The sequence below is a fragment of the Leiobunum rupestre genome, chromosome 4 (genome assembly GCF_980474605.1).
Source record: "Leiobunum rupestre chromosome 4, qqLeiRupe1.1.hap1, whole genome shotgun sequence".
In the NCBI taxonomy this organism is placed as follows: domain Eukaryota; kingdom Metazoa; phylum Arthropoda; class Arachnida; order Opiliones; family Sclerosomatidae; genus Leiobunum; species Leiobunum rupestre.
Genome location: NC_143387.1, coordinates 36,344,689 through 36,488,867, shown reverse-complemented (window position 1 = coordinate 36,488,867; position 144,179 = coordinate 36,344,689). Strand labels below are relative to the sequence as shown.

Below are 144,179 nucleotides of genomic sequence, written 5' to 3'. Positions count from 1 at the left end.
TATGGACGTTCGTTATTGCATCAACTATAAATAAAAATTGTTTTCCGCCTCAGAATTTTATGTCAATGTAACGTGGATTTTCGTTATGCATTTATAAATATAAATAACGGCGGGTATTAATTTAGAGATGTCTGTCAGGTTAGAGATAGAGAACTCGGCATGGTAATTTTAATGGGTGATAAAATAAGAACCACATATGGACTGCGTTGCAAATAGTGATAAAATACGCGAATAGGTAGAATAGTCCATAATGAAAAGGGACAAAAAAGCTAAACCCTAAACAAATATGAAGAAATTAAAATAATTAAAAATAACTCGTAATAAAATAACCTATTTGTAAGTATTTTAATTTCTACAAATTTGTTCAGGGTTTAGCTTTTTTGTCCCTTTTCATTAAGGGCTATTCTACCCATGGATAGTAGATTTTAAGAGGATCGGTAAAAAGCCTGGTTTTTAACCAATCACAATAAGGGAGTCGGCCAAGGTTATTTGACAAAAACAAGTATCGCTAAGAAAAAAGATAAACACGAAGTACATTTTTACGCCAAAAGGTATTTTTTCACGTTTTTATAGATTAAATATGATATACTGAATATCAGTTGATAGTTTTTATTGAATTAAAAAACCAAAATTAAAAATTACTAAATTATAAAGCGCAAAAAATTACGTAAGAATATCAACCGCATTAGATTGCCATTTTGAAATTTTAAGATCACGTGGTACAAACGACCTTGCAATACTCCCTCGGAGTCTCTCGAGCTGATTTATAAGCGGGGATAAATAAAATGCATTGTGGAAGGGTATCGAAAACCTGTCCTCTTAATTAACTGTCCATGTTCTACCTATTCGCGTATTTTGTCCCTCATTGCAATGCAGTCCATATGTGCTTCTTATTAACTTAATGTTAATTTTAATCCTAAGAAATTCGAAAAGGCTTAGTGTTAAACTTTTTAAAGGAATAATTCATTTGATAATTCTCAAAGATGTACTTACCTTTAAAAATTTCTAAAGAGGAAGTCACATCAAAAAATCTTAAAAAGGGATTTTTCGAAGATTTTTATACGGAATATCACTAGAAATGTTTTATACACTCGTTTGTAAAACATTTGATCGCAACAGAACCATTAGAGTTGAGAATTGAAACGATTGATTCCTAATACTAAAATTAATGTTCATTTAAAGCTTTGGACCGTATTTGGGTTTTTAAATGCAACTTTTCTTTATGGAGAAGAAAATAACTTTTTTACTAGAATAATTTATTTTTAAAATTATAAATAATGTAACGTCTCGAAATCAGTTAAAAAATGTGTTTAATATATTTTTTGCCCCGTCCTTGTACTACGATATTGTGTTTACGACTGTACATTTTTTCTGTTCTCTATAAAACAGGATAATGTTAAAAAAAATTGTAATCTTTCTATTATTTAGAACTAGCTTTAATACCCGGCTAGTAAACGCCGGGTAAACGCTGTAGCAAAAATTCAACACGTGTAGCAAAAACGTAACACGCGTAGCAAAAACGCAACACGTGTAGCAAAAACGTAACACACGTAACACGCGTAGCAAAAACGCAACACGTGTAGCAAAAACGTAACACACGTAACACGCGTAGCAAAAACGCAACACGTGTAGCAAAAACGTAACACACGTAACACGCGTAGCAAAAACGTAACACGCGTAGCAAAAACGTAACACACGTAGCCAAAACGTAACACACGTAGCCAAAACGTAACACACGTAACACGCGTAGCAAAAAGTCCTGAACTACTTAAAAATCCCAACTAAACCTCCCCTTCGATTATTAACCATGTCAGGTATTTGGAATTAGGCGCTTTTAGTTGAAAATCAGGCCCTGAACATTGAGTTAAAATTTCAAAGCTCTAGAGTTAACCGTACTCGAGTTTTTAGGAACATGACATACAAATAAATAAATAAAAGGACAAACTTTAAGACGAAAAATATTATCCTACTATTTCAATTTGCAAATATTACGAATATTTTTATGAGTATCGCGAACTTGACACCGATAAATAACGAGACTAAAGCTCTTAGGACATAGAAAGGTCGTCATTAGAAACGGCCTGATCGCTTTAGTAACACTCATTAAGGCGCAATGAATGCATTAAATACGACCTGCCGCTATAAATACAAGGGTAAACATAATTATCTCGTTGTAGCCGAACGTCTATCCCACGAGGTAAGTTCACGGCATTCTATTGTGTTTTTCCCTCTGCTATAATATCAGAATCTAACATAAGCTATAGTACTTAAATTGGTTTTAGCTTGCTACAATTTTTTTTATTTAAGACTTACAATCTAGTACACGTTATCTTTGGAAATTTGGCGCGTATAATTCGACATGATTGGAATTTTGAGGGTACAAAATGGGGTCAGGTGGATTAAAGTAAACCTTTTCTAAATATAGAGCTGTAAAGAATTTTAAGGTTATAAAATATTTGGGTCTGTCAAAAACACCTTTTGAAAACTCGTCTTCGGTAACTTATTTCATTTCCAATTGAAACTAGTTTTAGAGACGCTGCAGTGTCGCTATTCGCTCTGGTATGATGAACTCGCAACCTTCCAAGTTCGGGCCGACGGACTACGTCATTCTCATAGCGTCGCAATTACTTTGTCTGGGGGTGGGATTATACTACGGACGCAAAGGTTTAACCCACGGAACTCTGGAAGAATTCGCTTTGGCCAACCGGAAAGTCGCCGTCATTCCCGCGGCCTTGTCAATCTTCGCGACGTGCTATTCCGGGTTTGGTATGACCGCCATGGTTGGAGAGATGTACATGTACGGCTTGGGATATCTATTTTTCAACATCTTCTACGGATTCGGTGGCTTTTTCGTGGCGTACGCCATAATTCCAATCTTCTTCCGGACTCCTTACGTCAGCGTTTACGAGGTACTCAACATTCCTTCCTACGAGAAAAGTTATTGAAACATTCAGATGGTTAAAGACGTCTTAGAAATTAATTGGAGTTAACGCGTCGTTTGTCGTCGTACAGATTACCCTAATGCAATATTATTTATTTTTCTAGTACGTGGAAAAACGTTTTAATAAAAAGTTGCGGATTACTTATGTCATAATATACATAATCCAACAAGTAAATAGGCTATTGTCGTATATGCCCATGAGCGACCTTAGATAATAACATTCGCAATTAGATTAGGCTAATACCCAAGGCACCACCTTAGGCCCAAGTCATCTAGCGACTTTTAATGCCAGAAATTCAGGTTACAACGCGTAGGAGGGTGGTCGCAAGCCCTTCATGCCACACTAGCCAATAGCTCCCTACACTAACTACTACTGTTAACCTCTACAACTTATCTTAATCTTTCACGTCGTCTGTTCCACACAACGGAAAAACAGAGTACATGAGGTCCATTAATCTAAGCAATTAGCTCAAGATCAAATTTTTTTCGCTCATGGGCCTATAGATTCGTTCTCGCCTGATCACAATTTGTACAAATATTTATTTGCCTAGACTTTATACGTAAGTGTGATAATGTACGTGCCTGCTATCTCTCTCTCCGTCATAACGAACCTTCCGTACTGGTCAACGCTTTTGATGTTCAGTGTTTTCTGTATAGCTTACTCTTCCGTGGTACGTTCTCTTTGGTTCGAGTTTATCGCAAATGAGTTATAAGTACAATATTTTTTATCAAGGGAGGAATGAAAGCGGTTATTTGGACTGATGTGTTGCAAGCGATTTTAATGGTATGTTGCGTCTCTTCCATTCTATTTAAAGGCGTTCTTGACGCTGGAGGTTTGTCCAACGTCTGGAACGTGGGCCTCGCTGGGAAGAGGATAGGTGGTCTTCAGTATGTACTTGCTGTGGCCGTTTCTACAATTTGTCGGATAAAATCCGAAGCGGAATGTATTTTCTTTATATATTTCAGCCTCGACGAAAGTTTTCTTAATCGTTATTCGGTTTGGGCTATGATGTTCGGAGGTCTCATAAACGGGCTGAACTATTTGGGAACGAGTCAAGCCGGTGTCCAACGGATTTTAAGCGTAAAAGGCGTCCGTCAAGGAAGAAGGTTTTGATTTTTAATACGAAGTAACTAACCTTTTCCTCCATTCGCTAATACATTTTCAACTCTGTTTTCCCGAAAAACAGAAGCTTAATTGGCGGTGCCACGTGCTTCATTCTTTTCTCGATTCTGACAGCAACAGCCGCCATTGTCATTTACGCTAATTATCACGATTGCGAACCTACTCTGAGACCGGACGTGACCGGAGTGAAAACGGAGGATCAAGTAATTTTTTATTAAGTAGACACGCGGTTAAGATTTGCTCAATCAACTTACGCTATCCGACGTAGATCGTGGTATTTTATATATCAACGGTTTTCAGCCAGTACCCCGGACTGGCGGGGTTGGCCACTGCCGGGATATTCAGCGGATCTTTGAGTTCTTTGTCGTCTTACATTAACACCTTCGCCACGATCACGGTACAGGATTTAATCATACCAAACACCTCTAAGAAGATTGGAAGAAAAACTAGGATTATTCTTTGTAGGCTTCTGAGTAAGTGTATCTTCTTCGTTATCTTCCTATTGTTAGCACTTGGAAATGCCGAAAACCGGTATTTCTTACTTACTAGCTAATAATTATGGTTTTCAGCTGTTGCATATGGTGGCTTGTGCACCGCCATCGCGCTAATTGTGCCATATATTGGACGAGCTACTCCTATTTTGACCACAGTCTTCGGTGTGTTTGGTGGACCTTTAACCGGAGTATTTTTTCTTGGTGTGTTTGTTCGACGAGCTAACACGAAGGTTTGACCGATAAAAAGAATGATATTTTTATAACGTTAATGTCGTAAGATTTCATTTCAATAGTCGGCTTTGTGTGGATTGACTATCGCTCTGCTATTTGGAATATGGATTGCGATTGGAAATAAGCTGTACAATGTCCCCGCCGACAAGCTCGACCTTACCGTGGAAGGCTGTGACTTCCCTAATGACACATGGGCGATGCTCTCTATTCTAAACCGTACAAATGACAATGTTTCCCTCAACTATCCTCTATACTCCAATTCTTCCATAGAGAGTCAACTTGAATTGGCTCTTCCAAATTCCAAGTATGAAATATTTTATTAGTGCCTCTTACAAGGAGACATCCCGAAGTGTAACCCACCGATTTTGTTCAAACTCGGGGGATTGGTAGACCTTCATGTAACTTGAAAAATCCTAAAGGGAATTTATTCAATGGGCAACCTTTTGCCATGGCATCGAAAATTGTTTTTGACAACAACAAATGGAAATTTTCCCATTGAAAATAACCCCCCTGTGTAAAATTTGAACAAATTTCAAAATTTCGAAAATGCAAAAAATAGAAAAAATAGATAGAAATTGACAAAAAAAAAACAACAAAATTGATCAACTTTTGATCAATTTGAGGTGAAAATCCCATGTTATTTTCAATGGAAAAATTTAATATTTTGTGTTGTCAAAAACATTTTTCGTTGCCATGGCAAAACGGTTGCCCATTGAATAAATTCCCTTTAGGATTTTTCATGATACACGAAGGTCTACCAATCCTCCGAGTTTGAACAAAATCGGTGGGTTACACTTCGGGATGTCTCCTTGTTAGTCACGTCTTTCTAACTTTTTATAACTTTAATTTTGGTCTTTTGTGTCTTTTACAGTTCGAATTATATTTTCCCCCTGTACCAAATTTCATTCGCGTGGTATTACCCAATAGGATTTATTTCAACGATATTCATAGGTGTCGTGATGTCATTCATTACGCGAGAAGGTACGGTAATCTATACAACTGTAAAAAATCGGGTCTAACACCGATTTGAAATTTTACAGAGGAACGTGTTGATGATAATTTATTAAGTCACTTAATACGTCAAGAAAGTTTAGCAGAAGAGGTATGAACCCGCGAGTTCTATTTAAAATTGCATTTCATTTTATTGTTTTCGCTTATATGTTTTGTTTCCCAAATTTAATTCGTCGTTAATTAATTAAATTTAACGCTTGATTATTAAATTTTTAGCGAAGAAACTTGAACAACAATTTGTAGCCGTAACCGACCAATACCTTAGTCTTCGTAAAAATGACTACATTTGTTGGTGTTTATTTTATGATTTTATCGCTGTAAAGTTATATATAATGAATATACTTAATATAATTTTTATTAGAGTTGTTAATTTTTCGGAAAAATTAAATGCGGAAAATTTTCCGCAAATCGAACAACTATTATTATTTATTTATTAGGCAAATCATAGTATTAAAACCCTTTTTTTTTCGGAAATATATGGAACATTATCGGAGCGGGAAATTTTCTGACTTACAACTCTAATTTGATACATTTTATTTTCGTACAAGTAAGTTTTGTTTATAAGGACTTCTTTTAATCTAAATTAAATTTACTAGAGAAAAACCGTGGAAGTTAAGGTACGAGAGAATGTTGTATAGAACGTTTTCCGTAGTTCGATCACGTACTCCGCGGATGCTTTCATTGTTTCCCTTTCCTGCAAAATGCCCGCCGACGGTTTTCCTTCCGCTTCCCCCTTTTTGCTCTTCACCACTCCATTGTCAGACCGTTGATTACATTCACAGTTTTTGGGCGCTGTAATGTGGTCCGACTCTGATTTATCCGAAAAACCGTCACTTGATGTAACGCCTACTAATTTATATTTCACACCAAAGTTGATTAATTTGTCTCTAAATCGGTATTTGTATGTAAATATTCCGATAGATTGGGCATCCTCTGGCGCTAAAATTGGAAATTAATATCCCCTCTTCATTTGCGCTTTAGTGGTTCGTGATTGAAAATCTCTTTACTGATGGATACCTCAAAGAGGGAGTTATAGATTTCTGGTTGAATCACGAGTGTGTAGTGTATAATATCTATAATAGTAAAGGCTAAAGTACGTAATACAAATACACGGTACGTGAGTACTCAAATTACGAAGTGTTTTTGTTACTTATAGTTTCATTATTTGGAATACGAAACTTCTTTATAAAGAAATAAGTACGAATAATGATGTAAATAGAATCGGTTTTTTCATAAAAATACCGATAGTCTAGGCAAATTGATTTTTAAGAAGGTAAATATTGCAACATAGTGCAGGCGGTCTAGGGTTTCAATTAATTAAATTGGTAGACCATCCTGGCGTCAGATTAAGGTTTTGTACTCAATTTTAATGATGGCTGTTCCTACTGGGGTTGTGGTAGCAATTTTCCGGGTACCATTTCATTAAAGGCACTTCGAGGTTTATTATTCGAGTCTCTCGGTGGATCAGTGCTAGTGGTTCCAATTTCTAGTTGTTAAGGAATATCTGATCTGCTTCTCATACTATTTTTATACAGATAGCATAGCAGACAAAACACGCTCAGCCCCATTTATCTGGTCTGATCAGATGAAATATGCTAGACTGTACCAGAATTCGTTAAATGATCTGCTTTTTTTTTAAATTCCAACAGCTATTTGCTGTGTTAAATGGTAAAACGAAATGAAGAGGAGTACTGACCCAGGTTAAGGGGGTTAATATTTAACCGGGTGCCAAGCTGGCTATCATGTAGGGGGCGCCAAAACACTCCTTTCTTTAATGTCCAATTGTTCCTTCAACCAGTGATAATTCTGATTCTTCGTTCAATAGAGTTTTAATTTTTCAGTTGTTCAGATTTCTATCTAAAACAATTTATAGTTTTTCCAAAATTTATCACAATATCTCATATCTATTATATATACAGAACAAAATAGAACTTACGAAGGATGGACTAATGTTGGGGTTGGTAAATTAATCGGTAGGTTATATAAAATTTAAAGTAAGACCGTACCAACGACGATACTAAACGAAAGGTGAAAGGTAGCATAGTCTAGACTATAATCGCGGTCTGTTCTCGGGGGTGAGACAGGGTTTTCAGTCAGGGTTCCATTACGAAAACGCTAGCGGTGGCTTTTTGGTATATAGGGGGGCGCCATCTTGAAACTTTTTAAACGGGCTCCATATAAGCGTAGGGAGCTGTTGACTCACTTGGTATGAAGGGCTGGTCATCACCCCCCTACGAAATATAACCAGATCACTTGAAATAATGGCACCTAGTTATTGCCTTAGATATTATCTTAGCTAGTTATTATCATTTTATAATAATATTACTTTGCCATATGAGTAAATAATACATACATTTAGATTAGGATTTTCATTTTAGCCTATAATGGAACCTTTATAAAAATTATTATCTTACGCGAAGTAAAAGTAACGTTTACTTTCTGATCTGATTTAAATAAAGAATATAAATTTGATTAAAGAAAACGAAAACATTGTAATTCAGTTATCCGCAAAATAATTAAAACAAAAAATATGTTAATCTGATCTAGGTGTTATCAAGAATGTATTTATTTATACCTATGGAGAATGTCTATGTCGAGACGGTTATTAGCCTTTCTCTCAATCCACCCGTTGGTCCCCCAGTACGCTCCTCCGCTTAAAATAAAACGAATAGTCCCGGTATTTCATTGGCTGCTTAAAATTTACGTCACCTAACGCGATGGAAATCAAACGCCGGTGACGTTTTGTCTTTCCCCCCGCGCGAAACGGGGGAAAGGCGTTCAACGTGCCCGGCGATTGTCGCAACATAATCATTCTTCCTAAATATAAATAAATACATTCTTGGTGTTATCATATAAAATAACTGCGAACCTATCGCGATTGTAAGCATTCGTGTATCATAAAAGAATTGGTCAATTTAATGTTTAATTACTTTTACATGTTTGTCGTAAGCTGCGTTCAGACTAGGTGAAAATATTACGTTAGCATCGGTCGTGTCGTTTCGGTTATGTTGGTCGCGTTGGTTCGTTCATTTCACTGTTCAGAAAGGAACCAACCTTGCACATAGATTAACATAAAAAATGATTGTTCATCCAATCAGAGCTCAGTAATAACGGCATAAAAATTGAAATAATTTTTTATCCACCTCTGATTGGTTATAGTATTTCGTTGGTTCTAAAGGTCGCCACTACCTAGAGTCAGCGCTTGTTGAGGCATAAGGCTAATTGTCTGCTATGAACTTTTTGAGCGCAACGAAATGCAAAAATGTAAACGACACGCGCGAAAATTTAAAGCCTCTGTTGAGAAGTCTGAACGGTGTCAGAAATCGAAAGAACCGACATGATCGACGCAAACGTAATATTTTCACATAGTCTGAACGCTGCTTAAGGATCAGCTAATAACAAATGTTTGAGCGAGAGTTTAGTGCTCAATTTTCTTACATTTCTTTAAGAAAATGCGTCGCTAGGCGTACTATTACGCTTTCAGAGTCTTAGGCGTCAAGATAAATTTTTTGGAAATTATTTAATTTAATAAATTCATGGGCCAGGGCATAACATATTTCATTTCCCGCTTCGCTAGACTTTAAATAGCCACGCCATTTTTGTTCAAAGGCAGGTAAAAGCCAGGTGACGGTCGCCTTGTCTGGAAATGCAAACCATTAAAATGCTTTAACGGCGGAGAGTAAATCGATGAAATAATTCAATTGGAAGAAAAATTCTAAAGCTCGATTCGGGAGTCTTTTTCCATTTACTTTTGTCGCGAACCTTTCAAGCATTAGGAATGAACTAAGGTTGTTACTGTAAACTGGATACGCTCTTTTCTTTCGTTATTATCCGTTTTTTCCAACGAAAGCCTCTATATTTTGGACGTATTAGCCGCTGTATTCCTCTTTATTGCAGGCAGATCTCGTGACGTTAATAGGAGAACCTGGAAACACCATTACGTCATTCTTTTTATACAAAGATTTTCCCTCTGATTGGCCTCGTTATTTCTCCTTACGTTCCGGATAAAGCGAATTTAGAGAAGGACCAAATTCCGTTCTTCATTTTTCACCGTGTTTATACTTACTTTCTTAAGAGAGGTTAAGATCGTAAAATAGTCCCGTAAATATCAATAGAGAGCTTAAGCAAAACTCTGTAGACGTTTTAACGGCAACTTCTGATATATTTTATATCTTCTTTGGCGAGTTAGTTTGAAAAACCGTCGAAGTTTTAACTTTCCCGTTTCTGAAATTGGGTGTTTAACCTCCCTTAAACGCCGGACGCTAGATCGGACTAACGCGGGAAGTATTACCTTTTTGACGCGCATATTTCCTTTTATAATCCGAGCTATTTCAAATGTTGTTGTTTTTTTTATAAATTTACATTGATATAGATATTTACATATCTATAAAAGGGGCTTGGTTGAACGACCAAATAAATGTTTTTATTCTGTCATTTAGCGAATGCAAACCGACTACTTTGAACGGATATTTTTGTTTCGTATTTTTGTATACGTTATATCAGGAATTCATACCTCGAACTTGGAATGGTTATCCGGCCGTATTCCCTATGGTAAGATCTCGGGGACCGTTTTCGGTGACGTGTATGAGAAAAAAATCGCCCCCTCGAACGGTCTCCCCTCTTTAGGAGTTTTTACCCCGCGCAACCGCCCGTTTTTACAACTGTAGTTTTTGTTGTCGTTTGCTCTTCAAGTTCATCACCCAAAAAGTTACCTAGGAGTTGATTAAAAAAAGTTTCTTTTATTTCAAATTACATTATAAAAGTATATACTTACAATTCCAAATAATCCGTTCAGCTAAAGTTAAGCTACTTTCTACCAAACCGTAAAAAGTTTGAATTTTTATTATTTACTATAAAATCATTAATTCATTTTTCCCACAAAGCTTTGTATAAAGATTCGAACGTGTTTTCCTAATTGTCATTGAATTCCAGTATCTTTTTGTAGCTCTCCGTGAAATTAAAATGACAATTCCCTATCCAACGTTTTTGTTCTTTAAAAACTTCATCTAATTTAACTGATTTTAATTTTTGTTTCAATAATTTTAGTGTTACTCTCGACTCCCCGGCCATTTCGAAATTTAGGGTTAGGTTTGTCCAGATTATCTAGCAGACGACTATACTAGGGAATTGGAGGTCCAGGATATTTTTGGTAGGAGATTTTTAAGCCAATGAAAACCGTAAGAGAAAATACGTATGCTCTGACGTCAAAATGATGAAAAAAAAACGGTCCCCTAGATAGAGACGGAAATCGGCCAAGATAACCATTCCAAGTTCGAGGTATGAATTCCTGGTTATATATAAACACAGGAAACGCGTTATAATGTACCCACGTGAATTTTAAAACATTACATTATCAGAAGGTTCGGTAGAAATAAAGATTTTTTTCTCGATATTCCAGCAGTGGCGTAACTAAGGAATGACATTTTCACAAAATAGGGGGCCCTTTCGTTTTAAGTATTGATTTTTTAATTTATTTAATTTTTTAAATAATTAAAAAAATTAAGCTTCAACTATTGTATTGGTAGAAATGTAGAAATCTGGCACATATCCCCAATATTTTCAGAGAACTTGTAAAAATGGGCTAAATAATTTATTTTTATTTTTATAAAGGGCCCTTTTGATATCCTGCGGGGGAGCCCAAAATTTTTCGTTACGCCACTGTATTCCAGTGTTGGGAAAAAACATTGTTTTAAACTGTTTTTTAATTTAAAGAAAAACAAAACATGAAAAATGATAACTCATGTTTTAAACTCTTCGTTATCCGGTCGGGTTCGGGCTGTGGTCAACCCGGATCGGTCGGATTGACCTTCCAACCCGACCAGACCCGACCCGGCCCGGCCCAATAATCCGACCTTATTTTTTATGTACTTTGTTCACAGTCTTTCAATTACATCCTAGCAAACACACATTAAAGTTAAAATTTTGAAATAAAAATAATTTTTTGTAATGGGATCGCCACTACTTTCCCCATTTTTACTTACCGTTCAGTAACAATACTTTCTAACAACAAAAAGATTTAACCTAGCCACAAAAGTTTATTTGAATTAAAACACTATTATATAATACATTCTTCAAAAATTCTCTAACAATAACAACATGTGTAAAAATTGCATAAAACGGTTGGAAACGTTATATAAAGTTTATAAAAGCGGTGTATTCAAACATGTTTTAAACTTTTGGTTGAAAGCTTACCAGATACTCCGTACAGACCAAATTGACTATCGCTCGCAGTTTACGATTCTTCAGAAGGTCAACAGTGGTGCCCAAAAGGTCGATCTTTAGCAAATGTTGATCCCAACCTCGTAAACGGTAATCTCGAACTTCAAATATCTCGAAAATATTTATTTGTAAACGAAAACAGCTACCTTGTATCGATTATAATAATATTTTTAGGCGTTGAGGTAAATATATTTTTATCGGATTCCTTTAATTTCAGGACCAAATAATTTTTGTAGGTAATATTTTATTTTCAAAAATTCAGGTTTAAACAAAATCCGCAAAACTCGACATTTAAAAGAACACTTTTAAAGTATAACGATAATTTTGACATAGGTGATTTTATTCCCTATATATTAAAAGTAAAACTTATTTGATAAATTAAAATTCGGGTTAAAATGTTTTATGAATATCACGATGCTGTTTAAAAATTCTTGGGTTATATTTAGTGCTCCGCAGAGCCGGAGCCGGATGCAAATTCCTAGAGCCGGCGCCGGAGCCGACTCCGATTGCACTAATTACTGTTTTAAGCGCATGTATATATTAAGATAACACTAATATTTCTGTGAAAGAATTCACGATTGTGTTTCAAAAGCTAATCAAAGCGTTAAATAAACTTCACAACATCATCATTCATCAATACTCATAAAAATATTTTATTTTATTTTTACACAAGATAGATAACAAAGTTACCAGTGGAGTGTACCACTACTACTGCTAGGACTTAAATAATTAGTATTTACCAAGTTATCAGTGGAGTGTACCACTCCTACTGCTAGGACTTAAATAATTAGTATTTACCAAGTTATCAGTGGAGTGTACCACTCCTACTGCTAGGACTTAAATAATTAGTATTTACCAAGTTACCAGTGGAGTGTACCACTAATACTGCTAGGACTTAAATAATTAGTATTTACCAAGTTATCAGTGGAGTGTACCACTAATACTGCTAGGACTTAAATAATTAGTATTTACCAAGTTATCAGTGGAGTGTACCACTCTTACTGCTAGGACTCGTAAATTCATAACAAAAAAGGGAGCGTCTATTAATTACGTGAGGCGATTTTGGTGATTTTTTGACCCCCACCCTCTCCCATTGGTGAGATATCGTGAAATTAGGCTCGAACCCCTCCGTCCCCCTAATAGCACGTGAGATTTTTCAAAGTGTGTATTTTTAGTGTAAATACGTTAATCTGTGTTTGATTGCGTTGGATTTATTTAAAAAAAAACGTAATTTGCTTAATTATTTATATTTAAGACAAGTTAAGACTAGTATTTTAGACAGAACGTAGTCTAGAATCACAGTGAGATAATCGAACAATAACATACTTAAATTTTAAGTATTAAGGAACTACTAAAATTCGTAAATGAATATTCAATCTAATTCAGTTCACGGGGACTCATGTGTGGTCTCAAGAGTGACTACTGGAACCACATGTCCATGTGATTTTCAGTAAAATCATCTCCTCCTTCAACCTCGCTCTGATTTAGCCACTTAAAACCGTTGTCGCTTGTACACAGAAGCTCAGTAACTCGGCGTGCCACAATTCGTGAAGATCACACTTTGCACGCTGGTGCAGGTGGTGCTCTGTGGACCGCACGCCGGTGCTCTGCAGCTCTTGTGACGAATGATAAGTAGATACCGCATGTACTGCAGCATCTATTTTTCAGATCACCACGTACACTTGAAACACTTGGAGCCGGAGCCGCGGCTCCAGATCCGAGTCCGGTCTTCACCGGAGCCGACTGGAGCCGATAGGGTTTAAGTTGGGGCCGGAGCCGGATTGGAGCCGAAGCTGGAGCCGAATCCGGCACCGGAGCCGGAGCCATACGGAACACTAGATATATTACAGTCAAAAAATTTACGTTTTAAATTCCCTCGGGCAGTTTTACAGAAGGGGCAATTTGAGCTTAAACCAAACAATTTTTCCGCAAAAATTGAAGTTGTTACGTTATTTATAAGAATTTTCCAAAGTACTCTACATGTATTTTTTAAGTTTCTGATTTTGGAAATAAATAAATTTGAATTTGTTCTTTTGTAATTTTTTTCTAGGGGTAAGTATTTTTCATTCACGCATATCTAAATTTAATTCTATTTAATATTTTAAAATTTTAGTATTTTCCACCATATTATCCACGTCAAATTTATCTTTACATATTGCAACTATCTTTGCAAATTAATTTATAAGTACTCACTCAGTATTCGCTCTAGAATAGGGTTTTTAAAACACATAGTTTCTTTGTGAAAACAGTCATTTAAGAGCCGATAACCCGGAGTTTTCCATTTGGGCGAAAAAAAGGGTTACTTAAAAGTTGAAGTTTTAGGAAACTGTTTAATTAATTTATCTATCTTCTAATTTGAACGCCAAGCAGTACCGACGCAAATCTAAGCAACGAAATAATATTTTCGGTATGGGAACTTGTTTCAATCGAAGTGTCGATGTAGTGGTAGTAGCAGTCGACAGCCCATTTGGACAACAGTTTAGAGTTAAGAGTCCCTGAGGGAGAACTTCCAATCGAAATTTATATTTCTTGATTAGGGTTCATTTATTTTCTGGGAAGCAATGGAAGAACACATTCGGTCCCCTTTCAATATAGCAGCCACCTGGCGGCCAACGCCTTAACTAGGGTGCCTTTTCCCCCGAGTATATATTTGAGAATACTGCGCCGGAGTGGTAGGCTATTAGAGTGAAAGGTAGAAACAGTCTTTTCTTATTGTCTATACGTCAGGATTTAACGAGTTCTCTCTTTCGAAAAGTCGAATTTTTTCCCCTTCGCTGCTGGCTTCGCTGCTGGCTTCGCCTTCCTCTCAATAAACGAAACGTGGGAAAACCTTTCTTTATTGGATTAGGAAAAATCACAGCCGATATACGCGAGCTGGCAATACCCGCTGCGGAGATGTTTTCAACCCGCGGAGCTACGACATCCCTTTTCATTCCTCTCGAATATCGTTGGATTGCGACACAAAGAGAACCGGCAAATCTGACCCTATTCTCCATGCAGACGCAATTTTGTCATATTTTTTATATTAGTCTTTGTTTTTGAAAATTTCTAGGTTAATACACTCGGGAAACGTGTCTGTTGAAGTATTAACGGAATTAAAACTCAGCGTAGCTCAACAAGGGCGTAATTAAGGAGAAGATGAGTGCTCAATCCCTCGAAATTAAATGCAGATTATCGAACAGTGGCGGTGTCAGGATTTTAAGAGGTATTTTTTCCTCAAAAGTGGATCTCATTTTAAAACTGTTACAGTCGGTAATATTACATTGTTTTGGGTTCTACAAATTAACTCGAGGATATTATTTCCGGGGCCCCTTCAAATTCGTTTTTTAACCGCAAAGTAAAGAAAAAAGCGAGGGGGTAGCCACTTAGAAAATAATTTCTGATTTCCAAATATTTCGGATATTTCTTAAATATTTCCGATATTTCTTAAATATTTCCAGAAATATCAAACATATTTCCAGATTTCCAGAAATATCAAAAATATTTCCGTTTTTTCTCGAGATTTCCAATATTTCTTTCGATATCTCAAAATTTCTAATATTTCTTACGATATCTCGAAATTTATAATATTTCTTGGGATTTCTCTAGATCTCTAATATTTGTAATGTATTTCTAGATTTCCAAAAATATCGAAAATATTTCTTTGGATTTCTCTAGATTTCTAATATTTCTAATGTATTTCTAGATTTCCAGAAATATCGAAATAATTTCTTTGGATTTCTCTAGATTTCTAATATTTATATTGTATTCTAGATTTCCAGAAATATCGAAAATATTTCTAATATTTCTCCCGTATTTCTAGATTTCCGGAAATATCGAAAATATTTCTAATATTTCTCCCGTATTTCTAGATTTCCGGAAATATCGAAAATATTTCTAATATTTCTCCCGTATTTCTAGATTTCCGGAAATATCGAAAATATTTCTAATATTTCTCCCGTATTTCTAGATTTCCGGAAATATCGAAACTATTTCTAATATTTATCCCGTATTTCTAGATTTCCGGAAATATCGAAACTATTTCTAATATTTCTCCCGTATTTCTAGATTTACGGAAATATCGAAAATATTTCTAATATTTCTCCCGTATTTCTAGATTTCCGGAAATATCGAAACTATTTCTAATATTTCTCCCGTATTTCTAGATTTCCGGAAATATCGAAACTATTTCTAATATTTCTCCCGTATTTCTAGATTTCCGGAAATATCGAAAATATTTCTAATATTTCTCCCGTATTTCTAGATTTCCGGAAATATCGAAAATATTTCTAATATTTCTCCCGTATTTCTAGATTTCCGGAAATATCGAAAATATTTCTAATATTTCTCCCGTATTTCTTGATTTCCAGAAATATCGAAAATATTTCTAATATTTCTCCCGTATTTCTTGATTTTCAGAAATATCGAAAATATTTCTAATATTTATCCCGTATTTCTTGATTTCCGAAAATATCGAAAATATTTCTAATATTTCTCTCGTATTTCTAGATTTCCGGAAATATCGAAAATATTTCTAATATTTCTCCCGTATTTCTAGATTTCCAGAAATATCGAAAATATTTCTAATATTTCTCCCGTATTTCTAGATTTCCAGAAATATCAAAAATATTTCCGTTTTTTCTCGAGATTTCCAATATTTCTTTCGATATCTCAAAATTTCTAATATTTCTTACGATATCTTGAAATTTATAATATTTCTTGGGATTTCTCTAGATCTCTAATATTTGTAATGTATTTCTAGATTTCCAAAAATATCGAAAATATTTCTTTGGATTTCTCTAGATTTCTAATATTTCTAATGTATTTCTAGATTTCCAGAAATATCGAAAATATTTCTTTGGATTTCTCTAGATTTCTAATATTTATATTGTATTCTAGATTTCCAGAAATATCGAAAATATTTCTAATATTTCTCCCGTATTTCTAGATTTCCAGAAATATCGAAAATATTTCTAATATTTCTCCCGTATTTCTAGATTTCCAGAAATATCGAAAATATTTCTAATATTTCTCTCGTATTTCTAGATTTCCGGAAATATCGAAAATATTTCTAATATTTCTCCCGTATTTCTAGATTTCCAGAAATATCGAAAATATTTCTAATATTTCTCCCGTATTTCTAGATTTCCAGAAATATCGAAAATATTTCTAATATTTCTCTCGTATTTCTAGATTTCCGGAAATATCGAAAATATTTCTAATATTTCTCTCGTATTTCTAGATTTCCGGAAATATCGAAAATATTTCTAATATTTCTCCCGTATTTCTAGATTTCCGGAAATATCGAAAATATTTCTAATATTTCTCTCGTATTTCTAGATTTCCGGAAATATCGAAAATATTTCTAATATTTCTCTCGTATTTCTAGATTTCCGGAAATATCGAAAATATTTCTAATATTTCTCCCGTATTTCTAGATTTCCGGAAATATCGAAAATATTTCTAATATTTCTCACGTATTTCTAGATTTCCGGAAATATCGAAAATATTTCTCACGTATTTCTAGATATCCGGAAATATCGAAAATATTTCTAATATTTCTCTCGTTTTCTAGATTTCCGGAAATATCGAAAATATTTCTAATATTTCTCTCGTATTTCTAGATTTCCGGAAATATCGAAAATATTTCTAATATTTCTCCCGTATTTCTAGATTTCCAGAAATATCGAAAATATTTCTAATATTTCTCCCGTATTTCTAGATTTCCAGAAATATCAAAAATATTTCCGTTTTTTCTCGAGATTTCCAATATTTCTTTCGATATCTCAAAATTTCTAATATTTCTTACGATATCTTGAAATTTATAATATTTCTTGGGATTTCTCTAGATCTCTAATATTTGTAATGTATTTCTAGATTTCCAAAAATATCGAAAATATTTCTTTGGATTTCTCTAGATTTCTAATATTTCTAATGTATTTCTAGATTTCCAGAAATATCGAAAATATTTCTTTGGATTTCTCTAGATTTCTAATATTTATATTGTATTCTAGATTTCCAGAAATATCGAAAATATTTCTAATATTTCTCCCGTATTTCTAGATTTCCAGAAATATCGAAAATATTTCTAATATTTCTCCCGTATTTCTAGATTTCCAGAAATATCGAAAATATTTCTAATATTTCTCTCGTATTTCTAGATTTCCGGAAATATCGAAAATATTTCTAATATTTCTCTCGTATTTCTAGATTTCCGGAAATATCGAAAATATTTCTAATATTTCTCCCGTATTTCTAGATTTCCGGAAATATCGAAAATATTTCTAATATTTCTCTCGTATTTCTAGATTTCCGGAAATATCGAAAATATTTCTAATATTTCTCTCGTATTTCTAGATTTCCGGAAATATCGAAAATATTTCTAATATTTCTCCCGTATTTCTAGATTTCCGGAAATATCGAAAATATTTCTAATATTTCTCACGTATTTCTAGATTTCCGGAAATATCGAAAATATTTCTCACGTATTTCTAGATATCCGGAAATATCGAAAATATTTCTAATATTTCTCTCGTTTTCTAGATTTCCGGAAATATCGAAAATATTTCTAATATTTCTCTCGTATTTCTAGATTTCCGGAAATATCGAAAATATTTCTAATATTTCTCCCGTATTTCTAGATTTCCAGAAATATCGAAAATATTTCTAATATTTCTCCCGTATTTCTAGATTTCCAGAAATATCAAAAATATTTCCGTTTTTTCTCGAGATTTCCAATATTTCTTTCGATATCTCAAAATTTCTAATATTTCTTACGATATCTTGAAATTTATAATATTTCTTGGGATTTCTCTAGATCTCTAATATTTGTAATGTATTTCTAGATTTCCAAAAATATCGAAAATATTTCTTTGGATTTCTCTAGATTTCTAATATTTCTAATGTATTTCTAGATTTCCAGAAATATCGAAAATATTTCTTTGGATTTCTCTAGATTTCTAATATTTATATTGTATTCTAGATTTCCAGAAATATCGAAAATATTTCTAATATTTCTCCCGTATTTCTAGATTTCCAGAAATATCGAAAATATTTCTAATATTTCTCCCGTATTTCTAGATTTCCAGAAATATCGAAAATATTTCTAATATTTCTCTCGTATTTCTAGATTTTCGGAAATATCGAAAATATTTCTAATATTTCTCCCGTATTTCTAGATTTCCGTAAATATCGAAAATATTTCTAATATTTCTCTCGTATTTCTAGATTTCCGGAAATATCGAAAATATTTCTAATATTTCTCCCGTATTTCTAGATTTCCGGAAATATCGAAAATATTTCTAATATTTCTCCCGTATTTCTAGATTTCCGGAAATATCGAAAATATTTCTAATATTTCTCACGTATTTCTAGATTTCCGGAAATATCGAAAATATATCTAATATTTCTCCCGTATTTCTAGATTTCCAGAAATATCGAAAATATTTCTAATATTTCTCCCGTATATCTAGATTTCCGGAAATATCAAAAATATTTCTAATATTTCTCCCGTATTTCTAGATTTCCAGAAATATCGAAAATATTTCTAATATTTCTCTCGTATTTCTAGATTTCCGGAAATATCGAAAATATTTCTAATATTTCTCCCGTATTTCTAGATTTCCGGAAATATCGAAACTATTTCTAATATTTCTCTCGTATTTCTAGATTTCCGGAAATATCGAAAATATTTCTAATATTTCTCCCGTATTTCTAGATTTCCGGAAATATCGAAAATATTTCTAATATTTCTCCCGTATTTCTAGATTTCCGGAAATATCGAAAATATTTCTAATATTTCTCTCGTATTTCTTGATTTCCAGAAATATCGAAAATATTTCTAATATTTCTCCCGTATTTCTAGATTTCCGAAAATATCGAAAATATTTCTAATATTTCTCTCGTATTTCTAGATTTTCAGAAATATCGAAAATATTTCTAATATTTCTCCCGTATTTCTAGATTTCCCGAAATATCAAAAATATTTCTTGGGATTTCTCTAGATCTCTAATATTTGTAATGTATTTCTAGATTTCCAAAAATATCGAAAATATTTCTTTGGATTTCTCTAGATTTCTAATATTTCTAATGTATTTCTAGATTTCCAGAAATATCGAAAATATTTCTTTGGATTTCTCTAGATTTCTAATATTTATATTGTATTCTAGATTTCCAGAAATATCGAAAATATTTCTAATATTTCTCCCGTATTTCTAGATTTCCCAAAATATCAAAAAGATTTCTAATATTTCTCCCATATTTCTAGATTTCCGGAAATATCGAAAATATTTCTAATATTTCTCCCGTATTTCTAGATTTCCAGAAATATCGAAAATATTTCTAATATTTCTCTCGTATTTCTTGATTTCCAGAAATATCGAAAATATTTCTAATATTTCTCCCGTATTTCTAGATTTCCGAAAATATCGAAAATATTTCTAATATTTCTCTCGTATTTCTAGATTTTCAGAAATATCGAAAATATTTCTAATATTTCTCCCGTATTTCTAGATTTCCCGAAATATCAAAAATATTTCTAATATTTCTCCCGTATTTCTAGATTTCCCGAAATATCGAAAATATTTCTAATATTTCTCCCGTATTTCTAGATTTCCGGAAATATCGAAAATATTTCTTTGCATTTCTCTAGATTTCTAATATTTCTCCCGTATTTCTAGATTTCCAGAAATATCGAAAATATTTCTAATATTTCTCCCGTATTTCTAGATTTCCGGAAATATCGAAAATATTTCTAATATTTCTCCCGTATTTCTAGATTTCCGGAAATATCGAAAATATTTCTAATATTTCTCCCGTATTTCTAGATTTCCGGAAATATCGAAAATATTTCTAATATTTCTCCCGTATTTCTAGATTTCCCAAAATATCAAAAATATTTCTAATATTTATCCCATATTTCTAGATTTCCGGAAATATCGAAAATATTTCTAATATTTCTCCCGTATTTCTAGATTTCCAGAAATATCGAAAATATTTCTAATATTTCTCTCGTATTTCTTGATTTCCAGAAATATCGAAAATATTTCTAATATTTCTCCCGTATTTCTAGATTTCCGAAAATATCGAAAATATTTCTAATATTTCTCTCGTATTTCTAGATTTCCCGAAATATCGAAAATATTTCTAATATTTCTCCCGTATTTCTAGATTTCCAGAAATATCGAAAATATTTCTAATATTTCTCCCGTATTTCTAGATTTCCCGAAATATCAAAAATATTTCTAATATTTCTCCCGTATTTCTAGATTTCCCGAAATATCGAAAATATTTCTAATATTTCTCCCGTATTTCTAGATTTCCGGAAATATCGAAAATATTTCTTTGCATTTCTCTAGATTTCTAATATTTCTCCCGTATTTCTAGATTTCCAGAAATATCGAAAATATTTCTAATATTTCTCCCGTATTTCTAGATTTCCGGAAATATCGAAAATATTTCTAATATTTCTCTCGTATTTCTAGATTTCCGGAAATATCGAAAATATTTCTAATATTTCTCACGTATTTCTTGATTTCCAGAAATATCGAAAATATTTCTAATATTTCTCCCGTATTTCTAGATTTCCGAAAATATCGAAAATATTTCTAATATTTCTCCCGTATTTCTAGATTTCCAGAAATATCGAAAATATTTCTAATATTTCTCCCGTATTTCTAGATTTCCCGAAATATCAAAAATATTTCTAATATTTCTCCCGTATTTCTAGATTTCCCGAAATATCAAAAATATTTCTAATATTTCTCCCGTATTTCTAGATTTCCGGAAATATCGAAAATATTTCTTTGCATTTCTCTAGATTTCTAATATTTCTCCCGTATTTCTAGATTTCCAGAAATATCGAAAATATTTCTAATATTTCTCCGTATTTCTAGATTTCCTGAAATATCGAAAATATTTCTAATATTTCTCCCGTATTTCTAGATTTCCCGAAATATCGAAAATATTTCTAATATTTCTCCCGTATTTCTAGATTTCCCGAAATATCGAAAATATTTATAATATTTCTGCTGTATTTCTAGATTTCCCGAAATATCGAAAATATTTCTAATATTTCTCCTGTATTTCTAGATTTCTGGAAATAATAATTTCGATTTCTCACTATTTTTACCCCAGATTTCTTAAGTGACTACCCTCTCTTAAAAAGAGTAGGATATAGCCTACACCACTGATTTGAAGGCCACTATTTGAACCCCTTTATCTCCAAAATGACGAGAAACCCGGCAAAATGAAATCCTGGGTACGCCCTTGCCACTCAACTAATAATCGATTTTTAATAATCGCGCCACCACTCACGGGGCTTTAAAAATAACTATAAGGTACTTTTCGCAACCGGGGGGGAAATAAGCTGACGTCATGGGCCACCGCGACACTGCCTAACTGCGCGTATGTCTCTCTTATTACATATATACATTTATTTTAAGGTTCGTTCAACCACATTTATAATAAAATATTGCACCGAATAATACACTTAATAAGACCAACCCACGTGTTGCTATCGCGAAGAACGACATGTCATTAAAATCCGCTCGTTTAATCTAGGGGCAAAAAATACAAGGAGAACGCAGCTAGCCTTTAAACACGCTAACGCAGTGTTGTGTACAAATTTCATTGGACGAGCCTTTACGCTGAACATTTTACGGGCGGGGGGAAGACAATTTCCGAATTTTCCCCTTCCGACGGCAGCAGGCGCTAAAGCGTCTAACCAATGAAAAACGTACGCGAGAAAATGCACGACTTTTGACGGGTTGCGTTCTCCTTGCGTGGGGTCACTGGGGTGCTGTGATGTTGCTCCTAGGTTCAATGAGGCGCGTATCTGCTTATTAAATCTTTTGGCTACGTATTGTTACAAATTATGGGTCACCTTTTAGAGCGGTATCACTCGCTTTTGCGTAGGCCTTTGGTATAGTTACTTTAAATAAAATATTATCCCTCCTCGCAAACAGAATGTAAAAGCAAATGTTCCGTCCAATTTGCATTTCTTTCAAAGAAAGAGTCAAAAACATTCGTAAAAATTTTCCATTTTAAGAGAATCCGAGTGATACAATTCTCAAATCTTCAATTGAGAAGGGAAATGTACCGGAGAAGTATAGTTTATGAATTCGTATTTGTATTGTTGGGAGCCACCACCGAATAAAAGAACTCGAAAGGGCTTATTTATAATTCATCTCCCTTTGACAAAGCAATTTATCTCGGACAAAAAAATTACATTCTATATTTTAGTTAAAATAAACAGAAACAGAAAGATAATATATTTCGTATAAATTTATCTTTTTAAAACATTTTCCAATTAATTTTTGAGTTCGATTAAATTACGGTGCTTTAAGGAACGGATAATTTATTAATGCAAAAAAAACTTTTCTTTCTACGTAGATTTCCATATTTTTGACCTTTCGCAAAGAAGTAACGCGTAGTAACGAAACAAACAAAAATATTCCACAAACGTTAACCAGATTTAGTGTCACAGTGTCTAAATTCAAAATATATATTTATATATTATAATTGAGTTGTTTGTCGTGTCCAAAGAAATTTCATTTTTGCCAATCAGTCTTATGTGGTTAGGAACCCTGCAATCCTCGTCCTTAGGCTCCAAAATCCTTTGTATTACAAGAACAAATGGCCTTTGTATTTTAAATATAGCGAAGAAATTGTTATTAAGGCTGTGGTGGGGCACGCGCTATTCGCCTAGATTTAATTATAATAGCTATAGATGCGCCTTAATTGGTGAGAGATATTTTTGGAAGGATTTGGAAACAAGGTGGCACTTTCGCTCCAGGCAGCGACATATTTCCCATTCAGCGTCCCAGATCTTTTTCGGGCCGTTGTTTAGGAAGCTTAAGAACAAATTAGAACTTTCCGCGTAAGAGATCTGATTACCTCGCCTCTAGCTCTTATATAGTGTTTTTAGGTAAAATTAAATGTCAAGGTACCTAAAAATCTTTTAATTCAACTTCCGCCAACTATAACTACGTAAGCAGTGTCCGAACAGCAATTACGAAAATGGTGGATCCGAGCAAAATTATTTTATCCAAACAGAATGTCTTGTTTTCAAATTTGGATCAAAAGATTTTCGTAAGGGCGTAATGTAGGTCAACACGTGTCACTAGAGTGTCTCAGAATATTTTGAAATGAATGTCGTTGCGCCATCTGTCGATATAACTCGCGTTAGACACTTGGGTATGATCGGTCTATTCTTAAGGCGGGTTTCTACATGCGCGAGTTAACCACGTTTTTATCGCGTCCTCGCTCATCGGCAAATCGATGATGTAAGCTATTTTGCTCAGCAAAATTATTTCATAATTTTTTTGTATACCTTTGGGTAGAATTAAATTGGGACAGTTGATGATGAAACGAAATCGACCTTTTTGTGGAAATGAGTTTTACTTATATATATATAAAACGATAGGAAATGAAAGAACAAAGCTCAGTCGGCCGGCGTTGAAATGGAAAGATTTCGCAAAAGAATGTTTCTCGCAATAAAAATCAATTCTCCAGTAAACGCTTTAAAATTTTCATCCCATTGAGGAACCAGTAAAGTCCATTGCTTTGATTTCTTTTCCGCTGGCGGAAAGCGAGATTTATCGAATGTTTTTCTCTCCCTTTTCCTATTTATAGGAAACGCCCCCCCCCCCCTAACGCTGATAAATAAATTGTCATTCCAAATTGTTCATAGCTGGGAATTGTATGGCTCCGTATGATCAATTTCGAGTTAAGGAAAAGTTAAAGATATATTGCAATATCGAAACGTGTTGATGTTGATTTGAAAGCGGGTGAGAATACTTTTGGTCGGCTCAAGGTAAATTTACGGCCAATTTTGAGCTAAAGTTTTGTTGTGGACTGCGGTAGTAGTAGTGTTATAAGTCGGAAAATTTTCTGTATTTTTCCAAAAAAAATAAAAAAAGTTTTTATTCCATGATTAGTCTAATATATGGTTTGCAAATTTAAATAAAGCGGCATTTTCGCCTCATTTTTTCGAATCTAAAAGTAAAATTAAACCTCTAGACTAGTTTAAACTGATTAACAATGTAACACTATTAATGTTTTGTAGTATGTTTACTGATATTAGACATTTGATATCGATAAAAAGTTAAAAACATTAAAAACCCTTAAAAAGTAATTTATGTATCAATTTTTTATTTTTCCGATTTGCGGAAAATTTTCTGAAATTATTAAGCAAAATTAACAACACTAGGTAGTAGTAGTTCCAGACATATCCTATATAGCAAGCGTTATCGAGATTTCTCCCGCGTGGTTCTAAGTTTAAAAACGTTCGCGCACGGCCTGCGCGCATTCATCATGCATTTCGCGAAATTTATTTCAGAAATGCATAGTTGAGAACGTAGCCACTAGGAGGTGAATACCTACCTCTTAATAACAGGTATGTGATAGTCAAAAATTTGGCCTAGACCTTTGCTTATCTGGACCTTATGATAGGCTTAAAGTGGAACAAAATGTATCATACCATGGATAGTAGATTTTAGAGGATCGGTAAAAAGCCTAGTTTTTAGCCCCCGTAAACCAATCACACTAAACGTAAGGGAGTCGTCCAAGGTTATTTGGAAAAAAAACAGGTATAGCTAAGAGTGGATGATTCTGTTCGAAAAAAGAAAAAAGATAAACACGAAGCACATTTTTACGCCAAAAGGTATTTTTTCACGTTTTTATAGATTAAATATGATATACTAAATATCAGTTGATAGTTTTTATTGAATTAAAAAACCAAAATTAAAAATTACTAAAATATAAAGCGCAAGAAAGTACGTAACAATATCAACCGCATTAGATTGCCATTTTGAAATTTTAAGATCACGTGGTACAAACGACCTTGCAAGACTCCCTCGGAGTCTCTCGAGCTGATTGATACGCGGGGAGAAATAAAATGCACTGTGGAAGGGTATCGAAAACCTGTCCTCTTAATTTACTGTCCATGCTATAGGTAATTTTTCAATCTAAATAGGCATTTTGTTTAGTAATTTTTTTGTCTAAGATCAAAGTGTAGTATATCTTTTGAATTAAAACTGAATCGATCGGTTCAATAGTTGTATCGTAGATTCAACGAAATAATAATAATAATAGTATATAGATATACGTTTTAGCGTCTACGAATTTTTCACGCGTATAATATTACGTAATCATCACTAGTAATTTATCGCTCGCATAAATTGAAAATTTAGTTTTAACGTTTTATATAGCTTTTATATGGTAATTTCGGAGCTATCTGAAAATAAGTTATTACAAAAAATAATTAAACTCGGCAGCTGAGCGGGAAAAAAGTGGAAATATCTAATCCGTCGTTAATGAAGTAGAAAGCCCTTCGGTTTTGGCAGACCAAAAAAAGACTCTTCTCGTCGAAAGATTGTTCGCAAATGTTTTGGAAATCGATCGAGCGGGTCATTTTATCCCGTTTTTTACCAACTTCATCTCGAAATGTTTTTGTTCCCACGCTAATCGAGTTAAAATTTTGTCTCTTCGCCAGAGAATAACGATACGCGTACGCCGAACCAGAGGTTCCGCCTTTTACTGGGCTTAAAGTACCTGATGAAATTTAGCTATAAGTTTCTATTATTAGTCGTGGCAATGGTAAATCATATTTTAAATAAAATTACTGGGTGAAAACTCGGAGCAACTCCTTCCGCGTTGAGTTTGCAAGTTCGCTCCCCACTGGTTTAAGGGGTTTTTCCCGAAGATCCTCGGTTTCCCCTTCCATAAAAACTTGTTGAAGTTAACGGTAATAGTTAGTGTTGGGAGCTGTTGGCTCGAACGCGTGGCATGCAGGGCTTGTCACCACCCTCCTACGCATTGTAACCCGGCCATCTGAATTAATGGCTTCAAAAAGTCGCTTGATGACTTAGGAGTAAGGTGGTGCCTTGGGTATTAGCCTAGCTGATTCTTATTATTATTATTATTATTATTATTTTATTATTACATCGGGTTTTAAAATTCGGAAGAAAACATTGGAATTAACTTTTAAACGTAAGAATAATATAAAACCAACCGAAAAAGCAACGAATAATAAAATGTTGTAATTTGTAAAAGATTTTACGTTTCGATGTTAATTCTGAAATCTTACACCGCTTAGAACAATATTGGTCAGCCTGGTAGTCATTGTTTTTAAACCGTCGTTTTCTACAATATGGCTAAAAAAACAACTTCGGAAACTTTTGATTACGTTCTCCTCGTAGATGTATTATTCTTTCATACTAGCTTCGGTTTTTTCGCTCTTGAGCAATGCGACTTGGACTGCGAGTAGGTGGAAGTTTTGGAGAGGTATGCGAAGTTATAACTAGATTTTGATTAAAGGGAGGTAATTTAATAAAACGGTTTTTTATATCGTAGTAGGGTCGGGTAAAGTCCCTGGAACTCGAAGATAATTTCATATCTCTTCGGTTTCATCCTCGGAAAGATTTACAGAGAAACGTGTAGCTTTGGTTTTTTAATAACGAAAACAGACGTTACGAAATTTCAGAGGGAAGATTAGTGAAAGTTGGCCGAGAGTAGTGGCATACTCCTGTAATCCCAAGCGTCTGGGAGGCAGTGTTTGTGGATGGCCGGATGAGGATGACCACCAATCCACCAACGGGTGGTCGGAATACTTCCGCCACGGGTGTCCCCACCCCTGTCCCCACGTATCCCCCCGTTGGCGTGGCCGTTACAAATATCTCGCCGTGATTAATCAGGTGGACGTGCGGACTGAATTTGTCCCACACGTCACACTCACTCCTCAAAATCTTCGCCGGGCTCGCGGTCTTCTCAGATTCCATCAGCCCTTGTTTCTTCAGTCTTTGAATTAAAAAAAAGATTAGTGAAAATTCTTTTAATGGTATTTTATTCTTAATTTGTCGTTTCATAAACTAACTTGTTTTAAAATGCTTGAACCCATTCTAAACTATTCTAAGAAAAGGAAAAGTTATTCTAAAGATGTAGAATAAGGTAAAGTTGTTTCTATGGATAGAATCTATAAAATACCTTTAGCTTTAGAGATCTTCGGTTTCCCCTTCCATAAAAACTTGTTGAGGTTAACGGTAATAGTTAGTGTAGGGAGCTGTTGGCTCGAACGCGTGGCATGCAGGGCTTGCCACCACCCTCCTACGCATTGTAACCCGGCCACCTGAATTAATGGCTTCAAAAGTCGCTTGATGACTTAGGCCTAAGGTGGTGCCTTGGGTATTAGCCTAGCTGATTATTATTATTATTATTAGTACCTTTCGAGCAATTATATATTTTTGATATTATCTATTGAATAATTGTTAAATCACCTTGTACATTAGCATAATTAACGTGCACTAAGCATTACCAACCAAGAGTTACTTTACCACAACGCTTCTCATTAACTCTGTTCATTAAGAACATTTTTCAATCACTCTTTCTTTTAAAATAATTCGGGCACTAAACATTAACTATCTATAAGTTAACTAATAAAAAAATTAAAAACCACTATTGCCTAGAAACATTTTACTCTGTAATAGTGGTTTTTCAATATCTAGAAGTTACTTTACTACACAGAAATTTTAATAACAACTCACCAAAAAAATATACAATACCTAGCCACAACATTCGGGTAGAACCAATATAATCATTTATAAACGCACGATATGACAATCACTCTTAGTCCAAGAGCCCATGACAAAATAAGTATGTGATAAGGTACACGATGGGTCAAGGTATTTTTTAATTAGGTTAGTGATTTGTAACAAAGAACTGTTTGCCTCTTGGTTCAGATTTGAAGGTTAATTTAGCGATATTTGGTAAGATCACGTTGAGACCAATAGAATGATACCAATATCAAGTCATATCAATTTTCAAGGTCACCGGAAGTGAAGTCACGTGGTTCGTATTTCCGGAAAGCCCCCATTTTGACCCGTAAGACAAACAGTTCTTTGTTACAAATCACTAACCTAATTAAAAAATACCTTGACCCATCGTGTACCTTATCACATGCTTATTTTGTCATGGGCTCTTGGACTATCTGTCCATAAATAAACATACATTCCTATAAATTAAAATCTTTTATAATGTCGAAAAAAATATAATTTAGATAAATAATAACCTTTTATTTCATATGGGCAGCAAACGCCATCAGTAGTGGAATAAAACAGTTTAGCGTATTATTTAACTCGTAGAGCCAACAAATTAACGCGCTGAACACATTATTTGAAATTAAAATGAATAATTGAAACCGTTACCAAAGTTAAAATTCTAATGGAACCGACCTTAATTTAAGAAATGCACGGTGATTTATAGGCAAAATGGATAAATATGAAAAATGGGAATTGCCCAAATTCTATGCCCTCGACCACAAAAATAGAACCAGGGTTTCGCATTTGGTCGGCGAGCTACGAAGAGCAGCGGTTCCCAATTGTTTTTGCTATGGAACCCTAAATTATACACCTAATTCTGGCGGAACCCCAACTCATGTTTTTTTACTTATCTTAAGGGGGAAGACCACAGTGGCTATTGTCTACGTTCGCGCTATTTCAAGCTGAACTCTTTTAATTTTGTATTTTAACTTATAAAAGTAATATTTAATTGTAAAGCAGCCTCTTGTTTAGTGACTTAAATAATTTTTACAATTTTAAATTTAAAAGTAATTAAGTTATTACGTTTTAATTAGGACCCCCGGAGCTAAACAAGTTGGGCAAGCGCCCAAACCTCCCTTTAGTTAGGACCTCCCTTACAAAAATTTCATGGCTGCAACTTAGCTGCAGGACAGTCATATTACAGACTGCCAAAACCATTATTTGATAATCTGTAAATAGTTTGTAAGGGAACTGTTATTTGGCTGAAAAGTGATCAATTTCAGCCACTTTGCAGTCTGCGATTTACAGACTACAGCAGCAAAAAAGTAACTTCATTACAGTTTTGTTGAAGTCTAAATACAGCTAAATAGCAGCTGCTTTACAGCGGAATTACAGTGAAAACCAACCTGTACTACAGGACAATTGCAGTCCCATTACAGATATTTTGCAGCTTACTTGTAGTAAACTTGCAGCGCTTAAGCAGCGAAAAAATAGTTTCATTACAGACTTATTGCAGTTCAGTTACAGATAAATTACAGCCCCTTTACAAATAATGAAGTAAATAAACAGACTTGTATTAGTGACATTTCAGGGCAAATACAGTCCCGTTACAGCTATTCCGTAGTCAAATTGCAATCGCAATTCAGCACCACTACAGTTAAACTGTAGTAGAATTGTAGCTCTTGAATACAATCAATTTGTAGTTCCATTACAGTTAATTAAATTTTTACTATTGAATATTTCTTTTCAATTTGATTATTATTTCATTTTAAAATAAGCTTTTATGAAACTTGTTTATTATTGTCAATTTGGTTTGAAAATGTGATTTTTAAGAAATAAAAACAAATGAAATATACATTATTTTATTTAATGCTGGCAGTTTTATAATCTGCAAATGCAGCTTCATTATAGTCGTTTGTGTGCCATCACAATCTTTTAATAATATAAGAACTGATTTTGCAGCCAACTTTCAGTCATATTACAGCTCATACTAAGACTACATTTCTAGGCTATTTACAGTCAAGTTGCAGAATTCATCATAGCAATTTTTAAATTTTTTTTTAGCCAAATTACAGTCATATGACAGACTTTGTGCTATTGCAGTCAAAAATCTGGAATTGCCGCTCGATTACAGTCTCAAATTTTTTTTGAAATCTCAACTGTAATTCCAGACTATTCCATCTACTTTGCAGTTAACGTTTTGGACTGTAATTAGACTGTACTCCATTGCAGTTAATTGCAGACCAACTGCAGCTAAATTTCAGACCAGCAGCCATATAACAGCCCAACTGCAGCAAATATACAGCCATAAATTTTTGTAAGGGAGCTTATATCTCGCTAACTATTAATATTATAATCATCAAAATTATTTTAAGCACTAGAGGAAGGTTCAGTCTAAGAAGAAAAATATAATTCAATTATATAATTGTTAAAACAGAAACGTTTAGCTTGAACGAAATAGAGGTTTTTACTGTATTCTTCCCCCTTAAAAGACTCTTGACACAAACAAAGATGGCCGCTTTGACACCTTTTGGGAACCACTGACGTAAAGTACAGCGAAATCACAAAAATGGACTCTACCCAGGTTTTGAACCCCAATCATAGAACTTAATAATGTGATATGTTTTACAATTTTAACAATAACTGTTGAAGGTTTATGTTCAATACCGTATACGTGAAGCTAATACACTCAAAAATACAAATTGAAATTGCGTGTAGAAATGCTTAGATTTGCTTTAATGGTTTAAATTAGTACGCAAATAATTACCGACATTTAGAAAAAAACAACTTCGGTATACGCGTTATCGTTATCAATTTATAAATTAATCTTTCAAATATCGTTGTTTACTGCATTGAGTCCAGCGCATTTCGGTTTAGGTAACGTACCTAAATCTGTATTAAGTTTAACGGAACTCTCTCGCACCCGCTTCGGGAGTCTTGAATGGGTTGCTAGGTATAACGCGTCCAGCGTGTGCCCTTCGTGTAAATATACGGCAAATAGAAAGGCCATCGTTGGGCGAATTGAAGCTTAAATACGCAAACAAACCCACCGCGACGTAAATTCGCTCCCCGATCATCCTCTACATAACTAGATCGAGCGATAATTTCGAATACACAGCCCAAAGAGAAGGCTTTCGACGCGAGTGAGACCCGAAATTAATTAAGTTTCTGTTTAGTAAATTAGATCGGAGTATTTCCTTCGTTTCCGTTGAATTAACGACCTCGTTTCCCATTTAATATTGCAGTTGAGCCCTACGGCTCATTTCGTGTATGACGCTTCTAGGAACGTATATAACATAGCTATATCTATTACTACTTTTTGCAAACTAATCGTAGTTGTTAAAATACTTTAATGTTGGAATATGTTCGCGTACTCAAATTTAGTTTAATTTCGGTTGAAACTATTGCTCTGATCAAATGTCGTTAGTGGTTGTTGTTATTGTCATCGGTTATTTTTTCTAAAACACTTGCAACTGCCAAACAGAGTTTCAATAGTTAATACTAATTAGCGCAGATTTTAATTTTGTGTAAGTGCCTTTGCGAAATTGCTCTGTAGAGGGGTAATTTGTTGGGGCCATTTCTGAGAATGGGTTAGGGTACACACTCTTTTTCGCTCATTCTGTACCCCGCTCGTTCGCCATTAACTTCGTGTCCGTTGGGATCTTGGGGCGGTGGAAATGGAGAATGGGGATTAAAGGTTCGAATCTTCAACATGGCCGTGCCCAGCAACTTGTCGTAGAAAAGAGTGTATAAATAATTCCACCCACAGTTAGGGAGATCAAAGCAGTCGCTCTGACACTTAGAAACTATTTTTATTTAAGTTTTATGGTAAATGTCTGTTACAGTTAGTGGATTCCACCAATTAATTATCTGATAGGTTACCCATATTGGTGCCTTTTACCTCGCACATAATGCCACCCATGTGTACTTAGAATATCAAGATTCATCAGTTTAAACTAATCAAAAGTGATTTTGCGCCATTTATAATAGAGCCCTACAATTTTGAATGGTAGTTTTGGGTACATTAATTAGGGCAACGGTGTATTTTAGGCCCCTGTAAATGTCATTCAAAGGTAAATCGACGCTTCTTTTACTAAAAATGCCATGGAACGTTTTCCACTGTTTATGAATGAGTTGCTTGGTTTATCAAATTATTATTCACTATTTACCTTTATTCATCGTTATTTACTAGTGGTACGCGCATTATTCGAAAAAAGTGGTATTTTGGAACTCTTTCCCGCCGACATGCATAAAGCATTTGAGCTCTACGTTTAAATTTGACTTGGATTTCCCAATCGAAGTACATGATTCCGTGTGCATTTGGTCTGTCCACGTAACCATTTGTTAAGATTCGCCACTTTGTTGTAACGGTATAATGTAGTGGCTCACGGTTCCCATATGATATTCCCATAAAGTTTGCTCAAACCTTTGTGTTCTGAAGCGCATAGTAATTGGGTATTTTCTGTCTCTTGGATCCGTTATTGCGATAAATGAAAGTGATACATAAATCGATGAGAAATATGGAGCCTTCGCTGTCACAATATCAATATGGCCAATTTGGCAATTGTTATCTCTCCTACCGTTAAGGAAAGAATTGTAAATTATTCATTAATCGATATTCTATATATTTCTGTTCCGATTTACTCACGAAATATGACAAATGGACAATCACATTCGACGTGCAACTTATATTACGGCTGCGATATTTGTGAATATATTGAGAACACTCAATTATTAATATTTGTATAAAACTACCAATTAATAATCAAACATTAATATTCAAGATGAAGTCGATATTTTCAAATATTTTATATTATATGAACTTGGAACGAAGAATTACCACTTTCTTTTCCCGTATTAGAAAAAAAAACCTTTATTATCCTAAACTTTATATATTTCTGAGTAAAACAAAGCGAAGAGCTTATAATATAATATCCGTCTTTAGATTCAAATTGAGCCATTTTCATAAACGTCTTTTAAAGGAGAAAGAAAACTCCCGGTGACAAAATCATTCATCATCATTTTCAGTTGGCTTTCTTCCCATCGCGAACCAGAGAGAGATAGCGAAATTGGTTCTCTAAATCGGAGACGCGCTCTTCCATTATTGCACAAAATTTGATGATTTGAAACTTTTGATATCTTCGGCTATACAGTGAGCCGCGGTAAATGGCCTTATTCCGAAAAGCCGCTAAGACGGCTACTTTCCAACTCCATTGATTTACTCGTATTTTATTATTTCCTTCGGCGCGTCAATGGTTGTTCCCAATTAACAAATTTACAGTCTTTGCCGGACTGGGGGAAATCAATCAGCATACAACTCAAACCCTAGATACTAGACAAATTTACCGCACTCTCTTGACAAGGCTTCTTTACTCTAATGTCATTTACTGATCTTTGTGCTTCGATAAAACATTGAATATTTGTCGAAGCTATATTATAGTGTATCATACATTTTAAAAACCATAATTGTTACCTCGGTAAAATTGTACGATGAAATTTAAGTATACATGACGGATACAACGGGGTTAAAAGATGAAGGTTTGTGGCTCCTCATTATACTGCTTAAAATAATAATAATAATAATAAGAATACAACAATAATAATAATAAAATAAATTGTAAGCAGCCATATGAGGAGCCACGGCTCGAAAGCTCGCTACATTTTTAATTAATTTAAATATATAAACTTCATATTTTAACCACATAGTATCCGTCAAGTTTATTTAAATTTCATCATACTGGGGTTAAGTTTAAACGTACCAAAACAGCGTGTTACAAAATGTAAGTAACCATCAAACGAATAAGATTTGCCTCCGATTATAAATTAAATTTGCCATTTTCAGCTTATTACGTTAAATGTAAAACATTAAATAGATAATGAAATAATTACAAAATTAAACACTTTAAAAATTAAATAAGTATTTTTTGGGGTTATAATTAAAATCAATAGTCTACTTTCGAAAATTAAAGACTATTATCTTTATCAGTTCCTACAAAAGAGTTCTTGAAATTTCGCGAAAATGTGATTCCCGGAGTGGCTTAAGTCTTCGTTTCAATTACAACGTAGTAATTATAATCGCTGAAACGGCTCGCTCCCCGTCCTTTCACTTCTCGGAACATTCAAAATCCGCAGCCAACGTCTCGCGTGACGCCGGTAACCGTGGCCAAAGTCCGGCTGAATGGGCAATCTGTCCATCTCACCGGGACTAGCGTTCCGCGTTGGGCGCCTGGTATACACGAGAGGCTGACTATAAGGCGAAAGACGATATGGTTAGGCGTAAGAAGCGACTATTCTATTAAGTCAACGACGCACAACCCGAGCTACTTTAAACGAAGCGTTCGCGTCAGTTGACGAGCGAACGAGTCTCGAGCACGTACGCCGGGGGGTCAACTCCAAATAATAAAATCATTTTAAGGCGGCCGGGCCAGCGGACCAGGATTAACTCTTGATTTCAAATCTATCGTGGCGGAAATTAATCCTTATTTCGGCTGGAATATTATTGCTTGCGAGCTCGGCCGATATGAAGATAACGAAGCCCGCGAGCCACTAGCGAAGACTTAATAAGGCGTCGCAAGCCCGCGCGCGGTGGCACGCTTATTTTATAAACAAAGCTCGCGGTTAAGCTGGCGGTCAAATGTCTCGGTGAGTCGCGGACGACGCGATCTTTCAAATTAATGACGACCTTTTGTTTGGTGGACGGATCTCCTTAATGAAAGGATCTTCTCCTCCGGTTCTATTGATTTTTAACGCGTATACGCCTACAGCGAGCCATCAAATGTGGGACGTCGGGCTAATAATAAGCCGCGGCTACTAGTATCAGCCCGAGTGAGTGGCTTCTCTGTGGCGGACGGTATTAATACGTTAACCGCCGTTATAATACGAAGTAATAAAGCACGTCGGACCGAAGCTCGTTCATCACGTATTGAAACGATCTAGGCGTAATTGTTAATGCGTTCTCTCTATATTCCCGCCGACAACCGCTTTTTGTTCGGAAAGTTATTGGTTTTCGGGGACCGCGCGCACAATGCCCTTCGATAATATAAACCGATACCGAGATATTGAATTTTAATATTTAGCTCGAGGATAAGCCTACGTACCAGCGTGGGTATATCTAAAATCTTTTAGCCGACGAGTATTTGACCTTATCATAGCGTTCGTATTATGTTCCCTAAATTTTAGGTGAAACACGCATTTAGGTTAGAGGCCTGCGCCGCCGCTAAACGCCGCCGCCGCCGATAATTTTGAACGCGCCGATCGCGCCGCCGCCGATTGTTCGGAAATCGGCGCACGCCGCCGCCGCCGCCGCCGATACTAAGAACGGCGCGCCGCCGTTTTTTTTTCTTTATAGACTTTTTTTTGGTATATTAAGCTTGTTTTTCATTTACGCGAAAATAACTACATTGGAACACGACGTCGAACGTCAAATTTTGGTTTTCGGATTTCGGTCGACGCAGAGTAATAGCATTTTCACTTCGCGTCAATAGATTCCAGCATTGCTATCTTGGCTATAAAGAGAGTCACTAATATAACCAAGGCTTATCCACATTTTAATTATCTTTAAATTTAAATGTTGCTTGGTTTATCGATATGTTTTCTAAAATTGCATTATAATAATCAGTGGCGGACTGGGTCTAATATTTTTTGGTTGCTAGGAGACTAAGGGTCCCAGCTTTAACAACTATAACGCTACCATGTTTACGGAGGCCCACTTCGTGAACGGTACATGGGATCACGCCATCGGGCAGGTTACCTCTATGGAAAATCCGAGACTGATAATAATTTTTTACTTGAAATTCAATAAATGAAGCATTTGATATACTGCATTTTAGACGTCCAATACGTTTATAAAATCACATCATAATATCTTAAATACTATTTACATGGAAAATAGCATATCAAAATAGTTCACCGTGCGATGACAACCTAGCTTCGGCAGCAAAAATGATATTATTCGTAACTCGGATTTATTTCTGATTGGAAGGCTGAGAGCGTCAGTGGCGTAGCCAGAATTTCGTCAAAGGGTGTCCAAGAATGTTAATATTAAGATGGGTGTCGAGAAGGGGGTGTCTATTAGTATAGTCAAGGTAGGCCCAGGGGGTTGACATTGAACCCTCCTTGTCTACGCCACTGCAGAGCGTTATCGTGGAGCACGACCAAAAATATAAAAAGCCAATATCGAGCCTTCAACCGAATTTCGACCCGGCATAACTGCGAATAATTTTGGAGGTCGTTTGGCGTCAGGCCAGTGGTCTACCTCGGAAGGACCATGGACTAATTAATGTACTTCACACATTAACACATTAAAACAAACGTTTTACAAATTAAGCCAGTCCCACGTGTTTTTCAGCTGCTGAGGTACATTTGTATTTTCCCTCCCCTCACCAATTTTCCTTTTTCCCCGGTTATCATTAGTTAGTTAGTTCCTAACTCCGCCGCTAGAGCGCATATTTAACAATCGCCCGAAACAAATATTCGGGAAAGGGGCGTCTCTGTGCGAAGTACATTAATTGGTCCATGGAAGGACTAGTACGAGTTGGTATTTGCCCTTGCCCTTCTGGTCGCGTGTTTTTTAAACTGTCTCTACAAGAAATAGCTCTAAAATTTATACAAACGCCGGCGTACGCCGCCGCCGCCGGTCATTTTGGCCACGCCGAAGACGCCGCCGCCGTATGCCTAAACGCCGGCGTAAGCCGCCGCCGCCGCCGGTATATTTTGGGTCAAACGCCGCCGCTGACCCATATCAGATCGGCGCAGGCCTCTAATTTAGGTGGCGTGGCGGAGTGGTTAGCACTTTTGCCTCGCAGCGAGAGGAGCCGGGTTCGATCCCAACTTGTGACACTGGGTGAAAACTCGGAATCACTACTTGAGTTTGCAAGTTCTCTCCCAACAAGTTAAAGGGGTTTTACCCCATGTTATTCGGTTTCCCCTTTCCATAAGAACTTGTTAAGGTTTACGGTAATAGTTAGTGTAGGGAGCTGTTGGTTCGCGTGGCATGAAGGGCTTGCCACCACCCTCCTACGCGTTTTAACCCGTCCACTTGTTTAAGGCATTATAAGTTGCTAGATGACTTGGGCCTAAGGTGGTGCCTTGGGTATTAGCCTAGCTGATTATTATAATATTGTGAATAGCCAATTCTTTTAATTTTATTATTTGTTTTTGCTCTAAAATTTGCCAAACATAGTGTCCTTTAAAATAGTAAATATGTAAATGACAATGCATAGTAAATGGGAGCAATTAATGGTTTCCTCCTTGATGTAAAAGGGATTTGTAATAGCGAATAAATATTAATTCATTCATTCGGGCGAAACGGCTTTCCAGTCTAAGCCCCCTATTAGGAGCTGTAGACTAAAACGACATCTCGGCCGGCCACTGCCATCACTCCGTACGCGGAAATATTTCACTGGATATCTCCTTTAACTTCAATCGTTCTATAACATCGCTCGCTAAAGTGTTCCGAAATTTGAAAGGTACCCGTAATACGATTTCCTCTTGAAGGAATACATTTTCCCGTAGTACGAAGCTCATTAAGTTTATATGATTTGCGCTTAGGATGGTGAAGGTAATTTAAAGTTTTAATTTATATACTAGAGCAAAGTGAAAATTAGTCTAAAAAAACTATAAATTCCAAATACAAGAAAGGCTCCGAAATTAGAATTCCAGAAGTCAAAGATGTCGAGCTTATATTCGATGATTTATAAAGGGTATTTTAAGCGCGTTTGTAAAGGTGGAAACGAGATAGGCTGTCAACAATAATCATGGAATATGAAATAAAACAGTGTCAGTTGTCGATCCACAGGTGTGCTGAAAATATAAATATACGTCTCTGAAATCTCTCGAGAGATTTGCAAGAGGGGGCGCGACCCTCGTCTCAAATCCCAGAAGAAAGTAGTTTTTCCGCCTGTCCGACTCCTTGTCGTAAATAAAACTTTGCCTTTTCGTTATTTTTGTTCGCGCGGGTATACGTTTGTGTATCTACGTAGGGAGCTCGCGAGGGCGCTTATCGACCATGATCGCAACAAATCTCGGGTCGCTGAAGTGCTGGAGCGACGGTACGCGCGAAACGGTTTTTTTTGGGCGTCCAGTTTATCGCTTACTTCTTTCCGAAAGATTTCTTCTGTGATTTGCAAGCGTCCTCTCGCTAGGACTCGATAGCGGTAAAAAATTCCGAACGAAAAAAAAGCATATTCCTCGAATAGGCTGGATAACGTAGTTAATGGGTACGGACGAGCCTTCGGCTAGAAGGTGATTTCGTAAAAAAAATCCTTTTACACGTATTCGAAGGCTATCAAGACGAGCGGATAAAGAAGGCGGCGGTATAACTGGAAGAGTCTTTTTTCGGAACCCGTGAACTGCAACACCTGCCGGTGACTGTAATGATCGGCAATGGCGACGTCCTGGTTAAGCAGCCTTCAGCGCGTCTCAACTCGCCGAGACACGCCGATGGAATCTCCTCATCAAGATCTCTAGCGATATCTCGCGCGTTTGATGATGGTTCAGTTTTATCCGCATTGATTGAAGTAGAAAACGAAGAGAAAATAACCGGAGGCTGCAGCCGCGACGATCATTTCCCCGAACCTCCGAAATACACGAGGCCGTCGGTTGACAGCGCCACTCGGTGGCTGGTCGCAGTCGTTCGACCTGTTGGATCGCGGACAGTCGTGGCGTAAGAAACCTTTTCCAGCCTCTTGGTCAGCTTGGAGAAAAGAAGGTCGACAAAGAAACGAGTGTTCGCCAGAATCTACAGTGTCTTGTTGTTGGGCGAGAGCGCCACTTAATGAACTAATAGAATACGCTTCGGGTGTAGCGTTAAGGGAAAGCCTGTGGGAAATTTTGAGCGTTCAATGAAGAGCTCTTTCACCAGCGCCATTCACACGCGATAGCGATGTTTAATGAAATCCCTTTTACCAAAATGCGTCCACAGAGTCGGGGCTGTCTTCAGATATTACTCGCTATTGTCGATTCTTACGCGTCGTTACATTTTCGTGGTTTCTTTAGCTTTCTGATACATACATTTATCCTTTCGCAAAGAACTTTTTCGCGTTATAACCTCAATATTTGATCCAGGGCTAGATTAACCATTAATCGAGATAAGCAATTGCTTAGGGCAACAAGAGAAATGGGAGCAACAAAAACATTTCTATTAATCACAATTCCCAAACTTACATAGTCAAAATTTAAGAAAATAGAGGAAATTTCTACTCTCAAACATTGGCAACACTGTCTTCGAGGTTGAAGTTCGAGCAGTGCAGAGCATCGAATCATGGGCAGTAAATACAGTGTCCATGATTGAATAGGGAATAGGACCGCTAGAATGACAATTTCAATCTGCCTTCCGCGAAACAAATTTTTTCAAAAATGAGAACTCTATCATTTGTTGGTGGCGCCATCCGCTGTGAGCGGTGGGAACTATATCCTATACAATTGAATTAATAGTACTAATGTACTTTGAAAGTGATAGATGACCCCACCCGTATAATGATAGAGTTGACAGCTGAATGCGCCGACTCGAAATTTCAGAATTTGTTTCGCGAAACCGCGACTTCCGAACGCGCCTCTGTAATTATGGCGGTACTATTCCCAATTCAATGGTGCAGAGTAATCACAGTGTTTTCTACCTTCGTATCCCGTCGCTCGTTTTCGCTGGGTGCTCAGGGCTCACGATTGGAACCATAGTTTCCATAGAGCCGGCGCAAGCGTGTATCGCGCGCCGTAACGTCCGTTGGGATCTCAGTTTGTATCCATTCCCTTTGTTCAGATGGCTGCATTGTCATGAATGCGTATTACCCTGATACTTTTAGATGTTATTTATGGCTAAAACATACTGTTTCTTCCCTTCGTTTAAATTCTTCATGATTTAGTTATCAACTTTTGTGAGTGACTGACAAAAATTCAGTACAGGGACAATGAGGGACAAAGTTAGTAATTTTATCAACTTCATCATAGTTCTGTTTAGATATTACTAAAGTATTGGATTTTTTTTTAAATTAAATTTTGGTAATGAAACAGTAACGGGGTACATCAAATGCAGGATTTGGATTAAGTCGAAGTTATGATAAATTTCTGCGGGTATACGGTTTTCTAAAGTTCCGAGTGTGATTTAGTCTTTTCCCAAATTAAAATACAATTTTTCCGTTTATTATGTTTTCATTATTCCATAGGGGCCCAGGGGGCATCAAAATGTTTAAAGTGCTTAGGGCAGCAAAAGGGGTTAATCCGCCCCTGATTTGATCCATTCGTTACTTTTTTTAATTTTTAACGCAATCCGGTTTGTTTGCTTGAACCAGAGGGACGTCACTAGCTTCTCTAAGAATCAAGCGGGCGCTTTAAGATAATTCTAATAATTCTATTCAGTTTCGTACTTGTCGTTTGGAACTCGAAACAATATCCTGGCGATATTTATGAACGATAGTAATGAACGGTAAAAGCATTGGCGAGTATAGCGCGAGACCGAGAAAAGCGAATAACGCGAAAGGGGATTTCGCCGAATGAATTCCTCGGGCTGCCATTAAGGTATCAGGAGGCTGCGGAATTACAGCCTTCTAAATTGTTCTGGAAGCGGATTCGCGATAAATATTTGACATTTAAAGACCTCGTAAAACGAGGGATAGCGATCATTAAGTATAGCAGAAATAGTTTGGCGATAAAAGAGGAGCGTCCTTTTTATTATCGCACCTGTAAGGATTTTTGTTGGCGACATAAAAAGAGATCCCGGTCGCCGAAAGGTAGAAACTCTCCCCTTTATTGTTTGGTAAATAAATGCTCCGCTATCCGTACGTCAGTTCCGAAGCGCAGCCGCGTTCCGAGTTTCTACGAGATTTAGGGGCCTTCCGTATCCATCAGAAGGATTATAAGCTCAGCAATTAAGCGTTTAGGCCCTTTAAGAACTTCCGCGTTTTCCCCAAAGACGTCGAACAAAAGACCCCGCGTTATATTGCTTCAGCTTTTTGCTCGAGCGCATTAAATGCCAACGAAAAAACTTTTACAACCAAAAAACATTTAGTTCAACTTTTTTCTATGTATACCTGATTACGAGCATCACGGTGCCTGGCGTAATTCGAAAATTTTATTTGATCACACGAAATTGAATTAAATCAACGCGTGTTTATTTATCCAAAATACACAAATTGAATATCAAAATGGGGTTTAATTTCCTTTTTTTCAATAATGGTTATTGAAAATAGTCCGCTGCTCGAAAATGGTAAAGGGTTTAAAACATTTTTCGGATGAGAATTCTAGCTAATTAGCGAGTTTGATGAAAGCAATCGACAGGGTTGTTCAAAATGCTTTTTTTTTTCAAAATGGAAAATGCAAAATACTTTCTCTATAACTCAAACTAAAAATAGAAAATGCATTTTGAAAATGGTTTTTCAAAATGCATACTGTTTTTACAACTGCACTCACAATTGTCAGTTTACTTTTACCACTAACTGTGGTAACTATTTATGAATAAGTTACCACAGTTAGTTTGTAATAATTAATAATTACTTAGTATTTAATAATAATTACGTAGAGATTTCAAAACCATTCTCGCAGCCAGCGTGGGAAATAAAACGTTGGCACGGTACGAATGTTCGTCTGCTTTTAAGTAAGTAAGTATCGCCATCTATGATTACTTGGTAGTAAATAGCAGACGAACTTTCTCTACTAGAGCCGCGATGATGGTACCAAAAAAAAAAAATTTAAAAATGCATTTTGAACAACGCTGGCGACAGTGGCGGCGCCAGGAATTTTCGCGAGGGTAGGCAAACCAAATAAATGGGCCCCAGACCCACCTTTTCTCAACGAAATGCTTCAATTATATAAAGTAGTGATGTACGTGACGAACAAAAAAGTTCTAACAACAGTAAAACGAGTCGAAATATAACAGAACTGGTTTTATTTATAAATACATTATCGACAATTGTTTCATTGTTATTTATAAATAATTTTATCTCTTGGGACAATTTTGAGACCCTTTCTAGATCAATTTGGGGCCCCTTATAGGGTGATTTTGGGGCCCCTCAAAATTTTAATGTAGGCAGTCCGCTAGCCGGCCCGAGGCAATTTTTATGATGGAGAGAGATCCGATTATGGAGTCCTCCTTGCTTGCCCCTAATATAAAAATATTTTTTCCTTCATTTTCCTTTACCACTGAGACTTGACGCCTGGAGCGGCCGCTCCGTTCACCCTATCCTGAAGTTGACACACATTTTCACTTTTTAATAAACTTAAAACAATTTTCATTGATAGAACAATCTTTTAAACGCTGCAAAATGGCGAAGATCTAGCTAGTCAATATAGACGAATTAAGTGAATTAGGAATAATTATTTGACGCGAGTGGAATTTTGACTCTCGGACCATTTATTGGAGAAATTTTAAAAGTTTTAGTCAGCTAGCGTCTAGACTCGGACACCTTTTGAAAAAGAGTCCGTTGTCCGAGAAACGGCGGAAATTTGGGGATGGCGCTGCGGGCTCTTCGCGGGGAAAGGGTAAACTTAAAAATCTGCCGTCGGAGATAAATCAAAAGTTATTTCCGAGTGGCTCTCGCGGCGCACCTTGTCGAATTCTCGCTTCCTTTCTTGGCTTTTCTTCTCTCGGTGGCCCGTCTCATTCGAGTATAAAAGAATGAATTAGGTCTGACTCTCGGCCTGCTTCATTAAATAGCAAACTAATTAATATTCTTCTTCCTCCGGAATTGGCTCTTACCGCGCATTAACCCTTAGTTGGGCGAGCAGTCCGTTACTAAGTTCCCGTTGCGCGTGACTTAGAAATACATTTTTATCTTAGTCCTCCGTTCTTTCTTTCCGTCTTTCTAACCCTTTTAAGTTCGCATCCGACAACCATTAAGACAATCGCGCTTTATTAGAAATTATGAGATTACGGAAAGCGCTAGTTTTTAAATACTTAATATTTCGTAAATATAATAATTTAGCTATATAATATGAGTGAACATAATTTTCACCTACTGACTTTCGAAATCGATCTTTTAACGGAAAAGAAAATAATGAAATGACGATGATTTTTATACAGGGTCTTTTTTTTTGCTCGGAAAAGTGTTTTTTTTTTCAAAAACTATTTATAGTACCGATTTCAAATTTGGAAGGTCAATTCTCTATACCGGGGGACATCAGTTTGAGAAATTTGAGCGTTTTCGGTAATGTTTTTCACCAATTTTGAAAAATTATTTTTCGACCACTAGGTGCGAGATAAAAAATTTCTATTATAAAGTTGTAGGCCGTCATCGAAAACCCTTAAAAATTGTTCACTCGACGAAAAACAATTTATTTATCAGTGAAAATTCGAGCTTGAAAAATTTACAAGTTGGTGAAGCCAAATTACGATTGTTTGAAACGATAATTGAAACCGAATTACCTAATCCAGTTGAAACTTTGGTTAAAAAAACGACCGGATTTAAAAAACACGAGGCTATAGGTCAATCCTAAACATGCATTGGGTATTTAAAGGAAAACTTTGGGAGATTATTATCAGTGTTTGATAATATTTCGAACAATGCCTCGTTATTCAGTAGCTGAGCGTACCGAGATAGTTGCCATTTACTATGGAGAAGCAGCGCAAAACCTTAGAAGAGTGACTGAAATCTTCGCAGAAAGACATCCAAATGGAGCACCATCTGTAAATACAGTAAGACGAGCAATTCACGATTTCAATCAATTTGGTCACTTGCAACCTAGGTTTCGCGGATTGGGTCAACCGGATTTAGACTTCGAGAACAATGTACTCGCGTACTTTGTGGCATATCCTCGTCACAGTTGCGCTAACGCCGCTGCTGATTTGGGTTGTTCTGCAAATCGTGTGTGGAAAATTCTTCGTAAGAATCGCTATCACCCATACAGAGCTACGCTCCACCAAGGACTAATTGACGGAGACCATCAAAGACGTTATGAATTTAGCAACTGGTTACTAAATGCTGTCCAAGAAGATAGACAATTTTTGCGCCATGATTTGTTCTCCGACGAAGCGTCATTTTCTAGAGATGGGCCCTTTAATCATCAAAACAGCCATCTTTGGTCTGACATCAACCCACATTGGGGTTTTGAATATCATCACCACGTTCAATTTGAACGGGTCAATGTTTGGATTGGACTTGTTGGAAACCGTTTGATTGGTCCCTTTTTCCTGCCGACGAACCTCAACGGCCAAAGATATTTACATTTTCTACAGAACGAACTGAGTGACGCAATCGACGACCTTCCATTGGCTGAAAGACGTCAGTTTGGTTTCAGCAAGATGGCGCCCCTCCGCATTTTTCCCGGCAAGTAACTGAGCACCTCAACAACGAGTTTCCTGAAAGGTGGATAGGGAGAAATGGTCCAGTGCATTGGCCAGCAAGGTCACCTGACCTAACACCGCTGGATTATTTTCTCTGGGGATTCGTTAAAGCAAAGGTATACGCCACGCCCATTGAAACTAGGGAGGAACTCATTAGACGAATAATCAGTGCTTGCCGAGACGTCACACCAGAAATGGTAGAGAAAGCGTTTGAGAACTTAATTGTCCGCGCACAAACCTTTGTTGCAGCCAATGGTGATATTATTGAAAATGTTTTGTAAAAATTTATGTGAATAAAATATCTGCATTTAAAAACCAAACGTGTACATTTTTTCAAGTGTGAAAATTCTACTACGTTTGTATTAGACTTGTTCCCTTTTCAATTATCGTTTCAAACAATCGTAATTTGGCTTCACCAACTTGTAAATTTTTCAAGCTCGAATTTTCACTGATAAATAAGTTGTTTTTCGTCGAGTGAACAATTTTTAAGGGTTTTCGATGACGGCCTACAACTTTATAATAGAAATTTTTTATCTCGCACCTAGTGGTCGAAAAATAATTTTTCAAAATTGGTGAAAAACATTACCGAAAACGCTCAAATTTCTCAAACTGATGTCCCCCGGTATAGAGAATTGACCTTCCAAATTTGAAATCGGTACTATAAATAATTTTTGCAAAAAAAAAAACACTTTTCCGAGCAAAAAAAAAAGACCCTGTATATTGACTAATTTGATTCGTTATCAACCTCGTAACTACCAAAGAAATTAACGCAACCTTAACAATAAAATAATTTAAAGGAAATGCAATTAATAAACGAAATACAAATGCTGGTTTAAGTAATTTCTCACCCTAGACGTTTTGCTTATAGAGTCGTTCAACTTACAGAGTGCTCGAACTCGCTAGCTTGGTATCCGTACTGGCTTGCTCTCATTTGAGAGGATAATTCAGCGCTCCTTTCCTTTTGTGCTTATTTGAGACGTGAAATCGGCGCTCCTTTCATATCTTACTCATTTGAGAGGAAAAATAGCAGCTCCTCTCATATCTTACTCATTTGAGAGGAAAAATAGCAGCTCCTCTCATATATTACTCATTTGAGAGGAAAAATAGCAGCTCCTCTCATATATTACTCATTTGATAGGAAAAATAGGAGCTCCTCTCATATCTTACTCATTTGATAGGAAAAATAGGAGCTCCTCTCATATCTTACTCATTTGATAGGAAAAATAGCAGCTCCTCTCATATCTTACTCATTTGAGAGGAAAAATAGCAGCTCCTCTCATATCTTACTCATTTGAGAGGGAAAATAGCAGCTCCTCTCATATATTACTCATTTGATAGGAAAAATAGCAGCTCCTCTCATATCTTACTCATTTGATAGGAAAAATAGGAGCTCCTCTCATATCTTACTCATTTGATAGGAAAAATAGGAGCTCCTCTCATATCTTACTCATTTGATAGGAAAAATAGCAGCTCCTCTCATATCTTACTCAGTTGAGAGGAAAAATAGCAGCTCCTCTCATATATTACTCATTTGATAGGAAAAATAGGAGCTCCTCTCATATCTTACTCATTTGATAGGAAAAATAGGAGCTCCTCTCATATCTTACTCATTTGATAGGAAAAATAGGAGCTCCTCTCATATCTTACTCATTTGATAGGAAAAATAGGAGCTCCTCTCATATCTTACTCATTTGATAGGAAAAATAGGAGCTCCTCTCATATCTTACTCATTTGATAGGAAAAATAGGAGCTCCTCTCATATCTTACTCATTTGATAGGAAAAATAGGAGCTCCTCTCATATCTTACTCATTTGATAGGAAAAATAGGAGCTCCTCACATATCTTACTCATTTGATAGAAAAATAGGAGCTCCTCTCATATCTTACTCATTTGAGAGGAAAAATAGGAGCTCCTCTCATATCTTACTCATTTGAGAGGAAAAATAGGAGCTCCTCTCATTTCTTACTCATTTGATAGGCAAAATAGGAGCTCCTCTCATATCTTACTCATTTGAGAGGAAAAATAGGAGCTCCTCTCATATCTTACTCATTTGATAGGAAAAATAGGAGCTCCTCTCATTTCTTACTCATTTGATAGGAAAAATAGGAGCTCCTCTCATATCTTACTCATTTGAGAGGAAAAATAGGAGCTCCTCTCATATCTTACTCATTTGAGAGGAAAAATAGGAGCTCCTCTCATTTCTTACTCATTTGATAGGAAAAATAGGAGCTCCTCTCATATCTTACTCATTTGATAGGAAAAATAGGAGCTCCTCTCATATCTTACTCATTTGATAGGAAAAATAGGAGCTCCTCTCATATCTTACTCATTTGAGAGGAAAAATAGGAGCTCCTCTCATATCTTACTCATTTGAGAGGAAAAATAAGAGCTCCTCTCATATCTTGATAAAATGATCAAAATCGAATAAATTGATGTACATTTTAAACTCATTTAAAATCCATATTGAGTGATTCTCTCTTTTCGCGCTCACTTGAAAGGCGAAAATTTTATTTTTTCTGCCCATCACTGCCAAAGTTATTCACCAATTTTCCCTGATGGAGCCTTACACCTTCGCTACGTCAGTGTAGTTGCAAATAATTTAATGAAAATGCAATGAATAAACGAAATAAAACAAACTACTAGTCAGCGATATTTTAACTGCCTTGAAGAATCTCTTCAGATTTTTAAAGTCAGCTTGTATTAATTATAAATATCATTTTGGTCTAATTTTCGTCAAAAGCTATCTCATCCTAGAAAAAAAACAATTATACAGAATTATATATTTGGGTCAAACCCGTTTTATATCGGGCCAAATCCTATGAAATCTATCGAAATCGATACAACTTCGTCCTTGAAACCTATTCAGACCAGCGACGCTACCGAGAAATTGCGACTCCTTTTGTGTTGGCCCGTGCGGGAGTACCATCATCTTGATCAAGCTCGATCCGAAAATAATTCATCATTCGAGTGTCGATGATGCTGAAACGTGATCTATCAGGCTTTCGGCGTCAACCAAGCCTCGTTTTTATCGAAATTGAAAAACTATGAATTCTTCGATTTTTACGGTACCATATCAACGCATTTTCGCACGAAAGGCTATGTAAAACTACTAAAGAATATGGTATGGAACATACATTTTCTTAGTTAATAAAGAAATTAATTCCATACAATAAAACGAATGATTTCCCTTGTAAGTAAAAAAAATTGGGTTGTTTATAATCGAAAACGATTACGATCCGCCTAGCGTTTCAAGCTGTTTACACGGTGCTATATAGGTAGTTCGATCTTAAATTGTTCCCCTTTAGATCGTCCAATCTGCCCGCGTGTAAACTCTTGATTTTTACCTTTCCGAGGGGACTATGTCCTCTAGGAGCGGTTTTACAATCACCGTGTCTGTCTGTCTGTCTGTGTGTCTGTATGTCTGTCTGTGTGTCTGTCTGTGTGTCTGTCTGTGTGTCTGTCTGTCTGTCTGTGTGTCTGTATGTCTGTCTGTGTGTCTGTCTGTCTGTCTGTCTGTCTGTCTGTCTGTCTGTCTGTGTGTCTGTCTGTGTGTCTGTGTGCTGCGAACGCGTTACCGGGGCAAAGTCCAAAACCGTCTTTGCCGTTTAAAGGGAGGCAAAACCATCGTGTGACGGTGAGCGTTAACGGATGATTTTGCGGTGGGGTTGGGTGCAGTTGTTTTTTTTTTCGTTAACGCTCACCGTCGCAACGGTTTCAAATCAGTTTTATTGGAAAGTTGTTTTTTTGTAATTTGTATGTATAGTGTAGAAATGTTAAGTTTGTGCTACGGCGGTTGTGGGTGATGAGTTTGTTGTGTATGCGTTTAGTATGTACGGGCGTATTATCTCCCACTTCTTCTTATTGACTTTAGGGATGGACCGAGTGCTGAGGGTTACGATAAACGTCTCAACGTCCAAATGGCAGTGTTCCCACCAATTGTGATCGCATCGGGCGGGATTCGAACCCGAGACCTCCTGCAGGCGAGTGTTCTACCACAAAACGACCGATACATGTTACGGTTCAAAGAAAATTATAAGCTCAGCTTAAGCGAAAGCGTTTATTACAAATTAACAGAGTATGAAATTTCGGTTTTGATTAAAATAGAACGAAATTTCGTGTTCCATTTAAATTATTGCATCGAAGATATTCTAATGTACCGTCTTCTCTGTTGATTAAAAAGAATGCACCGCCCAGGTTTCGAACCCGAGCCCATCTACATTACAGGCGAATGTTCTACCACAGAACCACCGACACATGTTACGTTTCTATGAAAATTATAAACTCAGCTTGGCGGAAGAGTATATTATTGGTGTTTAAAGTCTACAGTTTTTACGTATGAAATTTTAAAGGTCAAATCTTGTTTTAGCGCAGTCAGCAGAGATAAGAGGGTTAAAGGGTAGAACCTGTGCGTGATCCCCTTTGTTAATTTTTGGTTATTTATTTACGGGTTTTATTATCGCCTTAAATATAGTTGCAATACAGCGAAGGCGTTTAGTTAACGTTTATTGATATACGAGCGGTCGTTTAGTCAAGTGGCTCTATGTGCTTTGTTGATGGTAAGGTTTTTGCTTCTTGTTAATACATTTGGTGTGGATATTTGGATATCTACGATTCCTAATGCAGTCATTGATTTCCTGTGTGTGCGAGTCATTATATGATATTGGAAATTCAACAGCATTGGTCTTGTTCATGCGGTCTGTGTCACAACGTCAACTGGAAGTCTACGAGTCGTCCACTACCAGATGTCGAATATAGCTATTCTACGGTATCTTCATCAAGGGCGAGTGTTGAAATAAAATGAGCGTTAAAGATGCGGCAACTATTTCGTAAGCGAGAAAAATACAAATACCCTCTGTAGATATTTCTTTCATTAAAATTTGCTTCGTATTATATTCAACTGATAAACTTGTACTGTAAAAAGGGTTAAATTCAATTGTGCATTGTTTTAGTACGTCTAACTAACTACTTAATTTATAATATTCTGAATAAATTATAATCGGTTGTTTCGTCTCAATTATTTTAATTATAATTAAAATTTTATACCGGGCGGGATAGAACCGGGATTACGGTTTCAGTAAATAACTCTGAATTGCAATGGTCATCTCGAGAAATTAATACCACTAGGGACAATTCTTCCGAGGAGAGGTATATTTTGGCTTGCCAACTTGTTATAATTGCGGGGTATCAAAGTATTAAAGTATCAAAGTGCGAACGAGCCTCCACTCAACTAAAATAGTTTCTTTTAGTGAGTCTCTTTATCGGCTTTCGATTTTTCGTCTTCACTTTGGTGAGGAAAAACGGGGAGCCGAAGTGTCGTTTACTAAATCCTTCCGCGACTCGGCACTTTGCGCGTAAAAATACCGCCACCAAGAAGCGAGCAATATGTTAAAAGGAGACACTTCCGAGAGATAATAGACTGAAAATTAGAAGTCATTCCTTCGAGAATGATTTCCTTACAATAGATCGCGTTTAGAATAGAAATCCGCGTAGATAATTATAAACCCGACTTAAAATTCAAAGATTTCGAAAACACACGGACGTAGCCTTTTATCTGGGTTGCGAAATTGGTGTGGATTGAGGCGAATAGGATCTACCTTGTCCGTCGACGATAGAGAAATTTTTAGCCGTTTTAGTTCCGGAAAAAGTTTCCAAATCGATAATTCTTAGATTGGAGCGAAACTTTCGGAAGGTGTCTCCGGAAAGTCAAATATGGATGCGAAAATCCTTTTAGGAACTCGTCTTTTCTCTCGTTTCTCGGCGTGTTTACTCGACTAAATCTTACCTTAATGAATCGCGCCTTTCGTTCTTACAGACGATTTTCCTAATAGCCATTCACGACTTTTTGTTTTATTTTTAACGTAAATATCGCGTCTGTATACATATGTACTGTACTAAATAACTGCATTTATTTTAATATAATTATTTTCATTTTGTTCCGGCGCTTGTAAGAGATTATGCCTTTTCGTAATATAGTGGTTCTCTCTTAACCAGTAGCGTAGCCAGGGGGAGGGCACTTACCCCTGTGCCCGCCTAGCTACGCCACTGCTCTTAACGATATAAGAAAAATGTATTCAGTTTTCAGTTTAGAAAGTTTAAAATGATTTCACATTAATTAAAATATCAAATCATTTACTATTGGAATGCAAAGTTAAATTTTATTGATTAGACGCTCTCTGTTTTAGTGAAATTTCCGTATCCCGCCAAACTAGAAATGTGGAGCAAATCCCGACCATCGATATACTCTCCTGAGAGAATTGGTGGTTCAAAAAGTCAATTTCCTTCGATCCTCGAACATCTTCCTAGTTGCGTATTGAAGCGACTAACCCCTCGTTTGGCGCTGTGTCTTTTATTTAAATGAGCGCTTTCGCGGTTTGCTCGATCGTTAACTTTCATCGATTTTTGACCTAGCTTGAAAATGCGGAAATTATTTTTAGTGGCGGTTGTACTTAAGTTTCATTAACTTATCTTAGACAACTTCCCGAATTCGATTTCGCTTCGAGCCGCTTTTTTAAAGTTTAAAGAAAAATCCAAATTGAAGTCAATAGTTCTTTTTATAAAATAACCTTGGTCATCTTGTTGAAATGTTGCATCCCCGCTTCAGCTGTGGATCAGTTTTCTCTCCCACTAAAGAGTTTACGAACTCATTCTTAGGCATTGGCTGAACTATTCCAGGGCAACATTTCAACAAGTTGGGCCAGCGTAAACACATTTTATAAAATAAACTATTACTCTTCTTGTAATAAACGTTTAAAATACGCGTCAGTAATTATGTCTAAAAACTCTGACCATAATTATACTAAAACGGATCATTATCATTTTGAAACCATTTTCTCGCGTAATCAAAAGTTTTGGTTAAAAAAAAACCGAATACAAGCGACGACAGCTGTCATTGAAAAATTAAGGTCAATATTTTGCAATTCAATTTTGAGTTTTCTGTAAACCTGTACAAATGGTGAATTTGAAATTATGGTTATAAACGATACAGGCGTACCGTGCTAGCGCGTTCGGGATAATGTCAGGGTCAAATATAGGAAAACCTCGACCTTCTCTTCAAGAAGAGTCTTTAGAGAATATTAATTAATTTCCTCAGCGCGGAAATTGTAGATTTAAGCTGGTTTCGCACTCTAGTAAATCTCGCGGTAAACGCCGAGCGGAAAAAATTATTTTCGCGTTCGATTTATCGGCCAACTTCGCGCGTCTAATTTTCCGTCAGAGTGTGAAAGCGGACTCGTGGTAAGCCTATCTTATTTAGTATTCGTCGAGGGAAGCGACGATATAGCTAATCGCGATTTACATATTCTTATGGCAGGCGATCTTGATCAGAGCCGAACTGAACCGGGAATAAGGCTATCGGTACTGGTAGACCCGGATATGATTGACTTAATGTCGGGTGGCGCGCGTTGGACATGGTCAACGGCTTGACATCTGGGTATAGCCCGTTAAGGTCATTTCGGATATAACCCGGAAACGCCGCCACGACACTTTCCTAGAAATCGTTTATTTACGAGCAAATTATTCCAAACACGGCTCCCCCGCCTCTGGCTCCGCTAAAATATTCCACCTAAAATTAGTAGTTCGCTTTTCGTCGGTTTTGTCACGACATTATTAATGTACCCCCGCTTTGACTTATTTAAAAATTAAAGTAGCGGGCGCCCTAGTGAAAATCCAATCATCTAGTTACGATTAAATTAAAATCAAACAACCTGGATTTTCGTTCCCTTGAAATTTTAATAACGCCGTTTTCGGTCGCTTCATCACGCATCTGAAACCGAACCGCTCGCTTAACTGACAAGGAGAGTACCCGAGGTGTTTATTTCCGATTTCGTTCAAAGTCGGCCGTAATGTAGACCTATATGAGATATGAAATTTCTCAAAAGGAGACGTTGCACTACCCATTCGATTTGCTATGGCAACGGAAAATGTTTTTGATCACTTAATTAAAACCAAAAAATCTCCATTTAAAAAGCATGGGATTTTCTCGGTTTGAAAATCACGAAATGTGTAATTTGGACCACATTTAGGTAAATTTCATCAAGTTTGGGTAAATTGGAACGTTTTTGGGGTAAATTTGTAACAAATTTTGGGTAAAATAAGGAAAAATCTTACTTTTGTTGTAAGTGGTCAAAACATTTTCGGTTGCCATGGCAAATCGAATGGGTAGTGCAACGTCTAATTTTGAGAAATTTCATATCTCATATAGGTCTACAATACGGCCGACTTTGAACAAAATCGGCAATAAACACCTCGGGTACTCTCCTTTGTGAGTATCCTTATTCGTAACTCTCACGGCAATTATATATTATGTTTCGGATTTATGATTTTGGTGTAAGTTAAAAACTTATCGTTGAGGAAGGACTGCGTTGCTTGAATAGAAATACTTCACCGTTGTTTAACTATATGATATTGAATTCTTAAAATTACGAATGGTTCGAGTAAGAAAATAAATAATTGAAATTTGGAGCAAATGATATACGTATATTATATGAGTAAACAAGTTATTTGCTAAATGTGGTCGGGAGATCTCCAAGGAATTTCATTTTTAAAATGCTGTTTCGCGCGCAACGCGAAACAGGAAAATTGTTTATTGGCTCGATGAAGGTCACTAGTCCGGACTTACTGGCTTACCCTTTCCGCCGCCCTGCTCGATGTCGCGACCAGAAAGGTCACTTGACGCCTCCCCAAACATTTTCGCGCTGTAGAGTCACACTCTAGCTCTGGCAATGACCACAATTTTGGGGTGAGTTTAATCTCTATTGGGGAAGAAGCACGCTTGACTAGACGACTAAGAATTATTCTAAATGATAGAAATGTTTAATAGCTAATTTATTCGAGCCGGAAAAAAGTCAGACGAGGTATATTTAGGCTCGCCCAACTTGAATTTAGCCTAAATTGCATTCTGGCTGAAACTGCCGCTATAATTAAAATGCCGCAAATATTTTTAAAAATGAAACGGCAAAATCTGTATAATTTCTTTCCGGGCCGAAATGTTTGAAATGTGCAGCGAGGAATCTAGTGCACGAAGTCTCGGTACTCGTCTAGTATCATCTAATTTCGTCAGAATACCCAGGAGATGAGACTCTGAAGGGATTGCTCCATCCAAATTCATTTTAAGACTTACGTAAAGAGCAGCTTCACGGTGCTTAAAATCACTTCTCTTCGATAGAATTAAGAGAGGGAAATAATTTTCGTCAGGGAATATGTCTCAACCGTTTGCCCATTCATTTCACCGATTGCGTATTAACCGTCTTATAATCCAATTTAAGCTTAACACAAACCGATAACCTTAAACATCCATCCGAATTTATCTTAAGCAAATTGCCTTTCCTATCATTTCAATTTAAAATCATTTTGATAAACGCTTCTAGTCAGGCTCTACCGTATAGTTTCACATTTTGATATAAATAGATTATCACAAATTTTAAAGCTATTTATTTGCAAAAGAATATTAGACTCAGTGGCGTAGCCAAGAGTGGGGCACGAAACGCATGGTCGTACGTAAAAAGCTTTTAATTTTTTACATTTTTTCAATGGTGTGCCCTCCCCGCGAACCAAAATTCTGGCTACGCCACTGATTAGACTAAATATAATACTTTTACTAATAAAAATCTTAGTGTCATGTCGGTTTTCTAACGATTACCTTAGATTTCAGTGTAAAATATAAAGTTAAAACGTTGCTTTGACGGCAAGAGGTGATTCAAGGGAAACATTCACGGCGGAATTCTGATAATATAAATAGATTTATCTCAATCTGGCTCTCGCTAATAGAAATTGCTTGAATTGCCTAAACCAAAAAAATTGATAGGGGCTAACCCGAGTCAAACCAGCCCGTAAAAAGGGAGTTATTAAATTTTAGAGAGCGAAACTGACTTCTTAGCGTCTTAAAGTGAACTTCAGTAACAGTAACAGTCACTTCTGTGTAACAGTATATAATTTAGCGTTTTCAAATACCTTAGCGGTACCCGAACTATGGCCCGTAATTGTTTATAGGTAAAATAATGACGTTGCGGGCCCCCCTTCTAAACACGCTAAGCCTGAGATGGATGCGGAGAGCTATCTCGAAATGGGGGAAAGGGTACTTTTTATCACATGGGCGAGTGTTCAAGGCTAAAGCCTATATGAAGTCGGAGAGCTATAGCGTGGACCCATAGAGGGCCTTTTGCTCGGAGCGTGGCCTTTTCCCGAGCTCTCGGGCCCCGTCGCCCATAGCGAGAGTCTACGAAAATCTGACGTATACTTTATTCGTCTCGTTGGTAGAGCGCTATAAAAACTAGAAATGGTACCGCGGCAGTAAAACCCCATCGCCAAAGACGGCGAGGTCCGAAAGATCTCTCGGCGGAGGAGAGGCTTGTATTTATGTGGGCTGTCGCGCGCCATTTACTCGGGGACCAAACTACTTTTTGGTAATTTACGAAAAGAAAAGGCGAGAGCCGCGTCGAAGAGTAAAAAAGGAAAAAAGAGGGATTCGACCAAACATCTTTTCGCTCTGTTTCGGTGGAAATTATCCCATATCGTCCGCTTTAGCCATTTTTGGCGGGTCTAAAAATGCGTAATTGAAGCGAATGTAAACGAACGCTTTGAGGAATAACGTTTTACGACGCCAACGAGTTTCCTAAATCTCCGCTTAAAATTAAGATTCTCCAAACCGTCATTTAGAAGGTAGATAGGAATCGTGTACCCCTTCTCGGTGTATGTCAACGTGGTATATTCTCTAAAATGTGTTTGAATTTATCCCATTTAATAAATTGTCCACTTAAATTTAATTGAGTTAAACTTATTTTTAACTTAAAATGTTATTCTTCGCGCTGTTGCGACTGTTTTATGGAATTTCAGTTTTGTACAATATTTATATCGATTTTAATATAAGTTTTATTACGCAAAAGTGGTTTTCCAAGTGTTATTTACTTGGATGAACGATAGATAGGGTGGTTGGATCGCTATTTTCACGTTCACATCTAAGCAAAGAATATAAAGCCCCAAGAATGGAAGGTGTAGCTCCGTCTAGTGGAACTTTTGCGCCTCTCATTTTTAAAGAGTGACCGGGTTGCGGTAACCGTTTCCGGTTACTCTGATTTGCTTTGCCGGAAGATTCTAGCTCAGCCAAAACACGCGGACAATAATATCAATCCTTCCATTCCTGGGGCTTTATATTCTTTGATCTAAGTGTTTCCAGCAGACAGAATCTGTTCTACGGTTTACTTAGCTTAAGCCCGAAAGATTTACCGAGTATCTTACCTCTACCACCAGTTCCAGTTCTGGTATTATGGTGATCAAACACCGCAATGACCCAATTCTGCAATTCGTTGTCTCAAAAATTTTAATATTGCCCTTCAAACAACAATTTTAAACCAAAGAAGTTTCAAGTTGATATCTTTTTCCGAAAGAAAAATATATAATTTGTACACTAGTCACACGAGCAAACATTTTTGCAATACATTGTTAAAAAAAACAGAGTCGCAAACCAAGTTACTCTGTGCGAATTTAGAAAATATTTTCACAGCGTAAATTGGCGTATTTGCCTGAAATTCGAAAACGGCCGAAGAACGACCGAGGCGTAGCTACCAAATATTCAATTTCATAATTTTCGTACACATCTTTCGATTACACAAAACCAAATGATAATAGGAATAATAAATACCTGGATTAATATAAATTTACATATTTTGTAGTAGAAGTATTTTTGAGTAATTTTCTTCCCCTATTTACGCGCGAAACCTCAAAAACCTTTCGTGGACCATGTGAACGAAAACTCATCGTGCGAACCAGAGTCGAAAACAACGCTCAAGGTCAAATTTATTTAAGCGAAATAAGGATTTCAAGATATAAAGCAGCTTCCCCCTCTTGTTTTACGTTAGAAGCACGCGTTCTCTATTGATATTTCTATATCGAGAAAATAAGGAATTAATGAAATACCTCATTATACTTTTATTGCTAACATTTCTCAGGTAGGGTTTAAAGTTAATTTTCATTAAATTGCGTTTCACAATTTCGTGTATTTTTAAAACTACAGGGATTTTTCACGTTAAGCAAAACTTTCATATCAAAATATCCCATTAACTTTTAATTAAATTTGAAAGTTGATTAAATACCCTTATGAGAATTTTCTAAGAGCTTGCTGTGGCAACGAAATATTTAATGGTTGTTTACAAAATATCTATTTCATATCTTTGCGTGTTATTTATAGTTTACGTGAAGTACCGAACTCATTAAGTTTTGGTAAAAACATCGCCCTTTAGTTACTACAGCTCGTATCGAGTTTCACTCGAGGATTGGCAATAAGCAGGCTACGATACACAGTTGAATAGCGTAGAGGCATTAATGCTTTAAAGACCTTTTCACACGAGCCAACTTTTCAAATCAAAATGCTGAGTCAGCAAAAATGGATCAGTGATCCATTTTTTTCTCGCGTACTTTTTTGGTGGATCAACTCATCGAACTTTTATTCACACGAACCAACTAGTTGACTAAACTCAAGTTGACTCATCTAGTTGGGTCAAAAAGTTGGCTCGTGTGAAAAGGCCTTTAGTCGTTTCACGAGTTTTAGGTGGTTCTTTCATCTCAATCGCCAACAACCGCATTGAGCATATGTATACTCAAAATCAAAAGATTGAAAAACATCATTTATACCATAAGTAACATAACAAGAATTAGAATGACACTTTCTATTCTCGAAGATCTATTTGGTTCGAGTTTCGCATCTTTATTTTTTTATCCAAGACCTATTAGTACAAGTACTTCATAAGTTTTATAATTATTTTGAAATAGGGTTTAGCTTTTTTTGCCACTTTTCATGATGGACTTCAACCTTTTCGCGTGTTTTATCATTCTTTGCAATGCAGTCCACAGTAAAATAAATAAAAATATTGGTAACTTTGGCAAAATAACGATAAATTAATGAATCAGAACATAAAACTGACTAGTATGTGGTGCTCTGTAAATTTGAGACTTTCGCTCGTATAGTGAGTTTCCTTTTCCGGAACTTCCGCTTAAAGTCAGTCCTTGGCCAATTCAACTATTGGAAAATTTGCACAATTTTTAATTTTATTTGTATCATTTCTTCAAATATAGTAGCTTAAGGTTTTCATTTGACCTCAAAATATTCGAGAAAAACCGAATTTAAAATTTCTAAATTGAAAATTAGCCAAAAATTAAACAAAAAATTATTTTTCATATAATTTAACTTCGAGTCTAAAACTTTGGGAATCTCAGTTTATTCAAATACTATAGTCCCAGAAAAAATTAAATGCAAATTAAGAATTACAATAACTTTCCAGTAGTTAATGTAATGCGGAATGACTCTTATACTCTTTACAGACGAGGCTTATAAACCCGGGTTTAGATCCCGTTTTTGAAACCATGCTTATTTAGCTATACTGAAATGTGCTATAAAAATTTAACTTTGGTTTACTGAACCCAGTTTTATTAGCCTCGTCTGAATAGGGTATAAGGCAATCACTCCGCGATAGACTATCATTAACCGAAACCCTTATTAATTTTTATTATGTTACTTGTGGTTATATCACATATTAAGGATGATTATTATAAGTTAATTATTGATTTTGGTCTATTTTTTTGTATAAAATATTATAATTGTTAATCATGAATTTTATCATGAATGAAATAATAATAATAAATAATAATCAGCTAGGCTAATACTCAAGGCACCACCTTAGGCCTAAGTCATCAAGCGACTTTTAAAGCCATTAATTCAGATGGCCGGGTTACAAATCGTAGGAGGGTGGTGGCAAGCCCTTCATGCCACACGAGCCAACAGCTCCCTTCACTAACTATTACCGTTAACCTCAAGACGTTTTTTTGGAAGGGGAATACGAAGAGCTCGGAGGAAAACCCCTTAAACCAGTGGGGATAGAACTTGCAAACTCAACGCGGAAGGAGTTGTTCCGAGTTTTCACCCAGTGCCACAAGTTGGGATTGAACCCGGCTCCTCTTGCTGCTAGGCGTAAGTGCTAACCCCTCCGCCACCCCACTGTATAAATACGTTTACATTTCTCACATTTCCGATAAACAGCTCAAATAAAAGAGAACGTCGAATTTTTAGTAATATTTTTCCTCGACGTTTTTGCAATTAGATTCTTATGTTCTGAGAATAAACGCAATTTCATATTTCGAGTTTCTACTGAAAATAATAATCAAAATTATACCTCTGTAAAAAAAAATAATTTATATCCATGGAAAAAACGTTTTCAATTTAATTTTGTTTATTGGAATTGATGGGCTGAATAAAATTTTATGAAAACGTAATGTAAATATTTTCAATCAATAAGTGTATTATTTCAAAATGTTTTCCCATAAATTTAATATGTTGAGCTATATTTCACCTGAAAAAAACCATCAGTTCTATTTCTGTATTATGTTTCATTTGATTCGAGTAGAATATTTTCAGGAACTCAAATTTGCGTAGCTCGTGACCTTAAACATTTAACGAACCGCATCAAAGTTCCAAATTCGGTATTGGCCAAGGCTTGGTAATTGGTTTTAATATTTAATAAACAAATTTGCGTATCATGAGATCTATGTTGCACTTCCATACGGTAGCTCCGACTTCTTCAAATATATTACTAATTTACTTAATGTGGTTTAGATAAGAGAAATTATATCATTAAACGCTTTCCTCAATATTCATTATAATACCAACTACTAAATTTAAAATATATGATCATAATAGAATTACTTTAAAAGTGCTCGTTGAAGGACTAGGATAAAATAAATATAAAAACAATGTTATTGGAAAATAACATTGTTGAGGGGCCGAGATGAAATTCCCTTCGTAATGTAAATCTAATATAAATCTAATGTAAATGTAATCTAAATGTAATGTAAATGTAATGTAACTGTAATGAAACTGTAATGAAACTGTAATGTAACTGTAATGTAACTGTAATGTAACTGTAAAGAAACTGTAAAGAAACTGTAAAGAAACTGTAAAGAAACTGTAAAGAAACTGTAATGAAACTGTAATGTAACTGTAATGTAACTGTAATGTAACTGTAATGTAACTGTAATGTAACTGTAATGTAACTGTAATGTAACTGTAATGTAACTGTAATGTAACTGTAATGTAACTGTAATGTAACTGTAATGTAACTGTAATGTAACTGTAATGTAACTGTAATGTAACTGTAATGTAAATGTAATGTAAATGTAATGTAAATGTAATGTAAATGTAATGTAAATGTAATGTAAATGTAATGTAAATTTAATGTAACTGTAATGTAAATTTAATGTCACGGTATTGTAATATAATATAATAAGATATAATATAATATAATAAAATAATACCATTTATGGTATGAAATATCAAAATTAAAAAGGACTCTTTAAAATATGATTTAAAACGTTCCACGAAAGGTATTATTTGATTTCAAATTATTTTTGAACTCGCGAAACATTTCAAGTTGACACCGTCTATTATAAACTCACCTTTGTAGAGAAAATATATCAGCTATAGTTGGGTGCGCATCACACCTTTTTCCAGGGATAGTTCTAATCCAGTTTCGTCTTCTTAAAGAGTATCAATCAAGCTAAAATGTTCCGGGACAAAACGTTTTTTTGGGATCGGGTTCTTGGAGAGCTAATAACGAAGAGGAGGGCGGAAATGGACGCGGGGGGTTAAGAAGTCGCGAACTTTCCCGACGCTATTCTCGGCGAGTGGGACGAAGATCGGCGATTCGAAATAACGCGGCGAAACTTAAATGGGCGGGGTTTGCGAAAGTTGCGCGTGCCGTGATTGGCCGCCACTCATCGGCCTGGATCCCTTCAAAAAGGACTTTCGCCAGACTAGAAGGCCGTATTGTCCGTGACGAAATAGGCACGAGAGCATCCATAAAAAGGTTCCGAACGGGCCGAGAACACTCACTCACTCGCCAGAACAAAACTGATCCGGAGACTTCGGAACGCTGGAAGAAGCGCTAGAGACAGAAGCGACTCTTCATTCAACCCGACGACCAAAAAAAGCCACTTCGCTCGCTCGCTCTCACTCTCTCTCGTTGCGCTGACGATTTCGATCTCGTCCTTTTCCAGAGAGCAGGTAAAGTACATTCTCTCTCTCTCTCTCTCTCTCTCTCTCTCTCTCTCTCTCTCTCTCTCTCTCTCTCTCTCTCTCTCTCTCTCTCCCTCTCACTCTTTCATCTTTCTTAAAATGTTGTTTAAGAAATGCATCAGTGTGGTTCGCATTTCTGTTCTAATATCTAGAAAATTATATCTTCCTTATTCCTGTAAAATGAGAATGAGATAAAACTTGATTGAAAACTCGCGAATTAGCGACACCAATTTTCAAATAAAATTTACAGTAAACTCTACAAATATTATTTATACAGTAAACGTTGCTATGAAGAATACGCGAATTTTTCCCTAATTTCAAAAATTTGAATGTTTGCATGTTGTGTGGTATCTTCTCTTAAGATTTAATGGTTTAAAGCATGATATTCTTCCGTATTATGAAAACCATTTAAATATTTTAAAAATTAGGTTTTTATAAATGCGTGTTAATACCTTAATCTTTTTATATATTTTTTTATAAATGCAGCTAAAAAATCAAACTAATAGTTTAATAAATACTCCAAAAATATCATACATTTCTATAATTTTATAGTAGCAACGCGAGTTATCTGATCAAAATTTGAATATTTGATATTATCTTTTGGAAAACGCTCGGGGTAAAGTTAAATTATATTTAAAGCGCTTTGTAAAGTCACATTTATTTAACGTTTAATCTTGATGAGTTATTCTTAGTAACGTTGTTAATGAGTCTGCGAGAGTAATATAAAGCGGTAAATAGCAAATATATTTCTTGTACTTGGTATTTCTTACGAAACTATTGTTTAAAGAAACTAAAGTACCCTAGAATTATTTTGAAATGCTCGTGAACTGCTTGCTTTTGGATTTCCTAGAACAGTTTTCCTTTAAATGATCGAGAAAGTACACTCTTAAAAAGATTGGGTTGTTTTTGACCCAAATTGGGTTGTTATTTTACCCATTGTTGGGTCAGTATTTAACCAAACAAAATATTGGGTGGTTTTCGTTTTCACCCAAAATGGGTTATTTTAATAATGATATTTTGGGTTAAATTTATAAGTTACCCAAAATATGGTTAATATATGACTCAATTTTGGGTAATAAATTTACAATTAAATTGGTTTATAAATTTGATCACACTGGAAAGAATATTCCGCTGAAATATCAACACAACATAAAAAATTAATATCGGACAAATTTAAATTATAAGTAGTAAATTAAATGAAACATATTCTATACCTTTAGAATCAAAAATGAAGAATCCTTTCATGGAAACGATGCAAGAATGGCGCAACATTTTTAATTTCTAGTCTTCCAAAGACTACAAGTTCGATAGACACATTTACGATGCTCATATCGTCTTTGGCGCGTGGGAACTTTAAATTTGATAGTATGACACAATTTTGGGTTGCTATTATATTATCTTAAAAACAACCTAATTTTGTTTAACCCAAATTTTGCGTTTAAAGATTTTCAACTACATTTGGGTTATTTTTGACTCAAAAAGTAGTTAAAAATGAAAATACCAAAGTCATTTAACCCAACGTTTTTAAGAGTGTAAACCCAATCTGGCTTATAAAATAACACAAAGGTAAAATAAAACCGTATATTCATCATTGAAAATACGCGGTACTCTCGGTACGATCTGACTGAACCGTTCGTGAAATTAAACGGAACAACGGTAATCTGGCTTAACCTTTGGTGAAACTTAATAGCACCACGGAAATTTGGCGCATTACAGACACTAAACCCAATCTGGCTTAACCTTTGGTGAAACTAAATAGAGCCACGGAAATTTGGCGCGTTACAGACACTGAACCCAATTTGGCTTAACCTTTGGTGAAACTAAATAGAGCCACGGAAATTTGGCGCGTTACAGACACTAAACCCAATCTGACTTAACCCTTGGTGAAACTTAATAGAGTCCTGGAAATTTGGCACGTTACAGACACTAAACCCAATCTGGCTTAACCTTTGGTGAAACTAAATAGAGCCATGGAAATTTGGCACGTTACAGACACTAAAACCAATCTGACTTAACCTTTGGTGAAACTAAATAGGGCCACGGAAATTTGGCGCATTACAGACACTAAACCCAATCTGGCTTAACCTTTGGTGAAACTAAATAGAGCCATGGAAATTTGGCACGTTACAGACACTAAAACCAATCTGACTTAACCTTTGGTGAAACTAAATAGGGCCACGGAAATTTGGCGCATTACAGACACTAAACCCAATCTGGCTTAACCTTTGGTGAAACTAAATAGAGCCATGGGAATTTGGCACGTTACAGACACTAAAACCAATCTGACTTAACCTTTGGTGAAACTAAATAGGGCCACGGAAATTTGGCGCATTACAGACACTAAACCCAATCTGGCTTAACCTTTGGTGAAACTAAATAGAGCCACGGAAATTTGGCGCGTTACTGACACTAATCAAAAATATACATAAATCATACGTTTAGACCTACGTTTCCTATATAACAAGTTGTGGGACGAGTATATTCGTCGGAAAATGGTGTGAGCTAATGACTCGGGTACCATAGACCAGGTAGCGTAAAATCGCTACAAAGCTAATCGGCCCTCTTCATTAGCGCTTGGAGGTGATATACGCCTTTCGAAAATCTCTTTTTATTTTGTTAATCTCCGATAAGCGCTAACGACAAAACAATTTTTATGTGCGAACGGCTCCGTTCATAATTGTCGCCTCTTGTCGCGAACGACGACTCTCCGCAGGGTTCTGAGAAGAAAGAGGCTGCGTACGAGATCGCCAGGAGAGAGCGGGTCGCGGATCTAAGGCGGGCGGAGTGGGTGCTGGTCGCGCGAAAGGTCTAAGGGCCACGCGGGGCTTTTCTCTATCTTAGCCGAGAGACCAATTCAATTACCCCCCGCACCTTTCCTCTCTGCCTAATAATGAGAATGCCCCCGATATTGGTCTTCCCCTTTTAACAAGACACTTTTGCGGAGCCGCTTTTGTCTCCCAGTTCACGAGTAAGTTGCTTTTAGTCCCGCGGGAAGGCTACCATTCCGAGGTACGGTATAACTTTCCGTCGCTGTCACGCGGACTAGAACGATCCCGCAGATGGCTATTAGGGGCATGTCTCTCGACCCCTATTCGATTAAAGTCTTTCGCGAATCTTGGACTTCGTACGACCTCGGAATTAGTAAATCTTGTTATACTCACTCTCCCCTAAACGGGAATTCCCCTCAATCGCGCTTCGTTCTTCGATAAGCTCATTTCTCCTTCTCGGTTAAACCGAAATTCATTCTTTTTCCTCGTATTTGTTTCGAGACATCTTCGAATATTATTTTACGCTAAATAATGGCAGTTAGACGTACAAGAAACGTTTTACTAACTTAACTGCTTTAACTGTCAATAGTTGGTTGGGAATTTTAGGAATCACGTTTCCTTTCGTAATCCGAATAGCGAGTGCCGAATATACGCCAGTTTTATCGTCATATTTTGTAAGTTAAACAATTGCGTCTTCCAAGTAGAAAAGGCGCGCTTTTAAGAGTGACCAGAAGGCTCAAAGAAATCAATAATACATTAACTATGACAGCTTGACTCTATTCCGAAACTTTCGCTGACAGAAAGGCCTAAATATAATACGCGATTTCCAAAATCGGTTTCAAAATCAATCTTTTCGCGATGTATAATGGAACTGATGCTACTTTCGAGACTAACCGCAAAGCCTACGATGACACCATTAAGCAACAGTGTGTCAGAATTTATAGCCCAGTGTACCTAGGCCTATCATCATAGTGCCCTACGCCAGCGTCCACCTAGCCCGGACAGGTGACAAATCCAGCATGGGTAGTAGTACCCATGATACTACTGATGGTCGCACCTTTGACGCTAGCCACTCAACCCAGCAGAAGGTGCAGCAATGGGTGGACCAATTCCCACTTCGCACACTGTAACACGAATTCCTTTCAGTTCACCAAACCGCGCGTGAAACTCGAGTATCAAAAATAGAAATTAATTAAATAAACGTACAATACACGCTCGCTATTAAATTCCGTTTATAAATTGTGGTCATTTAAAATAATCCTTACCAAAACGGCTTTCGCGCTATTTCTAATAAAGAATCTTTTCTTTTCGAGTAACGCGATTAAGCTTTGAACGAAGCGACCGGTAGGCGTAATTAAAATACGAAATTAAAGCGCGCAGACTTTAATGCGGGAATTAAGTTGATGATGCGAACGCGATAATTAGTCGCACCTATATGGCGACCTTGTATGAGAAGTAATTACCTGTATAACATTTCTTCGCTTTTATCATCAAAGAATTAGGAAGTTGTTGACGCTCAGGCCGGCTTTGTGTTCCATTAAAAACGATCTCATTATTTTTAGAATGAACGCGCGTGTCGTTTCACCGAATACACCCAAATATTTTGTTCGGAAAGCGACGCCAGGTAAGGGCCGATTCACGCCATTTGAGTAAACTAAAACTTTCGCGCGTCGTAAATAAACGGACAGAGCGCGTGCATCCGGCAAGAGGACGACCCAGCGTCAAATTTGAATTTCAACGAAGCGCAATATTTGCATCCAATCAAGTTCTATTTGTGATTCGAGTAAGCTATTACGCGAGAACTTTCTTGATGAGTTCTTGATATATCCGAATGTATCTCTCGCGCTCTATATCGCATTTCAGTCAATCAATAAGTATCCGTTTCCAATCTTATTTTCTTCGAGATCCCGCAACGATTTGGGAGCAGAATAACGAATATGCTAATGAAAAACCATCTATTATTTAAGAGTAGAGACGTATTGCCAAACGAAAGTTATCCCCTCTCCCCATTCCGCCCCTTATCAAGAGTGTGGACGGTAACGATTCTACATCATTAAATCTTCGTTTTTGAATAACGTGATATTAATAGTCGTTAAAAGGACAGCTTAAGGGCCTGTTGCCAAAGTATGCTTGGCGAGGATTCCACCGTAGAAGTTATATTGGCCAATCCTAGACAAACATACTTTTGCAACAGGCTCTGAGAGTTCATGAAAGTGCCATAGATTACATATTTGAAGTTTTTGATTTTAGGGAAGGCGTATAAATGGAATTTTAAATTAGGTTTAAGTACGTTGGTTATAGTGGCTTATTTGATTATAAATATTATTTTTTGTTTCAAAAATACATAAAACCACACTCAGAATATGGAGTAAATTGCAGTAGGTTAATTAAAATTATTCGAGGCAATTTCCTTTTCTGGGAAATGCAAGCGACTCGTGACAAACTAGCGTGTCACTTTCAAAATATTATTATACGATATAAAATAACCCATGATTTTCCAAACTTTAAAGATTCACTTTTTGGTATTTAGCGACGTTCATAAATGCGCTTCGAATTATTTTAGATATAGAATTAAAATCAGCGCAGGCTTATTATGAAATTTTAAAAATAGGGGAAATGCAAATCACGTTTGTATAATAGGACGATCAAAAATCACCTTAATTAACTCAGTTTAGTTTCGCTTGTCAGTAAAGTGAACTTTCGCGGGGGGACTTTTCGGGGCGCACGGCGAGACTAATTTTTCCACCTAATTTGAAGACATCACGCGTGCGCGACGGTATAATTACGCGTTTATAATTGATCACGTCGGTCGGGCCATTTTTAATGGGTTATTCCTACCTGAACTCCAAGAATTTAGTGTTCAATTAATTGAACTGAGTCTCGTCCTTGATCATGGACAAGCGCTGCCCGAAACGTTCGAGAGCCCACGAGCGACCACCAATTAGCTCGGGGCGTTTCGAAAGTTGAGGAACAATTACCTGCGCAACGGGGAAGGCTCTACATTTTTGCCCATCGCCCGCGATTTCAAATTGACATCTTTAAATTACTATTCATTAATAATTATTCCCTTCGTGCTTTTAAGACGTTCAAATCTATAAAACTGACAAAGGAAATTAAGACCTAATTTAATTCTAAACTTTATAATTTTCCAACTAAATCGCTACGACAAACCGTTATCTTTCCAAGCAAAGGCCGTTTCAGTAGTGACACTGAAACCTTGCTTCGTTTTCTATTACGAAGTTGCTTTGCTGTTGCGCGATGTTGAAAATTTGGAAACGATCTCTCCAGGCGGTTGCGGCGGTTCTGAGTCGTCGGGAATCGAAATTACCGCTGGGAGTTTACCTCTATTTTCAATTTAACCCTCTGCGAAATGCAAAACTTCCTGTACTAAAACAAATAGCTGTATTTGGTTGGCTTCGATACATCCTTGGGATAAATTTTCAAGCCCGAGTTCTTTAGTTTCTTACTGTCTAAAGCTATGAAGATTCGACGAATAATTACGTTCGATAAGTAATAAGTATGATTAACATTTTTAAAATTAGCGGACCTTGTTCAATAAGCCAAAGGTATGCCTTGAAACAAATAGATTCCATCTTTTTAAAACTTGCTATTAAGTGTTTTATTTCATTATTTTTCTTTAAACTTTCGGGGATGTATCCCAAGAAACGTATCGAGAATAGCAAAAATTGCTTCAAGGCAATATTACGATTTTCTAACATGAAGTTCGAAACAAAACTATGATTTCATTAAAGAAACCCTCGACGATCATTTGCAAAAGTTAAATAAATATTCCACCCACAATTATTTAAAAGTAAATAATGCGCTAACCCCCACCGAAAATATTTGCTACCCCCCTTTTCCCTGGGAATCCCAACTACTAGCGCCAGGGTTGGATAGCGGATGGATCTGGAATTACAGCACGTAGCGAGAAGTTGAGAAACGCGTTCTATCACGCACTTCTAGAAATGAGGTATTGGCTATTCTCGCCTGTAGCGATAGGTGGCGCACATTTCAAACATTTACTATAAATAATACACTTGTATTTAGATATTTTTTTATAAACATTATTTATTGTATAAAGTTTTAGGTAATACTCCTTTAAATAATATAATATCCGGTTAGAAAAATATCAAAGATTTGTTTATCCCGAAAATAAATATACGAGTCTGCTTTATTTGACTTTTAGCAACAATAAACGCTTTTGAAACTTTCTTAACTTAATGATAAGATAAACATTTTGGATTTTCGCTGAAATTTGCCAACCTTAATTTTGATTTTCTCGAAGACGATAATAATTGATAATAATTTGAGTCGTCTTTCGTACGCTAGACGTTCGCGAAAACTGAATAACTATAGAAAAAACGAAAGGAAGGGTAGAAGCGAAATTAATCATCCAGTTCACGCGGCCGCCGGAGTATAGACTACGCATCGAGTCTCTTCGGAAGCGTCTCCGAGAATCGTAAAAATTTCATTTTCTTCGGGTACCGACGTCAATGTACGTCTTTCCCGAGAGTGAGTCTCCCCGAAATTCGATTCTAATAAAAGAAATCTCCAGAGATGTGCCATTTTGGGGGTGAAGACGCCGATTTTTGCTTCTTCACTCTCGACTACGGATGGTTCGGGATCACCCGTTTCGTAGAAAACTGGTAGTTCTTGTTAAGAACTTCGGCTATAGAGTCCGGCAATATCAATCCCAACTGTTAACTGGTAGAGCTCGCTGACCCGTAACTCGAACCCGGAAAAGTTCACTCGAAATTCTCTAATGGAGGTTTGCGGGTCGAGGGTTTTCTACGGACCCGGCAGACAGTTAACTAAGCGCGACAACCCAAAAGACGAGCTACGAATCATAGCAACGACATCGTAAAATTTTTTTGATTCTTCCTCCGCTCGTAAAACGATTCAATCGGTTTCGCCCAACCTTAAAATTGACAAACCATTCCCAGGCTACGCGCGTTGTTGTTTTCTGGCTGGATCCGCGACTCATTTACAACTCCAAAGGGCCTCGTTAAAGACGCCATTAAAGTGGACGGCTCGTACGTATCAAACGGGTGTTTACCCTTGAATTTCAGATATACGCGGCTTTAAGCGTAGTTTGTCGTTTTGCTCTACAGACGGAAACGTAAAAAATTCCAAATTTTAAATGAAAACCTTTATTTCGGGAATATTTTCTCCTCCAAGGCGGAAGACTTTACAAAATCATCTACCAGCAGGGAAGCGATAGGGGTACTAACTATATAAACGAAAATATAACTATAAAAATAGACAAAAAAGAAACCACGATGAGTTTAAATTGCCCCCTTATATTGAAAGAACGTTAAACTTGATGTTATTTCATCTTACACGTAATAGTTAATAAATAATAAAAAAATTAAACATTTACCAGTACACTATGAAATTTTTAGATTAGACTTTTTGTTACTTTTGAAAACGTCGGCGAACAGGCCAATATGCTGAAACCCGGTTTTAATCTCATTGAACATTTTTTTATTTATAAACTTATAATATACTAGTTTAGAGTATTGTTTTCGTCGTTACACGAAATATATTGCGAGAGAAATTACTTTAGAAAACCATACACAATTTAATGCTTATATATAATACTTTTTGGCCATAAAAAGGACTCGTTTGTATGACAAAATAAAAACTCCGAACTATCCTAGAAATCCGTCCAATTTTTTATCGTTCCATCTATGTAGTAATTTATGTTTTCGAGGTCTCGAATGCTCCTTCATCTCTAGAGAAATGGTAAACGTTATTACAGATGAAAACCTCGAAAATTTCCACTTTTTCTCTACTCGAGGAAAAAGGGAAGAAACTTCGGAGCAAAATTTGGAACGGGGATTTTTTCGTCACATTTTCGTGACATCCCGACATTTAATTCTACGAGCGGACCGCGTTTCGCGAAAGCCATTGTGGCCGCAGTTTTCGTTTTTCTTTTAACTAAAGAAAGCAAAAGCCCCCTTCCCCCCCCAACCGAAAGTTTCCCCGATATCTCGACAGTCCCCTATCCGACAATGAAAGCCACGCTTAATCTCCCGTGATTGAAATATCGAACCCGCAAACATTGTCATTCCAATCGCTCTCAGTTTTATCCTCTCGCAAAACGCGAGTCGCGGTCTAGACTCGACCGCCCTTATAATAACTTTTTGCCCGTTTGACGTATACTAAGAGTATCCTGAAAAACGAAATATTGTCTTCCTTTTCGCAGGTTTCGACTCAACTGAACTTCTCGAGAACCGACTGAGTTTTTTGCTTTGGACGTTTTATTTCCGTTTGCTTTGTTTCTCGACGAAACCAAACACCGAACACCATGAACAGTTCGAGAAACCACAGTTCCGTCACGGCTAGTCTTCTCATGTTGATCTTGGCCCTCGCTGTCGTTGCCGTAGTACAAAGTATACAGGTGAGATCGGCTTCTTTTTTGTTTACCTCGACGATTGTTGGTTTTAGTTTGACCGGATGTTTCTAACAAACTCTTTCGAAAAGAAAATAAGGCTTTTGGTCATTCTTCTAGACTAAATTTGAATTTTTAATAGTTTAACATGGCCACGGGAAAGTTTGTTAATATGGAATAATTAAATCCTTTAATTCAGGGCCCGCCCGTGTAGCTCGTTTTGGGACCCTATAATAAGGACCATTATTTTTTTCTTCAGAATCGTTTAATTTCCCCTTAAGCTTCGGAGAACCGTTACTTACGCTACTTATTTAATATTAATAGTGTTGTAAGTCGGAAAATTTTACGTAATTTTCCGAAAAAAATAAAAAAGTTTTAATTCCATGATTAGTCTAATATATTGTTTTCAAATTTAAATAAAGCGGCATTTTCGCCTATTGTTTTCGAATCTAAAAGTACAGCCAAACCTCTAAACTAGTTTAAACTGATTAACAATATAACTCTATTAATGTTTTGTAGTATGTTTACTGATATTAGACATTTTATATCGATAAAAAGTTAAAAACATTAAAAACCCTTAAAAAGTAATTTATGTTTAAATTTTATATTTTTCCGATTTGCGAAAAATTTTCCGCATTTTATTTTTCCGGAAAATTAACAACACTAACAAGGAGACATCCCGAAGTGTAACCCACCGATTTGTAAAAAAAAATTAACAAATTTCCAAATTTCGAAAATGCCAAAAATAGAAAAAATAGATAAAAATTGACAAAAAAAAACATCAAAATTGAACAACTTTTGATCAATTTGAGGTCAAAATCCCATGTTATTTTCAATGGGAAAAAATAATATTTTGTGTTGACAAAAACATTTATTGTTGCCATGGCAAAACGGTTGCCCATTGAATAAATTCCCTTTAGGTTTTTTCATGATATATAAAGGTCTACCAATCCCCCGAGTTTGAACAAAATCGATGGGTTACACTTCGGGATGTCTCCTTGTAAATATTATCATTGTTCATGAATTCAACGTAATATTTCCCAGAGTAACTTTAACTAAATTATCTTAACTTCTTAGAAAAACACATACATTCTAACGTCTGTACAGATAATTAGCATTATGCAAATTCGAATTTAAATGAAGTATATTTATCTTTGATAAATGAATAATTAATTTTAAATTCACAAATATTCGAGTATTTTAGTTTCCTCGTGTGTAGAGAAATATAAAGATACTGTTCAGCTTCTAACAGTGTAAATGGTGTTCGTAGGTGGATGGATCTGGCGTCCCCAACAGCGCGCAGAGCGTCGTTCGCCAGAAGAGGGGATTCCGCAACTCGGCGCTGTCCACCGCGAGGGGATTCGGAAAGAGAGTCCCATCTGCCTCTTCTTTATCTCCTGCCGCCGCCGAACTTCTCGGAGAATTACCAGAATTCGGAAACTTCGATAACAGCAACAGGTTGGAGATGCTTTCGTCATTTCATTTCACTTCCGTTCGTGGATAAAAGCCGCCGCGAGAATTACGAGCGTTTTAAAACCTTTACACTACGAAATTAATTAAACTAATTCACGAGGCCAAATTGACTCTCGCCCGGTACCGCTTGATTTAAGCCGAGCAAATCGTGATTTTAACTACGTATAAATTTTAAAGATATACCAGAAACATCTTAAAAGCGTACGTTTGCGCTACTTTAAAGGCCTAGGATTTCGTCTGCCAGTTTTCCTTTAAGTTTTCTTCCCGCCGCGCAAATATCCTGGTGGTACGCCAACCGCGGAACACGTTGGCCCACCACCAGGATATTTGCGCGGCGGAAAGAAAACTTAAAGGAAAACTGGCAGAAGAAATCCTAAGCCTTTAAGGAGAATAAATTCGTAAATTTTTTAATTCTAACGAATAATTTAACTTCTCGTATCGCCGAGGGACTTTAAGTGGTTTAGTCAAGTAACCAGAATTATAATACGTAGTTTTCTACGAAAAACGAGTCTATGAATAATTTCTCTCGCCACTGGAATTAAATTAATCGAATGCAGTCGGTATAACGCGTCTCGAAAGTAAATACATTTTCTGATCTTTCGAATAATATATCGCATTCTTGATGACTTCGCCACGGATAACGCGAGGTGACATTTATAATTTTCCTGGGTTTTCAAACTTCGTAAACTTCAATTTTAAAATTTAATTATTGACATTCGCCAACGTTTAGAAAGAATCGGATGTTTGTAGATGGCTGGCAGCAGTTTACGGCCGAATCTATCCGAGTAATTTGATTAGGAAGATTTTCGTGCCGCCGAGCTCTCCTCCTTATAATTCAATCGCGATAAATTCGAATATACATTTCGCGTTTGTTCGTAGAGCCAAGTGTATAATCCTCATCTCGTCGATTTCGGTGGCCGCGTGCTGATTGATTCCTTATTATTGAGGCGCGATCCGTGATTCCTCGCGCGCATTATAAAACGGGTTCCTTCAATTAGTCGAAACGATACGCCAGCACTTACAATGTCCAAGACATTCCCTTAGAATACGTCCGTAGACGCTATCCGTTCCCCGAAATTTATACGTAATAAGTTACGCGGAGGAATGCCGTTTCGGACTATGATTTATTTGGCAAATAAATTGCGATAATTTGCTGGGAAATCTATTTACAATTACGGGTCCTCTAAGAGCGTATTATTATTGTAATTTTAGCTCCCTTAGATTGAAACCCAAATTTGAGAACGCCGGAGATAATTGCTATTCATTCACCACCGTAGACTATCAACGTATCAACTAAATTATATTGAAAAGTGAATTAAGATATGCTAATTATTCTTAAGGGTCGCGGGAAAATTCAGGTGATCCATTTAGTTAGTAGTTTGAAATTATTATTCGCGGTTTCTAGAAATTTTCGATTGCCGTTTCGGCTGTGGAAGAATTTTACAGTGGAGTAGCCTCTAAAAGTAGGTGAATAATTTCCCCCTGCTGCGTACTGTGGGCTCGTGGCACTTGCTGGAAACTAAACACAAATCCTTTCGCGTTAAGTTTACAAGTTTCCATCCCACTGGTTGGAGGGGTTTTTCCCCGAGTTATCTAGTTTTCCCTTTCCATAAAACTTGTCGAGGTTATTGGGTAATTGTTAGTGTAGGGAGCTGTTGGCTCGCGCGTCACGAAGGACCTTCCACCACCCTCCTTCAAACTGGTCATCTGATTTCAAGGCATTCAAAATTGTTAGAGTATTATCTCATTTGTAGCTGGTTTTTTGTTAACAGTAGTGTTAATTCTTATTTATCCTTTAGGGGAATGAGGTTCTTTTAGAAGGTTCTTTGGTTTAGATAGTATAGGATATGTTCTTTTGTTACTAACTGTTATGATTACTTTGTTAAGATTTTTGAGTTCCTTTTCTTTATTCAAGTTGGGGGAGGGCAAGATGTTTCTTTCTTGAGTGTTAGTTCTAATAAACTTTAGCGTTAATGATTTAATACTATTTTATATATTTTTTGAAGTATCTTTGGTTATTAGATTCTTACTTAGTATAAGAGAGGGACCACTGAGCAAAATATTTTCGGTTAGCCGGTAACCAGATTAGACTAACTATCCAAGTCAACCAGGTTCGACATTCATTAGCGTGTTTCCATTATTTCCGCACTATATAAAGAGTAGTTTGCTCGCCCAGGCACGCGTATTAATACCTCATAGATAATTGCTGAATCGGTTTTATCAAAGCGCCTATTGCACCCAAGCTGAAACGTAATTGACAATTCTGTGGGTTCCGAACCGCGACGAAATCGTCGCGAAAGAAGCACTCTTACGAAGTGCAAGAATAGCGGAATCGCGAATATCGCTCTTCAAATCTTAGAAAAGTCGCTTTGCTAAGATTTACAGAGAAAGGTTGTTAGACCAGGTCTATTACTTTAAAGCGTAATGGTGGGCTGGAGAGTACCCCAATTAAAGGAAAGTTCGTCGTGGCTGAACTTTCCGACTCTTGAGCGAACTGCCTGATTTAAGCTAGGTGAAGAGGTGATCGAAATAACTCATCAAAATGCACTGATAGGAAAAGGGAATTCCACTGGCGAGATCGCTGCCAATTAATCCGATTGGATCGTCGAAAATATTCGTCTTTAGCCCGTTCCGCGGAGGCATTGTAAACACGGCTAATATACGTAATGCCTCGAAATCGCGACTGCCTTAATTACCTTTTACGACAACTCGGACAAATTTTATTCCTCTCTGCTGACGTCGATTATTCGCCGCTTCGATTTCGTTAGTGGCCTCCCCAATGACAAATTTTACGAATAATAATCACCACGATGAAGCTTAAATCGGCAAATTAATACGCATTTATATACCTATATCTATGTATGTATACTTATGTACCGTACATATGTACAGTATATATACTTATATTCGTGAAATATATTTACTTATTTTCGTGAAATATATTTACTTATATTCGTGAAATATATTTACTTATATTCGTGAAATATATTTACTTATATTCGCGAAATATATTTACTTATATTCGCGAAATATATTTACTTATATTCGTGAAATATATTTACTTATATTCGCGAAATATGTTTACTTATATTCGTGAAATATATTTACTTATATTCGCGAAATATATTTACTTATATTCGTGAAATATATTTACTTATATTCGCGAAATATGTTTACTTATATTCGTGAAATATATTTACTTATATTCGCGAAATATGTTTACTTATATTCGTGAAATATATTTACTTATATTCGTGAAATATATTTACTTATATTCGTGAAATATATTTACTTATATTTCAATATATAAGAACTCATTACACATAACGGATTTAAAAACTATAACCCGATGAATTTCAACCCGGAGATTGATATAATTTGCGTTACCAGCCTCTGAAAGTTTTGATCCTTGGTTATGTTACCACAAGGACCCTATAAAGATTTAAACCAGTGGCGTAGTAAGAAATTCGTCAGGGGGGGGTCGAAGTATGTGAATTTTAAGAGGGGGGTCGAGAAGGGGGTCGAAATTTAGTACAGTCAAATGTAGGCCCAAGGGGGGTCTGGACCCGGAAACCCCCCTTGTCTACGCCACTGAATTAAACTAATATTATAACTTCCTAATTTTATCTGTATATTCGTGTGTAGAATAATTTGGTCAACCAGAAATTAGCTTTTCAAAGTGTATATAAGTTTCGAATTCTTTTTTGCGCGCAACTATACGCGACTTTCTAACATTTCCTTATTCCATCTAAAATTGCTCTTTAACATAATATCTCCTTTCTTTCTAAATCTTCCTCCGTTCCTCTCCAGGGCGATACCGGCTTCGTGGCTCGCGGAACAAGTGACCCGCAGTCCGGCGTTGGCTAAACTGATCGTCGAAAAGGCGGTCGATGTCAATGGTGAGATTTATTCGACACTCTGTCATTCTTTTCTTTTTCTACGCGACGAAAGGTTTCGACAAAAATAATTTGAAATTGAAATATCTTCACCGGTAGCTGATTATTTTCCTGACGTTTTTCACGGGACACTCGGGGAAAACTCCCAATAAATAAAACATAACATTGTGAGATTCTGAAAAGCCAATAACATATGGCCCGCCAAGTTTTCACTGTTTATAGAAGAAAACGCTTACGAACAAAATCATTAAATTATTTTGGATAAATAGAAAAGCTTTTTTTTACCATTATAAAACAAACTGCAAAATTCACTTGACTGTTAAGAAAGTCCATGATATCTGCATGGGGACGTATCGATCAAAAAGACATTGGTAAGCTACAAATATTGGAACTTGGGAGTAGTCTGACACGCACGACTACAGAAAAAGTCCTTTTGTTATTTCCCCGTGGAACCAGTTTAATAGACTTAGATAATTGTCAAACCGGCAGGCGTTCGCCGACCAATGTAGACGTTTCCCCCAAAAGACGTTGAAAAAAAGAGTAAAAGAAAAAAGTGTCGGAGTATGTTGTCGGTGGCGTGTCTCAATTCGAAAAATGCGCTCAAATCCCTTAATCCCTCCAGCTATTATCAGCGGGTCGCAATGTCACTTTCTTAGATAGTTTTTCTTTCTCGAAACGTGGAAGAAAACGTTGGGGCTAAAAACTGACCATTGGTCGGACACTGTCAAGTTCTTCATTCTGATCAATAGTGGCCCTTAGCCGCCGAGTCCCATCCGAGGAACTGAGTAGCTCCGGGTTTGATGCGCCGATACCGTCCATTTACTCGTTAAAGCCTTCGAAATTATTTCTTGTCAAGTGGGCTTTAACTTGAAAAAAACTAATTTGAGAAGACCAAACCGTGGCTTTGATAGTTCGTGTTTTGTTCGCAACCGACACTATACAACGCTTTACTTGGTTATTAAGCGTTAGTTAATAGTTTATTCACTTGGAATTTCGTTGGAAGTCTTAAGCGAAGTATCGTACACAATTGAATACACGAGTACTTTAAATCTTATTCAGGGACTTCGAATATCGGTACACTTACAACTTTTAGAAAATAGCTATATTACAATGTATAGGGGTTAAAATCACGGCTGATGCGCCGACTGTAAGAGTTCGATCATTAAGTGACAAGAAGATCATTCACGGGTTTGCGTTGAATGATGGTACACAGTTAGAAAAAAGGGTTTCCATGGGTTTTGTTAGGGTTTGCTTTGGGTTTAAAAAAGGTTTAGGAAATAATTATAAACCCTTAAGGTTTGTTTTGGCAACTTGCATGGTTTGAAAAGGGTTTAAAGGAAACCCCTATAGGTCAATGGAAAACCCTTAGGATTCCAATTTAAGAAAAAATATAATAATTTATCACTTTTTAAAACCCTTTTCAAACCCTGCACGTTTTAAACTATCTCACGCCATCTACGCCAAAATTTGATATCAAGCCGTATAATAATTTCATAAAACGTAAAGGAAGACGGACTTTCCCCAAAATGGTTTATCTAAACATCGTTGCAAGTTGGTGTCTAAGGCTTTTAGCCGACATCACTTTGCGTGTCACTCTCCAAAAAAAAAAAAAAAACATCGTTGCAATCATACATTTTTCGGTGGTTCTGTGGAAAACGCCCGCCTGTCGTGCTAGAGGGCTTGGGTTCGAAACACACCCGTTGCAGTCGCCAAAATTTGTTATAAAGTCATAAATTAAATTAATTAATTTAAATTTAATCTATAAATACAAACCCTAGGAAGTGTTTAAAGGGTTTGAAAAGAGTTTAAATATAAGTCGTGTTGTGTCGACTGTCTGTATTTACGAAGTTTTTTTGCAAACCCTAGGAAGTTTTTAAAGGGTTTCTAATGGTTCAATTTATAATCATAAAAGTGTTCATTTTTAAGCCTTGTGGGTTTGAAAATTTCCGTTAAAGGGTTTTGGAGGGTTGGAATTTGAGGAATTTTTTTAAGAACCTTGGGGGTTTATAATCAAACCCTTTTTTAAGTTAAATATTAAACGTGATAATTTCTTTTGTACAGGTGACGGTATGATATCGCAAGAAGAATTATATCAAGCACTTTGACGGACTTCTATTGAAAATTGAAGATTTGTAGATTTTATCTATAGAGGAGTAATTTTCTTAACTCGTTATTCGATACATATCACCTTCTTTTTCTTTTCATTTATCTTTACTTGAAATACGGAAAAAAATAATATTATTACCAGAGTTATGAAAAATAAGTAGTTGAAATAAAAAGTATCAAATTAGTCTTTAACTTCCATTATCATACGTGTATTAAAATGAACGAGTTGGTCAGTTTTCGCGGAAACACGTCATGTCGCGTGATCGATCAGACAAAAAAATAATATATGAGAAAAATAAAAGCTTGTGAATAGAAGATTCTTCTAATAATCGCCTGTCTCTTCAGTCTCGTCATTTCTAGAACCAGAAACATACCTCTAGTTCAGCGGTTCCCAATTTCTTTTTTCTATGGAGCCCTAAATTATCCACCTAATTCTGGCGGAACCCCAACTCATGTTTTTACTTATCTTAAAAGACTCTTGACACAAACAAAGCTGGCCGCGCTGCGAATTCTCGGAACCACTTGACCCTTCAGTGGAACCCCAACTCATGGTTTTACTTATCTTAAAAGACTCTTGACACAAACAAAGATGGCCGCGCTGCGAATTCTCGGAACCCCTTGACCCTTCAGTGGAACCCCAACTCATGTTTTTACTTATCTTAAAAGACTCTTGACACAAACAAAGATGGCCGCGCTGCGAATTCTCGGAACCTCTTCACCCTTCAGTGGAACCCCAACTCATGTTTTTACTTATCTTAAAAGACTCTTGACACAAACAAAGATGGCCGCGCTGCGAATTCTCGGAACCCCTTGACCCTTCAGTGGAACCCCAACTCATGTTTTTACTTATCTTAAAAGACTCTTGACACAAACAAAGATGGCCGCGCTGCGAATTCTCGGAACCTCTTCACCCTTCAGTGGAACCCCAACTCATGCTTTTACTTATCTTAAAAGACTCTTGACACAAACAAAGATGGCCGCGCTGCGAATTCTCGGAACCCCTTGACCCTTCAGTGGAACCCCAACTCATGTTTTTACTTATCTTAAAAGACTCTTGACACAAACAAAGATGGCCGCGCTGCGAATTCTCGGAACCCCTTGACCCTTCAGTGGAACCCCAACTCATGTTTTTACTTATCTTAAAAGACTCTTGACACAAACAAAGATGGCCGCGCTGCGAATTCTCGGAACCTCTTCACCCTTCAGTGGAACCCCAACTCATGTTTTTACTTATCTTAAAAGACTCTTGACACAAACAAAGATGGCCGCGCTGCGAATTCTCGGAACCCCTTGACCCTTCAGTGGAACCCCAACTCATGTTTTTACTTATCTTAAAAGACTCTTGACACAAACAAAGGGCCGCGCTGCAAATTCTCGGAACCTCTTCACCCTTCAGTGGAACCCCAACTCATGTTTTTACTTATTTTAAAAGACTCTTGACACAAACAAAGATGGCCGCGCTGCGAATTCTCGGAACCCCTTGACCCTTCAGTGGAACCCCAACTTATGTTTTTACTTATCTTAAAAGACTCTTGACACAAACAAAGATGGCCGCGCTGCGAATTCTCGGAACCCCTTGACCCTTCCGCGGAACCCCAACTCATGTTTTGCTTATCTTAAAAGACTCTTGACACAAACAAAGGTGGCCGCGCTGTGAATTCTCGGAACCTCTTCACCCTTCAGTGGAACCCCAACTCATGTTTTTACTTATCTTAAAAGACTCTTGACACAAACAAAGATGGCCGCGCTGCGAATTCTCGGAACCCCTTGACCCTTCCTTGGAACCCCAACTCATGTTTTTACTTATCTTAAAAGACTCTTGACTCAAACAAAGATGGCCGCGCTGCGAATTCTAGGAACCCCTTGACCCTTCAGTGGAACCCCAACTCATGTTTTTACTTATCTTAAAAGACTCTTGACACAAACAAAGATGGCCGCGCTGCGAATTCTCGGAACCCCTTGACCCTTCAGTGGAACCCCAACTCATGTTTTAACTTATCTTAAAAGACTCTTGACACAAACAAAGATGGCCGCGCTGCGAATTCTAGGAACCCCTTGACCCTTCAGTGGAACCCCAACTCATGTTTTTACTTATCTTAAAAGACTCTTGACACAAACAAAGATGGTCGCGCTGCGAATTCTCGGAACCTCTTCACCCTTCAGTGGAACCCCAACTCATGTTTTTACTTATCTTAAAAGACTCTTGACACAAACAAAGATAACCGCGCTGCGAATTCTCGGAACCCCTTGACCCTTCCTTGGAACCCCAACTCATGTTTTTACTTATCTTAAAAGACTCTTGACACAAACAAAGATGGCCGCGCTGCGAATTCTAGGAACCCCTTGACCCTTCAGTGGAACCCCAACTCATGTTTTTACTTATCTTAAAAGACTCTTGACACAAACAAAGATGGCCGCGTTGCGAATTCTCGGAACCCCTTGACCCTTCAGTGGCACCTCAACTCATGTTTTTACTTATCTTAAAAGACTCTTGACACAAACAAAGATGGCCGCGCTGCGAATTCTCGGAACCCCTTGACCCTTCCGCGGAACCCCAACTCATGTTTTGCTTATCTTAAAAGACTCTTGACACAAACAAAGATGGCCGCGCTGCGAATTCTCGGAACCCCTTGACCCTTCAGTGGAACACCAACTCATGTTTTTACTTATCTTAAAAGACTTTTGACACAAACAAAGATGGCCGAGCTGCGAATTCTCGTAACCCCTTGACCCTTCAGTGGAACCCCAACTCATATTTTTACCTATCTTAAAAGACTCTTGACACAAACAAAGATGGACGCGCTGCGAATTCTCGGAACCCCTTGACCCTTCCTTGGAACCCCAACTCATGTTTTTACTTATCTTAAAAGACTCTTGACACAAACAAAGATGGCCGCGCTGCGAATTCTCGGAACCCCTTGACCCTTCAGTGGAACCCCAACTCATGTTTTTACTTATCTTAAAAGACTCTTGACACAAACAAAGATGGCCGCGCTGCGAATTCTCGGAACCTCTTCACCCTTCAGTGGAACCCCAACTCATGCTTTTACTTATCTTAAAAGACTCTTGACACAAACAAAGATGGCCGCGCTGCGAATTCTCGGAACCCCTTGACCCTTCAGTGGAACCCCAACTCATGTTTTTACTTATCTTAAAAGACTCTTGACACAAACAAAGATGGCCGCGCTGCGAATTCTCGGAACCCCTTGACCCTTCCGCGGAACCCCAACTCATGTTTTTACTTATCTTAAAAGACTCTTGACACAAACAAAGATGGCCGCGCTGCGAATTCTCGGAACCCCTTGACCCTTCAGTGGAACCCCAACTCATGTTTTAACTTATCTTAAAAGACTCTTGACACAAACAAAGATGGCCGCGCTGTGAATTCTCGGAACCCCTTGACCCTTCAGTGGAACCCCAACTCATGTTTTTACTTATCTTAAAAGACTCTTGACACAAACAAAGATGGCCGCGCTGCGAATTCTCGGAACCCCTTGACCCTTCAGTGGAACCCCAACTCATGTTTTAACTTATCTTAAAAGACTCTTGACACAAACAAAGATGGCCGCGCTGCGAATTCTAGGAACCCCTTGACCCTTCAGTGGAACCCCAACTCATGTTTTTACTTATCTTAAAAGACTCTTGACACAAACAAAGATGGTCGCGCTGCGAATTCTCGGAACCTCTTCACCCTTCAGTGGAACCCCAACTCATGTTTTTACTTATCTTAAAAGACTCTTGACACAAACAAAGATAACCGCGCTGCGAATTCTCGGAACCCCTTGACCCTTCCTTGGAACCCCAACTCATGTTTTTACTTATCTTAAAAGACTCTTGACACAAACAAAGATGGCCGCGCTGCGAATTCTAGGAACCCCTTGACCCTTCAGTGGAACCCCAACTCATGTTTTTACTTATCTTAAAAGACTCTTGACACAAACAAAGATGGCCGCGTTGCGAATTCTCGGAACCCCTTGACCCTTCAGTGGCACCTCAACTCATGTTTTTACTTATCTTAAAAGACTCTTGACACAAACAAAGATGGCTGCGCTGCGAATTCTCGGAACCCCTTGACCCTTCCGCGGAACCCCAACTCATGTTTTGCTTATCTTAAAAGACTCTTGACACAAACAAAGATGGCCGCGCTGCGAATTCTCGGAACCCCTTGACCCTTCAGTGGAACACCAACTCATGTTTTTACTTATCTTAAAAGACTTTTGACACAAACAAAGATGGCCGAGCTGCGAATTCTCGTAACCCCTTGACCCTTCAGTGGAACCCCAACTCATATTTTTACCTATCTTAAAAGACTCTTGACACAAACAAAGATGGCCGCGCTGCGAATTCTCGGAACCCCTTGACCCTTCCTTGGAACCCCAACTCATGTTTTTACTTATCTTAAAAGACTCTTGACACAAACAAAGATGGCCGCGCTGCGAATTCTCGGAACCCCTTGACCCTTCAGTGGAACCCCAACTCATGTTTTTACTTATCTTAAAAGACTCTTGACACAAACAAAGATGGCCGCGCTGCGAATTCTCGGAACCTCTTCACCCTTCAGTGGAACCCCAACTCATGCTTTTACTTATCTTAAAAGACTCTTGACACAAACAAAGATGGCCGCGCTGCGAATTCTCGGAACCCCTTGACCCTTCAGTGGAACCCCAACTCATGTTTTTACTTATCTTAAAAGACTCTTGACACAAACAAAGATGGCCGCGCTGCGAATTCTCGGAACCTCTTCACCCTTCAGTGGAACCCCAACTCATGTTTTTACTTATCTTAAAAGACTCTTGACACAAACAAAGATGGCCACGCTGCGAATTCTCGGAACCCCTTGACCCTTCAGTGGAACCCCAACTCATGTTTTTACTTATCTTAAAAGACTCTTGACACAAACAAAGGGCCGCGCTGCAAATTCTCGGAACCTCTTCACCCTTCAGTGGAACCCCAACTCATGTTTTTACTTATTTTAAAAGACTCTTGACACAAACAAAGATGGCCGCGCTGCGAATTCTCGGAACCCCTTGACCCTTCAGTGGAACCCCAACTTATGTTTTTACTTATCTTAAAAGACTCTTGACACAAACAAAGATGGCCGCGCTGCGAATTCTCGGAACCCCTTGACCCTTCCTTGGAACCCCAACTCATGTTTTTACTTATCTTAAAAGACTCTTGACACAAACAAAGATGGCCGCGCTGCGAATTCTCGGAACCCCTTGACCCTTCAGTGGAACCCCAACTCATGTTTTTACTTATCTTAAAAGACTCTTGACACAAACAAAGATGGCCGCGCTGCGAATTCTCGGAACCTCTTCACCCTTCAGTGGAACCCCAACTCATGCTTTTACTTATCTTAAAAGACTCTTGACACAAACAAAGATGGCCGCGCTGCGAATTCTCGGAACCCCTTGACCCTTCAGTGGAACCCCAACTCATGTTTTTACTTATCTTAAAAGACTCTTGACACAAACAAAGATGGCCGCGCTGCGAATTCTCGGAACCTCTTCACCCTTCAGTGGAACCCCAACTCATGTTTTTACTTATCTTAAAAGACTCTTGACACAAACAAAGATGGCCACGCTGCGAATTCTCGGAACCCCTTGACCCTTCAGTGGAACCCCAACTCATGTTTTTACTTATCTTAAAAGACTCTTGACACAAACAAAGGGCCGCGCTGCAAATTCTCGGAACCTCTTCACCCTTCAGTGGAACCCCAACTCATGTTTTTACTTATTTTAAAAGACTCTTGACACAAACAAAGATGGCCGCGCTGCGAATTCTCGGAACCCCTTGACCCTTCAGTGGAACCCCAACTTATGTTTTTACTTATCTTAAAAGACTCTTGACACAAACAAAGATGGCCGCGCTGCGAATTCTCGGAACCCCTTGACCCTTCCTTGGAACCCCAACTCATGTTTTTACTTATCTTAAAAGACTCTTGACACAAACAAAGGGCCGCGCTGCAAATTCTCGGAACCTCCTCACCCTTCAGTGGAACCCCAACTCGTGTTTTTACTTATCTTAAAAGACTCTTGACACAAACAAAGATGGCCGCGCTGCGAATTCTAGGAACCCCTTGACCCTTCAGTGGAACCCCAACTCATGTTTTTACTTATCTTAAAAGACTCTTGACACAAACAAAGATGGCCGCGCTGCGAATTCTCGGAACCCCTTGACCCTTCAGTGGAACCTCAACTCATGTTTTTACTTATCTTAAAAGACTCTTGACACAAACAAAGATGGCCGCGCTGCGAATTCTCGGAACCCCTTGACCCTTCCGCGGAACCCCAACTCATGTTTTGCTTATCTTAAAAGACTCTTGACACAAACAAAGGTGGCCGCGCTGTGAATTCTCGGAACCTCTTCACCCTTCAGTGGAACCCCAACTCATGTTTTTACTTATCTTAAAAGACTCTTGACACAAACAAAGATGGCCGCGCTGCGAATTCTCGGAACCCCTTGACCCTTCCTTGGAACCCCAACTCATGTTTTTACTTATCTTAAAAGACTCTTGACTCAAACAAAGATGGCCGCGCTGCGAATTCTAGGAACCCCTTGACCCTTCAGTGGAACCCCAACTCATGTTTTTACTTATCTTAAAAGACTCTTGACACAAACAAAGATGGCCGCGCTGCGAATTCTCGGAACCCCTTGACCCTTCAGTGGAACCCCAACTCATGTTTTAACTTATCTTAAAAGACTCTTGACACAAACAAAGATGGCCGCGCTGCGAATTCTAGGAACCCCTTGACCCTTCAGTGGAACCCCAACTCATGTTTTTACTTATCTTAAAAGACTCTTGACACAAACAAAGATGGTCGCGCTGCGAATTCTCGGAACCTCTTCACCCTTCAGTGGAACCCCAACTCATGTTTTTACTTATCTTAAAAGACTCTTGACACAAACAAAGATAACCGCGCTGCGAATTCTCGGAACCCCTTGACCCTTCCTTGGAACCCCAACTCATGTTTTTACTTATCTTAAAAGACTCTTGACACAAACAAAGATGGCCGCGCTGCGAATTCTCGGAACCTCTTCACCCTTCAGTGGAACCCCAACTCATGCTTTTACTTATCTTAAAAGACTCTTGACACAAACAAAGATGGCCGCGCTGCGAATTCTCGGAACGCCTTGACCCTTCAGTGGAACCCCAACTCATGTTTTTACTTATCTTAAAAGACTCTTGACACAAACAAAGATGGCCGCGCTGCGAATTCTCGGAACCCCTTGACCCTTCCGCGGAACCCCAACTCATGTTTTTACTTATCTTAAAAGACTCTTGACACAAACAAAGATGGCCGCGCTGCGAATTCTCGGAACCCCTTGACCCTTCAGTGGAACCCCAACTCATGTTTTAACTTATCTTAAAAGACTCTTGACACAAACAAAGATGGCCGCGCTGCGAATTCTCGGAACCCCTTGACCCTTCAGTGGAACCCCAACTCATGTTTTTACTTATCTTAAAAGACTCTTGACACAAACAAAGATGGCCGCGCTGCGAATTCTCGGAACCCCTTGACCCTTCAGTGGAACCCCAACTCATGTTTTTACTTATCTTAAAAGACTCTTGACACAAACAAAGATGGCCGCGCTGCGAATTCTCGGAACCCCTTGACCCTTCAGTGGAACCCCAACTCATGTTTTTACTTATCTTAAAAGACTCTTGACACAAACAAAGATGGCCGCGCTGCGAATTCTCGGAACCCCTTGACCCTTCAGTGGAACCCCAACTCATGTTTTTACTTATCTTAAAAGACTCTTGACACAAACAAAGATGGCCGCGCTGCGAATTCTCGGAACCCCTTGACCCTTCAGTGGAACCCCAACTCATGTTTTTACTTATCTTAAAAGACTCTTGACACAAACAAAGATGGCCGCGCTGCGAATTCTCGGAACCCCTTGACCCTTCAGTGGAACCCCAACTCATATTTTTACCTATCTTAAAAGACTCTTGACACAAACAAAGATGGCCGCGCTGCGAATTCTCGGAACCCCTTGACCCTTCCTTGGAACCCCAACTCATGTTTTTACTTATCTTAAAAGACTCTTGACACAAACAAAGATGGCCGCGCTGCGAATTCTCGGAACCCCTTGACCCTTCAGTGGAACCCCAACTCATGTTTTTACTTATCTTAAAAGACTCTTGACACAAACAAAGATGGCCGCGCTGCGAATTCTCGGAACCTCTTCACCCTTCAGTGGAACCCCAACTCATGCTTTTACTTATCTTAAAAGACTCTTGACACAAACAAAGATGGCCGCGCTGCGAATTCTCGGAACCCCTTGACCCTTCAGTGGAACCCCAACTCATGTTTTTACTTATCTTAAAAGACTCTTGACACAAACAAAGATGGCCGCGCTGCGAATTCTCGGAACCCCTTGACCCTTCCGCGGAACCCCAACTCATGTTCTTACTTATCTTAAAAGACTCTTGACACAAACAAAGATGGCCGCGCTGCGAATTCTCGGAACCCCTTGACCCTTCAGTGGAACCCCAACTCATGTTTTAACTTATCTTAAAAGACTCTTGACACAAACAAAGATGGCCGCGCTGCGAATTCTCGGAACCCCTTGACCCTTCAGTGGAACCCCAACTCATGTTTTTACTTATCTTAAAAGACTCTTGACACAAACAAAGATGGCCGCGCTGCGAATTCTCGGAACCCCTTGACCCTTCAGTGGAACCCCAACTCATGTTTTTACTTATCTTAAAAGACTCTTGACACAAACAAAGATGGCCGCGCTGCGAATTCTCGGAACCCCTTGACCCTTCAGTGGAACCCCAACTCATGTTTTTACTTATCTTAAAAGACTCTTGACACAAACAAAGATGGCCGCGCTGCGAATTCTCGGAACCCCTTGACCCTTCAGTGGAACCCCAACTCATGTTTTTACTTATCTTAAAAGACTCTTGACACAAACAAAGATGGCCGCGCTGCGAATTCTCGGAACCCCTTGACCCTTCAGTGGAACCCCAACTCATGTTTTTACTTATCTTAAAAGACTCTTGACACAAACAAAGATGGCCGCGCTGCGAATTCTCGGAACCCCTTGACCCTTCAGTGGAACCCCAACTCATGTTTTTACTTATCTTAAAAGACTCTTGACACAAACAAAGATGGCCGCGCTGCGAATTCTCGGAACCCCTTGACCCTTCAGTGGAACCCCAACTCATGTTTTAACTTATCTTAAAAGACTCTTGACACAAACAAAGATGGCCGCGCTGCGAATTCTCGGAACCCCTTGACCCTTCAGTGGAACCTCAACTCATGTTTTTACTTATCTTAAAAGACTCTTGACACAAACAAAAATGGCCGCGCTGCGAATTCTCGGAACCCCTTGACCCTTCAGTGGAACCCCAACTAATGTTTTTACTTTTCTTAAAAGACTCTTGACACAAACAAAGATAGCCGCGCTGCGAATTCTCGGAACCCCTTCACCCTTCAGAGGAACCCCAACTCATGTTTTTACTTATCTTAAAAGACTCTTGACACAAACAAAGCTGGCCGCACTGCGAATTCTCGGAACCTCTGACCCTTCAGTGGAACCCCAACTCATGTTTTTACTTATCTTAAAAGACTCTTGACACAAACAAAGGGCCGCGCTGCAAATTCTCGGAACCCCTTGACCCTTCCGCGGAACCCCAACTCATTTTTTTTTACTTATCTTGAAAGACTCTTGACACAAACAAAGATGGCCGCGCTGCGAATTCTCGGAACCCCTGTGACCCTTCCGCGGAGCCGCAGGGTTCCGCGGAACACCTTTTGGGAACCGCTGCTCTAGTTGAATCTCTCGTATATCTTCATTTACTAGTCAGAACACCTATAACCTGCCGATTGTATTGATTTGGACGAAAGCGGCACTGGTATTTCCATAAGTGCATCTATTTCTTTACGCTAATTATGCTCGCGGGAATGGGAAAGAGCTTGGTACGTTTCTTTTAGACGCGATGACATTTCTCAGAGTGCTTTTACGCAATTGGTATTATTTTGAGGGCTGCGTAGGCTTATATTGACAGCGCATCTCCTACACTATCATTAGATCAATTTAGTTATACATATGCTGAACTAAAATTTATTATATCTATTTTACATAATTTTAACAATGTACTTTATGGCTTTCGGCGATTTTTACACGAATAATACTTTTTGATCATGGTCTTTCGAAGGCGTATGCCCATTTGGTTCATCGTCATCTTACTCATTTCTCGTCACATTTAGATAAATTTCGAAAGTAATGCTGGTTAGAACCAAATCATATTTTTAAGTAGTTCGTATTTTTGTACATTTAACACAAAACCTACAAAACTAGGCAAGCACGTTTTCTTAAGTTATTCCTGTTTCAAGCCAAATTGTGAGAGCCGCCATTTTGAACCAACCATGTCCGGAAACACTGCTATCATGGGTTGCGCCTGTAGTTACGTAAAAAATATAATTTCTTTTTTAATTTGGTATTTTCTAAATCGCCAACCAGCAGATCCATTTTTCTGTATAAATTAAAGGTAGTCTACGAGATGAGATTATTTTTCAAAATATAGTATTATTAAAATTTTAACTTATAACAAAGTCTATACATATTAAGCGCAAGAAAACACGTAAAAATTTCGGTTTTTAAAGATTAATCAACATTTACTTTAATATTCTATAATTTCCTTAAATTCAACTGATGCTAATCTCAAAAGAGCGTTAGCAGACCCGCAGCGCCGATAATCTCATTCTTGGAAGAAAATATCGATTTTGATTATAAACATAATTATTTAATTTTACATTTATTACCGAATTATTAACAACATTAAAAATCTAAATGAACGTCCTTATCGTAAACCAACAATTTCGAAAATATATTATTTAGATATTGCTATTTGTTAAAATAATTACATGTCGGTAATTTCGAGTAACTAATCAAGCGGTATCTTTCATATTGACCGCAGTCCGCGAGAGCCATATCACTTTAAACCCATTTACCCTAGTTTAATTGCGGGGACGTAAAACATTCTGTAATGATCATTTCTAAAAAATCTCCGCTTTATCATACTTGTAGTGCATTGAAGAAAAAATAGATGCTTTTATTTTGTCAAAATAAGAACTGATAGATTCCAAATCTAAGTGCCTATATATTTCTGTAGTACAGAAACTAATCACCGAAATTGTCGCGAAGTACAAAAAGTTGTAGCCACATTTTTATAAGTTGCGCTAATGAACTCCCTTTTAGTGTCATGGTATCGTTAAAGTACTAAATCAAACCTTCCCCATTTATTCCTTAAATAAAAGCGAGTCAAATTACTTTTTCATACGAGAGATTACGCGTTGTATCCCTCCGCCGTATGGTAAAGCGCCACTGAAACTAATTTTAGTTCTACTTCAATATAGTGACTGTACCCAGAAACGTACCCCTTTAAGCGTAATTTTCATTATCATTCATTCCCGATTCTTCGACGTTTATTTAAATTTAATTTGAAGGTATCGTTATAAATTCTAACACCGAATAAGCCAGCGAACATTCAAAGATAAAAATAAATGAACTTCGAAATATTTCGCGTCAAACATACTTTTCTCGCTCCATACTAAAACGCAAAAATATTTTAAATTTACACGTTACTTGATTAGGAAGACTTTCGTATAATATAGTACCGACTTGTACCGTATTTTGTCAGTATATCAACACTATAACGATCGAAATATAACGAACATTGTATATTTCATTAGCTGATGTAGGGGATCTTTATTAAACGACACTGGGATTTGTATATTATAATCAATGGCCGTTGGAAAATGGTTTACGTTTTTAAACGACACTAATATTTCTAAAGGAACAACGGATTTAGAAAAATTATATCGACGGTAACGGGTAAAAGACTACGACCTTTTAACTCGGTACGTTAGCTTAAAAATACTTACTATCGTTAACAACATAATGAGAATATCGCGTTGTTAATAGTCAAAATATATAGATACATATTCTTGAAACTACTATAAATTATGTACAAGTCGCGAATGCGTCTACCCTATACAGATCACATGGTTTTTCTTTTTGTTCTATATGTATATTCTTGAAGTATTAAATATGACGAATTCAATCGACAATTTTGAGATCGGCGAAGGGGTCGTTGGCGTCCATGGCGTGAACGGGCGTCGACGGCGAAGAGTCGCCTCCTCCTTTGCCTTTCACTTGCCTCATGGCCGAATGTACCCTGAAGTGCAGTATCGTTTCCAAAGGATAACCGTGATAGTCGTGTCTGGAATGGCAATATTAGTATTAGGGGTGGTTCGGCGTTTAAGAGCAACCGAAATCTATAAATGAACTTTCACCTGGAAGAATCCAGAAGGGTCCTCGCCTCTTGTAGCCGGCCATCTTCTAGCTCAATCAGGCCGAGTTCAAACATGGCGAAAGGAACTAAGTACGCGTCGTCCTCGATCATCTTTTCGCTTTAAATTTCAAAAGCAAAAATTTTCATTATAAAAATATATATATAATAAAACCGGCGGCAGTGGCGTCACTAACAAGGAGACATCCCGAAGTGTTTATCTCCGATTTTTTTCAAACTCGGGGGTTGAGTAGACCTTCATGTACCTTGAAAGCTACTAAAGGGAAAAGTTTCAATGGCCATTCGTTTTGTCGTGGCAACCAAAAATGTTTTTCACAACTCAAACCAGAGGAGACGGTAGTCCCCACAGCAAGGGCCGGGAAAGTGACTAGCTTTTCGAGACCGAGTTAGTATTATCCCGAAGCAACTAAGAGCCGATTTCAGCCCCTTGTATCTCCTCAACCAAGCAATATACCATTGGAAAGACCCGGCGCATACGACAAACATACAATAAATCTATAAATCTAGGGCTGTTATGCTAATAATGCGACGTAGTTCAAAGATAGCCCAAATGTCAAAAAAAACTTTAATCTTCTTCTTCTTGCAAAAACTACTAATCCGATTTGCATAAAAATTGGTGACCACCTTCCACCTGCTTTCCCATTGTGGCGTTCCAAAGGATAAGTCTCAGTGCCTAACCGTCGTCGCGTTGATGAGGAAAAACTTTAGCCCCACCTCAATATTTTATAAAATTTTTGAATTGCGTCCAAACAGAACCTGCTTGTTTCCGTGGTTTCGTGTCTCCGCTATATCTACAAATGTATTATCATAACGATTTAGACCTAAACTATAAAACGCTTCGTCACGTTTCAATTTAAAATAGTATTTACAATTTTTATTTAATATACATTCTCATATAATAAGAAAAGCTTGTCATAACTCCCACTATATTTTTTTAGCTGAATAATTTGAATACATATTCAATATTATTTTTATTTAGCTGAATAATTTGAATATTCAATAGTATTATTGAAATACTACAAGACGTGCCAGGTAAGAAATTGCAAAATGGTTAGCGTACTTTTAGAATCTAAAATCATACAATTTTCCCCTACACGTTTGTTTAGGAGGGGGGGGGGGGGTTAGCTTAAACTCTATTGTCTCAACATTATTTAATTTGGGATGTGGAAGTTTTACGATCAGATTTCCAAACCGCAAAGAAAATTATCTCGCGTTGTCTAATTCAATTAAGTATTAGAGAGGTCTAGGTCCCAATTTCCCAAAGTTTCGGGTTGATTGTTTGCCTTTCTTATGGGAATTTATCTTTTTTTACAATTAAATTTCCCGACACAAATATGCTTATAACTATAGTATAATATTAACTATAAATCTACCGGGGTGGAATAGTGGTTAAGGCGGGGTGGCAGAGTGGTTAATAGTTCTGGAACTACAAAAATATATGAAATCTAGCCAAAAACCTGAAGGTTAAAATTCGCAAGGTTCTCTGCCCATGCGTCCTAATGTCTCAGCCCATGAACGTCGTGAAATCAAACCATGGGGTAGGTCTTAAATTATAAATACGGACTAGTTCTATATGGGCCTGTTCATAACCGCACCAATTTGATTGGTGTTTAAGGGGAGGAGCTTACGGTTAGAGCGCGAGGTGGGTTGGCAGAAATGTTAAGAATCGTCTCAACCGAATTATTCTCATTAAATATAAATAAATACATTCTTATTAATTTAAGGAAGCAACTAGTCATGAGAAGTTTCCTTGTATCTTTTCCTCTTCGAAACTTGAGCGTTGCTCTAAATAGAGGCTAGATTTCAGTCTACAACGCGGCATCATTTATTTGGATATGCCAATTTTGACAACAAAATGTTCACTTATCGTAAATCGTCTGTCCCGCCTAGCTTTAAACAGTTATAACTTTAAATCCCACATACCGCGAAAACGGTTTCACATTTCCGCATTTGTGGAGGAAAATGAACCCAAATTTCATGTTTTTTTACGAATTAATTATTTCTCGAGTTGTTGAAAATTCCGCGCCAAAATTTCCCTTTGATAACCAGTAAATTCCCAATAAGGACCCGTGTCGTGACTTTAGATTTTAACCAAACCCGTTTCTTGTCACGAAAAGCAAAATCGTAAATTTGTTTTGAAAGGTACGCAAGACGACGGTTATTTTAAAATTACTTTTGTCCTTTCATAAACTAATCCCTGACCTAATTCCAAGACGACATTTAAGTGTCGCGTGTATATTGTTTCATAATTCTGGGGGGTCAATTTCTTGTTTATACCGGATTGAGACTATCCTTAAAAATCAACCATTTAGTTAACTACGGATTTTTGGCCTTTTCCTCTAGTATAGAGGCTGTTATTTTCGCACCTGGTGTATGAGGTGGTGAAGGTGAATAATACAGTGGAAGCTATAATCAACGAATTCTCTTAATCAAAGGGGTAAAATCCAGATGCTAGGAGGAAGAGGCTACTATTGTGGCTGTGCCATCTTGTTTATATTGAAATATATAATATACAAAATAAGTTTGTTTAACTAAATCCGGTTTTATCAGACTCGTCTGTCAAGGATGTAAATGAGAGAATGTAATCTTACTGGGAAATGATCTTGTTGAAACAGTCCTGAGCTTTGGGAATGTTGTTTAAGTGTTTTAGACACATGCCACGAATCAGCAACGCCAGAGAATAATCCTCCACGTTAAGCTCGGTGACTAAATTGTTAGAAAGCGATTAAACATTCTATTAATTGGTAGAGTTAATTATAGAAATTTTGTTTTTTTTAATTACCCTCTTTGCCTTCCGTGGGCATTGACGTGTCGACTAAGTTTAAGATCTTTTTAACGAGATCTGGCGCATTTCCAATCATCGGGAAACTGTTCCAAACGTACATCAATTCCTAAATCAAATATATTTAAGTAAGAAGAAATTTGAAAAGTTAGTAAGTTTTCCGTTTTTCGAAATGAGACAATTTACATTTCCTACAGACGGAAAACTATGTTAAATATCATATTATTTTTGGAAATAGCGCGCGAATAAAATATGATAGGGTATATTATAAACTAAACATTATTATACATTCAAATACTCCGCGTGCATTACCTACATTTTAAGAATTAGGAATAACTTAAAGAAATTCAAATTTTCTTGACAATCTATTTTATTCGCGCTACTGACCCAGATAGAGGTTAGTTTTAAACTGAAGGATAAGTAAACAAAGAGCCCGCAGCATTCCAATACGCTCTTAGAAATTGTAGGTGACGCTTTCGTCATCCCAAAATTAAAGTTTATTTAACCACATTCCGAGATTTTTGGGAACTTGACTAATTTAAGAAATATTGTAACTTACCAAGGCAGGGAAAAGTAATCGTTTGTCCTGAGCAAAGAATTTGTTGGTTTTTCGAACGACGAATTTTTCGATTGGCAATGACTTTCCAGCCAGTCTTTGCTTCAAACTGGGTACTTTCCTGTTGTTTTTAAATTAAGAGATAAATTGCTATTTTTAAACACTGGTTAATTATCAACGGTTATTTAATTATCAACGATTAGTATCGCGTAATTTCCCGGCATAAGTTTAATTTACTATTATTTAAACAGTCAGTGGCGGATACAGAAAAAACTCAAGGAAGGGGGGGCGCTAAAAGGCATCTTGAGCTATGTGTGTAATAACAAATCAATTCATCAAGTCACATGCTTGGTGCTGGGTCGCCCGCGTCAAGGGGGGGGGGCGCCCCCCATATGCATCCGCCACTGTCCACAATGGAAAAATTGGGTATTCATTTAATCTTTTTTCGACTATTAACAAAATCTTTTTTTAATAACTTCGTTCTATTTAAAACTGACTTTAAGACTTATTAAAGGGAATATAACCTGCAAAGCCATCTTTATGGAAGACCCCTTCAATATTCCAAATTTCCCTGCACAGTGGCGCCAAACATTTCTAATGCCAAAGGCAAGAGCGGTCAAAGCTGCAAGCGTTGGTGTTCCACACCAAATACCTGAGGTTATATTCCCTTTAATTAAAGACTTATTTATAATAATAATAGTAAATTAAACCAATCGGTAAATTACCCATTTATTTACCACCGTAACGTTTTACACGAATGTATTTAAAACGCCAAGAATAAAAATACGTGTATTTACTTGAATAATGTTTCGATTTCTTCCGTGAGTTCCGGTTTGCCTTCTATGGATTGCATATACAGCATGGACCCGTACACGTAGGTGTACACCGCCGGCGACCACCGACATTCCTTTCGTAAATTATCCGAGCTTTTGCCAGAATTGTACCAATCACATTTAAAGCTAAAAAAACAAAAAATTAATTCGTGTTTACTCTAAGAGAATATTAATTACATTCTTAAATATACCTATAACACCACAATAGTTCCCAATGACAGAGATAATGAAATTGCCGCCATTCCGACTGAGTACTGATGGATTGATGAAGAATTGAGATTGCCTATAATTAATAATTAAGATAATTAAGATTAATCCAATTTTAATATAGAGCTCGTTTATGTACACTGTCAATCTTTCCTTGAATTTGTTTTAATCTTCCGTGGAAAAAAAGCCACAAAGCTCCCTTGGTTAAAAAAATAATGAACAGTTAGTCAAGACAGTTCCAATTCTCAAATTTATTGCGTGTACAGACTTTTGGGTATTTCGGTAACATGTTCCTCAGGATTTCTTCCGATCCCTTAATGTCTCCATCGCCGTTTCCTTTAATTAATTTTTATCTCGACTTTAAAAACATGTAGACCGGGTGTAATATCAAGAATGCTTTTGGGTGAACAGAGAATACGCAGCCACAACTATAGCCGGTTTTGATGACTCCCGGAAGTTATTATCCGCCTACAATGATTATAAGCAGTGTCTTTCCCGTTACGGGAAGACGGGAAACATCACACCATAAGGAGACTACAACGATTTTGTTCAAACTCGGGGAATTGGTAGACCTTCATGTAACTTGAAAAATCCTAAAGGGATTTTATTCAATGAACAACGGGTTTGCCATGGCAACGAAAAATGTTTTTGACAACATAAAATGGAAATTTTCCCATTGAAAATAACATGGGATTTTGACCGATTCCAAGTCCCTGTGAAACATTTTACAAAATTGAAAAAAAAAATTAAAATACCAAAATTATAAAACAATTGATAAAAATTATTTTTTTTCACAGGGAAATCGGTCAAAATCCCATGTTATTTTCAATGGGAAAATTTCAATTTTATGTTGTCAAAAACATTTTTCGTTGCCATGGCAAACCCGTTGCTCATTGAATAAACTCCCTTTAGGATTTTTCAAGTTACATGAAGGTCTACAAAATCGGTGTGTAACACCTCGGGTAGTCTCCTTGTAAGAAAGGCTAATACACACAAATCACCTAGGATTGGGTGTGTATTATTTTCACGTATGGTGTTCGCCGCCGCCGCTGTCATGGGCGCCGTAGGTGTTCGCGTGATCAGGGCCGGATTAACCAATAGGCCGAATAGGCCTGGGCCTAGGGCACCAAGCCTACAAGGGGCACCAAGAGGGATCGAAAAAAAATAAAAGTACAAAACTTTAATCATTTGCTTTTCACAAAATATTTTCCGGAGTAATTTTAGTAAATGCGTCCACCCCTATGAACCAAAAACGTTTGATTGCCACATTCTCTAACGGACTGCCGTCTAGCCCCTGACGACATACTAAATCTGGCAGAAAAATGAATTTTCCTTCCATTTCTCAATTATAAATTGAAGAAGCGCCTAGCTCGCTTCGCTCGCTATTGAAAGGGGACACCAAAATTAACTTGAACCTAGGGCCCCAAAAAGTCTTAATCCGGCCCTGCGCGTGATTTATCGCGGCACGTTAAAGGTACCAAGACACATGATACGTCAATCAATTGCAAATATCATGCCCTCGCCGGCATTGTTAACATTTGTGAGAACGGGGGCCCCGGAATTGGCGATTTCATTTCTAGCGATTTTCGACTTCAAATGCACATCACTTTTTTAAATTAAGACCGAATTTGTTGTAAATTATATTTTTAGTTAACTTCTACTGATTATTTCTGAACTACATTTTTGGTTGCATTAAGAAATTTTAAGATTTCTGGCCAATTCGCGGGACTCAACCGACCCGCGTACGCGCCATTGTTATATTTGAATTTACCAATTGTAGATTTTATAAAATGTCTTTACGCTTGCCCAACTTGTAGAAATGTTGCCCTGGAATAGTTCAGCCAATGCCTAAGAATGAGTTCAAAAACTCATTATTTTGAGAGAAAACGGATCCACAGCTGAAGCGGGAGGCAACATTTCAACAATATGGCCAAGGTTCTTTTATAAAAAGAACTATTGTTGCAGGCGCTATCTGACTCCAAAAAGAATGGCTACCTTATTTCCAAAACCAGGTAACTCGAAAAATTATTTTTTGATGAAATAACTCTTAAGCTTGTTTAGTTAATGTACAAGATGATTGGAAATTTTTTAAAATTTAAATTTCATATTTAAAATAAAGTTAAAGTTATCGGGGGGATTGTATGTACTTAAATGTCCGTGACATCGTTTATGTTGGAATCGCTAAGTGAACAGGGTGCTACCCACATACTCTCTGTCAACCTTCATATATTCTTGGTAACATAAACCAAAAATGAACGAAACAATTTAAACTAACCGATAATGTAAGTAACCATCGAGTGATAGGCTACCAAGATTAGAGCGCAAAGCGGTGATCTTAGACCATCTTTCAATGTGTAACCTTCTTCTAAATCCTTCAAACCTAAAGCCTGAAAGATATTTCACAAATTTGACATATTTGAGGTAACGCTGTTTTCGGATAAAACCGGAATAATTAATTGCATTTTAGAATATAGTTATAAATTAAGACATATATCACGTCCTCTTTAAATGACAACAAGCAAATTAGTATTTAAATCGAGTAATATCAAAGCGAGGATGACAAAACTCGGTTTATTTTGGTGACTTCTCATAAAGTCAGTCATCCGTGACACCACTATTTTGTTTCTTTTCAACGTCAGATTAAATCGTGATAAAATTAAATTGAAAAAGATTCTTATTTCACGAAGTTGCGAAGAAGTATTCGAGCGGTTTTAAAACAGAATCGAAATCCTTCGCTCGATTAATTACGATAATACCGTAAATATCTCAGATTAATAACGAAATGCTTTACCCTATTTCCAGAAAATCCTATAAATTCTAGCAGTTTCAGGATTCGACTTGGAAGTTGCGAAATCATCTAAAAAGGGAATGAAATAAATATTAGCATTACAACGCGAAGGAAGTACCCAAAAAAAACCCTCGTTTCCAAATCGCGATTTATAGTCAAATTAATTTGTCGTTTTCCGGTTTTTTTTTTATTAAATCCAGGCGACTATGAAAATATGAAAATGAAATAATGATCTGGAAAAGAGGAGGTAACGCGATGTAGGCTAAATAAAGGTATATTCACCAGGTTGAAAGCCCCGACTCCCATTTTAACACCACTCTCAAAGTGACGTTTTCGTCGCATTTCCGACCAATTTCTGGATTCTAAAATGAGCATGCATTCTCTGCAAATGGAAGTCAATATTTGTAAATTAATTCCAATATATATTTATAATTTATCACGGCGTTATTAGATAAGATGTACGTTAAGACCTAGATAAATAATAATTTTGAATACATTTCCAAAATCTAAGGTGACACGACGAGGAAATATCGTGATAAGTTTTACAGGGTTGCCTCAAAATTTTCAGATTCAAATTTCCTGACTATTCCCTGACCATTTTAAGAGATTTTCCCTGACTTATTAAGGCCAAAATTTTTCTTTTATATTTTACTTTTATCAGAAGTTAATAAATTTAGATGGACTTAAATTTCAGTAAAAAGGTTATTGCAATGTTGAAAAAATTAGCCAAATTTTCAAGGAAATAAATGATAATCGTGGAATTTGTCATAGATCTAGAGTTAAATTACCTTCAAAAAGTGCCAAGATAAAATTGAATTCCCTGACTTTTTCCTGAATTTTTACCAATTCTTAAAATTCCCTGACATTTCCCTGACTGTTAAGGCCCATTTTCAGGGACTCCACTCAAATCTTAAATTTTTTTATGGGAAAAATAGGATTATTTTTCTAAAAATATAGGAATTTATAATACTATTTTTACAAAATTATAGGATTTTATAGGACTATATATGCTATTTAATTTACTAACTTTATGCATTTAAAAACAAAATCTTTATTTAGAGAAATAAATCTTTGATTTTCACTTAAAAAATATAACTAAAATAAAACTATTTAACCATTTTATCATATACTAGTAGCTAACCATGTTAACAATAAAAAAGTATAGACCAGAATGACTTGGTATAGGAATTTATCCTATAGCTATATCTAGCAATTTAACTGAGTGGCTGGATTTGAAATGGGCAAAATATCAAAATTATAGGATTTTATAGACTTTTGGGGGATTTTTCTAAAAATATAGGATGTTATAGGACATTTTTGAAAATATAGGATTTTATAGGAATTATAGGACCTCTGGGGCCCTGCATTTTTAAAATCCCTGACTTTTCCCTGATTTCCCTGACTTGTGGCAACCCTGTTTTACGCTAAATGTGATATGGCCATGTGAAATAAAAAAATATTTGAAAGAGATTTGACGCCAATTAATTTACATCGAAGGGGGGAAATTAACGGCGTCTGTGAAACGCGAAATATTTGTCTATCTTACTTCCTTCTTCGAAATGGGTTACGTAAGTAGTGTATTATGTGTCAGATATTTTTATTTACTTGTACGAGTTGTAACAGGATCGTATCCTCAAACCTCCCTTGACGAAACTAACCAAGCTTTGGTCAGAGACAAAAGTCAGCAGCGCGATTAGCAAAAGACATTCGGCGTAACACAATTCGGCATGAACTTCATCTGACAAAATAAATAAAAGGGATTTAGATTCTTTTCTGATTTCAAATCTTTCACGGATATAATGGATTCGTATAATTAAATCTTAAAAGCTTTATATGGGAAAATGGTTTGAAGGCGTAATGAAAAACCCTACAGTTTACCAAGCGTATAATTACGAGCCAACAATATAGTTTCTTTAATTTAAATTCGGCCTTGGATTTTATGTAATAACGTCTTCGAAGGGGTAACTTAAAAAAGCGATTACTCTACCGGATTTGAATATTAGTTTTATCTTTTTCTGGAGTTACTTTTAAGTCCTATAGTTATTGTTAACAATACATTTATAGGTAAAGTTAATTATTATTTATTTAAAAATTTTATTTTCTGTTTGAAAACATCGAGTGTAATCTGTAGGTTAATTAGTAATTTTTTTTGGTTTTTATATTGATATGTTGTAATAGTGGCATCAACCAATAAGCTGGGTAGACTTAATCCTTGGGACCGGACAGTAAATGGTGAAAATCTTTGCCCGTTGGTATAGGGAAGAAGCGACAGTTTGTTTTGGTAGCAAATGTAACAAAAATAGAAAATTTGTTATAATTGTAATTGACATTTGCTTATTTCACTGAAGAATTCCCGAGAATTCCCAGCCGGGTTCAAAAAAAATATCTGTTTAAAAAACTGTTTACGGCGAAATCAGAAACCATTCGAAAGACTCAAATGGAATCAAATTTCCAGCAAATATCCTCAAGAAAAGGGCTCATGAGTTCCGCCTAGTCGTTTAAAACCACTCCCAAATTCAATTGGCACCTGTGATCGCTTCGAAAATTCTTTAGAGTCTATAAGCCGGGGATTATGTTTCCTATAATTTTGGCTTTAACATCCGCCGATTTCACGCTAATCCACTGGGCGCTTATCAAAATTGACCCCTCGGACAGTTAGTAATGTCTCTTAAAAGTTATTATTTCCAGATCAACCTACCGAAAAAATAGCGGACTTTCAAACCAAATACCGCAAAAGTATTCAAGCAATATGAGGTTGTAATGACTATAATTTCTTCGGTAAATTAACAAAATCGGATATGTAAACAAAAGGGTTAGGTTAAAATTTCGGGTTAATTTTCCGTGATAATATTCGATAATTGTTACTTTGTTAGTGAAAGTTAGCGCGATTCAATAAATCTACACTTCCTGTTATTAAGAATTACGGTAAATGGAAATATTCGCGACCGAATCGAGTCTAGATGGCGTAACTGCGCTAGCTTCTCCGAGGTAGCGCCTATGATCTAGCATTTGCTACAAACAAAATAAAAAGTGCCAAGAACGTTTTTTTCTTAAATAAACTTATCAAAATATAAGCAAACGGTGCAAAAATTATATTAAAAGGCGAGTAACATTATTTTTAAGTCAAATTTACGAATAAAGATGATGAAATTCTAATAGCGTCTGCTTTAGCCGCTACCTATTTAGGTCTCAATTGCGAAGCAAAGGGGGCGTAGCGATAGTTTTCTGTCGCGAATGGACGCGCATTGTAACCCGGCCACCTGAATTAAAGGCTTCAAAAGTCGCTTGACGACTTAGGCCTAAGGTGGTGTCTTGGGTATTAGCCTAGCTGATTATTATTATTATTATTATTATTATTATTATTAGATACGAAACTAATTATAAAAGATCTAGAAGGCTATTTTTAGTTTTCTTTTCGCCTCGACGACATATGTGTCGAAGTACCGCGATAATTCCCATTAAATAACGGTCTTTCATACCTTTGTCGTGGTTAATTTGCAATATTTTGACCGTTGGTGGTTTTTCCAATGTTTACTTTCTTTTGAAAGACTGGCAACAACGTATTTACTAGATAGTGTTTTTAATACTAAGTCGCGGGGAGAAAAAACCAATGAGGAAGTCGGAATCAACTTTCTAGTCAAAATGTATAAAAGTAGGCCAAAAATCAAGGTTGGGGTGTTTCGAAATGTTTCCGAAGAAAACTTCTTCCTCGACTATATCTCGGCATTATTTTATTTCTTTTCTCCCTTTTTTATGAGGGCATTTTGGGGTTCAGGGAGAAAAATGGAGGCGTAATTGGTTATTAGTTGCTAATGCTTTTACCTTCGGAATAACAATTGAAATCGACCCCGCGGATGAGACGAGTGACGTAGGCCATAGCGTTCCTGCGCCTCCTACTGTTGCACACGTCCACCGCTTGGTGGAGCGCTTCCAAAGCCGCTTCTATATCACTCTGAAAAATTAAACCGTATTTTATGAAATTGAAAAATAAAATTCAATTTCTATTTTTTCAGTTTTCGTGCAAACATCGAATGGTTTTACTGTCATTTTACGTAGAATAAATATATTACGTTTGCGTATTAAATATGATATGGGAATATTTTGAATGTACCGTAAAATATGCACTTGCTATGGGTATCACAAATTTTGAATTTATAGTGCAAAACTGCAAATGGTGACTCTGCACCCCACACAAGGAGAACGCAACCCGTCAAAAGTCGTGCATTTTCTCGCGTACATTTTTCATTGGTTAGACGCTTTAGCGCCTGCTACCGTCGGAAGGGGAAAATTCGGAAATTGTCTTCCCCCGCCCGTAAAACTTTCAGCGTAAAGTTTCGTCCAACGAAATTTGTACACAACATTGCGTTGGTGTGTTTAAAGGCTAGCTGCGTTCCTCTTGTGTTTTTTGCTTAGGCCAAGCGCTCACTGCTCTTCGTAACGTCTACGTACTACCTTCCACAAGCCTTTGCTTCGTAACGGAGACAATGCCTTGTGGAAGGCAGGACGGATACGAAACGGAGAGTCAGTGGGCGCATAGCCTTAGGTGGAATCTTGTTGAGGTTCATCGTAAAGAAGATAATGGAAAATTTGAATTAGATATATAGGGAGGCACCAAAATGTTTGAAGTGCCACAAAAAGTCTTAATCCGACCCTAAATGATTAGAGGCTGCGTTATTATTTAAATGAATTTTTGTGGTAATTAAAATTTACAAAACGTTTATTTGGATGTAACGTTCTTGCAGAAATATTTTACAATTCATTTTCCCGGAAATGTAATATTATTCGTGTTCAGACTAGAACTTTAGAACATTCTTCGACGTTGTTTTAAGGATCGGATCATATCACGCGTGACTTTCCTCGGGTCTACAATCACCGCTTCGCTGCGGGCCATTAGAAACGCGTCAAATAATTCAGCGAAGTTATCGTTAAAGGCGGGAAGATCTCAACGGACCGAAGGAAAACAATTTCGTGAAAAAAAGTAAACGTTTCGCCAGACAATTAAACCTTCAAATTCGTAACCTGCCGTAATAAATTGTTACAAACAAAAGATAAATATAGTGACGTAATAGTCGTTCATTTCCATTTTAAAGGAAAATTGAGAGTTTTTAGGAAATTTACTATCCATCAGATAAAATGATTTGACAATAAAAATAAGTCGGTTCTTACGGCTGAAATTTTGATACTATCTGCGTATCTGTGTTAGTTACGCTACAAACTAGTCGTAACGTCTTTAAGAACAGTGGTTTTCAACCTTTATTTTCCCCGAAACCCTTCGCTATCAGAATTAAAATCCGCGGAGCCCCGCAAATTTTAGGAATAAAATATTATATCCCGGGGGTCGGTGGTCAAAGCCCCCCACGTTTGGAAATTCAATTTTTGAGAGCCAAAACGCCCCAGATTTCAAACATGATTTTTTTAATTATAAAGAAATAAATTATTATTCATAAACAAAAATGCAGAATTATCAATTTATTAATCAAAACATCACAAATATGAAGTAGAATAGACTAAATTAAATAGAAGTGAAGAGAAGCACATTGTGAAAAACTAAATGAAAAGAGACTTAAAACGGTTTTAAAATTCACAATTATTTTATTTAGATTTGTAAAAATCCCTGAAGGAGTAACAGTTCCTCCGAAACGTAGGATTTTTTAAATAAATTGTGAATTTTAAAACCGTTTTAAGTCTCTTTTCATTTAGACTAAATTAGATAGATTATAAATTTGTTATTTGGGTTTTAAACTTTTTCTATATTTTTTTTAAGCTGGAGCCATCTCGCGGAACCCTGGGATTCAGCGGTACACAGGTTGAAAACCACTGTTTTAGAAGACGAATTTTCGATTAACACTCCCTTTAAGTATAAAAGATTTCGTGTGATTGTTTCGCAGCTCTAGAGCAGACCTGGGAATTGGGTATGGGTAGTCGAAGATTAGCACGCGATATCGATAATGAGAGTAGCCGTGTGTTTTCGCGTTGCGTCGTGCGTAGATATTACGACGCGTGTGATAGTGGCGTGGGCGTTTCGCGTCGTGTACCCTTGTAAATATCAAAACGTAGCAAACTCACAGCTTCCAGAGTCAGAACAGCTTGCATGAAGAGGATAGTTCCTTTCCCCAAGGCATGGTACATGCTCACGTGGGACCTAATCATACAAGCGGAATTGCGAAGAAAAAGAAACAAAAAATACAAGAATCAGACGTGTTTCCGCTAAGAATATTGCAAAAAAGTATAAAATACTTCTTGCTATTATTGTTTCGGAAGTTATCGTAGGAAATGAAGCGTGAACCTCGCTTGGGAAACCCCAAATTATACCTGCCGGTTTTCTGTATATACATTATTTTTCTATACTAATTAACATAACGTAAATATATCCGGGGTGCCGTTTTTGTAGAGAATGCAGTAACGAGATCGAATTATATTTTAAAGTTTAGACAGCTCAGCACGAGGAAACACATTCAAAGTTGCGTTATTTTGTAAACTGATGATTTTTAAAAATACTTTCAATAAGACTAACAATTTAGAAAACGACCTTAAACTCAGATAAGATTTTCGGGTTAATTTCGAGCATCACTTAAGAAAAATTGGAAATTTTTTGAGTGTTCTCTAAAAAGTTTCATTTCTCGTTATTAAACCAAATGCGAGTAAAATATCGTGTATGAAAAACAATAAGCTTATTGATAAATTCGGTGTAAATTTCCGAGAGACAGATGAATTTAGGTCATTAGATTACCATTGCTTCATCAACGCCATGGCGTCATTGAAATGATTGTTGAGGAACAAATCGAGCGCTTCCGAAGCCTTTTCCATAGATACATCCAATACGGGACACACATCTTTTTCGGGCGCTCTGCAAATTATCGGATAACATTAACACGTTTAAAATAATCGAGCCTTTCTCAACTCAACCAATAACCAATTTGAAATTCGCGCCGTTATCACTTACTGAGATAATCCGTCGACCGCATCTTCGAACGTCTGTAATAATAAACGCAAATGAGCACTGTTGATTAAGCTATTGGCGAATAGGATGATTAAAATGTGTTATAAATGTTCGTACAAAAGGTTGGTCTTAAAAGACGGGAATTTAACATTAAACGAAATGGTATAAATCCGCGGTCAAAAAGCGGATTAAGATTTGACAGTCACGCGTTAGTTTTTCGGTTAGCGGCGTACGCGAAATTATATTGCGATGAAATATCGCTTTTAGCGGGTCATCGGAAAACGTTATAAGACTCGTAGTGGAAGTAGAAGTTTCTCATACGAGCGCGGGAGGGAACGGTATTGGCGGCGAAAAAGAGTATCGCGGAGAGGGATATTACGAGAAGGTCGCTTACCTCGTCGTCGCTGTCGCCGGCAGCCATTTTCGAATGTCCGTTTAGCATCAGGCCCGCCATCTGTTGGTCGTTGCGCGATTTAAACATAACGTCCTCCAGCAGCTCCGTTTCCACGATGCTCCTGGTAAACAATAAAAAAGAACGGAATTAAGCTTCGTTCTTCCCCTTTTATCTCCAGAGAGAATTAATAACGAAACGGGCCTTATCTAGCTCGACTTTTCGCGGCGAGCTTATAGGCTGTTGGCCTAAGGCCCGTAGGAAAAGCCGGGTAACGTTATAGGATAGGCGATCGATACGTTCGGCTTCTGTAGCGATGTCCTTCAAACCTACGCCTTTTCTCTTGGCTTCGTTTGTAAATAAATTAAACGAAGAATACCAAAGTTTTTTCCATTTTTATGGAAAACGATGTCCCCGGCGCGGTTCCCAGCCTCATTTTTGAGCCGTACGTCCGGGAATTCGAACTGGATAAAAGGAGTTGTTGACTTAACCGAAATAAATATCGTTTCAAATCTATGTGGAGCACTGTTTACGCTTACTACACTCGTAACCTTGGAAGTTGAAAGATCATAAAAGATCGCGTTGTCTGTCGTTTATTGCCCATGTATAAATATATTTTGTAAAAGTATTTTTTGGCTCTCTCGAGTTTTCCTATTTAGTAGAATATGTAACGTAATCACTCATAAGTATGCCATAAAAGCATTTTCGATACTGAAACCTTGTTCACGCGATATGACGTAAATTACGTCACTTACAATTCCGTGACGAAATACGCGTCATCAACTTTACTGATGGGAAACGGAAGTTAGTGAGAATTCCCAGCGCGTTTCTGGCTTTGCCCATGTCAAGTTTAGCTCGTGCGTCGCGAGTCACAAGATTCATTCCATGGTAACCTTTTCAATAGCGCAAGGATTATAAGCATTTTTGCATTTTTGGGTCCGTTTAATGTATGTTCCGTGTGAAACAAGGTCTTATTGAATTTTTTTCAATGGAAATGTTATACAGAGGCATACTTATGAGTAATTATGTTACATATGTTAGTAGTAATAGGACATTTGAACGCGTATAACAAACGTAAAATAAAATTAACCATTAATCTGGTATAGCCGTGTTTATTTTCTTTTTTTAATCACGATCAAAATTATCCAGCTAAAAATTACGTAATTTAAAAACAACAATGAAAAGGGATAAAAAAGCTAAACCCTAAACAAATTTTAAGAAATTTAACAGCTTACATAATAAGGCTTCGAGCAAACATAAAGACGCGAGTTTATGTTTGCTCGAAGCCTTATTATGTAAGCTGTTAAATTTCTTAAAATTTGTTTAGGGTTTAGCTTTTTTATTATAGATTAATCTACTTATTCGCGTATTTAATCATCCTTTGCAATGCAGTCCATAGCCGTATTTCCTTTCAACATAAAAACAACAAAACAGGCAGTAAAATAAGAAAGCAAAATTAACATACACGCTTTACGGATTCGACATTTTCAAAATAATTACCAAAACTTTATACACTTACTTTTGTATCATACGTTTCCTAATGACGTTGTTTACTAGTTTAATAATATTTTAAATCTGGCGTATTTTAGCAGGCAGTTTAAAGCTATTGAAAAACAAAAGCGGAACAAGCGGGCTTGTCTATCTTGGCTTGGGCTATTTCGGGCGAAGAGCGCGAGTTCCCGTTTCGGAAAGGGGACCACATTCGAGGCAAACATGAACTTGACCCAAACTCGGCGTACAGGGGTTGGGAGGATGGGGAGAGAGGGTATAATAGACGCTCTTGAAAGATACGTGTCACAGCATCTAGAAGCTGGCACTGTATACTTTTCTTAGCTACGGGGGCAAAAAGAGCGCGAAAGTGATAGCGCGAGAAAGATCTATGGCTCGGGCAGGAGGGTTAACACCGTTTTAGAGCTTGACATCCAGAAACGTTTTGGTGGAGATTTTATTAGCAGCCCTAATAAATAGAAATTAAGAGATCATTTCTCTAGTAAAATCACTATAATAAAGGATAATTTAATACTAAAATAGCACTTGTATGTCATAATTAGTTTAATTAGCGTATAAATAATTATAAATTCATTTAGATGGATTTTTCTTATGGTATAAGAATGATACAATATAAGTGTTAAATATATACTTCGTACGAGTGGTCCGGCATTCGTACAAATTCCGTACACTCTAGAGAAAAATGATTTTAGAAATCTTGAAATCAACTTGAAAATCATGAAATATGGTCGAAAATCAGATCCAAAATCTCAAAATTATAGTTTCTGGTTTCTGAAATAACTTTCAAATTATAAATCCCGTACGCCAAGGTTGCAAATGTCGGACCCCTCGATTTCGCATCAATCAACGAATTACTGACTTCACCTTTTTAAAATTAAATTCGTAATTTAAATAATTTAAATAATTTTTTCTGGTTTATACCTGAAAATGCTTGAATTGGAAGTCGGCAATATCCCACAACGGTATTGAATACTTCACAATTCAATTGTTTAATATTGAAGGTAAAAAATCCTTTGTTGATAAAATATAATAAAACCAATTATTGTAACTAAATTTCCTTCTTTAAATGCGTTTTATTTTTTCTAACGAAAATATTTGTTAATAGACGTAGCTTTATTCCGTACAATCTACACGACTACAAGTTATCCCTACACGTTTCTAAGGGGTGGCTTAACCTGTATATTGCTGTTCTTGAAATATTACCGGTAAGAGAATCACATAAATAGTATAATGACGAGGGATTTGACATAATTCGGGAAAAATGTACGAGATTTGTAAATCCAATGGTTTTTTACCTGGATTGGTGTTTTTTTAAAAAATCAACCGATTGGTATTTTGGTAGGGGATTTGTGAATTTTTATCTTGGATTTGTGAGTTTTTCCGATAATTTTTTCTCTAGGACTTGTGAGTTTTTTCCGAGAACTTTTTCTCTAGGATTTGTGAGTTTTTGCCTGAATTAGTGAATTTTTGCTTGAATTTGTGGATCTCCCCCTTGGATTAGTGGATTTTTCTCTTGGATTTAAAGATTTCGATTTTGCTAAGAATTTTGTGGATTTTTGCAACTTTCGGTGGATTTTGTAAATTTAAAAAAAAAATACAAAATCATTGCCGGATTTCTTTTTTCGAAATCTCGCCAATGGGAAAATGCACAATTGCATAGCAAAGTCAAGGGCTATCGCGAATTTGTCTCTTTATAGTTCATTCCGAAATGGCAGCAAAATCGAATCTGGCAGTTGCCCCTATTTATTTGTATTCGAAGGTTCTATTATTTGTTTTCGAAGGTTTTCCCCAACCCCTTTTTTGGAAGTGACGACCCGTATTACGAACTATCACAATTGATTCGGTTCTCCGAGAAATATGGCTGAACAATTCACTGTTTATATTTTTAGAACGCCGAACCAAGCCGCGGATTCTATGGAAAAACGGCGGTGGCATTATTTAGAAATTTTATTTTCTACATTTCATAAATAAACGAACGGTGGTGTTAGAATAGAATTGAACTTTTGTATCAAAGACTGAGAACGTTTCTAGAAAATGGAACGCGTTTTTATAAATTGCCACTTCGCGAAACGTATTTGAAATTTTCTTCTTACAATAGGTTTTTATACTTTTAGTTTTAAAGGGATTTGAGGAAGTTAAGAAATAGGGGAAAAATACCTATATCGTATTATTTAAGCGTACTTAACCTCTTTATTATTTGAAAATATACTTTCATTAGCTAAATAATACCACAAAACTGTGGATTTTTTAAAATAATATCATTAAAAATCATGGCGTCAATTACAAAATGTTTCTTTTTTAAATCTTCTTAAATTTCATAATAATTGCTTAATAGTCAGGTTAAGCCACCCTAGGAAACGTGTATGCGTAACGAGGTGGCTTTTACAAGTATCCGGTCACGTTTTCAAAAGGGTGGCTTAACCTGTCTACTAATTTGTTGAGATGGAGTGAAAGTTGGTAATAAGTAATAACTTCGCGGTAAAAAAAATTAATAATAGTGATTGACTGTCACACAAATTATTAAGGAAAAATCCGGGAGCACGCGTTAGTTATAGTTATTGTCTTGGTTAAAACAGCGTCAATGAAATTGAGAAATTAAGGAGCTACTTAGCTTGTTAATTTACTATTATTATTATTAAGCAATGTATGTAGACTATTTGAAATACAAAAGAAACGTTAATTATTGCTTTGCTTCTCACTCCATAAATAAAAGGGGAAATACTTTCGAGATGACTTGTTTCTGCGCACCTTAAATAAGAAATTGTCATTCGAAATAAATTTATTTCGACGACCATAATTCAATTTCTACTGTCTTTAAAAAGTCACTGCTGATAATTTACATGTCGTCATTTTGTCGTGAGCTATTAGTTTTATAATTATCCTTGGGTTTAAAAGGTTTGCCTTGAAAATAGTTCTATTGTATTTCAAAAAGAGTGAAATAATCAAAGAGTTCTCTAAGTTTATTTTGAAAACAAATTCTAAATGTATTTATGACGATTATTAGAAAGTTACCTCGAAAATAAAAATATCTACCGAATTAACTAAAATATTTAGTTTTTCTGCCGAATTTAATAATTTAGCGATTATTTAAAAACTGGTAGCGTCGTAAAATTATTCATTAAATTTATTTGGTTCTTGATGAATAAAAGAATGTCTGTAAATCTTGGAATCCTGTATTTAAGATCAAATTCACCATGTACACTGATAAATTTGGGTAAATACCCATTTCGTTTTGGAATTTGAATTTTGAAGAATTTCTTTTAGGGATTGGTAGACCTTCATGTAACTTGAAAAATCCTAAAGGGAAATAATTCATTGGGCAACGGTTTTGCCATGGCAACGAAAAATGTTGTTAGTGGAAATCGGTTTCGCAAAAGCAAATAGTAACTTTTTGACTATTGGTTCGTAATCTAATGTGAGTGACTAAAATATTACACTCTTCGTAATCGATTATCGATGTACAAGCCTGTAAGCTTTAACCGTCCTTAAGTGATTACGTAACTGATTACGTATTTATCATTACAAAAATCTGTATTCAGTTCGATGTATCTGTAATCGGTGTAGGACGTTTCAATTTATACATAAAATGAAAAACGTAATCATGGTATTTGATAAATCACGCAATATTAAATACGATCACGCTGTCACGCAAATGTTTTAAAAATGTAAACAAAGTTTTATAGCACGTTTTTTCCCCCCCTGGTCGATAAATACACCCTTTAGGGGCTAAATGTGTAGCTTCGAGATGAATTGGTCCTTGGAAATCGTATATCTCATCGTTATCTGCCTCGGCAACGAAATTATCCTCAATTAGCACTTTCTTAACGGTATACCAATAGCACTACGTCTTTTTTATCTTAAGGGTTTCTCCGAAGGGTATAAATCTAAAACGAGGAAGGAAGTCCCTTGAAAGTGAACTTACCTGTAGGCGTTGGTAGTCCTGCAGGGAGAACATATCGCCACGGGTGTCGCGGCGGTGGACATCGTGGCAGAAGCGGCGATTTACGCGCGTAAAGTATATTCGTAATAAACGAGCGAACGGCGGACACAATGATGGCAAATCAAAGGCGAATTTCCGGGGGAAAGAGAGGGATTCGTGGAAAACAATGCTTAGCTTTTAAAAGACCGAAAACCAAAACACAAACTCCAAAACAACGGGCGGAGGAAGGATGACCCGGCTGATATCGGGCGCGTGTACGCCAGTTCTTTAGCCCAGAAACCTTTAAAAAGTCAGCGCGTAGACTCAATTCGCGTAAACTTATCGCATTCAAAACGATGACCTATTAAAGTGACGTCACGACGAGGAAAACGCCGAGTGAATATAACCAGAATCAAACCGCAAAGCGCGCTGAACGCGAAAGGAAGAGACTCTGGTTTCATCCGCCGCGGAATCAGCGGTTACCAGCCCATTTGGCTTTTACGTGATGTCTCTTAAGCTGGCAACGGCTCAATGCGCCAAAACGCATCGAGGCCACCAATTCGTGTAATTTGCGGGAAGCGAAATAAATTTAAAATTTTGTTTGTTTAATTTCTTTTTGTAACCATATTTCAGGCGGTTTTTACTTAAATACCTTTTTTTTTACACCAATAATACTATAATATTCGCTGAATTATCACAAATGCTTTATCGCGTCAGTTCCGACCACACAGTCTGTCCTTTTCGACAAATAAATATATGTATTGTTTAATTAAATTTTATTTTGTTTATATATTAGAACTTCAACTTGTGTATAGATTAATTTGGCATTTAACAATAAAGATAACGTTTAAGATATACACTATAAGACTTTAAAAAAAGTCTTATAGTGTACATCTTAAACGTTGTCTTTATTTTGAAATACTACTTTATTTTGTTTATTGGTAACATTTAGTTTTTTGCAATGTAAATTTAATGTAAATTTAGTAATTTAGGCGTTCCTCCCATCTTATACCCTTTGAGACGAGGCTTATAGAAAGCGTTAATTAAATAAACCTAACCTAAGTTTATTTTTCACCACATTTCAGTATAAAAAGTTAAATTTAGTGTACTAAATTGGGGTCTAAACTCGATTTATAATATTAATCCAAGTTATAATTCTCTAATAATGTTACCCTACGAAATTTCAATGGACAACAAACTAGTTGCTTATTCGTTACACTGTTGATTCTTCTACTTCCGCTTCGTTTTAACACTTTGATTTTTTATGTCACGTAGTATAGTAGTCGAAAAGAAATTAAACTAAAAAATGAAACGATAAATTTTAAAATGGCGAAATTTTATTGGAATTATTTGCGCGTGTAATTTAAATGTTGTTTTTTAACGGATCAAAGATTCATTGGAACGTTCTTTTTCACATTCGTCGACTGATGTTAGTTAAAAGAGATTAAAACTGGCGCCCGTTGCGGGAAGCGTTAAAATTTACCGCCATCTACATTCAAAAACCAAAACGTTTTAGAGATTCACGCGTTACCGAAACGTTGGTGCCATCTATGGTCAAAATGCGGAATCCAGGATGAGAGATAAGATAGAGGTAAAAACACGGTCGAACTCCCCACTGCGTGTCATGGCGGATTACGGGGAGAGGGGAGGAAAAATGGTTCCAAAGGATAGGTCAACAAAATGCCAAAAGGGGATAATTTCAAAATAGTTTTTACGCGGGGAAATAACCTACATTTCCCTCACTCGCGGATCGGGGGGACGAGCGTGTTTTCCTAAAACTCAATTTTATACATCTCTCGGAAAATTCAACGCTTAAGCGACGTCACGACCCTTCCCCGAGAAACGAAACGAAAATGGCAACGGTAGACCGACTGATGTTTCTGTTCGAAGAAGTCAATAAGAGTTTGAAGATGTACGAAAGCGTCTTAGCCTTAATCGGCGCTTTTTACGTAGGGAAAACGTCTTTGATTATCGCCAGAAACATTTTAATAGGTCTACGCGTGCACATTTTGTCCAAATTATGGAAACAGGATTTCAGGAAATACGGAAAATGGGCTGGTAATGATGTTACCTATTCTAATTTCGCACCCTCGACGCGGCCTTCACCTTGTTATCGGCGTTCTAGCCGATACGATTTAAAGCGAAATGTTTTATTTTTAAACCCAATTAGTTGTCACCGGTTGTACCGATGGAATTGGAAAATCGTACGCCAGAGAACTCGCCAGGCATGGAATGTCAATTATTCTAATTAGCCGATCCCAAGACAAATTAGAAGCTGTTGCCGAAGAAATAGGCAAGTTTATTATCATTTTACGTTTTTATCTATTTTGAGCGTTATTTTTGCTAATTTTTAAATAAAATTTTTATCGTTGTATAATTGTGGTTAATTTTGTAGAGAAGGAATTTAAAGTCGAAACTCACATTATTCAAGCCGATTTTGCGAAAGGACGGGAAATATACCCTAAAATTAGCAAAGAACTAGCTGGTAAAGAGATTGGCGTTTTAGGTGAGTACTAATATTAAAAATTATCTGTTTCAAAATCTATAAAATAGTAGCACTCCGTAGCTTTGGCCATGGCCGCCATTGCGGGCGCAAATTTTTTATGAATAGGAAAAGGCATGGGTGACGTCGTGTGACGTAGCACTGCCATTACTCTTATAGGGTGGGTCAAAATTAATAATGGGTTGTATAAAATAGGTTATTAATAAAAAGTAATAAATATTTGGCTTCTGCAAAGGATTTATTAAGTTTGGTTTAGCCTTGAAAGAAAATTAAAGGCTAAAAGCGTGGAAAATTTGTGTAATTTTGATATAAGGTAACTCCCACATTCGCGCTGTGGGGGGTCTTAGTTTTCTTATTTAAATCACCTAGCACAGTCAATTCAAGCAATCAGATTTAGTTTTTAATTAGTAATTAAATTTAATGAAGATTAATTTAAAATGTAGTTTACATAACCGCTGAATCCACATTATTAATCATTTGTCAAGAGAAAAAGAAGTCTAAAACGTAAAAAAATCATTATCAATTAAAATCAATAATTGTTTGATTTAAACCAAATCAATCAACAACCCTGGGGTCTTGCCTCAAGAGGACCACCTACAAAACATGACAAGGGGGGGGGGGATGGGGTTGAGTACTGGAATTCCGTAGTCTTGGCCATGCCCCCCCCCCCCCCCCGAATATTTAATCTGTTGGACCAATATTATAGACTTATGCCAATACCTATGTTACTACTTATGATAAATCAAAAGTTTAGATTAAAGTACCTTTACTATTTTTTTGAGGTACTATAATTTCCGTAATTAAGTTAATTTTTGTCACGGTTCAATTATTAAAACACCAGAAACATTTTCTAAGTCTCCGTTCCAAAAAACAGCTATTTCAGAAGCAAGATATTTTTTCTAACCCCTTCTTATAGTGAAATGGTGTCATTTGGGAGTCATTTATACGCGTTCTATTATTAGAATCGGGATTTAATTTAACGAAAAACTTCCATAGCTAAAAACGCTTGACTGGGTAGGTGCTAAACAAACTGAAAAATATTTTCAAAGCCTTTTATTAAAGATCTATTTCCGTCGACCTCGTAAATTTCAAGTGTATGAACTTTTAATTTTGAATTTATTTCGTTATCTTCTACTCGTTATTTTATCTTCTTAACTTCTTAAGGGCTTTTGGGAGAGTTTTCTGTTTAAAAATCTGATAAAAAAATCACGCATTTGAAATAAAATTTATCGTGACATTGGGTGTAAGTGTTCCGAGTGCTATACGGAAAGTTTTTTTCGTTTACGTAAATTTTGTCTGCCTTCGAAATTCAATTTATTTTTTCGTTCTTAAATATTGATTTACAGTGAATGTAAACGAATAATTTTTTACCATAGATGGGCGGTGCCTTTCTACGTTTTACCACGGCCAACTTTGATCACGCTCTGTTCGCGCTACAGCGGCCAAAACATTCGTCGAAATTCCGCGAGCAAGGATTTTCCCCCTATAAACTGTACTATAACGTGTAGGAGTTCAGCGCCACGCTCGGTTGTTATATTGATTCAATGTAAAAACTATTCTAAAAATAATAATCCGCTAGGGGTGCTCACGTCATACACATCTTTTGCTCATAGGTTAACACAGAAACGTCAACGAATGAGATGACCGCTGTAGCGCGAGAGATCAAAGTTGGCCGTGGTTTTACGTAATCAATAGAGCGCTTTCGTTTGAAACGTTTTTGGAAACGTGTGACGTCACAGCTGTAGTGTTTACCATGGCCCCCCTGACAGTTACCGGTTTTTCTCAATAGGCGAATAACATTGGTGACGTAATGAGTTTCAAATTGAAAGCACTCTATTGAGCCAAACGGGAGACAGGTGTTTTGCGTTGACTCGATCCACAAAACGTTTCCGGGATTGTGAGATTTAACCAGCGAAGAAAATGACTCGTGACTCTTACAAAAATACCGCTACTACTACAAAATCAATTGATAATCATAAATAAAGGAATTTTGAATTAATATTCCTACCTATTTTCGTTCAATCAAAAAGATGTGTATTAAATTTTTAGAACCTAAATTTAACGCTAACCCTTGGCACTGAAAGTTTGTAAAGTTTCAAAGGCTAGACTACCTAACGTAATTCGATATTCATGGTTTTACGTATTCACCTTTCAAAAAACGGCGCGGTTGACTCTCCGTAAAATTTTCCTTTTTTTCCCGCTAACATCTTTTCCTTTTACGCCACGGAATAATAATAATATGTTTTACTATTGTAACCCGTAAAAATCCTGGTTACGGCGAACTTAAATGAAATTTCTAAAGCTTTTTATTTTCGGCAAACGACCAGAACGATATGTTTTTCGTTAGGGGCCTATAATCTTTGCGCATTCCAAATTTTAAAGATTTCCCTGCTTAATAAAAAACGCTAATCGAAACCAATTTTTTTAAATTAAATTCTTAATTTATTCACGAATAAACAAATCTTAGGTAGCGTCACATACTAAATAAATAAGCATACGTTTTTAATAGTGTTTTCATAAATAAATAATACAATAAAATTTGTTTTAGTGAATAATGTGGGATGCATGTACGAGTATCCATCTCGATTTCTGGATGTACCAGAACAGGTACTAATAAAAAAATTAGAAAAATGCCTCGTCAATAATTGATTCGTCGTTACAGAAACATTGGGACTTGATCAACCTCAATTGCGCGGCAACATTCATGTTGACGTACCTTGTAATGCCTCAAATGGTCCAAAGGTGCGATTGGCAAGCGTTTCTTAGTTTTTGTCCAAAACCATTAACGATTCTATTTATTAACTAATTCAGGAAAAAAGGTGTCGTTATTAATATGTCTTCCTTGTCCACGTTTTATCCGCTTCCTCTAATGGCCGGTTATTCAGCTTCCAAGGTAAACCAAATAATCGCGTCGTGTTTGTTGATAATTGAGGTAGTAGTAATAACTATCCTAATTACACGCGATGTAGGTTTACGTTGACTGGTTTACCCGAGCTTTACAGTATGAATATGCTAACCAAGGAATCTTAATACAAAGTTTAGTTCCTTCTTACATCGCCACGAAACTAGTGGGTTTCAGTAGTTTTCTGACGAATCCCAGCATCGTGGTACCGGACTCTGATACTTTTGTCAGAAGCGCGCTCAAGACTGTTGGCGTTGCGAGCAGGACGACTGGTCACTGGTCACATGGTCTTCAGGTAAAACTACCTAAAAACCCTATCACGCCGAATTAGTGCTTCCAATCGATTCCCTTTATCTGAACCGATAAAATAATTGTGATAACCAGATAATCAAACACTAATCTAAATCTATTTCAAACTGACCGACAGAATGTGAGCAGATTTCAGATGCCTCACAATTATCGATTTTTTTATAATTCCTTTAAAAATTTTTATGACTTCGTTTATTTGGATTTTCATCCACAAGATTATGTATACTAAACGTATACCTCAGATAACTAAATCTGGCGATATTGACAGTTGGCCTTTGGAAGCGCTACGCGAAAAGTTAAAGCAATCGCAGCGTTTAAACTAATATAAGGAGCACGGCATAAAATGAAATTTTTATTTTCAGTATTGGATGTACGAACACACTCCTGAATTTCTCTGGAACATCTCGTCGTGGATCATGCAAAAGGCTATTGACACGCGTAAAGATAAATCTCACTAGTTAATGTTCGTCAATTCACTTCCAACTTTGTATTTTTTTTACATTATCAATATTTTTCCTTCGTTGGTCACTAGGTATTTTGGATTTTTAAAATAAGAAATAAAAATCAAAAGTCTTAATATTTCTAAATATTTTATTTATTTGAGAAATCGTCCCGTAACTTTGCTTGGCATTTTAAAGTATATTGATATTAAAAAAATGGACATAATTATGTCACTTTTGATATTGATGATATTAAGGGATAACTCAAGCTGCCTGAGCAGTCAATCAAGATGGCACTTGTCAAAATCGCTCTGCGCGAAAATAATTTGAATTGGATTTTTATTAGTTTTAACAGTTTGAGCAAGCGTGCTAAAAAGGGAACGAGGATATTATAAACTATTTCGACAAAACATTTTTTTGTCGTTTTAAATAGTCGGATATTATTTAGAATGATAGAAGTGTATTTTTGATCCGTTGCCATAGTACTAATATAGGTCGGATGATTTTCATCTCCTATTTTCCAGGAAGCGTCTTTTGTTGCAAAACGTTAATTTGGAACAAATAAATGAGCGGCGTCACTCGGGATACGAATTAATTATTAAGACCCTTATTAATTTAATAAGGTAGATATAATAAGGTGCTGATTTAGCGCGATGAGTTTATTATCGCTTTCTATTTCGCGTTGGAAACATCCGCAAAATGGGTAATTGGCATAATATCCACCGGCTGTCTTTATGCATTTTGTATTTCACTTTCATTTTTACGTGTAGGTGTCAATTATTTGATAGTTGTCGTGGTTATTCTTCAAGTTGCTGTATTCGCAACGGCTCAATTTTCATTTAATAACCAAAACGTTAGTAATTTTTTTTAATAAGATCGAAGTGAAGACAATCGAAAAATCGTTGTAAAAGTATAACAAAATAATTTGTTTTTATTTTCATTGTATATCAGTCTGTAAGGGTTTGCATTCAATCAGCAAATGAAAATCAACTGAAGGTATGACGCCTATTTCTTATCAGGGATTTAACTACCGCCAAATGAATAATTCAAAATAAATTTTTAAATAATTTACGAGAAAACTTTAAGTGCTATAGTTTCATTACATTTCCATTTCTTAGTCTCAATGCGTAATTTGCCTGAGAGATTCGTACAATTTTTTGGTTAGTAATTATTATTTTGTGTCCTAAATAATCTGAAATGTATATTATTTTGATCAATTGAAATGTTTTATCGCATTAGATGAGCCTATGCTGTAGAGTTGTGAGTAAATTTAAACCAAATATCTCTGGCATAATGTTAACGTAAAATGAACTATAATTTCACCCTATAGCCATATCTCCCGCTAAATATTACAATTGAACAAGGATCATGCGTGATTGAAGCTTGTCAACAGGTACGTTTTAATCAGTGGCGTAGCTAGCATGGGTAGCACCCGGTGCGGATATCATGGTGTGCTACTTACTAGTCAAAACGCGTAAAAAAGTTTTTTCGAATTTCTCTAGTTTATGTAAGTGTTTATTTTTTCACGGTCGGGTGTCACCTCCAAAACGGCCCCAAACGGGTGGCACCCAGTGCGGGCTGCCCACGGCGCCCCCTAGCTACGTCACTGCGTTTTAATCAATACGTTTGGGGTATCTGCCTACCATAAATAACATAACAGAGTTTTCTATTATGATACTTATGTCTTTCTATTGGTTTAATGTTAACTTTCGTATCGAACCTTTATTTGGATTTGCAACCGAACTGAGTAGTATATTCGGGTTTGGACTGTACTCTTGGGCGCCAGATGGGAACTATGTATGAAGATTGTCTTAGAAAAGGGCACTTTTATACTACTAGGCACAATGTGATTTTGTAGCACGTTTTGCTCGAGTGACCAAAAAGGTACCGCTAAAAATAGGGGCCCTCGGCGTAAAATTGTCTCTACCATTAGAATAATATCCGCGAACACATGTCTGTGATGTACTAAACCCAGATTGTGCAATAACTCAAAAAATTAGTTCAGTGATAATTTTTTGCTATTTATTACACTCATTATTATGATGTTACTTATGATTATAAATACTAAAATTTTGTTCCATGGTCGAATATCTTAATGGACGAAGGACCGCGGTCCGAAAGCTACCGAAAATAAATTATTTTATTTTATTTGACCTCCATGCAGTAGCAGAACTTCTATTAAATTTTACATTTTGTTACTTATGACCTAAGTAGTTGTTGAAGGTAACCAGGGTTTAAAATGCAATTTTTGTTGTGAACTGTGGACTAAAGATTTGGTAAACGTATCTATTACACGCCACCATTTAAAGTTACCAAACGTCTATAATGTTGTTTCATAAGTATGGCACTTCCTAAATTCTTTACATGTAAAATATTTCGTCTCCGTTTTGCGTCTGCTCGCTTTCGCTTCTCATACAAGAGTAGTTGCACTTTGTAGCTTAAGCAATCTTCCGAATTATGGGTGCAGATTTTTTGGTTTTAGGAAAAAACATGAGTGAGGTTACAGTGCCATTACCCTATTCCAATAACCTTACACTGCGATTTTCTTCTTGGGATGACGAGAATTGTAAAATATTTCCCATTAGACTTATAAAGTTACTTCTTGGGGTCTTCACATAAACCCCACTTAAAGTCCATCTAACAGTATTTGTTAAATGGGGTGGATAACACTCATAATGATTGAAATCACACTAATCATTCACACCATTTTTTTCTTTAGAAGTACATATATTTTTAATTCCAAATTATAGCAAAAGTTGGATACTGGAGGAGGGGGAATATCCACCCTTTTCAATAGATTTATGAATCTGTTCCGTGGGAGAAGAGAAGCTCTTGAGTATCACCTTACCAACAACCGAAGAACATGGCAACAAAGACGTTCTAATCAAGCAAATATTGTACCGCTAACTGATAATGTTCCAAACTATTACGAAACATTTTATTCAAATGTCTCTCATAAATAAAATACATTTTATAAGTTTGTAAATGGGAGTTTTATTTAAAAATGATAATTACAAAATAAATAACATGGGATTATTTTGTCCAGCTAACTTTGGGAATATCATAATGTTCTGTTAATGCATCTAAATTTCTGTTGAATTCCTCCACCCTTTGTTTGTGTGTTTTTGAAGCTTTTTCCATAATCCGTTCCATTTGCTAATACAAAAAATAATTGTAAACAAATTAACCAAAAGAATTTCTAATGAGAAGTTTATTATAAGAAAACTATCAATCTAGTTTTAAAAAATGAAATATAACTCCTTTTGTGGCTCAAACGTTATTTTTATGCAAAATAGTGGAAGCATACATGGCTCAATATTTACTGCGTATATTAAGGCCCCTTAATGTTGCGTAAAATACTTTTGTTCTCAGTATTTAAAATAAAATACTAGTGTTCCCCGATATCTAATACTTCATTATTACCAATATCTAACCAATTTTTACCTTTAAATATTGATATTTTCCAATAAATTAGCAAAGCCAAAGGTTATGGTTAATTGGTGCCATGCTTTGTTTTTGAGAATATCAGTTTTAAAATATCGGGGAAATTCTGTAATTTACAAGTGAATTGATTGAATCACAATATCAGTAAACCGATATCAGTCCCGGCCCACCACTTCCAAATTCTAAATTATTGATGACTTTCAATGGGCACTTATTTTGATGGTGTGGATTAATTAATAGCTTAGCTTAGGGACACTTACCCGAAAAGAAAAATAGCCATTCCTTGTGCCCTCTAAGGGTAAAAATGTCCTTACAGCAATAGAGTAGTAGCACTCCGTAGCTTTGGCCGTTTTTATCGCAAATTTTTTATCTATAGGAAAAATCATGGGTGACATACTAGGACGTCACAGTGCCATTACTCTATAGCAGAAAATTGGTTCTACAAATAAATTGTGTCGCCAATCTGAGAAAATCAAAACAAGCTATTGCGTTATGGAAATATTAATCGAGTTAAGTGTCCCTATATGAAGCTATTAGTTACTCATACTGTAACCAATTCGGAATGTTTCTTTTTCCTATGAAACACTTTTAGAACTATAATAACAACCAATTTCCCTTGAACTATTTTTTCTTTCTAATTGTATCTTGAAAAATCAGTTGGAACCTGTTAAGTTATGTTTCAAACAGTTAAAGAAGATAAATCATTCTCTTAAAGATTATATACTTCTTATATTTATTTTATTTCAAATTACCCTTTTCTCTTGCATTTTCAAAAACGCCTTTTGTGCTTTTGTTAGTGGAATTTCTCTTTTTTGATCTGAAGCTGACGTTTCCTCCTCTAAGCTGGCATTACTGACCTGTTGAAACATTTTCTTTGATTCTTTTTCCTTTTTCTTTTTTTTCTTCCTGAAATTGAAATACTGATTTAAAGACGGGTACTATTATGTTTTGATCATGACCAAAATGCAATGGCAACGCTTAGTAGTAAAAAACAAATGAGCATTCAAGGACGGACTTATTTACATTAAGACTTGGACAAAATACGTACTTTTTGAAATCCACGTCAGTTCTTAGCTTCAGAGGCGCTCTTGCCACAGTGTCGTATTCTGACATTTTAAATGAGATGTTCAGGTAATATTTCCAACTAAAAGAATTTTATTTGTTCCAACAATTTTCTATTATTATTCAAAATATCGAGCTTGTGTAGGAGCTGTTAGAACTATTAGATTCTAGAAAAGTATATACTATATCGAAAGTATTGCATTTTGGAATATTGGTAAAATTAAAACCATAGTAGTACCATGGTAGTACTATGTTGAGCAGGGTTGGACATAAGGCACTGGCGTTTGACTTTTTTTTGCTCCATAGGCGAAAACTATTCGCTTGTTTTGGAGTATTTTTTTAGGAAATAGCGAGCAACTTCAAAATACCGTTTGGCTGTTACTGTATGGAAGAAGTTGGTAGTTTGGGGTAAAAGGTGTACACTTTTCGTCCCAAAGCGAGCGAATAGTTTTGGCCTAGTATTGACGAGCTAGGGTGTATTCAAGGTTTTTAAATGCATGTTCTGGGGCGTATTATAGCCTTTCAGCTCCAAAAGAAAATAAAAACATATTTATTTATTTATTTATTTGAAAGACAATGGTCTGCCAAGCCGTGACGACTTAATTATGCACAGCCACGCAGGTACAAGGATGTTTACTGAGTACAATGAATTAAAGGGGCTCCAAAGTTCGGTGGCAAAATGTGTGTAAAGTCAGTAAAGTGCGAAATTTACTGTTGACCCTCCCCGCCTCTGCCAAGGCCGAGTGAGGGGCGGGGGGGGGGAATGAAAAGCATGCTCAATTTTCTTTTTTTTTGGCCACCGAACTTTGGAGCCCCTTTAACAAATAAGGATACAAAACAAGTGAAATAATAAAAATAAAACAAAAGAAAAACACACAATAATACCGAATAGAATTACTGTCAAAAAATGTACCCCTGTAGCAAATTAGAGTCGGGCTGACGTCGGCAAAAGATACTAAACACTAAAGTCGGCCGACCTTTGGATTTAGGGTCGAAATGTCCTAGGGGTAAAAGGGTCGGCCGACAGTCGGCCGCCTACAAAACGTCGACTCTTTACCTCCTTTTAATAGACCTAAGAACCAACTCCGAAACGACGTCATCCCGACTTAGAATGTACTGTATAATTACGTCGAAACGACTTACTTTTTAATATTTCAAGTGACTAAAAATGACCTAATAAAACAGTAAATATAGCTATGTAAATAGCTATATACATGTATGTAGTTGGTCAAATCCCATGAACGGGAGTGAACAATGAGTTTATTTCCGTCAATCGGAATCAGATTGAAATATATATTTCGAAAAAATATAATACAGAAAGGAAGTTTTTTGAAAAATATTTCAATTTGTTTTATTAAATCGCCAAAGTTTCACAGTTTTGAGCGATTAATTGGCAAAGCGCGGCCTTAAATCGACTCTTTGCTCGGAGGCATTCTCGCTCGTCTCAAGAGAACTCGTGAGAAGAGATTACGTAACTTCCTGTGAGAAGGACCGTCCAAATTTTGAGAAGTGAGCATTCTCATTAACAAGGGAAGAATTTTTAAAATTTTTACGTGACCCTGGTACGTAGTGACTCTTTTCACGAGGGTCCACTGGACCCCGACTCGTCTACCAACCGATTTTCTTTAGTAGTCCAGGACTCCCTCCTCTCTGATTTTTTAAATCACCCCTCTGCCATTTCCAAATCCTTATATTTTCTTATCCCCTATCTCATTCAACTACTATCCTCCTATCAACGCTATTAAATGTATTATTTTAGAGGCGTCATGCAGGCTCTTTACTCTCTTTACTTTGTAGAATTTTAATCAGCAGTCCAGCGATTTTCCAAGAATTTTTGGAGTGCGTATTATTTGTGAAAGGGGTGAAGGGCTTAGGACATGCCCGTTCGCGCACTTCAACCAGAGGTCCATTGTGCAACCCCGAACCTTAAGACTTAAAGGGGCTCCAAAGTTCGGTGGCAAAAAAAAAATTGAGCATGCTTTTTATCCCCCCCCCTCACTCGGCCTTGGCAGAGGCGGGGAGGGTCAACAGTAAATTTCGCACTTTACTGACTTTACACACATTTTGCCACCGAACTTTGGAACCCCTTTAAAAAGCCCGATACCCGACACAAAACGGAGAATCCTTTTGGCCGGCATATTAAAGAAATAAGAAGTGAGTGTACAAATTTTTCTCTAAGGACCTTGTGTGTAACTGACGCTATATACAAATCTGCAGAAGCGTTTTCTATGGAAAAAAATGATAGTAGAAAACTTTCGTTATCATTTGAAATTTACTCTATTCCACTTGTGCTATTTACATAGTAGTTTTATCTTCCACTAGATCAAGGTCCGTAGAGAAAAATACACCATTGCCACTAGATGACGTCTAATCCGTTCTAACATTAAAAATTTGGTCTTTATTGGCTGTCGTAGTTTGTCTTCAAAGTTATTGGACAGTAAAGGCAGATGCCTTTTTTCTATTCATTTGGGGATTTTTGGCGCGAAACGAACTTTACTGGACTAAATGTAGCAGCTCACTGAACGTAGTAATATAAGTTGTTTGAATTTTTATATAAACTATATAAATAGACTGTTAAATACATGTTAAAAGGATTTAAATGTTAGGGAAGTATGATTTGCCCTTTTTCTGACGAATCTTCTAATGGTAAACAGCTTTAAAAATTATCTTTTTCCCTCCCCTAAATAAACCTAGTGTAGTTGTGTAAATATGTTCATCAACAACTTGAAAACTGGATTTTATGAAAAACTCCGAGCAACGAACTATCGAGTGTTAGTCTTAATTGCACAAGATGTGGACGCTCTGTGTGCATGCAGAATACTACAGGGTTTATTTCATTGTGACAATATATTATACACATTGATTCCCGTTAATGGTAAAGCTAACCTTCTGAAAGCATATAAGGAACACTCAAATCGCGCCAGATATGTCGTGATGATAAATTGTGGTGCTACTTTTGATGTTGTTAGCTTCTTTGAGTCGAGTGAAGTTACATTCTTCATTATTGATAGTCATAGACCAATCGACGTTTGCAATATCTACAATGGCTCGGAAGTATGTTTACTAATGAAGCAAAGTGATGAAGACAATATTCCTAACTTTGAAGATATATTTAGAGAAGACGATTCTGATGAGGATGAACTAGAGATAACGGATGACAGAATTGAGAGGAGAACTCAGAGACGAAAATGGGAAGAAAAGAGGCATGCAATTTTATTTGAATATACTCAATTCAGTTACTATGGCTTATCTTCTGCCGTAACTCTTTATGAGCTTGCATGGAAACTATCCAAAGATACCAATGAGCTTCTATGGTTTGGAATTGTTGGACTAACATCACAATATTTGAAAGGACATATTGAAATCAACCAATATATTCTTAATGTGGGAAATTTACAGGGTCACGTTGCCCGTCTTAACCACCAAGCTAATGATGAGAACGAGTTAGCCAAAGACTGTTTAAAAATAGTCTTCGAGAATGAACTTCAACTTTCGTTGTACCGTCATTGGTCAATTTTTGAAAGCCTAAGGCACACGCTATACACAGCCTGTAACTTTAAACTTTGGACTCGTAAAGGCGAGAAGAAACTTTTTGGATTTCTGGCAGAATTGGGTTTGCCACTGGTGCAATGTAAACAAAAATATATATCCATGGATATCGATTATCGCAACAATGTGAGAGAATGGATTGAAGATGTTTCTGAAAAATACGAACTTCCGAAAATAACAAATGGTTCCTTCCTGGCTTATTACGGATATCGCAATAAATTTAACGCGATGGATGTTGCTAGAGCTTGCAGCGCTTTGCTAGAAACAACCGACAGAGAGAAGAATTTAGCGGATAGGTTTTTAGACGCACTTGATTGTCTCTCAAAAGGGAAAACAACGGTTTTGGAACAGGGTATCGATCTAGCGAAGTATCAATTGATTGCCATCTACAAACAAGTGCAGTCACTCTTCGATATGCATTCTATCATATCGGCAGGCCCATTTTTGCACACTTCCTTGCAAGAAGGGTCTCCTGACTCGAGATATTTCATACACTACGAGTGCCTATCTGAATTGGCCCATTTCGTTTTAAACGCTCATATCAGTCTGTCCAAAAGTAAGAAAGCGCGAAATATGCCATTAGTTTTGATGGCGCCTCACTCGGAAATGGAAGGTGTATGGTTAGTTATTGGTATCCCTCCTGTATCCGAAGATTCACCGAAAAACTTTTTTGGAAAAGCTTTTGAACAAGTGGCTCTAAAAATGAAAAACAGCGTTGCCCCAGATTGTTTCAATACATCAATTATTCAGATAAGAGACAATGAAAAAGCAAAATTTTTTGACATGCTTACTTCCCTTTTAAGTTAATTGTTATATTTAAGTATAAATAGCACCGAGACTAAATGGAGTAATAATTTGTGACATTTTATAACATAATTGTGTAAGTGTAAATTTTCCTTTTCCCTTTTATTTTACCAAATGAAATTAAATGTTTGATGACTCAAATTTGCCTTGTCATTTATTATTGTACCTATTTTTATTGATTTGGTAAATTAAAATGTAATTTAATTAAAGAAAAGTCGAGTATTTTATGAAAATACAAGTTTTGAATCTAGTGACCATTAAGAAGACATTTTTCTTCATACCTTATTAGTGTATTTGTAGCTCATGTAAAGGGGGCATTGACTGAAATAATTTTTATATTTCAAATTCAAAAATTTATATATTTATTATTTGTCATTCAAATGAAACGTGTACTACTCGCAAGCTCCAAAGATTGCAAATTACCACTAAATCTCTGATGTGTACACCTCATCATAGCTCATACTTTACCGCTCGTATTACTTCACCTAACTATGTGAAATGTAAAAACGACATTGTGTATATGTACTTACAAACTATTTTATCAATGTCACAGTGTTATAAATTCACTATATCATGTATTTTGTCCCTCACTATATTGTATTTTGAAAAATCAATGGGAACCAGCTACGGTAAAAACAGCAGAATAGGTAAATAATAGTTCTTTTTATAAACTAACGTGGCCTTCTTGTTGAAATGTTGCTCTTACGTCACAGTCTCTTACTTTGACAAGCCTACGAGCGCGCGCTACAGTCGCGAGGAATATAGCTTTTTCTAGAGCGCGTGCAAATCGCTCGTGCGAGGAATACACTAATAAAGCTGGGTCTTGTGACGTAAGAGCAACATTTTAACAAGTTGGGCAAGACCACTTTTTATTTTATAAAATCAACTATTGCTTCACTCGTACGATATTATTACTTCTGTAAGTTATAGCTTAGTACACACATGGAACTAATAAATAGCTAAGCGTAGCTATTTATTAGTTCCATGGTACACAAGGATAGTATTGGGATTATTAAGAACTAAGCCAAATAAAAGAGATTAGTGTATAATTTATATCAACTAATTTTTTGTTTTTTGTTTTTTGACATCCACACATCGGTGTCGACCCAAGGCCTTAGACACCAGCACACAATAACTGATTAATCAGGACGAGATAAGTGTAACGGCCACGCCAACGGGGGGATACGTGGGGACACCCGTGGCGGATATCAACTAATTTAATTTTGTTTTACAATGATACCTATTTCGTTTCTCATTTCAATTTTTTTCTTCCTTATTTTAGCCAATGTAAATAGACCCATGATGAAAGTTGGGGGGCCGAAAATTAACATTTTTACCTGGCAACTCAGCATTTGAACGGAACATCCGTTTCCTTACTTCCGCCTGTATATTTCAATGGCGGTCACGTGGTTCAAAACGTCACAAACAGGATGTTCCGCCCAGAGGTCTCACTTAAGGCCTCGTCTGCGGCCCCTCTTTTGTTATGGGTCTAATTTACCTAAAGTATTTCTGTCACCTCCCACATAGAGTTCAAATATTGGACTTATATGGCTTTTAATATTTTTGGCGCTGCGGTTTGTTGCCAAGGTAATCCCTAAAATTGATGGCGGCGTCTTCCGTTAAGAACGCGGTCGGGGTATATTCGCTTTAATACTATAATATTTAGAATTTTTAGATATTTATGGTCGTTAATGTTAATAGATTGTCATTACATCGATTCAAAATTCGTAATAGAATTAAGTAGAAACAAGTAAGGGCGTATTACTAAAATATAAGCGAAAACTCAAAAATATTTGTCGTCTAACAAGACGTTTTTGAAATTGTTTATTTAAATGCTCATTTTCGAGCCTTTGTTTACATTATTATTGCGTCACCACGCTATTTCGCCATTACCTCCGTCTCAAAAGGTAACTTTTTCGACTCCCCCTCCCCCATGTAACATTTGGCATGCATTTAGATTCGACTTTCCCTCCGCCATGTAACATTTGGAAAGACCACACTCATACGTTTTTTTCAAGTATGATATGTGACGTAAAATATTGCAATTATTCTACCCCTACCCCTGTAACAAGTAACCCACCTCCTCCCTGTGTGCGTTACGTAATTTTTGAAAGGATTAGTCCATGGGACGACAAAGAGGGAGTTCTCCAGGTGCTTATTTGTCCAATCAGAGTATTAAATTTTACCCGCGCTTCTTAAACTTCGGTTATGAGAAATAAAGCATTTTCCAAATTAGATAAAATTTAATAAAATTCATCTTCTTTAATGGCTTTTCGTTGTCTATTTCACTGATTTACCAAATAAGCCCCAATTATTTCCAAGAAATAAATGAAATGAAAAATGTGTTTACGTCGGGTTTGGTTTACCCATGGACACTGTACAGTGTCCATGGTTTACCTCTACCTGGAATTTATTAGTCTTGCTCCGTTGAATGTCTCGATTTTACTCGAGCGGATCAGTGTAGTTTATTTTTGCGTCATATACTATTCCATAACCCGAGTGTCTTCGTGTTTAACAATAGATTTCTCCTACGCGCAGAGAGAAAGCCCTAAGCAATATGCATCTCTCGCGTTACTGAGTTTGAAATAACGTGTAACTGTTAGGATATACTTACTAATATGATAATTGTCCTTCACATAATAATTGTGCTACTTTACTTGTTTAATTTTCAGCTTATTATAAAAATAAAAATCTACAGGTACTGTAGATACATTTTTATTTTTATAATAGTACAGAGCTTTTTAGAAATTTTGTATTATGTACGGTTTGGGACCGTTAATAAAATACCTAATGCAAAAAAATATCCGCGCCATTTTTAAACAGAAGCGGGAAACCGTAGTACTGTATCCCCCATCAAATGTAATAGGCCCTTCAATAAAACATCTGCAAGGAAATCGCCCAGATATAATGTATCCCAGACCCAAGACCTGCAAGTTACTGTTTATTCCTTGAAGATGTTTTATTTAAGCATTATTAAATTATTAATTCGATTAAATTACATTTATTCGCGATCGAAACGAGTCTAGGTGGCGTAACGGCGCTAGCTTATCCGAGGTTGCGCCTATGATCTAGCGTCTGCTACAGACCAATTACAAATTCATAACAACGTTTTTTTCTTAAATAAACTCATCAAAATATAAGCCAACGATGCAAAAATTATATTAAAACGCAAGTATCATTATTTATAAAGTCAAATATACGAATAGCGATGAGGAAAAACTAATAGCGTCTGCTTTAGCCGCTACCTATGGAGAAACAAAGGGGGCGTAGCGAAAGTTTTCGGTCACGAATAATAAAGATTGGCATTGTTAAGAAAACTGCAAATATTTTTTTAATTTCGTATTTTTATGAATAGAAAATTTGGTTAAAATATTATTTTTTACCAAATAATATAGTGAACCCGCCCCATTTTGTAACACTCGCGTAATTGACGGATTTTGAAATGACGTTTTAGCGCGCGACACTACCCGTACATGTCTTGGGCACACAGCCTTCTTTGCGTGCTTTTTTGACCATAACATGTAGAGGTATTTTCACGCGCAAAATGAATTTTAAAAGCCGTCAATTTGCATATGGTCCCTGAGTCATTATATGAAATTAAAAGTAAATGTATATGTATAATTAAACGAAATCATAGTGTTGATAATATTGATTATCTAATTTAAAACAAATTTGGATAGATAATTTTTTGCTGCAATAAAAAAAAAGTCAAGTTCATTGATACCAAACAAATGTATTTACAATTAAACTACTTTTGAACTTAGAATGGTTGTTGTCCCGAAAATGTATTAAAATGTTAAATATGTTGACCTTTGTTTAAAAAAAATCTTAACTCTACCTTTAACGTAGGCCAAGTTACGATGTTTTTAAACTAAGGTAATGATATAGAGATGAAATAATTACTAGCGAATTTGCTATGCTAACAAGTCGTTCATGAGTTTATGCTTTTATTCTTCTTGGTCATTACGTAATAACAATAATAACAAAATCCGTAAACCTAATTAAGACAATGCGAAATAGTTTCGTTTTAATAAAACACTGTTAAGAGAAATACTAAATAGTTCTAGCATTTATTGAAGGGCTACGCAAAAAAAAAACATTTGTTTGGGACTTTTTGTTATGTGATAGAGGGATATTTTTACTATTTTCTTAGATACCGCTGGAGAGAGTCACGAGTCATGAGGATCGGGTATTCAGTATATCGTCGTTAATATATGTAAATAATCATTTGTATTTATTCATAAAAACAATAAATGTTAAGTGTTCTACGAAAAAGGTATTTATTTATAGTTTGGGAGAAGATTATAGCTTCCAATGCCCGGCCACCTGAATTAATGGCTTTAAAAGTCGCTTGATGACTTAGGCCTTTCTGATTATTATTATTATTATGCTCGAAGAGTAAGCTACTACACGAAAATCGCAAACGGTTACACGGTTTTAGGCAGAAATTTGTATTAAAGGTTCGACTTAACAGCATTTGTAATTTTGTAGAGCAACTTCAACTCCGAAGTTAGCAACCAAGGTTCACGTTGCGAGTCATTCAACCAGTTATTACTCGTCAAAAAATTGTAAAATCTTTTGCGTAAAAATATATAACTATTAATTTCTCTGGCAGAAATCTGTACAGTTGAACACGTGTTCACATTGGACCTCCAAATTTAGTTGCTTAACCGAATTTTGCAAAGTTTCGACGTGTCTTAATTGATCACCTCAATGGAACTTCGGAATACTTTTGCTACTTCTGTCCTATCTTTTTATTCTTTTCCTTAATTCTTCTGTTTTATATCCATTGTGGTTATTATTTTATTGGGCTGGTTTAAGCCTCGTAGTAGATTTATTTTTTCCCATTTCAGCTACCATTTTTTTATTTTCAAGGCTCAGAAAACGTAGCGAATTTTCGTTGCTTAAACGCAAAATCGCTTTCAGAATTTATTAGTTATCTTCCGCTCTATCTTCGATTTTACGCTTGACGTCATGTCACGTGCGCCTTATATAGTTTCGCGGTAAATGCGGTCCGCTTCGCTTTTAGTGTACTAATTGTATCCAAACTGGAAGTCTGGCCAAAATCAACATTGCCTTGCTTGTTAGTAAACTTATACATAAGTAAATAAATTTACTAACGGTTTCAATTTTTAGCCTTAAAAATCTTTATCGCGTTCCCTTATGTCTTTTATTTCGTAGCGTACTCTAGAGTAAAATATCACGTGAATGGTGTGTGTTCCAGCGTTCAAGATAAGCGCGCAGAAAGAAAAAAACTAGTTTTTTAATAGGCGTTTCTAACAAGATTGCGCAAGCGGCCGTAGATGTGGGTTATTAATTGGTGTCTTTTAAGCGACCCTTTCTTTATTGACGCGCTTCCGACTTTGAATCCCTAAAAATATCCAGAGAAGTACGAAAAAGTAGCGCGTAGTTAGAAAAATATAACGGGGTTCTATATGTTTAAGAGTTATTTTTTTTTTTTCAAAACGCCAAACTCGGATTTGGTAAGCTCTCTATTTTTTAACCGCTCGATTTTCGGCGCGAAGCTAGAAGCGGAACGAAACCGCGGGTAACGTTACGCTACCAAGATCCGAAATTTTGGGGGAAACTGGGCGCGAATCAATAAACTCATCGCGTCTGTCGGGAACTGTGCCTTTTCCGAAGCACGCTGGGATTTCGCATCCTCTTTCTCCGCGCTCTCTGTCGGAATCTTCTCCGAAATCGTCCAATACGGTTCTTCCGGCGGTAGCGAAGCTGGTGTTTCGTTGGCGCGTGAGGTCAAGACGTTGATTACGAGCGTATCCGTAGATACTTGTAGAGATTCTCCTAATCTCCGTACGGGTCTCAATCGAGGCCTGTTGCCAAAATACGCGGTTCGACGCTAGAATCTTCTAAACGGTGAGATTCGTTTCGTTGAAAGAGTAAGTAAGGAAGAACTTGTGGCGTAGAGAGAAATTTCGGGCGACGGTCTAGGCTGAATAATATCAACCACGCGAGGGTCGACCGCGAGATCATCTTGCCTGCCTTTCTCCCTGACCTAAAGACTAAAAAAAACCCCTCCAACGAGGCCTCTTTCGTCGACGGCGAGCGTTGATGCCAGAGCGGCTTTATCCCGTCGCAATCGAGCTGGGAGGGTGGAAGAAGGAGTACTTGAAAAAGTTCAACTTCCAACGAGCTCAACGCGAATATTTCGTCGTTGGTTCTCCGTTCGGCGTCGCGGCGAAGCAGAAGTGGTCGCGTTCCAAATTGGGCTTCTAGCGAAAGCGCGTTGTTAACGCGATTAGCATCGAAAGTTGTCAATCGCGTGTGCCTTGGTCGTATACTTCGTCCGAAACAGACGTTACTGATGATTCGGAAGTCGATAAAATTGGACGAGTGAGGTGAAATATCACGTTATGTTTAACCTTTAAGAAACCTCGATTTTCTCCTTCGCTTAAACGCCTGTTCGAGTGGACCTTGATTTAGGCCTCTCAATTTTGTTTTCGCCCCGTACAATGTGCTCCGTTGAATAATAACCGGAACTCGAAGGCGTATCTATTGTTTCGAATTACCGATTGATAACACGAACGCTTAAGGTAAATGTAGTTTCTAATTTATTTCTCGCTAACCTTTCTTTTGGTGTTAGCTAACCGCTTGGGTCAACAAACTTGTAGAAATACGTACATCCGGGTCTTTGGTATGGCTTAGGCGTAAGGGACTCCGCTTATTGATTTCTTTTACGGCGAATCCGAGGAGATAACTGTCCGCTCCTTCGACGCGTTATCTATCTCGATACCGCATTAAGGATGTGCCATGGGGGGGGGGGGGGGGTAAGACAAGATCTAAGCCTTAAATAAATTCCCTCCAACATCGAGAATGTTATTTTTAAACCTCCCCCGCGAGCGCGAATGTTGCGGCTCTAGCTAATTCGGCCGCTGGCTCTGAAATCTCAATCTCCAATATTCTCTTTTGGCACTTACGGCGTTAGTTAGAAAAAGATTTACGCGTTCTGATGGGAAGTAGCTATTATTATTATTTTTATTATTAGTTTTTTATTTGTGCGAAAATGATAGTACAGTTTGTATTAAAAGAAATTCTAATGCACAATTTCCCTCCTAGCTAAGCTGAGCTTGTATTTAAGAGGGCAATGTTTTATAGATAACAAATTTAACATTCATAATTTGAATAATACATTATACTTCTCTGTACACTGAGGGTTTATCAGGATATTACAAAGGAAAAAAAAATAAATTTAACTAAACTATGTCTAAAAAGTACATGCATATAATAGTTAGTTCTATCGCAAATAGTTCCATTAAGAATTTGAGTGTTATTACATTTGACCAAATATAGTTTTTTAATTTATTTTTTAATGAATTTGAATTTGAAATTGGAATTGGCGATTTATCAATTTTTAGCTCATTAATGAAGGTATTGAAAAATTTAGGACCCAAATATATTAAACTCCTTCGTACTAGGGCAAAATTTGCTATGAAACATTTGGAAATAGACGAACCAAACGGTATGTGACACGAGCAAAGTGTTAGTGTCTCACTAGGGTTTATATTTGTTGGTTCCATTTTATTAATAATTAGCTAGGCTAATACCCAAGGCACCACTCTAGGCCCAAGTCATCGAGTGACTTTTAATGCCTTTAAACAGGTCACCGGGTTACAATGCGTAGCTACTCGAAATGTAAAAAATATTCGTGTATTTTCCTAGCTCTGTTAGTGTAGATACGTAAGTAGAGCTTACCACAGTCTCAATTGGCAAGAGGCGACGAAAATTCAAGTATATAATTTCTCATACGAGTGAAGAGTCGTAAAATGAAAGCGTACTTTCGCAGGCTTAAGGCAATTTTCCATCAAATTGCGGAAGCGTGTTCTGCTCGAAATTACGTCCCCTACTGATGTAAAATGGAAAAATAATTTGTATAGGGATATTTTCTTATTTTAAACAGAATTTTCCAACGGAAAGTGTTTATTTTGCACTAGTAGGCGAATAGATTATAGATCCCTAGTAACAAAATGCGTTTGTGGACAGTAGCTCGTATGTGTTCAGTGGCGTCAATAACTACCCACAGGTAGGGAGTCTAACGGTACTTTTGTCTATACTAGTATTGCGTAGTCGTATACTGCGCTTCACGGAAGAGTCAAAAATTAAAGTTAACTAAAAGCGCTGCCGATAGCTCGGAAATAACTAGACAACGGGAAAGGTAGGAAAATAATCTAATATTTTTTTAGTTTCATTTGCCCATTATTAGAATTTTGGTAGGCCCCCTCTGTAGCTCAAGTAGGCTGGTCCTGAATATTGCTAGAGCCCCACTTACTATATTTTCTACCGACGGGATCCTACTAAGGATACGCATTTGATACCAGAAATTTAGGGAGATATCTTTGAGATATGTTAGATATTTCTGATAGGTTTAGAAGTATGTATAGGTAAGAAAGCCACCTACGCTTTAAAAATAAATAGTTTGAACTCGCATTGAAAAACGCGTTCGCGTGATAATTATGTTTTTCGCCCGAGAAGGTTTTATCTGACACGAGAAACTCTTACGACGTTATCTGAAATACTCGAAACGATTTGACAATGTAAAAGTTACGGAATGGGGATGTTGGTTTTGCCATATCAGCGGTCGGTCGCGTCGTGAGTCATCACGACGCGTTTCCTCGAGAACTTACGGCGTGACATCGTAGAGGCTCAATTCCAGCTTTCACTGGTAGGGTTTATTGGACGTTTTCCATATGTGGGTTTAGTGACTTACAACCGAGAAATGCAAAGGCTATGGACAGTATTGCATACGCGAATAAGTAGAAATGTCCATAATGAAACAGGATAAAAGGAGATTCGCGTCTCTAAGTTTGCTCGAAGACCTATTGGTACGAGCTATTTGTAAGTTTTTAAATTTCTTCAAATTTTGGGTTTAGCTTTCTTATCCTTTTTCATTGCGTACTATTCTACTTATTCGCGAATGCAATGCAGTCCATAGCCGTGTTTCCTAAAGGCTGGTTTTCACTAGGGCAAAAACGCCACGACGGTGAACGTCGACGCGAAAATTTCCCGTTAGGCCTAGTGCAATATTTTTGCGTCGACTGTCACCGTTGTGGCGTTTTTGCCCTAGTGTAAACCAGCCTTTAACGCACAAACGTTACGTAGACTGCGCTCCGGAGCGCCTATTTGTCTTCGTATTTCTCTATATCGCTCTCGAGCAGAAAAAGGTAGTGGCTTACCCCTATAAACAGAAATGTGTTTTGTATTTGTCGTTATTAGTTTAGCTGTATTTCAAATACAGATTTGAGAATTGCGTATTAAAAAAATAATAGTTCCATCACTGTCTGAAAACGTTTTTAGTGATAAGGATTTTGGCGTTGTCACCGGTACATATTTCGCGTGGTAGGATAAATAATCTCATATGTGAAATCTAATTCCAGATTTTGCCAACTCTGTAGAGTAATCAAACAACCAGACAATAACTGTTTTTTGCGAAGTAAGTTTGAAACTTATATAACTCTCAGTTTTCACGCGAATCAGCTAATATCACAGTGAATTCTTAATTTTGTTCGTGTGACGCCGCATTGTACGAGGCGTCATTAATCCCTGTTTATTTTTACCCCGAAATAGCTCGTATGACGTCTCCTCCACGTGTTTCCACATTTTAAGCGGACCTATCTTTTCTATCCGCGCGGTTTAAAAATAGCTGATCGCTCATCTAAAGCCGAGTTCCCACTTGACGAATTTTCGAGACTTTCGCGACGAATTTAATTTTCTTCGTAGCTTTGAGCTTCAATATATTTCACTCGCATGCGTCAATTCGCTTCGCCAATACTGCATTTTTCACTAACGTCGTAAGTGGGAACTAGCCTTAAGACGACGAAGTCTGGCGAATTTGTTTAAGCCGTTTCTTAGTTGATTATACTGATGTAGTTGGCATCGCGGATTAGAGACCTCGTACCCTTTTCCCAGAAATCCACGATTCTTGGATGGAAAGATTTTGGAAGCAACGTATCACACCGAAAAAGGTGCCAACTTTATAACTACTTTTGGAACATTACCGTACAATCCCCATTTAATGAATATAAAATACATTAAATTGAACATTAAACTTCATTTTCCGTTTTCTGACGGGTAATTTTAACTAAATTCTTTCCTAACGTTTAAATTAATGAATCCGCTTGATTTTCTTTGATTACACTAGTTTATTTAATTGTGATAATGAGCTATAAACATTTAATTATTCGCTAAATTATCTATTTTATAAATTATCTAAACCAAAGGTGTATAGTAGCCCTCTTCGGTTGGACGTATGCGAGATGGAATGTTAGTCGTGTTTAAAATAACGGAGTCAAACTGAAATAAAATTAAAGCTAGAAAATGCTTAGTATTAAAACTTTGAAAAATTAGATTTATCTTGCGTTTATTGCAAAAAGAAAGTTTTAAACAAAACTAAAAAAAAATAGTAAAAATAATAAATTTTCAGAGGATTTGAACCCGCAACCTTCCAATCGAGAAAAACCGTGCGCTAGTAAAAAAAGGTTGAGGAAGATTTCTCTATTTCTAAAGCTGCTATGTTTATTAATATTCTAAGTTCTAGAAAAATCTAAATATACTATCAGCTAATGGTTTCCAAGGCAACCAAATGGGGTGTATCTAACATAGGAAAGGCGCTTTGTAATTGATTCAAACTTACTTAATCGCGGTCGATTTGATTGCGTCGGGGTGTTACACATGCAACGTTTGACCCGACTAATAATAGCGTATACCAAGTAAAACTACAAATTCGTATTATAGCATTTTGGATAATGCAGTATGCCATGCGCAACTGGGGTTTCCATACGTAATTACTATAATGGTAAAATGAAATATGCCACTGAAGTAATTGGAAGAAACGATTATTTCTTCCTCGGTTATTATCAAACATGTATGAAGCTGATAAAGTATTGAATGATTTAATGCATTTGCTAACCTCAGCTTTACCAAAGATCATACGGAACTATCTGAAATAATACTGGAAAAAGGAATGTCCGAGAACACAAAAAATATAATTGAATCAGAGCGAGATTACTGGTATAATCTTATATATTCCCGAGAGTTTGTCTGCATGTCTGTTTGTCTGTCTCGCTGTTTCGCTATAGACGTCCACACCGTTTGCGTTAGAGCGCCCAAACATTGCGCAATTGACCGATTTCATAATTAAGTTTTGGCGCGCGACATAACTTCTACATTATGAGGAATATCACCGCTTATTTACTCGCTTCTATACTCTAACATGGTGGCGTATTTTCACGCGCCATATGAATTTTAAGATCCATCGAGCCTAATAGTTCCTCGATTTGTTCCGCGGATCGTTAAATTTTTCACTTATTTTCAGGTTTTTCGTTAATTGAGAATACCAGAGTGACCACAGTTTCTATAATTCCTATTTTTTCCTATAATTTCATTAAATTTATTATGATACAATATATTTTAACTCAAATTCTGAAGAAATTAAAATAGTGGACATTTTACCCTTACAAGTCTTTAAAACGTCTTAAAGATGCTTATTTCCAACACTATTCGGCGATAGTTTTCGACTATTTATATCGGTTATCAACTTTATTTTGAATTTTATATACCCTTTAAACAATTATTTTCCTATATTTCACTGATAAATTTCCTCTAATTCCTTTAAAGGATTTAAAAATATTCTGTGGTCAACCTAGAATAAAACAACCATAATTCTTTACAGTGTATGACGCAATCCGCAAGTTTAAAAAACAAAGAATTTTTTTGAGTTTAAAGGGCCACACCGGCGTTTGAAAAATTTGGCCCGAATTAAGCACGTGGTAGCAATACGATCAATCCTATTCTGGAAACTAGCGCGTGAAAGCGTTAAAATTCCAACGCCGGTGCGGCCTTTTAAGACACCAAGAATAACGTTTCAAGATAATATATTAGCACGCGCAAAGAAAAAGTTTAGATTTTAAAATATAAAAACGTATTATATTATAGTGTATTTTTAACGGCTACCAACAGTCTTTTCAGTTCACACGAATTAGCCACGTAGCGGTCAACTCGAGAAGTTCATTATCAGCTGGGTTTTCGTCTGCTAAGTAGGCGATGTGGTATTATTGGCCACAAAATGTCTCTTTAGCGGGCGAAAATCCAGTAATTTATTATATGTAAGCCGAAAAGGTTAATAGATAGCCATTTATTGGCGCCGAATGAACTATATCGATAATTTATCTTCCAATAACGTTACTTTATCACCCAATAACGATAATGCGGATAACTATTTGTTTAAAAATGTTGATAGAATAGAAGTTAAAAAGGGTAACTCTATAACTATTTAAAGTCGAAGGCGTTTTCCTAGTTTTCGGGCGACACAGTTTTAAGCTATCTGTTCTAAGCATCCGTTCTACATTTATGATGAACCTTATCGCGGTTCTTATAACTCGAAAGCTTACACATACGTTTCCCAATAAATTTTTATTTACCCAACACTTCCCAGTTTATTGTCAGCGTGTATATATACTGCTAAAGCTTTTCTCTTCGATGGGATTCTGTAAATAAAACCTTTTGCAATTTTTCGGCTGTCCCCACCCATTTTTAAACGTAACTAATAGGTACTTAGTCGGTATTATATCCGTTTTCAATCTTCAATAAATACCCTATTGTATTGATGGGCCCTATATTCTAAAGTAACTCTACTATTCGCTTATTAATATGTTACGATCGTGCATCCGGTATTGCCTCATTTAAATGAAATTGTTTAGAGAAGGGAAAATGTTTGTTATAGGTGTGTTTCGATCGTGAATACTAGACTTGAAAAGTGAGATATTATTTTACCTGGTGCGTTTGATATACTGGTGTAACGGTTATAAGAATTTAATTTTATCGCGGGTTTATTATATTTTATTTAACCATGGATAGTATTTCCATAATTTCCTCGTCATATTTTTACTGTCTTGATATATTTAATTGATCGAGGTCAATTTGTTTACTTTCAGTTAAAACGAATGCTTGAAGAGTGGCACGGTGAACGGAGATAGAAAGAATTTACAGTGTGGGCTCGAGGTACTTAATCCGTAATCATGATTCTTCCCGGCCGAGAGAAGTTCATGTCGGCGCTGGACAATCGTCTGACGATGGCCATCTTGATTACCTTCGTCTTCTACTTCATTTGGATGGACATCGCTCTGTACAACACCATCCAGGATCAGGTTCCGTTGCGCCCGGGACCAAATGTCTCCAAGACGGCCACCAATCCTTACTCCCCTTTTAGCGGCTTATCCATTAAAATGATGATGATGGACCAATTCAATCACTACGTGGAGACGCCGCTAGCTCAAATATTTAATTCGGTGAGTTTATCAGCGAAATGGTCCGTTAAATGGCGTTTCAGTAACAATTTGAATTACAATTTTCAGTCTGATATAGGAAGTATTTTTTGCTTCTGTAAACTTACGTTATCAGTAACCTAAATAGGTTCTTGACTAAACATTTTTAGCATAGCTACATGGCAATATTAAATTTTTGTAAACAGGGTTGTCCGCTATTTTGGCAGCCGGATTCGTTCACACTTAAAATGAACTTCGACGTGTTTTCCATTTTGTTATCTTCTGTCTATGACGTAATACTTGCCACATAAATCTATAACGCTATTTGGAATGATAATCTACACGTATTTCCTATGTGTTTGCCACGTTGAAAATTGACTTTTCATTGGCTATTAAAAAAATGCAGATTTTGTGTAGCCGCGGCTGCCATCAACAACAAATGAACCTAGGCTCTGAAAATAAACAAACCAGAAAATAAATTTATCATTACAGTTCTTGGATAATTAAAACCTGAGTGGCCGATTAACTGAAAGGCTGCGTAGGTTTAAGGCTAGGGGTCTGGAAACTTGCCTAAATGTAGGGGCCCCGAGATGAGGCTAGATTGCTGGTAGTTAATCCTATATAGTTGACCACATATAGCTTAGGAAATTAGCTCTCTTGTTTCGAATTTAATAACGATTTTTTTTACATTACTCTTAGGTAACAAAACTCTCTACGAAATTACTATGGGTAACTCCAAATATGATTAGCATATGTGGAATGTTGTTCGCGATAGCCGCAGCTAGATGCGCTTCGTACGACCATCCTGGTTTGCATTTGGTCGGCGTCATTCTGATGGTTGTCAGGGGTTTCATGGACGCGTTGGACGGCCTAGTTGCTAGAGACAGAATCGGCGTTGTGCAAAGTCTTTCCATTCGAAATTCGTCGGGTTACGTTGTTGACGGGGTTGCCGACACTATAGGATATACTGCCTATCTCATAGGTACCCGAATGTTGTCTCCTATTTCTATCGGTACTAAAATGCCTTCGTTTCCAGGTTGTTTCATGTATTTGAAGAGAAACATACCTAAGCAAAAATCGTACCTGCCGTTGGCAACTGTAGCCGGTGAGAAATCAATTACGCATCCTAACAACGCAAATCTTTGGACGTCACAGAGCATATTTCTTGTTGTGTTCTGCTTTGGTATGCAGATAGCCGCGGGGGCCGCTTTGTGGGATCATTATTGCGACACATATCATACCTTGTTGGAGACCCCTAGGGCGTCGGAACCGCAAGCGGTAAGACGAGTGTTTGTAACGTCAAGTGTTGAGATGATGACCGTCTTATTTGTTATTTTTGCAGATAGTACAAAACGAAGTCTTAAAGTCAACTCTAATGTGGATCATAATTTGGTGTTGGAAGGTGTCAAACTCGCACGCGTTGATGAATCTGTTCCTGGGAGCGGTATTCGTCAACAGAATGTGGGTCAGTATAGCCAAGCACTCGACAGTATTTAGCCAAATTCAGTCATATATTTATTCTGATCAATTTCTTTCCGTACATTTTATAGGTTTTTTTAACGTGGATTCAATTCTTGGGGTTCATAGAGATTTTCACTCTGTTCGTTTTTACTGAAATTCATTTACACGACGTAAGTATACCCATGGCTTTTTCAAATCCTCAAACGCGGCAAAAATGTTCCTAATTAAACTGTCATGGTTTAAATTTAAACAGTTTTCAAGAGTTAATTATCAATTAAAGATAACGATAAAAATACGGATACTAATCCGAATGCCTAGAATTAATTAAATTAAAATTTATTTATTATTTATATTTATATTAATTGATTTTTAATTAAAATAGTTATTTCATTGCATCGTTATTTTAAGCATAAACACTTCACTAGCGCTCCCAAACAAAGGTTAAAAGATTACTTGATTAAATAATATTTTCGGGATATGAATTGTTCTGTTTGAACTATAGATTTAAATCTTGGTTGTATAAAGTTGATTTTCAACGTCGAGATCACCGTTGTAAAGTGGTGTAAATGCATATTTTCATGGTCGCTAAAGCGTGTATAAAAACAAAAAACCGCTTCCAGTACTAGCTATCGCGAAAATTTAAAGCTAAGCTATGGAGCGGACAATTTGAAATTTCACGGGTTTTCCAAGCGGAAGCGGAAAAGTAAAATTATTCCAACGGAAGTGGATTTTAAGTATTTTTACCCGCTACTAGCTAGTGTGAAAATGGGGCTTCATTATATTTTCGAATTAAACTTTTTGAAGGTCAATTTTACTACAAATCGCACATTAGAAAACCTCTGGATTAGCGCGGCATGTGATGCAAACTGATTTCGTCCACGAAATTAATATTTATTTAATTTTAAACTTACTAATGTGTATAATTTTCCTTTTAGGTTCAGTCGTACATTGAAATGGTGCACTGAAACTAGCTTTTATCGAAACGGCCGAGAAAGTTCAAATGCCATACAATTAATATAATAGAGGCCAAAATGTTATATTTTTCTAAATCTTTTTATTCCTGTAAATAATGTTTGAAAGTATCGTATTTTGTTTGACTGTGTTCGTGGAAACAACGTAATTCAAATTTAACTCTCAAATTTACGAAAACTATAGTGAAAAATTTAAAAGTCTATTCGAAGAGGTTGAATTTTATCGGGTTCATAAACTGTGATATTATTAACGTTATTATCTTATTTTATTATTAGGGTGAGAAAAATGTTTAATGCCAAAAATTTATGGAAATTTGTATACCTCGATTTTTAAATTAAAATTTATGTAGACTTAGAAACGATACACGTCGTATATTCCGAAGAGAATACTTTTTGGAAATGTAAGTAGAAGGCCACTTAATTAGTTAATTTTGCCATTCAGAAGGAGACTTCTCAAGATTACCTCATCTTGACATCGTCAAAAGTTTTCTTTAATTTTTAGTGTAAAATATCGCGCTGTTTTATTTTAAGATAAGAAGTTAGTTTATACTATAATTGCTTAAAGTGCCGTCGCTTGGCCCAAAAACCAAATTTAAACCCCAAATATTTTTTCAAATCTCACTAAACACGTCTACGCGCCTCCGCAAAAATGTGGATTGTAACAACAATAACTTTCTTAATTTGTAGAAGATTTAAAAACTGGTATATAGATTTCAATGCAATTCGAATATTGAATAATTTATGAGCATAAGTTAATCAAGACTTCTAAGCTTTAAAAAATACCCTTCACAAATCCTTCGGCATTCAGTGGTAGTTATAGAGGCAATTGCTTAAAACAGTTCTTAATAATAACCCAATTCGATTTTATTATCAAGAAAATTCAATTGAATTTCTACTATGTTAAGTAAATTAGACCTAATATATATTAAACACTTTACGAGGCAAGGACTAAGTGAAATTTACAGCCTTAGTTTTTAATATATTTTGACTTTAAATTATAAACCTGTATGGCCGCAGCTCAAAAGAAAAGGAGTAAATTTTCTTAGTACTTAATTTACTGTAATGAAGTACAATTTAACTGGGTACGTTGTCGGTGGCGGAGCCAAGATCTTTTTCGAGGTAGGCTAGACTTTGGAATATGCGCACCAATCAAAAACGCCAAAACAGTATTTAAAATTTGGAGCCCTCTCAAAAATTACTGGTGTTGTCAACATTTATTAATTAGTACTTAAGAACTTTTCAAAATTTATTTTCCCATTCACAAAATTTGTAAGTATAAACTTTTTATTTGTAAACCCAAAACCTAGAAAAATAAGGGGTTGGAAATTTATTTTATGCATTTTCAGATAAGTTCCAATTATTTCCGCTGTAAACTATGTATTTTAGTTTCCATGAAAGTTTATTTATTTGGTTAGAAATTGTATACTCTTCTCATTATTATTTATAATAGCTTATTTCTCCTGAGAGAGATTATTATTAATGACAGGTAATCTCTGTCAGGATAAATAAACTATTATTAATAATACTGAGATGAATAGGTAATCTCTCTTAGGAGAAATAAACTATTATTAATAATACTGAGATGAATAGGTAATCTCTCTCAGGATAAATAAACTACTATTAGTAATACTGAGCTGAATAGGTAATCTCTCTCAGGATAAATAAACTATTATTAATAATACTGAGATGAATAGGTAATCTCTCTCAGGATAAATAAAGTACTATTAGTAATACTGAGCTGAATAGGTAATCTCTCTCAGGATAAATAAACTACTATTAATAATACTGAAATGAATAGGTAATCTCTCTTAGGAGAAATAAACTATTATTAATAATACTGAGATGAATAGGTAATCTCTCTTAGGAGAAATAAACTATTATTAATAATACTGAGATGAATAGGTAATCTCTCTCAGGATAAATAAACTACTATTAGTAATACTGAGCTGAATAGGTAATCTCTCTCAGGATAAATAAACTATTATTAATAATACTGAGATGAATAGGTAATCTCTCTTAGGAGAAATAAACTATTATTAATAATACTGAGATGAATAGGTAATCTCACTCAGGATATATAAACTATTATTAATAATACTGAGATGAATAGGTAATCTCTCTCAGGATAAATAAACTATTATTAATAATACTGAGATGAATAGGTAATATCTCTCAGGATAAATAAACTATTATTAATAATACTGAGATGAATAGGTAATCTCTCTCAGGATAAATAAACTACTATTAGTAATACTGAGCTGAATAGGTAATCTCTCTCAGGATAAATAAACTACTATTAGTAATACTGAGCTGAATAGGTAATCTCTCTCAGGATAAATAAACTATTATTAATAATACTGAGATGAATAGGTAATCTCTCTCAGGATAAATAAACTACTATTAGTAATACTGAGCTGAATAGGTAATCTCTCTCAGGATAAATAAACTACTATTAATAATACTGAAATGAATAGGTAATCTCTCTTAGGAGAAATAAACTATCATTAATAATACTGAGATGAATAGGTAATCTCTCTCAGGATAAATAAACTACTATTAGTAATACTGATCATTCCATTCCACACTGCCCAGAGATATTTTGGACGTGGCTGTCGTTCGCGAGCCCTTCGCTGAGCACGAAATAGGAAGCCACGTTCCCCCAGACGTATCCGAAATAGTAAAACGCGTAGAAAAGGCCGAACAGGAAACTAACGGATGTGTCAACTGGTATTCTGGAGCGCTTGGACCACATATCCGCTAGCAACGTCAGATACGTGGCCTTCGCCGTCCAGATGGAGGCCCCTGTGAAACCACTGATTATAGCCGCTGGAATCATGGTGTAAAAAGACGGGTAGAAATTGGAAAAGTAGAAAACCGTCTCCAGCAACAGCGAAATGGTGATGCAGTGTTTCAGCCCGAATAAGTTGATTATAAGTGTCGGCAAAACGATCGAAGACACGGAGAAAACCGTCTGACTTTTGGTTCCCAAACCGTTTTCAATGTTTATGCTTCCTTGCAGTTCTCTAATTTACGAGTGAAAATACAAATAAACCACTCAATCTATCAGAAATTTACCTGTCAAGACGAGAGAGAATGAAGACATCGAACTTACCGGCAAGGAAGTGAGGACGTGAGGTACAACATGACCGCTATGCTGACTACCGCGCAGTTTTTAAATATTCGTACATTGGAGAATATTTGTTGGTCGACTGAAATATCATTTGAGGGACTCGGCCTTTCGCCCGATATATTGTTCAACTTCCTCGCGTTGCTCCCCTTGTGGTTCGTGGTTTCATTATCCTCCATAACTGAAACTAAAAGTGCTCAAAAACACGTATATTACTTTAGAAAGTCCTCGCTCCTACTTCGTACGCAATCTCGGGTAAAACTAATTCGGCACACTATTTTATAAATAAGAACGTAATATCACAACTTAAAAAACATTACGCATACGTTATATTAAAAACATCGGTAGCGCTCAAAATATTGAACTTTATTACGAATATTTATTTGTACACTGACCCTTTCATTATAGAGGTTTGGCTAATTGAGCTTTGCCGAAATAAACTATCGCGAACTAACGTTGTATTTTTTTGGGTTTTCGCAATTTTCGTTGGTTTAGTATTTCATATTATTTAAATGTTGTGAAAGGACACTGAGCAATAGTTTAAAACAGGAAGAAAAGGCGCGTAAAACTGACAACGTTA

The 144,179-nt window shown here is 36.6% G+C and overlaps 8 protein-coding genes and 1 long non-coding RNA gene across 13 annotated transcripts; 7 read left to right on the top strand and 2 right to left on the bottom strand.

Annotated features, from left to right (window-relative positions):
- The first annotated feature begins 2,062 nt into the window (after positions 1-2,062).
- Positions 2,063-5,112, top strand: LOC149947615 (sodium-dependent multivitamin transporter-like). Its single transcript, XM_090170919.1, has 10 exons — positions 2,063-2,197; positions 2,526-2,909; positions 3,046-3,111; positions 3,493-3,612; positions 3,675-3,829; positions 3,908-4,048; positions 4,129-4,267; positions 4,333-4,537; positions 4,634-4,788; positions 4,852-5,112. The coding sequence occupies exons 2-10, from the start codon at positions 2,562-2,564 to the stop codon at positions 5,110-5,112; spliced, it is 1,590 nt and encodes a 529-aa protein (XP_090027045.1). The 5' UTR covers positions 2,063-2,197; positions 2,526-2,561.
- A 542-nt stretch (positions 5,113-5,654) lies between these two features.
- LOC149947614 (uncharacterized) lies at positions 5,655-6,176 on the top strand. The gene is made up of 3 exons (XR_016480318.1): positions 5,655-5,770; positions 5,830-5,891; positions 6,017-6,176. It is a non-coding gene; the product is annotated as an uncharacterized LOC149947614 (long non-coding RNA).
- A 54,439-nt stretch (positions 6,177-60,615) lies between these two features.
- LOC149947613 (allatotropins-like) lies at positions 60,616-77,826 on the top strand. The gene is made up of 5 exons (XM_090171971.1): positions 60,616-60,848; positions 69,837-70,031; positions 71,293-71,480; positions 75,306-75,394; positions 77,453-77,826. Exons 2-5 carry the CDS (start codon positions 69,939-69,941, stop codon positions 77,494-77,496), a joined length of 414 nt encoding a protein of 137 aa, XP_090028097.1. The 5' UTR covers positions 60,616-60,848; positions 69,837-69,938; the 3' UTR covers positions 77,497-77,826.
- An 11,145-nt stretch (positions 77,827-88,971) lies between these two features.
- LOC149947612 (tetratricopeptide repeat protein 39B-like) lies at positions 88,972-109,984 on the bottom strand. The gene is made up of 19 exons (XM_090172159.1): positions 109,754-109,984; positions 104,326-104,446; positions 103,935-103,966; positions 103,722-103,838; positions 103,058-103,133; positions 100,814-100,943; positions 98,597-98,729; positions 97,274-97,373; positions 96,995-97,060; positions 96,479-96,590; positions 94,472-94,539; positions 94,343-94,402; positions 94,188-94,279; positions 93,961-94,122; positions 93,167-93,284; positions 92,608-92,716; positions 92,417-92,531; positions 89,809-89,925; positions 88,972-89,735 (listed from the first exon to the last, which is right to left on the bottom strand). The coding sequence occupies exons 1-19, from the start codon at positions 109,813-109,815 to the stop codon at positions 89,573-89,575; spliced, it is 1,953 nt and encodes a 650-aa protein (XP_090028285.1). The 5' UTR covers positions 109,816-109,984; the 3' UTR covers positions 88,972-89,572.
- Positions 109,985-111,347: 1,363 nt separating this feature from the next.
- Positions 111,348-116,051, top strand: LOC149947611 (inactive hydroxysteroid dehydrogenase-like protein 1). The gene is made up of 8 exons (XM_090172762.1): positions 111,348-111,808; positions 111,921-112,043; positions 112,146-112,256; positions 114,802-114,860; positions 114,916-114,995; positions 115,065-115,146; positions 115,223-115,450; positions 115,827-116,051. Exons 1-8 carry the CDS (start codon positions 111,604-111,606, stop codon positions 115,920-115,922), a joined length of 984 nt encoding a protein of 327 aa, XP_090028888.1. The 5' UTR covers positions 111,348-111,603; the 3' UTR covers positions 115,923-116,051.
- A 364-nt stretch (positions 116,052-116,415) lies between these two features.
- On the top strand, positions 116,416-118,867 carry LOC149947610 (uncharacterized). Its single transcript, XM_090170918.1, has 7 exons — positions 116,416-116,607; positions 116,675-116,757; positions 116,856-116,900; positions 117,023-117,064; positions 117,144-117,164; positions 117,235-117,297; positions 118,655-118,867. The coding sequence occupies exons 1-7, from the start codon at positions 116,604-116,606 to the stop codon at positions 118,865-118,867; spliced, it is 471 nt and encodes a 156-aa protein (XP_090027044.1). The 5' UTR covers positions 116,416-116,603.
- Positions 118,868-118,873: 6 nt separating this feature from the next.
- On the bottom strand, positions 118,874-120,594 carry LOC149947609 (protein FAM32A-like). The gene is made up of 3 exons (XM_090171986.1): positions 120,397-120,594; positions 120,101-120,254; positions 118,874-119,060 (listed from the first exon to the last, which is right to left on the bottom strand). The coding sequence occupies exons 1-3, from the start codon at positions 120,459-120,461 to the stop codon at positions 118,938-118,940; spliced, it is 342 nt and encodes a 113-aa protein (XP_090028112.1). The 5' UTR covers positions 120,462-120,594; the 3' UTR covers positions 118,874-118,937.
- Positions 120,595-122,816: 2,222 nt separating this feature from the next.
- Positions 122,817-124,948, top strand: Cdc45 (cell division cycle protein 45). Its single transcript, XM_090172764.1, has one exon. The coding sequence runs from the start codon at positions 123,120-123,122 to the stop codon at positions 124,764-124,766; it is 1,647 nt and encodes a 548-aa protein (XP_090028890.1). The 5' UTR covers positions 122,817-123,119; the 3' UTR covers positions 124,767-124,948.
- A 5,170-nt stretch (positions 124,949-130,118) lies between these two features.
- Cpes (Ceramide phosphoethanolamine synthase) lies at positions 130,119-140,822 on the top strand. 5 transcript variants are annotated; one of them, XM_090171594.1, is made up of 8 exons: positions 133,307-133,443; positions 134,156-134,211; positions 137,711-138,064; positions 138,740-139,022; positions 139,077-139,318; positions 139,383-139,505; positions 139,591-139,671; positions 140,437-140,822. In XM_090171594.1, exons 3-8 carry the CDS (start codon positions 137,795-137,797, stop codon positions 140,464-140,466), a joined length of 1,029 nt encoding a protein of 342 aa, XP_090027720.1. In that variant the 5' UTR covers positions 133,307-133,443; positions 134,156-134,211; positions 137,711-137,794; the 3' UTR covers positions 140,467-140,822. The 5 variants fall into 5 exon arrangements, with proteins under 5 accessions (XP_090027722.1, XP_090027721.1, XP_090027718.1 ...); XM_090171596.1 differs by lacking the exons at positions 133,307-133,443; positions 134,156-134,211 and adding an exon at positions 130,119-130,246; XM_090171595.1 differs by lacking the exons at positions 133,307-133,443; positions 134,156-134,211 and adding an exon at positions 130,324-131,122.
- The last annotated feature ends 3,357 nt before the right edge of the window (positions 140,823-144,179 follow it).

What these genes read in the sequence shown, in the direction of transcription:
- LOC149947615 (XM_090170919.1), top strand. Translation starts at nt 2,562, where the DNA reads ATGATGAACTCGCAACCTTCCAAGTTCGGGCCGACGGACTACGTCATT. An exon ending in CTTACGTCAGCGTTTACGAG is followed by an intron (nt 2,910 to 3,045) that starts GTACTCAACATT and finishes TTATTTTTCTAG; the next exon opens with TACGTGGAAAAACGTTTTAA. An exon ending in AAGAGGATAGGTGGTCTTCA is followed by an intron (nt 3,830 to 3,907) that starts GTATGTACTTGC and finishes TATATATTTCAG; the next exon opens with CCTCGACGAAAGTTTTCTTA.
- LOC149947613 (XM_090171971.1), top strand. Translation starts at nt 69,939, where the DNA reads ATGAACAGTTCGAGAAACCACAGTTCCGTCACGGCTAGTCTTCTCATG. An exon ending in CCGTAGTACAAAGTATACAG is followed by an intron (nt 70,032 to 71,292) that starts GTGAGATCGGCT and finishes TGGTGTTCGTAG; the next exon opens with GTGGATGGATCTGGCGTCCC. An exon ending in AACTTCGATAACAGCAACAG is followed by an intron (nt 71,481 to 75,305) that starts GTTGGAGATGCT and finishes GTTCCTCTCCAG; the next exon opens with GGCGATACCGGCTTCGTGGC.
- LOC149947612 (XM_090172159.1), bottom strand. Translation starts at nt 109,815, where the DNA reads ATGTCCACCGCCGCGACACCCGTGGCGATATGTTCTCCCTGCAGGACT. An exon ending in CCGGCGACAGCGACGACGAG is followed by an intron (nt 103,967 to 104,325) that starts GTAAGCGACCTT and finishes TTATTATTACAG; the next exon opens with ACGTTCGAAGATGCGGTCGA. An exon ending in GAACTATTGTGGTGTTATAG is followed by an intron (nt 94,123 to 94,187) that starts GTATATTTAAGA and finishes TTGTTTTTTTAG; the next exon opens with CTTTAAATGTGATTGGTACA.
- LOC149947611 (XM_090172762.1), top strand. Translation starts at nt 111,604, where the DNA reads ATGGCAACGGTAGACCGACTGATGTTTCTGTTCGAAGAAGTCAATAAG. An exon ending in ATGCCTCAAATGGTCCAAAG is followed by an intron (nt 114,996 to 115,064) that starts GTGCGATTGGCA and finishes TAACTAATTCAG; the next exon opens with GAAAAAAGGTGTCGTTATTA. An exon ending in CCGGTTATTCAGCTTCCAAG is followed by an intron (nt 115,147 to 115,222) that starts GTAAACCAAATA and finishes CACGCGATGTAG; the next exon opens with GTTTACGTTGACTGGTTTAC.
- LOC149947610 (XM_090170918.1), top strand. An exon ending in CAAATGAAAATCAACTGAAG is followed by an intron (nt 116,901 to 117,022) that starts GTATGACGCCTA and finishes TCCATTTCTTAG; the next exon opens with TCTCAATGCGTAATTTGCCT. An exon ending in TGATTGAAGCTTGTCAACAG is followed by an intron (nt 117,298 to 118,654) that starts GTACGTTTTAAT and finishes TCCAAATTATAG; the next exon opens with CAAAAGTTGGATACTGGAGG.
- LOC149947609 (XM_090171986.1), bottom strand. Translation starts at nt 120,461, where the DNA reads ATGTCAGAATACGACACTGTGGCAAGAGCGCCTCTGAAGCTAAGAACT. An exon ending in ACTGACGTGGATTTCAAAAA is followed by an intron (nt 120,255 to 120,396) that starts GTACGTATTTTG and finishes TTTCAATTTCAG; the next exon opens with GAAGAAAAAAAAGAAAAAGG. An exon ending in TGAAAATGCAAGAGAAAAGG is followed by an intron (nt 119,061 to 120,100) that starts GTAATTTGAAAT and finishes TTTTTGTATTAG; the next exon opens with CAAATGGAACGGATTATGGA.
- Cdc45 (XM_090172764.1), top strand. Translation starts at nt 123,120, where the DNA reads ATGTTCATCAACAACTTGAAAACTGGATTTTATGAAAAACTCCGAGCA.
- Cpes (XM_090171596.1), top strand. Translation starts at nt 137,795, where the DNA reads ATGATTCTTCCCGGCCGAGAGAAGTTCATGTCGGCGCTGGACAATCGT. An exon ending in TATTCGTCAACAGAATGTGG is followed by an intron (nt 139,506 to 139,590) that starts GTCAGTATAGCC and finishes TACATTTTATAG; the next exon opens with GTTTTTTTAACGTGGATTCA. An exon ending in CTGAAATTCATTTACACGAC is followed by an intron (nt 139,672 to 140,436) that starts GTAAGTATACCC and finishes TTTTCCTTTTAG; the next exon opens with GTTCAGTCGTACATTGAAAT.